Source organism: Onychostruthus taczanowskii, unplaced genomic scaffold (genome assembly GCF_017590055.1).
Source record: "Onychostruthus taczanowskii isolate IOZ18803 unplaced genomic scaffold, ASM1759005v1 scaffold77, whole genome shotgun sequence".
Lineage (NCBI taxonomy): Eukaryota > Metazoa > Chordata > Aves > Passeriformes > Passeridae > Onychostruthus > Onychostruthus taczanowskii.
Window position 1 is genome coordinate 6413383 of NW_024505561.1, and position 144179 is coordinate 6557561.

The window sequence follows — 144179 nt, forward strand, 5'->3', positions numbered from 1 at the left end:
TGTTTTTTTTCAATTAATCAAAAAAGACCTGTACCTTAACAATTCTCCATTTTGTATAACAGGAAGCCTTAGTTGCTTCACAAAATATCCCTCAATCAAGGAGAAGAGAGGAAATGGAACCTAAAGACTAATCAGTTAGCAAGGATAGAATTACCTTACAATGTATTAGATTTTGTCTTTTGAACAGCAGCAATCCTGACTAGCATATTATACATATTAATATACTGTACTGCATTGCCATACTCAAATATAAGGGTTCAGTTTGTCAAGTTTCTATCAAAAATGCTACAACTGGTGACAGCTTTAGTACAGGTACAATCTTGGTTATTTTTGTTCCATTATATAAGAAAGCTGCATATCTAAATTTCCCTGAAATTTAAAACCAAGCTAGATATGTAACAAAGGAAGTATCTAAGCAATGGGACTAAACAGTCCTAATAATAAGGCTGTCATACCTTACATCAATATTAAAAGTAATTTGTCTCTTCTTCCTCCATCATTACACTATTTTGTGTCACATCAATATGTTGTATCAGGTTTGTTGTATTTTTACAATTGCTTGATGTTGAGTACATTAAAAAATACAACTTTTTAAATATAATTTCTTATGTCTTGTTGAGTGCCTACACATATTATTGATACTCATATAGGAAACTCCTGGCAATTACCAAAGCATATGAGAGACCTGGGGTACCACAAGGAGTGACTTTCAGTTATCATAGTCTGGTGCAACTTGTTTAATTTATCCTTATATAATACTTCATAGTCTTACTTTTGTTTGCTATTTTCCTACTTATTTCTAGGGTTTGGAAATTATTTCTGAAGTTTGCAAATCTCAATATCTATTCTTTCCAGGAAAACCATACAAAAGTCAAAACACATAAAATGTGTGGGAAATTTAATATGACACACTCAAGATCTGAAGAAATAGAAATAAACCAGAAAAGAGGGTTGTGTTTTAAAAAGTACATAGTTTTGAATTTAAATTTTGCTCTTCATACACACCCTGCCTATGAATTCAAAATTCTTAGAAACAGTGAAGTTAATTATTAGACACAGTATTTCAAAGGCACCTGTAATATCTGTGAAATTCTTAGAGCAAAACTGTTACTGAGGGATACATACCTTACCTGAGATATTTATCAATTTATGTGGTTGACAGATATCCTTTTTGCATGGATAAAGCTGCTTTTTTTGCTCATCTTTGCTCAAAAAAGAGACAAAGATGGAGTTATGAGTGTTCATTTCTTAGGTGAATGACAGGTGATGTAATAGTTCAGTTTCTCTCTGAGAGTTGTCAAACATAATTAATAGTACGTCACCCACAAATTTTAGGATAAGGAGGGTAAAATGATCTTTTGCCAGATCTGCATATGTTTTTCTAGGGGCTATCATTGCTGGAATTACATAAAATATTTTCAGTGTTTAGCCTCTTGGCAATGTCTATAGTGTGCTGTTTCTCCACCCAGCTGAACGGAGTGTTTCTGCCTTTGTGTCACCACATTATGTGACTCTGGTTTCCTTCAGACCTCCTTATGTGTGCTCGTGTAGCTTTTTTACTACACATGGTGCATGCCAGTGGCAACATGAGCATTTCAACAGCTGTGCCCCCAAACAAACTTGTGGCTGTGTTCATTATTACTGGTGTTGGCAGACCAAGCTCTGTCTGTAGGCATAGGCCAGCTGTAAATATATTTTAAAAAAAACAACAGGCATGTGTCATGATACTGGAGCAGCAGGTATTAGACTAAATTCCTATCTTTTTAGTCAGTATTGAAACATACTTTTTAGCTTATCTATTTATTTTTATGGGATACAAGAGATACAACCTTATCTGATATTTTGTAAGCATCATATTCTTCTGGTTGCCTTCCACCAAAGAAGAAAAGATGCAACGTACCAACTGGTAGAAACTGGAAAATAATGAGATTTAAGATAACCAGTCCCTCCCTGTGGAAAGAATAGCAGGCTTTTGCTACCAAAAATAAGTCAGATCTCTGGAAATCTTTTCTCTATTACTGAGATAGAGAGGCCCTTTAGAAGTCTTTTGACTGTTTAGCAAATGGGGTAACGTCAAAAAAAGTGTTAACTTCATTATTACACCTCCTGCTATAGTGCTTGTTTGTGACAAAACCCAAACTACTAACCAAACCAGATCTTTCTGACATTCTGGGTCTAGTTCTAAAGAGATGAACTTGACAGAGATTCTCTTATAGCCATATTCTCTGTATCCAAAGCCAGGCAGTGATTCTATATAAATTATCTGCCTCTCTCTGCCCTTTCCAACAGAGGAAGAGAGACATTTTCTCTCTCATAAATTGACTGCAAGGCAAGCTTAGTATCTTCAATAATGCTCTTTATGGAGAGAACCCAACATTTTATATTGACAAAACATACTCAAGGGCAAGGGCTAATTAAAGCCAAACAATTAGGAACAAGACATGCAAACTGTGCAGGGTTGCTTGTCTGTCCTCTGTGTGACGAGGATGGCTCCATGTTCAGAAGCTGCTCTGAACACAGGGCTTAGGGTGCTGTGCTGAAATATAGATTTTCTAAAAACCCCTCTTGTCTGGCAATGGCTCCTTCACCTGCATAATAAGATTAGCAGAGCCACTTGAAGGACAGAGAAGCTTTGCCAGCCTAGTGAAGATTAGCATCTTTTACACTGACAAACACCTGAAATAGACTAATCTTTTCTGAAAAGGAAGACACACACACAATACTGGAACCAAGCCAAATTCTTTGGTATCTATAAGTTCTTGATTTTCACCGGGGTTGTTCATTAAGAATAAATGCTGTTCACACACCTGGTTGAACTATAGCAACTAGTGAATAATTAATATTTAAATGCAGTTGAACTTGAAAATTTATGTCTAGAGAAACTACTCCAAAATGTCTCAGTTTTCAAGAAAGGTAGATGGAAAACTCTGTTCCACCAAACACTTTCTCCATAAGTCTGCAAGAGAAAACTCGCAAAACCACAAAGCACACTTTCCCTGTACTGGAAAATGAAATAGACCTTGAAAGATTACAGATAAAATAAAGATACAATATGCACAATCATGAATAAAAATAACAAAGTAATTTCACTATGACACTAGGTGACATCAGCTACACTTGTTTTATGAATAGCAGATACTTGGATACTTTATGCCAGTATCAAAAGTAACAAAACCTAAAAGAAAGCAGAAGTATATTGCTTTTATGAATGTGTCTTGAAGCAATTTGCTCTTATTATGTCAGCACGAGTTACTGAAATTAACTGGAATGTCTAGAGACTTCAGGGAAAATACAGCGAGCTATTGTCAGAAGCTCTGTGGTGAATGCAGGGGTTTCTGGTCAGTCACTCCTTTTTCCACTTAGACTCTTACTACATATAGGCAAACACTGAGCTTTTCTCTGCTAGTTTAGGTCAGTAGTGACCTGCAATGTACTTTCCCTGACCAGAGTTTCTCCTGAGCAAATCTTGCCAGTCACACAAAATTACTTGGTGGTTTTGGGATCTGGACATATATATAGACAAGGGGATTAATGGAGACTACTACCAAGCTAATTTAATGTGTACCATAAATCAGAAGTGAAAGTTACTCTCCTGAGGGGTGAAAAAGGACCTAGTGCATTAAAACACTTTGATACCTTTGATCTTCGTTGTTCATAAAATGAAGTATTTTCTAAACACCTTTAAACTGAAAGATACACCACTGAAATTAACACCGGTCTTTCTCACTTTTCTTACTTGGTAAATATGTAACTTCAGTGCTGTCCTAGATACAGATATATAATTGTTTCATTATGTTCAAAAATCCTTATCTGAAATCTGCTTTCATGTCTAACGAGTGCAGAATCATTATTTTCTTTAAATAGTTCTCTACTTCTATGTACAAGGAGACTGTTGTACTACCAGTTAGACTGCTAATAGTTTCCAGTTTTCCTTCAGTTGATACTATGTGAGATAAGAAACAACTGTATATACATCCTTACCCTTGAGCAGACCATGCACCCATGTAAGTAAACTGCTGAGGTTAATGAAACTGTCAATTTAATATTACCTTTCCACATTCTATGATTTCTGCTTGTAATTAACTGCATGTGGCATTTATTATAAAATATCTAACTTATTAATAACAATTATGTTTAATGCAGACATGCAATCACACATATTCATATTTAGCCCCCAAATTGCATTGATCTTTTATTTTAATTGACTCACTGTTACAGGGTGTTTCTTTTCAAATTAATGCCTGGCCATATTTTAAACAGCTTCCATGTTTATAGATTTTATCCTGTCTAAATGCTCTTTGTTTCCATAGTAATTTATTTGAATTTGATTATTTTTTTCCCAATTATCCCAATTTGGGAAACCTCACTAAGTAAGTATTTCAGCTGTTGATAGAATTTTATGAAATTATTTTTATGAAATGACAAAATGAAGTCAAAAACACTGAATATATGTATATATATATATAAAGTCAAAAAAAGTCAACCCCTACTGAGCTTACAACACCATGAATGTCAGTGCCTACATGGTCTGACTGAGCAGTCACAGTGAATCCATACTCATTCCTGTGTCTGTGGATTGTACTGCAGCCCTGGCATCATAGATACCACTGTCAGGCCCAACCCTCCTCTCAGATGTCTTTTGTTTGGAAGGTGCCAATTTCCTGGGTACTCAAATAAATGTGATGAAGCGCCTCATTTCCTCTGCTCCCACTTCCTTGGGGATACCATCAAAGCCCTGGCTTCTCTGGGAAAGTGAATAAATGCCACCTACACAAGATTACACAGACGTTGATATATTTGCCCTGACTTTAAGCACTTAAAAGCTGAAAAATTAATTGTTAAGGTTCTTTTAATCTCTATAGACTGCAAGGTGATTCAGAGTATGACTCAGAATGCCCGAACTGAAGTGATTAAGCACTTCATTTTAGGTGCAATCTACCTGGCCTCAGTCTTGGCTGGTTACACCCCTCCTTAAGATAAATGTTTCAGACGGGTTTAGATGCGTCACTTAAGAATTTCCTCCCCACCAGCTAATATAATGACTGATTTATATTGATAGCTTTTAAAATACTCTAAGTGAAACAGATAGCTGATATCCTTAGACACCTAAGTTAGATGCCCAAAGCTGGGATGTATGACTGCCAGTTTAACTGTTCCCATTTAGATACACAAAAAGGCCACTCTGAGGATCACTTAAAAAAAAGAGAATATTTTCTTTAGGAAAGCTCTGAAAAGGCCAAACTTCTGCTGAGTCAAAACACCACAGCAATAATCAGCTTGAAATAGAATGAAGATACCAACAAGATATCCTTCTACCTAGTTCTTCCAAAGTACCTAATATTTAAAAAACGCTCAGACCTAGGACTGTGTAAACTGGGAACTGAGTCAGGGAGTTCTGACAACACATTTTGTTGCGACTTTTGACAGCCATTTTATTGACTTAGACTCAAAAGTGGCAAGGGAAATGAGGACAAGGTTATAAAAAAATATAATTTTAGAAATAAGTTTTTTTTCAGTCTAAACTGGAGGAAGAACAGAATTCTTAATTTAGTCTGTGCCTTGGGGAGCAATATTAACTGGTAGACTTCACACATTTTTAGGGGAGATGAAGAGGTTGTTTGTAGTTGCCTCTGCTAATGAACATGTACATTTCACTGTAGATATATCTGAAAAAGTTTAGGTTAGTTTGTTGGGATGAATTATGACCAAATTGCCCATGGAAATGTAACTCTGGCCAAGAAAATTTTCCTGAGAATGACATCATTAAATACAATTATAAAATCATTGAGTCATAGAATCAGAGAATCATAGAATCAGAGTCATAGAGTAATAGAATCATAGAGTCCAGAATGGTGTCCTGGGTTGGAAGGGACATTAAAGATTACCCAGTTCCAAACCCAGTTCCATGGAGGTCAATAGTCAAGATAGCTGAATAACAGTTCCTGGCAGGTGTTATAGCAGTTCTGGAGGAGAAAATGTCTTGCCAAATTGGAACAAAACATTTTGAAACTTCAAATTAAGACTTCAGGAAAATAATTTTAGAAGTGGAAAAAATTTAGCTCATTTTGATTTTTTACATCAATATATGTGGAAGACAGCTATTACTTTTTTTAGTAATTTATTGCTGTTGGTTATTGTTTCTTGACTGACTTTTAACATGTTATAAGAGGAAAGAAGGCATTGTTATTGCCATTGCACTGGCAGAAAGATTGAAACCTGATTTGAAGGGTGCTCCCTAAAGTCAAGCAAGGTTATTGTAATGACCACTGGGGAAATTAAAAAACCTTGCAAAAGTTTAGAGATTTTTTTTGTTAGGGCATCTGTGTCTTGAAACGCTCTAAAACTCTTAGTTAAACTAAAATGGTATTACATAACCTGATTGATTTCAGGAGTTAGTAAGTGACTGATTTTCTATCCCCTTGGTGAACAATAATTCATGCAAACAGATTGACTGAGATTTTACAGTGCTATTGAAAGGAGAAACCAGTGCTTGAGACTTTTTGCAAATTAAATGACAGCATACAAGGAAAAAAGTTACAAAAGGTGGATAGTACTCAAAATATAATAGTATTGAGAAATCTGGGCTTATTCTTTTGAAGCAAATAATATTAAATGCATGGATAATAAAAAGGTCACTTTCCATTATGTGTGGAAAGAAAATAGCCATTAAACAACCCCAAATCAGTAAATTTATGAAGTAATGTACGAACAGAAAATACCTGACATCAAAGCCATTTGTAATTATGGGATCATTTATAAGGAGCTGGAATAAAAATGAAGAAAGATTAAAAGTTTTAGAAATGCAAAAGAAGTTTTGTCAGTTTGTGCTGGTTTTAAAGGCTATTTTTCTGAAACAGATCTGTGTTTAGCTTGAGTTCTTATGAAATACAGGTATCATCATTTGCTTAAACAAACTGTACATTTTTAACTACTATTGACATCACTGTCAGCAAAAAAGCAGTTTAAATTAAAGAAACAAGAAAGAAAGGCCTTAATTAAGCACATAAAATGACATAATGGATTATTTAATTTTACTGTGGAAAACCAACATATGGTGTTATCTCATTATTATATATACATATACATATATATATTCACTCTGTTGTACCAACTCTGTTGTATCACTGTGGTCAGAATAATGAATTCCATAATTCTTTATGCAGTGGCATAACAGGAAAAAGTTCTTCCTCTTGATAGGATATGAGAATCTAGTAAGCCTGTTTCAGAGGTGTATTTGTCTCTCCTAACTTTAGACACCATTAACACAGAAATCCACATCTGAGCTAATCATTTTAGGCACATTTAGCATTCTCCTGACCCACAATGGATGTCTACTTCAGGATAAGTCTGAATATAAACCCAAAAGTATATTTGAAGATGGAAGTAAAAGCACATACTGTGACTATGGAATTGTGTCTTTGGGAAAGAGAAAATTTCCCCCTCTGCTTATAAAATTTTTAAGAAAGGTGTAGGAAATGAACATTGAAAATCCAGATGCCAGTATGAAATGTTTTCAGATATACTACGGTCTAAAAATAGTTCATATCAATCCTTTCCCCTTCATATTCATATAAAGATTAAGGTTTGGCACAACAATTATTTCCTGGGTTTCAGTAGTTGAGATTCTGCAAAGCTTTCCGTGAGGAGGTTTCACAGAAGATTTAATAGCACCTTGAAAATATAATACACTACTTCATAATGTAAAGGGTGCCATGAAATATTTAAATATCAATGGATTAAAATGGAAAATGCTTGATGACTTTTCTTGTGGCAACTATTTTGGATCCATTTTAAATCTTAAGGGATTCACCTCACACCATTATCACTGAAAAAATGATGCAATAGTTACATCTGTACCAAAATTGCTTTAACCAGGTCTTGAATTAAAACCCACTTGTATTATAACTGCAGAATATGAATTCCAATATAGCTGTAATGGCAAAATCTCCTGAAAAGCTATTAACCAGAAAAATTACTTGCCTGAGCAAACCAACCTACTAAGCAATTTTGTGAAAATTAAAATTCATTTCCTACACAGTATAGTAGCTGGTTCACTATAGCTCCAGTAAACAGCTTTTTCTGTTGGTGATTTCCCTTTTTAAATTGGGAGAAGCAGTCATCCTATTTCTTTTGCTTCAAGAGCCTTAATACAAGCTGAGAAAACGTGCTGAGGATTTGTGAGAGACATTTAGGTTTTCATTTCGTAATTGTCTACCTGGTAGAACCACTTTAAGCCAAAACAACAAAACTCACTTTTCACGGCCTTTCTTCATATTAGAGTGAGGGGAAAAAAAAAAAAAAAGTGATTTTTGCTTAGAGACCACGTTAATTGAAGAGTCAGTCATTATTTGAGTACTGTTATTTTACTTAGGATGACAGTGTTGCTGTGGCTGTTTAATCTGTCTTGAAGATTTCTTCAATATTTTGTGAAAAGGTTACTCTGCATAATACAAATAACCAGCTTTTGCTAAAGAGCTGTATATCACAAATTGACAGATTATCTGTGGTACAGACATTTCCAGCCTACAAGAACTGAATATTAAAATAGGCATTAGCTGTTCAGTAGCTTCATATTTTTCTAATAAGTATGAGGTTAATGTGGGTAGCAGGTGACGTGTTGGTTAATCATTTCAGAAAACATCTAGAAGTATCCAAAGCACAGCTATATTTGTGATTAATGTTCCAGGAGGAGACACAGAAGAACTGAGGAATGGTGCAAACTTTTTCAGTTTATAACTGTTTATTTTCATTATGCTTTTGAAAATAGGCATGAAACTAATGAAGTGAATGTTACTCCTTGCCAGCTGAAGTTACTCCTTGCCAACTGTAGTGCTCACAGAAACTGACCTAAATGTCCAGAAGGTACCTCTGTGACCCAATTAAGAGATTTTGGAAACCCCTCAATGAAAAGGATTCAGACTGCCTTGAAAATGATGGCATTAATGATTCAAATCACTAATCCTAGTTTTTTCAATTACTAAAAATGTCCATTGAAAATCAGCCCACAGTATTCCTGTCTTAAAGTTTGAAATACCTTTGACTTCTAGGATAAATGGAAAATTCTTTTCATTGTACCCAGGAGATTTTATGTAGTGTATTACAAAATGGCAGGAAAAAATGCTTAGAGAAGGCATTAGGGAAATAAAAGTGTTTTTCAACTAAGATGTGTACAATTTAAACAATAGTACTGCATTTGGCAGACAATTAGTCAAAGATGCCTTTTGAACTCTGAAAATAAATTTAGTAGAAGCAGATATGTCATGCTCTAAAAAATGGCAACTTTAACTGTTGGGTGGTTGCTTTTTTGCTTTGTTTTTCAGCCTTTTCTTAAAGAGTTTTTTTCCAAAGGCAGTTTCCTAACCATGTACTCATAATTAGGGATAGGTCTTGAAAAACCCATACATGTTCACCTATGCTTTATATAGATTTTTTTACTGATTTATATTATTTTACTTCCAATAAATGCTTTTAGCTAAGGGTGACTAAAATTTTTGTCTTTAAGACCCTGCTTTGAATCGCCTATAATTGCTCTATTTAAACAGTTCAGACTGATATGTCCCATGACAGATGTCTATGCTGAGATGAACAACTTTTGAAAAATTCCAGAAAAATAGCTCACCAGTATTCCATTTTACAAAAAGACATTTTTCTTTCTTTTTTCTCCATTAATGTGTTATTTTGAAGCAGTTATCTTGAATATTCTTGGTATTTTTGAATGAATCTCTTTACACTTTACAATGGTGTCTTTGTATGGGTACAAATGAAGCTCGAGATAAAATCTTAGCAACAATAAACTGTAGCAACAAAACAATCACACACACACACAGAGAAACACTCCATTCCCATTGATTTTTTTTGGGGTGAAATTATGCCATTTGGAGTTAACAATTGTGTACTAACTACTAATATAAGTTTAGTATTGTTCAAATATTTTATATTTTTACCTGCTTTCTGTTTCTGTATCTGTTTCTCCTCTTTTTTTGCCTTCCTCCAGGTCCTTGCACATGAAGTTTAAGGCAGCAGGTGCAGGGATCTGTGGACCTACAGGAGTAACTGCATAGATGTTCAGTCAGCCTGGTGGTAAGTACAATGTCAGAAAGGGACAGCACAGGATCAGTGACAGGAAATCCTACCTGAATGAGTTACTTTCTTTTACAGGTGTTGCTTGAAAGAAAGAAAGAAAGAAAGAAAGAAAGAAAGAAAGAAAGAAAGAAAGAAAGAAAGATGGATGAGCACATAATGCTAAAACATGTAACTTGAGTATAAAAATTAATCTAATAAAATTTAATTTTCAAGAAATATTAACTGAATGAAATAGAGAACCATCATTAAGACCTACATGCAAATACACTTTATTTTTAGGCAGCAACATCTTTAAGATGTAATATGTTTTCATGATAATTCTTATGTCTAATTTCTTTCATTTTCTTCTTAACAAAAGTATTTTTTCAAAGCCCAATTCCATGCCTATAGGGAGGTCTTAGGAAAAGTCGAAGTGATTTTTTAAAAGAAATGCTTTTTTGGCATCCATGGTTGAAATCTGTGCTATTATTCATTTATTATTATAATATTATTATTATTATTATTATAATACTGAATAATAATAATATTATTATAATATTATTATTATTCAGTAGCTCATTATATGTTAGGCTTTAACTCTACCAATAGAAAGAAAATTGTGATCCGCACGTAAAATTTGCCTTAGAGTAAAAATGGGAAAAGATTTTAATGGCTCTGTAGATTATGACAGCCTAGAGTTCACAAACTAAACCTCCAATTCAGTTCACACTGAAAATGTACGTGCTTAACTCTGGTCACACAAACATTTGAAAGCTGAGTCTACTCTCATCTGCTGGGTGCCCTCATGTCCTCGGAATATGGGAAGAGTGCTCTGTGATTACACAAACTTTCTTCCCATGGCACTCACTCCACATCTGCGTGTGCAAGTCTGTGCATGGAGAAGACAGTGCTTCATTATGGAGCTTGAGTAGGGCTAAATTGTCCCCTTGCTCAGGGGAACTTGGGACTGTTTCTCAGTTTAGTGGAATAAGCAGAGTTTTAGAGCTTAGAAAGAGTCTTTAAGTGGTTAAGTATCCATGTAAGTATTTGTAGGATCAAAAGAGAGGTAGAATAGGGAAAATTAGATGGAAAGTAAAAATAACTATTTGTCAAGTTAGGGTGTATAATGTACTAGTAACAGATTCTGGTCATGTTAGAGGTATATAATCTGTTTTCCTGTACCAACATTCAGATATAGTCTTTCAGAAGGGTTCTCACCTCTGATTTTAAATTGTAAAATGACAAAAGACTTTCATTTTACACATTAGATGTTCTTGATAAGTTTTTAGGGTTTTTTTTTTCAAAGAGAACCAATCAGCGCATTGAAATGAATGGAAATCTACTACATCTCATAATGTTCAATCACCATTTAGCGGATAAATAATGAAGTTGAAAGTTTCTTCATTTTTACTATACATCACTCCTTGGTCAAGTTTGCCACTTCAGCAACTCTCTGAAAAAGATATATCTTTCAGCATGCCCTCAAGGGCATTAGTTTTGGACTATTTCAGATTAAAGAGACTTTACTGGGAACACTGCAAAGAATAATTTCTCTTTTACATCTAGAAGGATCCAGTTTGTGTGACATCTGACACATGTTGTGCTTGAAAAGGTCCTCTAAAGGATATAGGGCTGAGAAGACAGTAATGGCTTTACAGATCAGTTCAGAAAGACCATGCCCTTTCAGCCTTCATGGTCTCATACAGATGTCCATCAGCTAAGACAAGTGATTAAAATAGTCTTTGCTGCTCTTTAACTTTATGCCCAGGTAAGGTGCATATCTCTCCAGTCTCTCTAAACTTATTCCATCACTCTGCTTCTCCATTGAATCCTAGCCAATTCTCTTTCTTAGAAAAGACACTTGGCACCCACAGTAACTAAGAATAGTCTTATTGTCTTATTAAAAGGAAGTTGCAGCAGCATCCTTTGCAATTACTCAGTGCACCAGAAGGCACCACACCTAAAGGTCAAACACTAATTGCTTTTACAGGAGGGATTAGCCTGATCAAACATAGATACATATCCAACAGGTACTTAGAACTGATGTAGTCATCCACCAGAGAGAAGAAATAGACATTTTTAGGCTGTGGTTTGTCTGACCTATTTCAGTCAGTTACTTCAGTTGGCTACTCATATCCTGAAGAACCTTTGATTCTTTCTATTGACACCTCTCTACTGAAGAGAGACTTCAATATGTAGCTCACATGAAGGCATCAGCCTATCTAAATGTAGGTGAGGTAAACCCCGTGATGATGAATGTGTGGATCAGAGCAGCATGTAGTCACGTGGAAGTTCTGTGTCTCTGAGTGTGGTTAGGCTGAATACTTTGATGTGGAAATGGTAGAAAGAAGTACCTTTCTAGCTTTCTGGAAACAACTGAGTTAGTGGGTACTCTGCGTTTGAAAGTTGAAACTGACTTTTACAAAACATCCTTTCAAATTACGTGAACTTTAAATTAAATTAACTGGGTTGGTATTACTACAGATGCAGTAGCTCTAAAATATTAATGTATATAATATTTTTAAAACTTCAGAGCTTCAGAGTTGCTTCATTAGCACTTATACACAGGAGTCATCTTCATAGTCAGAAAAGGAAAAAATAAAAGCCAAAACATTCACATTAGACTGTCTTAGAGCATTAAAACCAAATGAAAAAAAAAATTCAGCCATGAATGTTTATCAAGTTTTTCATTGTTTTAAGCACCCAAGTTTGAAAATAGAACCTAGTTTGTTTGTTGGTTTATGTGAGGACATTTCAATGGGATAATTTCTGTGTCAGTTATATAGTTATGCAGATCTTGGTTGTACAAAAATTAATCTTTCTGAAACATAAACTTGGTAGGAAATACCTTATATTTAACCACAAAATCTTCAGCAGAACTTTGAATCTACAAATTCTGATTACGCATATATGGTAATTCTGCATATATGGATGCATACAGTATGTTTTATATGTGTATTTTCTTGTTTGTGGTATTCTAGAAAAATGGAACAATAACTCAAATTAAACTTCCATAAATGCCTGGAGTCAAGGAAAACATGGGAATTGCATAAGGTTTTTACTGGTTCTCTAAAGGAATATTAACCTTACTTAACAAGTCTTTACAGGAAGAAAATGGACTTCCTTGTCCATTTGCAGAACCAGATATTATAGTCAGTGGTTTCAGGAGTAAACATATTCAAAAATTTACAACATAAAAGATCAAGTAAATGTGATTACTATTTTATCTTGTTTTACTGTTTGGGGGAATACCTGTAAATAATGCTATCTTTGAACACAATACCCTTTTGTGGCATTATGTAATATTATATGTGTGTATATATATGTATATATGTGTGACAATAACTTACAAGGCTGAATTGATATTATAATTCAAAAACTGTTTTAGATATCAGTGTGAAATGTGGTAAAGATTTATCTGAATGTGGACCTGTAAGTAGATCTAAAGTGCATTTAATGGTAATGATTCTTCTATAAACTATGACTATACACTCTGAGATCAGTAGGATTTCACATTGGCACACCCATGAGAACTGCGGCTGTTTGTAGAATTTCCCTTTTTGCTGTGTACTAGGAGCAAGCAAAGGACCAATATATTTTCCTTTCCTTTTTTTGTTTCTCTTTTCATGTTTGTTTTCACTTATGAAAACATGTCTAATTTAATTTCATACAATAAAATAATGGAATAATTAAATAAAGCAAAATTTCATGCATGAGAGAGGGAAAAGGAGAGAAATTACATAAAAAATTACAAGTCATTATTTTCTAAGGAGATCACTGTTGGCTAGGTAGAAAATTACACAGAATAATTTAAAATAATATTTTCCTAATATTATCCTAAAATCCCATTACTCTAAGGCTAAACATACTAAGGCCACCCAAATTTTGTAGGCTTTGTTTATGTCATATTAGAACCTAGGACCAATTAATTTTTAATTTATGAAGTTTTATTAATCCTATCACAAAATAAACTAACTATGAAACTTGTTAGTCAAATCAATTTAGTTTGTAACATTACACTTTTTAAAACAGAAAATTTCAAAAATGTTAGCATTTACCTGTATTGCAAACAGGTTTGGGAAAGGATGCATTACAAAAGACATGTTATTAACTTTTCTGAAAAGCACCCCTATTTTCATTCCTTTAGGAGGAATATGTGTTGTTTTACAGAATTGGTCATAATTCTTTGGATGAGGAAAGATAATTTAGGTTTGGAAGAGGAGTTTTAAACTTTCTTTTGAAGTTTTGATCTGGTTGATTCTCTGCCCCTTGTATAAATTGGAAAAATCTAGAGACAACAGTAAGAATAAAGATGTCTTCCTTCTCACTTGTTGCCTTTGACTGGTAGAAGTTACAGTACTAACATTAAATCTGTTGCCTCAATTTTTTTTATCTGCAGTGGATGCTGAAATTAATTTTATGTCAGCTGTGAGTTACAGGAGAAACATAAAATGTTCCTTTGTCTCAGAAAGTGAGGCCTTGATAGTTTTTCTGGCTCTCTAGATAAAATTTGCATTTAAAAAAGTAGTAAAAGAAGTGACTTCATGACATTAACCTCTCAATATTGTTAGCGGCAGTGTCTTTTGTACACTTTTGTACACAGGGCATTCATTTCCAGGAAAACAATATCAGAAGAAGCAATCTTTACAAGTTTGTATTTGTGCAGAAATAAAGTTATTGTGAGAGTTTAAGTGGGCTGTAGCTCTCAGCATCCTTGAACACTGTAGCATAGGTGGACCAGGTTGCTCATCACCATGCAGAGCCACGTGTGTGTCTTACAAATTTGACTTGTAAGTCTACTAGCAGAAGAAGAGTTCAACAGTAATGGAGTTCTGTCTTGGAATAGTTTTCTAGAGATAGCTCAATAAAATAAAAGATCAGGTTTGTAAATATGTGATGTGGATACTTCTACAACACTGTCAGAAGGCATCAGCACACTCTGTGTAAGTCACTATATGCCTTCTGTGAAGTAGCAGATTCTAGGTCATGATGATGAGGTGATGTGGTCAGAAGAGCATCTATCTTTGTAAATTCACCATATACACAATAATTTTAAATTACAGCACTTAAAGGTATCTTCAAAATAGGTGAATGCAAAAATAAATGTGAGTTTCCATCTTGCTTCAAGATGAGCATGATAGAATACCAGTTATAGTAGGATCTATTTCTGAATATTATTTCCAAAGAGGAAAAAAGGTGGTTTATTTTTTGTACAGAGTTCAGTAAATGCAGTAAAGGATTTTGCAGTCTGTATCTTGCTATCAGCAGAGATCTAGGGGTTGTTTAATTCTATAATAAAGGAACTACTTCAGGCTGCTTATAGTTATTCTAATGTCTTTGTCTCTAATGACATGCTTTAAAGCTGTAGTTGATTGTATTGTAAGATCTTGAGTAATAGGGCAGCAGTTTTATTTTGGCTCATGGATCAGGATGAGAAAAATCAATTTTCTGTCAAGAAGACAGAACTAGTAGTGTAGAAGAAAAATCTCTAAATACATATATTGGTTTTGTGACAGCAGAAAGTTAAAGAGAAATCAAAACATAGGGACATGCATATTGCATGCCACACTACATAGATGACATAACAGAAAGCGTTTAGTTTCACTGTCTGCTGATGCGAACAAAGTAGAATAACAAAGACAATTGTACTTCAATGTGATGGAGAACAGGGCCATGTCTAATATCTCAATGAAAATTTAATCTAAAAAAACCCCTTTAACTCAATTAAAAAAAATTCCTCCACAATAATGACATCTGCAAGCGATAATTTCCTTTGTGATTTAATTATTCTTAACTATTGAGCAATTCATCCTGTTTGCATTTCAGTTTCTGGTTTTCCCTGACTTGTGTACTGGAGGGAATATTACTGGTACCACAGCAGGTGGCACTATTTCCTTCATATTCATTGTGAATTTGTCTCTTCGGACACAGAACATGCAAAATTATTGAAAGTATTGTATTTCATGAGATCTGTGAAATTGTGTTCATAACAAGGTCTTTTGGCTGAAGACAAACTTGAGAGTCTCTGAGTCTTATTACTATTCTTGTATCTTCCCAGATACTGCTGAACTGGTTTTCAGATGCATAACTAAGTAATTTAAGAAAAAGAGCAAGGACAGCTAGAAAGAAGATTGTAGAGACAAATTTCCTCCTTTCTCTTTAAGAAAGTATCATGTCCTTGGATTGCTATTTCATGGAATGTAAATGAGAGAAGACAAATTAGAAAGTACCTGAAGTCCTGCCTTGTAGAGAGATAAAAAAGTCACCTGTCTAGGTGTCTCTGATGCAAGCAAGACTAGGAAGCATTTTAAAGGAGCCTTGGTAAAAAATGAGTATTTTATTTGGGGGTTTAAAGAGCTGTAATCTCATAATTTGCTGTCCAAAGCTAGAGTGTTTTGCAAAGCCATTTTTTTCCACTTTATGTCTTCCACCTGGATAAAAAACTTAGGGCCAGAAATGCTTGTGCTACATGTTTAAAAAGGGTAACACCCAACTATTTTACACCCTAAAATACTGGAGCCTTGATGCTAAAATGCAGGGTATGGAATTGGTTGTGTGATTGATACAAACGTTGTATCTTGTCGTGTCAAATTCACCCCACCGTGGAGGGTGGGAGGGATAGGAATCATTCCTACAATACCATGACAAGATGAGCAGGACTCATGGTAGGTACCACAAATACCATTTCAGGACTAGGAGCTTCTATTCTGTTTGATCTGTGCAAGTTAATTGATTACATGGAAACTCGATTGAACTTTTTTTTTTTTTTTTTTTTTTTTTTTTTTTTTTTTTTTTTTTTGTCTTAGAGCTGTGTCTATGAGCACAGGAGATTAAATGTGTGGTAGTTGTCTAAGAAGAGATTGCTACACAAGGGTTAGGCATCTGGTATCATTAGGACAAATTGCATTTGCAGAATTTACTTGTTTCATTTAACTCTTTCCCATTTTGTATTTTCCATACTTATCTTTATTGAAAATGAGAAGTACAGAATGGATTACATAAAATTATTGAAATTAAGTATATCAAAGTTTAAGATTATTTATGTCCAGAATCAAGCAGCAGATTAAGCAACCATGCCAGGATGTATCCTGAGGTTTTTCCTTTCCTCCCAAGGCCTTCTGCTTTCCCTGTGCCTTCTATGTGAATTAGTTTAGCTATATTTGCTTCCTCTAACTTAATAAATATATTGCTCTAGAAATAAGAGAAAATTAATTAAATTGACAGTTATGAACCCATTCTAAGGTAATGGTGTTAAGTTTTTATTAAGTTAGGTGAGGCCTTAAGCTAGTATATTCTGGAGTTCTTTTTGTGTAGACATTTTTTCGGTTGTCAAAATGAAATTGATGATTTTGTTTGCTTTGAAAAAAACAAATTTATTAGAATCATAATGTCTATTGTATCACAGGTTTCTACTGTCTATCAAAATCTGCACTCTTTTGGTACAAATATTTTGCAGTGGATAAAGGCAACCTGAAAACATCTAAAAAAAAAGTAAAAATTATTTTACTAATCAACAGGTTGACTTTGCAAGCACCCACTGTATTAATTTTCTTAAGAATATGTTTGAACTGAAACTTGTTTGTTATGGAGACTTGAATTTAATTTTGTCTGTGGGTCTAGTTGCATACAGTCATCAGTTTTACTAAAAAGGAAAAGTTTAAAATCAGAGGAATCTATCTTCTGTATATGATGTACTGCGGTGTAGTATGAAATAAAACCAATGTAATTCAGCCAAATGTACAAATTATGCTTGTTGTTCCATGAGTAATACAATGATTGAGAGATACTAACTCTCATGAAGATGAAAGCTTGTATATCAGTGCACACTTGGCTTCCAAAATTCAAGTCAGTCAACTTTAGCAGCAATGAGGCTTAGATTTTTGGGAGTTGCCCTCTGGACATGGGACTGTGGTAGCACCAGTGCTTCAACGTGGTTTGCCACACCCTGATTACTGAAGTGGATTGACTCTTCTGCCTGTCCTTTTAGTGGGAATTAACTTTGTGGCCTCAGTTTAGAAGGACGCTTAGTTCACAAAATGTCATATTGCGTTCTTCCTTGTCACAGAGGGTACGGGAGCTGTGACAAATGACACAGACTTACCATCAGTTGCTCCTTGAGGCAGCTGGAGCCAACAGAGCGCAGTGATAAGGGTCAAAATCTGCTCAGGACAAGTTCTTTCATTTATGTCACACTTCTGTACTCCCTAGGGCTGGGCTAACAAAAAAGGTAATGACTCAGTGACAGAGAGATTAGGGCTGTTAAATGAGGCAGTGTGCATCACTTCCAACCATTTATAGCAATGTCTTCTGTCCAAATTGGAGTACTTAAGCTGAGTGCTTTTGGACAGGTGAGAACAAAACTCTTGTAATTAAATACACTGACCAGTGCACTGCTGGAGTTACTGCTGAACAGTGGAGACTTTTACTCCTTTCCTTAGCATTCCCTTGATGTTTTTTAAAATGGTGCCTTTGCCTAGATCTCTTTGTTCTGTATAAAAAGTGGAGCGGGGTGGATGGTCCTGAAATGTGATTTATGTCAACTTTCAACTTACCTCCTTCCACTGGTGACAGGGGGAGCTGGATGACTTAATTAGACTGGACATCTAAACTGCAGTTGGCAAAGTTAGTAGAGATGGTGCTCTCTCTAAATGACAGCAATCTACAGAAAATATCAATTTTATCTTAAAAGTAGATGGGATAATTCAATGTCTCTGAATTAATCTTCTTAAGGTTAAAAATGACAGGAATGAAAGAGAGGCAGAGGCTCCTCAAAATTATGGAGACCACTGCACTGTGATATAGAGAATTTTAAAGATAATTGGCCAAGAAAATAACTAAAATGTGGAATGAGATTAATCAAGTCATATGCAATCCTGCAGGAGAAAAAACTTAAAATGAAATAATATTAGAAGAGATGAAATGTTTGTGCATTTTATGTGGATGATTGTATTTAAAAAAATAGCAGAGGCTGTAATGAGCAGTAATTTCAATCAGAGCTTCAAAAGCAGTACTTGAGTTGCTGAATAGCAGTTCTAAATATGGTAAACAGCAAAAGAGCCATCTCCTCTATGGTAAAATTAAAAAGGTTCATTGAAACTAAATATGCTATAATGACTTACATCAGCTGAAGAGCTGCCCCATGAAGTTTATCAGTTCCATATTGAAATATAAATTGAAAGGCATGTATAATAATTACTTCAGTTGCTTCCTGTCAGACAATGTTTAAAACGTCATGCTGTATCAAAAGGCTGCCTCATCCAAATGGGTCCAAGAAGGAAGCCAGTGTGTGGAGACGAGGAACACCAGAAGAAAAAAAAAAAAAAGAATTTGTCTATCTTACTGGTGGAAAGAAAGGCAAACTACTCCCTATTCTTCACAGCAGATTTTTAACAGAGTGCTTCAGCATGGACTTCGATTATACACTAACACATCTAGGCTAATCTTCAAACAAATAGTAATAAAAGAAAAGGATGCAGGCATTAGCATCAGATTTGCCTAAACCACTTAATAATCATGTTGCAGTGCTCTGAACAAGCTGCAAGCTTGAGAGTAGGGAGTGACAATAATCAGGCATCATTGTCACAGAGGCAGATGCCAGTCTGGAAAGTTACCACAGAATGAATCAAATTAAGCCTTTGAAGCTTGGCCAGTGGAAAAGGAAATTAGAGGACCTATTGGTGGCTTTTGGCTGCAGCAAATGACAAAATTAGTTACTTTTTGCATTATTTCATGAGGATTTCCTTCCCCAGACATAAAGGATTTTGTTTATGAATACCTCCTCCCTTTTAATGAGGAGACATTGACTTCCTCAGTTCTTGACATCGACATCTCATCTTTCTGTCTTCAGTCCTACCCTTTACACTCACAATTTGTGTCTTTATGTATATATATATATATGTACACACATATATATACACCTACATATATATATCTGTATTCAAACATATATACACATACAAAATATGTATATCACTTTCTCTACATATCTTGCAGTGACCCAGTTTTTACAGAAAATAATTTTTAAGTGGACCTCTCAAATTCCTTAAAGACTACCTTAAGGAAATATATTAAAAATAACCATAACTGCCTTCCCTGATTAGGGTAGTGAAAACAGTTGGCGACATGTATCCTTTATGCAATAAGTTCCTCACTAATTGTGGAAGGTATTTTTTTTCTACTTAAAGTTTTCTCTTTTTTTCTAATCACAAAGTAATTATACAAAATATGCAGAGAGAAAAAAAAAACAAACAAAAAACCACCACTACAAGGAAAAGAACACAGTTCACATCCAGTACCAATAAAAAAACCAAAGGCTTTTATAAATAATTTCAGGTAGAGACTTAAAGTACATATGGATTTCTACTTTTTTATAGTTATTGTGCTTTTACATCTATTGTTCTTAAATCCACCTGTGTTTTCAGGATGCAAGAATACACTTGGTAATGTGAACAGATTACTTCAGAACATTCCTTGGAACATTCACTGGTGAGAACCATGATGGAATGCTGTGAATCTCTAGCACCATGGGTGCATAACCATCTCTATACTGTTGAAATAAATCCATCAAATTCTGATTGCAAGATATGGAATGGGACTGCTGACTTCTCTGAATGATATTACCTTAATATTGCCATCTTATGGAAAACAGGGAAGGGAGAAGAAACATCTTATCAACTCCTGCCAATTCAAACACGAAAAAGGTTTTTAGGAGCTGGGAGAAAATGCAGGAGGTGATCAGTTTAAAGAAATATGGCCATGTCATTTAGACATATTCCTTTTGTTTGTTTATTTTTTTCCACACTAAATATTAGATATCCCTGTTGGAGGTGTGTCATGGTTTGACCCGGAAGTAAGGTCTTGGGAAGTTATGGTCAAACCAATCAGTGGCCAAATTTCAGATTGGCACCTGGTGTGGCTACTGACGACTTGGATACGCCTCTGAGAACACACAGGGGTTAAAAGCAGAGCACTCCCAGAAAGACTTCTTCTTTGGAGTCCGGCAGGTGAGCAGATCGGATCCTTTCTCTTGCCCAGCTGCGTCTGGGTGGGGAAGGGAGGAAGGCCATGCAGCCTGAGGAAGGGAAGCCGGAACCGCTGCAAGATGCAGAGGTGGAGGAGTTTCTAGGATAGTTTGGGCAGCACCCCCGGAGAGAAGGATAGGCGGTCGGGAGGAGAAGGGGGTGGGCAAGGTGCCCAGCCGCTGCTAGGACAGGCTGTGCTTTTAACTCTTTTAGTGTTGAGACAATAGAAGCTGTAAAAACACTGATCTTCTTCAGCTAGAAATTGAGAAGGGATGGAAGAGGGGAAAGATGAAGAAGGTTTGAGTAAGTGAAAGAATGCCAGCAGATAGAGCACTCGAGATGGAGGAGATGATTGGAGTGGCTTTGGGCCGGACTTTTCCTCTTACATAGCCACGGGTGAAGCCAGTTTCTTCCGTTAATGCAGAGACTGCACCTTGGGAGAGGCGGTTGGCCAGGCGCCAAGAATAATAAGGCCGCAAGGAGAAGCCTAAAGAACAGAGACTGAGAGGGAAGGGTGTGTTAGAAGTCTCAGCCTTCAACAAAGAATCTCCGTTCCTGAGCCCCAGGCCCCAGGGGAGTGAATATGGGAAGGACAGGTGTCCCAAATGGTGGGAGGTGGCCACGTCTTGGAACTGGGCGAAAAGCATTCTTAAAAAGAACCCAAGGAGTAGTTCAGATCCATGGACAGTGGTGAAAGCACTAGACATAAAAAGAAGATAGTCACCATAGCAGATTTCTCTTCGAGCAGCTGCCGTGTGTAACATGAAAGCACAGAAGTTCTGCTGTGTTTCCGGGGGGGAAGCCTATAGCACAAGAAAGAAGCTTCTCTCTCTCCTGATGAACTAAAGAGTGCTTGTGTAAAAAAAAGGTATTAAATTGAGAATTAATGTGTTAGAGGAGATTTGAATGTTAAAAGACTGGGGGGAGGAGGAGGAGTGTTTTGAAAGTATTCTATTGTAGATTGTTGTGTGTGTGTAGTTTTTCCCTTCCCTTTTGTGTCTGTGTAGATTAATAAAATGTTGTCTTTTCCCTCCATTCCCAAGTTAGAGCCTGCTTTTGTTCTGTTCCTAAGTCACATCTCACAATGACCATTTTAAAAAATACACCTTTCATGGGGGGCACTGGCACTGTGCCAAAGTCAATCCATAACAAGGTGCTGCTCTCTTCCCTACCATCATGCTCATATGTACAAAAATTTTTGCATCAGTTTAGGAGAGAAATGTTTACGGTGCAGTAATATAGGGATAAGTTGCAAAATGCAGGTGTTCCAGAACATGGAATATGCCACATAAATGGCATCTGTGGCTCTGAGTTTTTAAAGATGAACTAACTAAGTAATTCTAGGTATGGTAAAGGATGTTACTGTTATCAAATACAAGAGTCTGGCTTTATTTCAGTACACCTTTATATTGAGCTAATGGAAAACAGATAGCCTATTTATGGAAGTTGAGTATTAAAGGACATTTTCACCCTTATGATGTTCCCACTAATGGGTAAAATGAACCACTTGTATTATCTTAGAAAGATGTCAGCTTTAGATACTAAGTATGCTTGATTAACTCTCACTGTATTTGTACCTTATAATGTAATATGGCTTCAAATGAAACACAAGAAGATGGTGTTTTAAATTTGAGTGCCCCTGCTGGAAGTAACATTATCTTTTTTCTCTTGCTACAGAGTAAATCTGATGCTTTTTAAAATCTTAAAAAACCCTATTTTTTTAGTTGCATAGATGTATTTAAACACATATTTTTAAGGCAAAGTGCCTGACACCATTATTCCTGCAGATAATATGACTAATGAAACAGTAGTTTGAGCGTAGTAGGTGCTGTATTGTCCATAAAGAAATGCAAAATGCTCTGTGAAAGAACTGAGATCTCATTTCCAAGTTAAGATATTCTGAACAACTGGACCGTTGCTTTAAAAAAAAAAAAAGAAAAGAATCTGTGTGAATGCATTTTTCATTTATTTCTTTTGCATTGTACAAGAGATAGGAAGTATATTATAGAATTTTTTTGTGGCAACTATAGTGATCTAGCATTTTTGTTTTTTGTTTTCTTAAGGAATTACTTAAGCAAAAATTCCAAATAAAAATATTTTGCTACATTTCAAAAGCAGTGGTCTCCATTAGCCTCTCAGAAAACAAAACTATTGGGCTTTTTTGTAACTCTTCCTTCTTCTACCACTCTAATTTGCGGTCTTAAAATCTTAACTTTGCACAGTGTAAATAGTTCAACTAGTCACCTGAACTAATAATAGTTATAAAGGTAAAAATGGATGTGATATTTTGAAAGATTTAGAGTACAGTAGTCTTCCAGAAAAAAGCAGAATAGACCCCCTGTCATTCAGAGCCATGTGTCTTTAAATGTTTTTTAATCTATTACCTTTTCTAATTTAATTTCTGTCAAATATATTGTTTTCCTTATAAGGTTAACACTGGTATGGGATACATCTGTACAGCTTTCTATGCATTTTCACAAATTTTAATTCTAGCTAGGACATTTTCCTGCCCCCTCCATCTCCCCACTTTTTTTTTTTTTTTCTGTTTTGTTGTCTATCTAGGTAAAGAATTGGTCTTTGAATCATAAAGAATGGAAGCTTAACTGAGGTTGATATTCAAAGGATGAAAATATTCTTCTGCAGCAGGCCTGGACATTCATTATAACAGGGCTGGACATTCATTTCCTTGATTATACATTCTGGTATTTTCTGTTAATTTTACTTTGCTATCTTCTATGAGATAGAGGGTGGATGAAAATGCTTAGGAATTTATCTAATCTGCAATTGTACTTGAAGTCCTTTGATTGTCTTAAAAGCTCTTGGTGACCTCTTGCACTTAGTGCATATACCCAATTTTAGTTCTCTGGTTTCCATGGCTTCCAAACGTTATTCATTTTGTTTAATAAATATCATTACTGACACTCATCTTTCCAGAAGCTAGAGCAATTTTATCCAAGTGAATCCCACAATAGTTCTGCAGTCTGACTTAATGTGATCCTGAAAATTAATTTCCCATGCAACTTCTGCCATTAGGAGTGAAGTGGTTACATGCTGAACTGATTTTCCTCTGAGTTCTGAACCCCAGAGCTGGCCTCACTTCTGGTCAACATAATTGTAGCCAGGCAGCAATAAAATACGCTTGAAGTGAAGAGCCTTTAAATGTTACAAGATCAATTATATCGGTTGGTCTTTTCTAGGAGCCAGTACTGGCATAATCAGACTTGTGAACTACCATTATTAGTTGCTGAGAAATGCTTCCTTCTCTGTTCGAAATGAATGCTCCCTCTCACAAACTGTAGAACTTTAATGAAAACAAAGCTTATTGCTGCCTTTTACCTCTTCTGTATTGCAGCTGCAGAAATATCTACTGAAATGTATCTTGAGATGAAGATATGAAGACAGTGTCAAATGGGAAATACATGCCTATGGGATAGAATTCAAATTTTGCTTGATAGATTTGTTGAAGACTTCTTTTTTTCCCAAATAGGGAAAACTCACCAATTTATAACAAAAAAAAAAAATCTGATTGATATGTATGGGAAGAATAAGTAGGAGATTCAGTCCATCCATTGCATTGCATGAATTACATAAATGAGGACAACTCAATGTAGTTACAAGATGTAGTTACAAGATGTAGTCAAGTGATCAGGTAATGTTTGAATTAAATGAATGCTGAGTATCAGTCTCATATCCGCCAAGTCTAGGGATTTCTGTACTTCCAAAAACAAATGGTGATGGTAAAGTGAGTATTTATGTAATTTATGTGTTTGTTGAATGCTTCTCTGTTTTCATACATAAAAAGCATAGAAAAGATACTGAAATTTAAGTTCTGTTGGTGTTTTATATGCTACAAGGAAAGTGTAAAAAATCAGAGCATTCCTTACTTTTCATTTTGTTGGTTCAACTTTTTGTACTTTTTGGTTTTTACTTTTCAGAAGAATAGTTCTTTGCAAGACTGATATTTCCAAAGAAAATAGGATGGTTTGATTTGACAGCCTGATGGCACATTTCAGGGCAAAAAAACCTAATGAAATGTTGTTTCAAGAAAATTAAAAAGAGAGAGAGAAATGAACCATGTACAATAAATAATTGTTCTAGGAAAGTCAAGGAGGTCTCTAAAAGCTTAGTTTTACTAGCTAAACCAAATATTGGCAGTTTTCTTTGTAAAAAACCAAGTGTCTAAAATTAAGAGCTTCACAGGACTACTCTGATTTTCGGTCTCCGTGGCAATGAGCAACAATATACATGTGTATAAAACAGTAAATGGTTTGCTCTATGTAATCTTTTAAATTAATGCTTCAGAATCCCTACAGTTATTATAAAATATTGATTTTCTTGCAGCAATAAATTCACTTTTGGGGTTGTTTGCCACTGTCTGAATAGCAATGTGATGTAAATGAAGAAGTGACACTCAGTGACTGGCAACCTTATGGCTGCCAGCCTTTCAGTTGGTATCAGCACACAGAATCTCAGTGATTTGTATGCAGTGCAAAATCACTCTATCTACTGCCTAACTGTGCAGCAGATGTATTTGACCATAACGTCGGATAGCATTCGGTAAGCAATTTCACGATGAACTGTTTACCCAAATGCTTGACTTCTTGGCTCTGGTCACTAACAAATTCCATAGAAATGAACCATGGGGCAGCCCTGGACTCTCTTGTCTCTTTGCTTCTAGTTTTAATCTCCTTCACACTGGCAGTGGACCATTAATCTTGAAAGAAAATTTATTTGGTGTCTTAAGAGATGTTGGTTTAGTGCTCTATGCCATTACTTCAGCTATGGACAGGAAAACAAAGATATGTTCCGCTCTTTTCAAATCTGCTGTCATTCACCCTGATAAAAGACTGCAGCTTACAAAAGAATATCTTTGCTTTATATAAGTTTTGGAAATAACTAATGGTTTATAAATTAAGATTTCTTTTCTAAACGAAGACTACTGTTTACATGTTGCCAGGAGGTTTTTAGGACATCCATGAAAGGGAGAACAATAAAGAGAAGTTAATGAAACTGTATTAATTTAAAAGTAGGAGCTGAGATGTTGCACTGAATGGATAAGAGAAACTCTGTGTAACCCAAGGAATAATTCACCTGATTGCTTTTTGATTGTTCATACTAATTTAATATTATATTCCAGGACTTCAACATCCACAGTAGAGGTCATTACATGACTTATTACAAATAAAAACAATTCATAACTTCTTACTCTGTTAGCATGCTGGAGAACGAAAAATGTAATCTGAACAAAAGTATGAAGTTAATATTCAAAAAAGTTGGACAAAATGGAGCAAGCTGGAAAAGATGCAGATCTAAAAGCTTCAGTGAGAATTTTACCACTATAGGAGAAGAAGATGTGCTATTAATAATGTAATTATATTTTTGCACAGTCTTATCCTTCATCTCTTTTTCCTGCTTCAGTATCTTGGCTCTGACATATAGCTGTCAGGTCTCCTAGGTCATCTTAGAGAAAGATACTGGGAGTTTCTTCAAGAGAGATGAATATGTAGAGCAATGCCCCCACAACTACATGAGTACAGACAAGAATGAAAACAGGCATCAGTGTTAGAATTTTGCAGCATATCTCATTCCTCTTCTTAGCATGACTCTAGGCAGAAAAATCATACTGCAAACATAAAATGGCCTTTTTAAGCACAGGCACTAGCCTCTGAAGTGCTTACAAAAGGGCTATATGCCAGGAAACTGGAATGGAACAAATACTAAAAGAATGCTGAACAGTTTTCCTTGTAACAACAAAGACAATGTTAGATTTCAAATAAAAGACTTTAACAACCTGCCAAAGTAATAACTATGCTTTCTATCTTGTGCCTTTGGCCACGCTCATCTCTGAGGATTAATCCTGTGTGAGATATAAAGGAGCCCTAAAGCTAAAAAACTCCTTTTTCTGTTTCAAGAGGGTGTTAGAGGTCTTGCCAGAATGGGAAAAATGTACAGCCTTTTCATCTATGATAACTATGAAGATTTAGGCAATGCATTTCAAGTGCAGAAAAGGGAGTCTTTTAGACCATGGTAGCAAAATTTTGAAATTCTTCATTTGCAAATGTAATTCCCTCCTTAGCTCTTCTGATCAATTAGCAATATTCTTGCTCATTTGTTGAAAATGCAATTATTTGTAAATACTGCAACATTTCTCTGCTTTATTTCCTTTAATAGTATTGAAAATAGTAAAGATATCTGAAAATAGATATCTTGCTTTCAGAAGATTATTTTCAAATTTTATATTAAAGTAATGATGTCTTAGAGGACTTCTTTTTCACATTTACACACCATTAGCTGTGAAATCTGCATCACATGAATGAGTCCTGGAGCAGCACAAGCCTCTGGATGAATTTTGTTTTCTGTAATTGTCCACCTCAATTTATTTTAATGTGAATGCCTGAATATGTAAACAATTATATAAGTAAGCTACCAGCATTAATTCTCTGAAGGAAAAAGGAAAAAGAAAATCGGGCAAACCACCCACCCCATATTATTTATAACAACTATAAATAAATTGATATAAACTTTTTCTGCGCATGAATTTTTTTTTGAAAAAGCATCATTTTTCAGGCTTTTGAAAAGTTATTAGTGAAAAAGAGAATGCTATTCATAAACACTGAATTTTCTGGGGTGGGACAATTTGAGGTTTTGAGGTTGTTCTCATTGAGAACAGGCTTCTTTATATTCCATAAAAACAGCAGTTATTACTGATTATTTTAAATGGCAGATAACTTTGCTAGCTTGATATAATGGAATGCTGGTTCAATTGTGAAGTTTTCTGATGTGAAGCAGCCTGTTTAGGAGAATATTTGACTCTTGACAGTAATAATCCTAAAGTAATACATCTCAGCAAGATACAGAAAATGTGGTTCAAATTTAGTGACCCTTATACAAGTGCTGTAGAACAAAAAATCATATAATGATTGCAAATTAGTATAACATATACTTAGGACCTGTTAAAAGAATGAGTTAAAATGTGAAAATGTTATGAAAAGATTACTTTGTGTGTTCAAGGACGCAGAATATTTACAGAGGTGGAAGACTGGATGCATATTTGTTATTTTTTGTCCTGAAATATATTCTTAATCTGTATTAAAATTCCAATGTTAAATGACTTTTTTGACAGACACAGAACAGTCTCCTAGGCTAAGTTCCATTTCCTGCTGTCCCGCCACTGACTCTCCGATCCTCACTGAAACACGCTCAAAGAAATCTCTTCACATGCGTGAAAGTGGGAGGTGGCTGTAGGGTGCCTCGGTGCATAGTTTTCTCTCCTGTTAGTTATTTATATCTTCCTTTCTCAGCAGACAGGAGGTGAAAAACACCTAGCTTTTTAAACTGGAAGAGGGTATGCTGCAGATTGACACAGCTCCAGATAAATGAAGAGGGTTGTGAGGGAAAATCAGCTTCTTTAGGCTAGCTAGGCAATCGTACAAGAGATTAAAGAATTGAAAATACAAAGTATTAATTTTGATACAAAAAAAAAAAAATCAGCTACTTTACCAATCTACTGAGGAGATCTGATAAGTGTGTTTTTTGTGGGTTCTCTTCTAGGCTTCCTTTTAAGTAATAACTGTTCTTCCATATAAATGTAATGTTAGTATAGTATTCCTCTGTTAAACTTATACTTGAATGTTTTTTCTTTGGAGAGACTTATAATGTCTACTTAAACCCATCTGCATCTAAGTTTGTCCTTATTAGCTTTTTCTTGAGAGGTTGTATTGCTAGATTTTGACCACTTTTTCCTGTAGCAAAGGCAGAAATTCCCTAACTCACATCTCAACAGCAATTAGGAAAGATTAGCTATTTATCTGTGAAAGTACTCATAGAGTAGCCAAGGTATAAGGATATTAGTGCGCACATGTATGTGGAGGGAGCCAGCACCAACAGACCTGATTTTCAATTCTGACAATGTTAATTGCAATGAATACCACCTCTCAGAGACATGAGGATCCTATAAGATTGCTTGATCTCTTTTTCTGTAAAGCATTATTTTTCAAAGACTTTTAAAGTCCTTTCAGAAAGTTGCATAGAAAATGGTTTCCACTTTATGATTTCAGCTTTCTTAGTAAAATATGATTGCTTCTGACTATAATATTAAATTTCTCTGTGGAAGTATCAAGATGCACAGTGATTAAACACATCCAAAAAATGGACAAAATGAATGACCTGTACAGTTATATGAAATATGTATTAAGTTTCCCTTTAAATGGGGGTAATTTTTGAGATATGCTGCATTGACTTTCTTGTATATCACATTACACTGTATTGTATGTCTCATTACACTGTGTTATCACTTCATGGTATTGTAGTTTGTATGGTGACAGGGAGAGTGTAATGTAATGTGATGATGTAGTGTAGCTGTGAAATACTATTAAATTATAACACTCTAGGGATTCAGTAAAATACACCTTTTCCCTAATCTCAGTTTCAGAATCTGTAGGAGAGTGCTGAGGGAAATACTTGCCTTGAAAGGATTTTCTGAGTTTACTTCATTTGTGACCCATATGGCTTATTGCTGAAATTGTCATTTCCATAGGATTCTGCTATTGAGTTGATACCTAGACTTTCCTTGTCTGTTGCAGTAATGCTCCAGTAATCCCTTAACTTCATGCTGCTAAAGGAGTGGGATCTCTTGCCGAGACCGTCATTTCATTTAGAAGATTATGAATGCCTCCACTTGGTGCTTGACCTCATCTATGGCACAAACTGAGAATTTAAGAGACAAATTGACTTGGGAAGGCTGTGAACACTGGCAATTTAAAAGCAACAACAACAAAACCCCCAAACTTTATGCACTTTCTTATGTCTCCGTTTTTGTCAAAAACTGTCAAAGCAAGTCTGTGTTCAATTTTTTCTTTGTTAAGACCACAGGAGCAGTACTCTATCAACATGAAATACAGAGCAATCCATTGCCTTGTATTACAAAGTATATTTAACCTTGAGATTCAAGGACTGAATTTTTAATCTGATTATAGAGGAAATTATTACCTTTAATCTTAATTTATGAAAAAAATATATTTTATTTCTCAGTTATGTTCTTAAGATGTTATGTATCTATGACAGATACACAGCTTAGCCAGTGGCACATGACTAAAAGAATTTTTAATTTTAAATGGTATAACATTGATTCTCAGATTGGTTGTCGTCATGTCTCTCATTTTTTCAATTTTCCTATCAGAAAATGGGAAAAGACAGAATAGTAGTAGAGGTATTGGAATAGAGGTCTTGGGGTTACTATTTTTTTTCTTTCATGTAAAAATGACTAGCCATATGTAGCATCTGTGCATATATACTTTTGTTTCGGTAGAAAGAACCTCTTAAAGCATTTTTGAGAATCTTAAGAACTTTATCATATTTGATATTTGTTATCCAAGTGCTGCTGTGAGAAAAAAAATTAGCAATTACACTTTTCCCATCTTCTCCTGCAAGAGCCAATTTGTGGAGAAAACAAAGACTGGTACCTTCCTGTGAAGTAAATGCCTTCTGTCTTGTTGGAATGACTCTCCATGACCTTGAACATACCTGAGTAATCAGAACGGTCATATGTGATATGTCTCAGAAATCCCTTCCTGGCTTTTCCAAAAGTTATCACACTATTTCAGGAGAATCACACAGGGATATGCCCCAATGTAGTGCAGTCGTGGGTGGCAAGGTATGTGGAAAAAGATGGGCAGGATGGACAATCCAGTTGGATAGTGTGAGATTTGCATATGACTTAAGTGGTATGGCCCAAGGTGTGGAGACTTTGCTGGTTTTGTCTGGAATAGAGTGAATTTTCTTCATAGTAGCTGGTATGGGTCTATGTTTTTGCTTTGTGAGAGAAACAGTGTTATTAACACAAGGAAGTTTTAGCAGTGGCTGAGCAGCACTCATACAGAGTCAAGGCCTTTTCTGCCTCTACCCCACCCTGCCAGGGAGTAGGCTGAGGGTGCACAAGGAATCGGAAGGGGGCAGAGCTGGGACAGCTGATTCCAACTGACCAAAGAACATGCTAGACTATATGATGCTCTCAGAAACAAAAGCTGTATTATGTAGAAAGAAGAGGAAGGTCATTTGGAGTGATGCTGTTTGGCTTCCCAGGTTGTACATGATAGACCCCAGCTTTCCTGGGGATGGCTGAACACCTGCCAGCCCATGAGAAGTGGATGAATCCCTTGTTTTACTTTACTTATTACTACAGTTTTTGCTTTACCTATTAGGCTGTCTTTATCTCAAATCACTGTGTTTTCCCACTTTCACTCTTCTGATTCACTCCTCATTCCACTGAAGAAGAGTGAGTAGGGGCTGAGCTGCTGGCTGGGGTAAAAGCATGACAATAAGACAGACTAGAATGATGGGCAAAGCCCTTTACATCACTCTTTCCTGTATCTGAACAGTTTCAGTGTGGAGAAGCATTTATATAACAAATGTACTATACTGAATTTGATTGTGAATTACACTTCCTTTCATGGGGTAATTAAAGTAAGACAGCAAAAAAAACCCCATTCATGGTTTCATTGGAAAGCCTTAATAATCATTTGCATGTTAATTTACTTCTGAAAGCTAATGAGAATGATCAGTTCTTTGTAGTTCTGTATTATAACCATGTCTTTGATTATCTCCTTCATTACCTCCTCATACTACATTATGTCTTGATCTATATGTACTAGCCACTTTTTATATCTTGATTATGCAACAGCATTTTTGTCAAAAAATCAGTAGTAGCAAGTCATGAATCTGATCTGACCATAGAACAAGTTCACTGGAATTCAGAAATCTTTTTCAGTTCTGATATAATTTATCAACAGTTACTGTATTTGGAAATATTTCACTTATCACCTTGACTTCACATGTGATCTTTTTAATAAAAATTCTGAAAACCATGTGCAACAGCTTCTCTTCAGTGAAACTGCACTGCTTGTAATTTTGGTCAGCTTTGACACTTTTTGTTGTTAAGGAATGCATTCGGGGCAGGTACCTTGGTTTGCAAGATGCAGTGCCAGCTGCAGATTTAGCTCTGGGTGGTGAAAGCCCTGGACAAGAGGCTATGAATGGCTGACCCTTATCCTAACAAGGGGCATGGGGGCCTGTGGGCCAGCCAGGTGCATGCACACAGCGGGGGCTGATGACCCCAGGCTTCTGCTTGCTTAGACTGTGCAGGTATAAAAGATGATGGTCTCATTTGCTTTGGTCCCTCCTTGGAGGCACCCAGCTTGAGCTGCCATTTTGTTATTGCAGCAACATTAAATTATTTGAAGCATCTGGATATCTAAGATTCTGCTGTGGGGAACCTGGGGTTGAGCTGGTGAGGAAACCTGGTGTGACTGTGTGAGGGTGGGGTGTGTAGCGAAGGAGCCTCAGTCTGAGCTCAGGTGGTTAAGTGTGACTGCCAGAGAGGTGCCTGCATGGTTGGACAGGAAAGTTTTCTTAATAGCATATGCTATAAATATACAACACTAATTCATATTTTAATTTCAAGCTGAATTTTGGTTTTAGCCCTCTCAGAGCTTTTCTAAAAGTCATGATGTTGTGCAAATATCAAGGTTTGTTTTAAATGCATGCAGAATTCCAGTTTTTCATGCATAAATAATTGAATATATTTTACTTTTGTATGTGTTCTATCCATTTTTGATACTGCATTTGTGATTTGGAGATACTTGAGGCTTGCAATATACCCTGAGTGATTTTTCTCTTGCTACATTTAACATTACCTTTAAACAAAATTCGATCAAGTTACCTTGCTGGTTGAGAGTTGGACAAACACTAATTATTCAGTAATAGAAACCTAGCACAAACACTGCAGTTGAGATTCCATCTTTTGTGCAGCTTTTTTGGCTTTCCTGCCTTTGTCCCACTCAGTTGTTCCTGAAAAGGGGCAAACAATAGAAAGTCAAAATGAGTGACTTAAATCTGTTTTGGACGCAATGCATCTGTTCATGGTTAATTAATTTACTTACCCCCTAAGAAGTGGTAGTTATTCACTTCCAAGGAGATCCTCAGCTGATTTAAACAAAATGGCCAGGGTTCATTAGAAACCTATGAGAAGCTGTCCACTGAATACCAAATGCCAGAGAAAAGTTTTCTTAATCATACTAAAACGTTGCAGTTTTTTTTCTGCATTGCTGAAAAGACTATTAAGAGTGCATTTTTATGAACATATCACTTTTTATTAATGATGGATGATCTCCAAAAGGTTAAGCTATGAATAACCACATTAGAGCTTGCGCTAGGTTGATTAGAACAGTGAAATAGATCTGCTTGTGTGCTGCCTGGCTCTTTGTGTAGAGCAGGCTGCCGTGACCAGGCGGCACAAACAGGGCCTTGCAGCAGCCCCGTGATGTGGTCCAGCTCCCAGCCTGCCATGCTGGGCTGGCAAGGATGCGGCCCCTGAGGGTTTTCCTGGCAGGAAAATACTGGCGGTTTCTAGCCTGGCACCACTGCTCTGACAATGGTGAGGGAGGTGTCCCATGGCACACTGAATAGCTTTTTAAAATATATCTTATACAACTAAACAGTTTCTAGGGGAAATGGCAATACACTGGCTCAGTTACATTTTAGAGGATCTCAGTTAAGCCTCTAGTATCTCCTGAAAGAAGCAGTAATAGATGGAAAAGGCATTCTTGCTACAACAATATCTGTTCACTAATATCCCTTCAACAGATTTCAGTAGGCTACCATGGTTTCCTGACAAGAAGGTTTAATCCTGTTTATATTTTCTGCCTTCTTCCATTTTTTTTTTCAAATTCAGGCAATCATTAACATATGTCTTTATTTTACATGTGCAAAAATGGAGTTGGTGATTATTACTTTTCCAGAAAAATATATACACGTTGCCCAAAAAGTGGCATTTTGTGCTTACTTATAGTAGAATACTTTATGAATATATTGCACCTGCTGCTGTACTCCAGTACAGCCCAGTGTTGGCTGAAAAACTGAAAGAACAATTTTTAGATTTAATATAAAACAAAATATAAATTATTCAGTTTTATACAAAAGATTTAATTTTGAAACTAAAATTATTTGATACTGAAGCTGCTTCTTGCCAAATGATTACTTCATTCTCTACTTAGTGTGATCATTAGTAGTCTTGAAATCTACAGATCATTTCTTTGTACTTTATAATACACTGCCATTACACTTAAAAGGACCAGTGATTCTCACTTCTCTGCTTTGCAGCTTCTGCTGGGTGAACAGGCAAGAAGGCAGAGGAGGCAAAGTATTTTGATTGGGCATTTTTACTGTTACCATAGAGACTCATTGAAAAACTCAACTAAATGTACTTCTTAAAATGTCAAACACAGGAAGCAGGAGGGAAATTTCAGTGAAAAAATATCTGAAGAGCATAAAGCTGTTATATTAGCTAAACTCACTGCACCACTCCTTCATTCATTGTAGGTTAAGTAAATCCTGCTTCTGAACCTAAGGGAATTATTTCCTTTCAAATATGGGCTTTCAATTACCTTTGAGATATGAACTCTAATCTCTTTGGTAGAAGATGAAAATTAACTGTATCTACCAATGCCAGTCCTACATGAAGCTTAATTAATTTGGATTTGATTCTTCCTCTCACTTCAACAAAAAAAAAGTAAACATTTGAGTAATAATACAATGTGCAAAACACTAGGTGCACCTCTGATTTTATTACAGAGCATTAAGGATGAGCCAAATTCATTCTAGCATCATAATTTTTTATTACTCATTTTCCATTGGGGGTTGGTCTTTCAGCAAGGGGTCAGTAAGCAGTGAAGCCAACACGGCTGTGGGAGTGGGTTCTCTTTGCTGTCCTGTGGGGAGATACTGAGAGCATGGCACTGACAGTCTCTGCCCACTTGCTGCCCAGTCCACACTTGCCATCACCACCTTCTTTATCTCTCCTCTCATTCAAAGAGATTAAGGATGATTATTTAGAGAGGGGTCCTCACTATCGGCAGCAGTGCTGAACTATGGAAACCTCCCAAAACTCGTATCAGATAGCACCGTAACTGTTTTAGTAGGAAATAATGTACACACGATGAAAAGTAAATGTAAGATGAAAATTGTGCACTGCGTGGCTTGCAGGAAGATTAATATAAAGTTGCCTAAAAAAACAATGGGGATCAATTTTAGAATTAATATCCTGTTAGCTCTGGGTAGCCCTGTCATGTAGACTAAAACACTTTGGCTAGATTGGATATATTAGAGTGCAGTATTTATTTTGTGGTCATAAGTATTGGGCTATGGGCCAGGATTCCCAAGTCCTTTAGTAATTTCCCAGGTTTTGACAAATACATTGCAGAATTTTCTTTGACCTTCCTTCCTCTTTTCTTGTTTGTCTGTGAAACTACCACCATGGTACTGAGTATGTAAAAATGTTCCACAAAACATTAGGTCTAATGTTTTAGTAGTTAATCTTGATAACACTTGATTTCTTGGAATTTCTTATATCTGGAGGAAGAGCATGCTGTAGTAACTTCATAAATGTTGGAAAAAAACCACGTTTTTTCATTCATGAGTCTCATCTTCATCATTTCTTTAGTTGGAGGGTAGACTTTTTTCCATAAAAACAGCCTATGTTAAAAAAAATCAAGATTCCTGTGCAACAAAAATCATTTGGTGACATGAAATATTTTAATTAGGTTAAAGGTCTAGTAATAATTATCAATAAAAGCATGAAGCTTTGTTTAACTGTGTGTGCCAATTTTTCCTCTTCTATTTTTCAATACCCAAATGAACCAAAAAAAAGGCAGCAAAAGAAGTAACTTTACTAAAAAAATTTCTTGTAAAGAAAATTTTTCCAATGTATCGCAAAATATATTTTGAATTTTACCTTTTTTTGCAAGTCCTTGCTTTTCAAGTCTCTCTTGTTAAAAGGTATTGCTTAGTGGCAGTAATTTAAGAGTATTTAAAAAATACTCTTCACAGTTATCATGCCAGATTGTCTCAACACATCCATTATGTTGCAATTACTGATGCATGCTGAATATGATAAATGTAGAAGTTTCTATTTTGACATGGTATCATGTTAAAATAAATAAACCATAAGAAAGGCAACTTTTCAAATATTAAATGCTTGTGATTTTTTTTGAACATATATCACATTAGTGCCTCGACTGACAACTCTTAATCCTTCTTCAACAGGAAAATCTGCCCCACAAGTAAAAAACCAAAGGCTTTTATTGAATTAACAGGAAAATAATAGCAATAGTCTAATAATAGAGAATGCCTTGGGGTCTTATATGTGGACTTTAATACCCGGATTCTGTCTAATGAAAAAAACCTTTCTACATACATTTAAAACAGCTTGTAAAAGGAACCACTTTTATATCTCATCTGTTCTCTATTCTCAAATGAGTGTTGTACATCCTCTCTTCATAAGAAAGGAGGTCAAGAGATGTCATTTCTGCTGTGACATTCGGCTCAGTCCCTCCCTAAAAGAAGATATGATAACACAAGATGCTCTACAGGTGTGAGGGACAAAGAACTCATGCCTTTTTCACCTTATATTCTGTTGAATTACTAAGAGTAATTTATGAAAATATTTGTTTACTTCCCCAGATATTAACATATGTCTGGAAATACTAAGACTTATTTTGTGGGAAAATGGCAGCCTCTGAATGAATGTATTTGAGAACAAGCTCTTTTTATGAGGCAATTCCCTTAGAAAATTCTGACATTGGCGATGTAACTTGCAAATACCTACTTGTAAATATCTAACTTGTAAACTTAATAAACTTGTATCATACCTGGACAATGTTTTAAAATTTTATCAGGAACACAACTTTGGTGCTTACTCTTGCAAAATAGCTGTAAATATTGTGTTTACAGAAATTCAGAAAAAGAAGGAAAGATTCTACATATCACAATGTTATTAAATGCTAAAATAGGATTTATGCTAAAGGACTAGTTTTAACCCTTTCAGACTTTCAGGAAATACTGAATGCCATGTAGAAGAAGCATAGTATATGCTTTATGTGATATAATTATATGGTATTAGTCCTCATTATTTATATTTCTGCTGTGACTCTGGAAAATCATGCACAAAAGAATATTAGAAAAAAAAAGTTTAGATTTTAAACACGTCTTGGACTGTGTTACTTTTCTTGCTACTGTAATGTGAATTTTGTCTTTCATGGCTACTGATCTGTTCTATGTTGCAGTAAAATGCTAATCAAAAAATCAATGGAAACATTTTTCCCATAAAACACAACGCCCTCCAGAGGTTTGCTTGGCTCTGTGTAGGTCAAAATCTGTGACCTCACAGTATTTGTAAAATACCAGTGGTAACTTCTCAGAGTGTCACAGCAAAATTGTTTTCAGGTCTCCAAGGAGGGTTCAGACTCTAGTGTCAGTGGCAACAAAGGTAAGAGCAACAATTATATGTCAGCTCTATTCTATCTTCAAAGAGGGCATTTTGCCAGTCTGACACGTTGGCTGAAAAAAATCCCTCACACATACAAATCTTTGTTTTCTTTCTAATTTATTTTTTGAGATGTGGTAGAACCTGAGATGAATCTGTAAAAAAAAAAAAAAAAAAAAAAGGACAGAACAGCCTTGTAAGACCACCACAGATGTAGTCACAGATAAACTGAAAGGAAGTTCACTTTCTTTCAATTTTTGGAGCAAAATATATATTCTAATATTTTCCCCTGTTTAGCAGTTTCCCATAGTAATAAGGGTTTTTTTACACTGAACAAGCCAGGAACTAAGGAAAATTAAATAGCCTAAATAAAAGTTGTAAGCAGTCAAAGTCTTCAGACTACTGTGGGTTTTAAAAATTATTTTTAAAATTAAAATCTTTACAGATTTTCTCATTTTCTCCTTCAAAATGTTATAAAGGATTGTGGAAAAATAAAGAAAGATTTTTCAGGAAAACCATATTTGATTGACTTCTGGTTTTATGTTTTTTAAAAAAAGGTCTTGTCTTTATGCAATGCCGTGGGTAAAAGATTGCTTGTCATCCTTGCAGGTATGGAATAATTAGAGAAGAGGACATAAATGAGATTAACATCTTAACAATACTAGGGAATATTCTATTATATTGAAGGAAGGAGAAAACTACTCAAGGGAGCAGAAAGGTTTCAGATAAGGGAAACACAATTAAATTCCATTATGAACTTGCTAGGGAAGAATGAAATGAAATGCAGTGTCTGTGAGACTTCCTGGATAGCATTCGTGAGGAAAAAAAAATAGAATAATGAGACACCCACGGATGTAACAGTGAGTGATTTTTTTGGGGAAATAAATATGAGAGTCAGAGAGAGCTTTCAAGAAGAAATAAAGTGCTGAAAGACTACAATCCTAAAGTAACACTCTGAAATAAATTGCAAGTTTCTCATTGATCTAAATAGATATTAGGCATTCAGCTGACAACTTCTGACCAAATTCAGCTTTGATCACCTCCACATAGGAAGGAGCCATTACTCTGACACTGGTTTAAGACAAAACAAAGGTTATGCAACTGCTGAAACAGAATTGACTGAACTGGAAGATTGTTAGAGCAGAGCACAGATCACTGATGTTCTATATTACCTCAGGGACACAATTTCTCTTTGAAAAAGGATAAGTATGCACACGTAGAAATGACTCATGATACTTTGAACTAATTATTATTTAATCAGTGCCTGATAAAAAAAATAAAACCTCAGAAGAGGCAATTTCCTTTTGTTTTATTACGTAAACAAGGGTCATGTAAAGCCAGCTGTGTAAATGTGTATTCTTCTTTCAGGCATGTTATTCTAGGCAGAACTAGTAGCAGTCTCTATTTTTAGAGCTGGCTAATACTCCCTGCTGTGCAAAGCTGTCTATATTATATGAGCTTTGCCAAACTTTCCTTTTTTACTTGAAAATTATTATAGTAAACATCTTCATGAATGTTTCCAAAAATTTTCAGCAATAAAAGTGTAGTTATGACCAAGAAACCAGAGAAGAAAGCAAATTTCTCCATCTTAAATACTGCTTGAGACCCAGAGAAGTGCTACAACACACTGAAATATACTATGCATTTCCCTTTTTGAAACTTTACATGTTGCAAATATTATTTCTTGTGTTAAAAATGACCCTTATGCCATCTTTAATGGTGACTTAAAATTTAACATAGTTGCATTCTTTAAACAGTTTATACTCATAGTCAGCCCTGGTATGTTCTCATCAGAGCTCATCATCACTGTGGGTGCTGAATTCCCCTAGTGTACTTGACAGCGCTGTACTCAAGGCTGCTCTTACTCTCAATGGAAGAAAATTGGATATTTTAGGCAAAGCCTATCCCAATTAAGAGTCATTTGAAAAGCAGACTGTAACATGTGAAAAGGATCCTGCTACTGTACAAGCAGAGTAACACATATGCGCATGCTGATTTTTTGTGCCATTTTAATTTCTTCTGACCCAGAGCAGTACGTGCATGTAATCCCAGCACACCTTTAGACTTTTCAGCAATGCTGAAAACAGAATGACAGCTTAGACAGGGTGTACCCACAGTTATGGGCCCCTGAATAGAGTTTCTAAAAGTCTGGTTTCTTTGTTTTCTGTGGATATGTATTAAAGCAAGAAGCATACAATGATGCATTCTCTGTCACTGACAATTTTTTTTTTAAAAGAAACACTGTTCTGCTAACAAAAAACAGGAATGAACACTAACCACTCATGCCAGTCATGCCCCTGGGCCTCCACTCAGTGAAGAACTAGAAAATTTACTTGCCCCAGCAGAGACATGCCCTGGGACATTGTCATGCTTCTCAAGTTGTGATATGTAGTAAAACCAGAGAAAGTCCAAAAACATGCAAAAAAGGATGTGACTTACTAGCCATTTGCTCAAGTTCTAGAAGCCTTTTGTAAAGGTGGGATGATCCACTAGAAAGGGAACATGCAATATTTGCTTTCTTTTTTCTCCCCTACTTTTTGCAATGCTTTTCAACTTTTAGTAATATCTTCAGTGTAAAATCTATGTTCATAATAAACTCACTGAAAAGATACCTGGAGTTTGCTTTGTCAAATAAGTTGGTACTGGCTGCACAAATTTCAAACACATATAGAGTGAAGGAGAGGGCTTAAGACAATTGGATATTTTTGGGATCTTATTTGAATGGACATGATATTAAGTAAAATTAATATTAAAATTAATTTAAAATTTAGTTTCTTATTCAAAATCAATTCTTTCACACTAAAAAGCAAGAATAATTTTATTAAACTAGATATTATCATAAAACTTACAAGGCAAGTTTGACCTGCTAGAAATGTGCCTACTTGCCAATTCCCAATTAAGTGCACAAGTATCCTTGTTGATACAAACAGAAAGCAAAATGTTCAAGACCATATAAAAATGCTAGAAAAACTTGAAAGTATAACCAAAGTGTAACTCAAACGAGTTGGGATGGATGAGAAGGTTCTGATCTGGGTAATAAAATAAAACTATTCTTTTATGACGTTAAAGCCCCTAAAAGCAATAAGGTGTCTTGAAGTTGATCTCAGAGCACAAGTCTGTGCGGTGTTATCTCTGCAAAAGAAAAAGCACTTATCGAAAATTCCTTTAAAGGTTAGAGCTTTTCGCAGCTGTAAGTCACAAAGAGCTGAGGTATTAAGGTGCCACACTGGTACCAGAAAAAGTTCCTCTATCAACTTCATTCAGTATAAATTCTTACCTAAAAAAACAAGTAGTTTTATTGAGCAATACAAAAAGAGGATTTGTAGAAGTGGTATAATTGCACCTTGGTTTCTCTTGGTCTCCTTTCTCAGGAGCAAAAGACTATTAAAGGTGAGCATTATCTATTTGCTGTAAATTTCAATCATCTAAAAATCTGAGTAAGACTCTTCCCCTTAGTAATCTAAACTGAAGACTGATTATATTCAGTTACTAAAAGGTAGAAATAAATGTGGTTTTTAATACTTAACAGTAACAAGAAATCATTATCCAGTATTTGTAAAATACACGTAAGCTGTTACTACTCTGTCATCTGTGTGTAAGACTTGGCTGTAGAGAGGCAAAACAGTTATTTTGAACCTCTGGTAGATTAGGTTGCTTTATCCACATGGTGTATGTGAGGTGAATATGGCAGCCAACAAAATGACCTTCCTATGAGAAAGTAAAGAGAAGAGAGCTTAGACAAAATGGAATTGAGATTTCATCTCCATGAAGGCTTGGAAAAAAACCCCTGATCTCTCATATGACTCTGAGACAAATGAAAGAGCTATGCCCCAAAGAGATAAGCATGTGGCAGTTTTTACACCAGAAATATGCACAGCTAAGCCTACCAGCTCCCAGTCATCAATGAAATAGTAAGAGTCCCTGATGAACCTTGGCTCCACACTGAATCAGTTCTACTTACAAAATACACAGGTCTGGTGCATGGGTGTAGAGAAAGGTGTTACACGAAGCAGTAAATTGTAGGAATTTAGGACTGAAAAGAAATCTGAGAGCTTTTTAGTCCCCTGTGGAAACAACACCACAGAGCACCTCTGAAGCACAATGCTTCTGTTAGGCAGTTCCTTCTTACTTTCTCTGGCAGATGTATGCAAGATATTTAGTAACAGGTTCATGGTTGTGACTGTTGAAAAAATATGATCTTGATGCTTTAAAACAGATACAGATCAAAAACCTTCTCGTTGACAAAGTAAATCCTGCATCAGATGTGTGGAAACATGCAGATGTAACTCCGAAATCACAACCAAGTCAGATTTTCCATTCAGAAATTCATATTTGGAAGGTTCTAAAACCAAAGAGGAAGAATATTTACCTTTTTAAAAGGAAGATGTAAAAAGTATGAGCCACATCAAAAATGTGGAACTGCTAATGGTGCCTGGATGTATGCAGAGAGCATATCAGGCTGAGACCTGAATGCACATCTTGTCATACAGCATCCTTCCCTCTCTTCCACTGCCTCCCCTTTCCAGTGGATTAAAATGTGGGTAGTTGACTAGAAAAGGATTTACTGAGATTTATGGGAACACAACATAAAGCCTACACAGCCAACATATTGCCACTGCTCATCCTCAACTAGTTAATATTTCAGAGGTACTTCCATTAAAAACAATGCATAATAACATATTATAGTAAAGGTGGAAATAACTGTTCCAAAGTAGATTACTGTTTCTACCTGATTAACATAAATTCATACAGCCCAACCAGGATCAAAGTTTAATCTTTTCAAAGCTTGTCTTGTATACACACATCTGCTGCACTTGACATTTTAACAACATCTGTTTTCACTTATCTGATGTCTCTATTTCATTCTGCTAATGCTGAGAATATCTTCTTGTGCGCACATGGAATTTTATCTTTCCAACTTCACAAGTCAGTGTGGACATCTGGTGCTCATGAGCATTTACGCTGCCTACTGATTTTGAAGAAGGAAGGTGTTACTATTCAGAAAAGTTAAGGTTATTAAAGTTTTAACCCCTTTGTTATATTAAAGGTTTTACCTCTTTGTTACAGGAGGCAGGTAGTTTTCCAGAGTAAGATTTTTGTAGAGTCAACCTTGAATATTGATTCTAAGCAAGGATTGCTTGTAGTGAGTTAGACAGGAAAGAATGTGTCCTTAGTAGGAAAACAAAAAGAGTGCTCAGAAAAGCAGGCAGGATTTGAGGCTTACATGTTTCATTAACTTTCTTCAGTGAGGCCAGATTCATCTTTGATTCTCTGAGATAAAGGCAGGCAATAAATTCTTAGGGATAGTTTCTCTGACCTAGATGTAAAATAAGTTAAAGCATTTATTTTAAGTTCTGATTTTAAATGCTAACAGTCTCTGCTAGAAACTTACAACAATTTGTATCAGTGTTCTTGACGCAATGCATAATAGAAACAGAAACAGGGTCAGAAGGGAAGTTTTTCTTGGCACCAAGAAAACAGGGAAATATGTATTATATGAGTGGAAAGGGCTTGTGTTTCTCCTATATTTATTGCAAACAATTCTACTCTAAGAGTACTGTTATTTAAAGGATTGTGTCAGGATAAAGCTGTCTCCATACAAGAGGAAACAGAGAATCTTGGCAGCCCTTAGCATAAATATATCCTTTCTCTAAACAGCATTAACTGGTACAACCATTTTCCCACAAACTGCAAAATACTACCTTGTAAGAAAGGACAGTGGAGATCTACAACACACACATATACAGATAAATACCGAAAATTCACTTGTGTGGTGGAAAATGGTACTAATCTCATTCAAACTGCATAGCAAATGCACTGAGTCAGCAAGCACCATTTCATCACAGTATTTTAATGGAAGAGAAGAATATTAGTTTTGGCACTGGGGAAAAGAAATTGTCTTGTTACTTGAATGACCAGCTGATTGAGCTTATTCTGGTAACTGGAAAAACCCAAAGGTTCATCTTACTGACAAAGAGCAAGTTTGACAATACTATTTGAATCTATACAGCCGAATTCTCTCTTCCCCTCCCAAAGAGAACTGTCTCATCTTTGTTATCTATTGGGTTACTTCAAGCCCTTTGTAGTCTTCTGATCAGATCATTAATTTAGCTGCAGTTATTGTCTTACGTTGTAGTTTTTATGGTGTAGTAGTTAACAAGGGTGTGAGCCAAAAATTGTGTCAGGCAATGGGATAACTATGAAATGTAGTGGATTGTTGTAGACCAGTGCTACATGTTATGTGTGAAGCCATTTGGTGATCATACTTGTTAGTACAGATGTAGCCACAGGCACTATGATTCTGGATTTGTATGTGGTTAGTAAACAAACAGTGCCTAGACCATTTTACAGCCATAATTTGCTCCATTTGAGTGATAGCCCTACTCTGACAGGTTGGTCTAGCTGTCCTCTAGAAGTGTTTTCCATCAAAAGCAGTTCTGTGATTCCTCTGAAAATAGTAGCAATTTTCTCTCCCTCTCAGAGTTGACAGGTTGTATTCACTCAGAAATACTGGCATTTAACAATGAAGAACTTTGCCGATCTACAGTATCATTCATGGCATGAAAATATGCCATGACATACATTACTCAAAATCTGCTCTGCAAGATACAGACGTATGTAAAGATGAAGGGCTGTCAAACCTGCAGCACTTACAGTAGTGCCCTCTGGTTTTCAGAACTTTCGTTCCCAAGAGTGAATTTTATGATAGGTTGTGAAGAACACATTTCATAACATTACACTTTCATGATGATTCCTGTCTTGATTCAATGTAAACTGGCTTTATTAGTCCTCCAATGTGTAACAGGGAAAAATTAGAAGCAAGGTTAAGTAATAGTTCATGTGACTACAGTGTGGTAAGTACAAATAATTTAGATTATTCCTTTTTTTTTTTTTTTTTTTTTGCCATTTAGACAACCTGGTGATTGTAGCAAAAGCAAGAAATGTCTTTATTTCTTCATTTTACACTAAATAGGTAACAATCTTAACTTCAAGACACAAGTTTTCTTGAATGGGCTTAATTTTATATAGTATAAGTATTCAAAAGTTAGCTGCCTAAATCTAGGTTAATTTCCTTAGGTTTCCTTTGCTGTAAACAACAACATCTTCAGAGTCGCACATGTCACCCTAAAATAGATATCTCTTTAATCATCTCATGAAAGGGAGGAATTGTGGCACAAGTCCAAGGTAATAAATTCTTTAAGAGTTTAAGGACTTAAGGATTGCATAGGCAATCCTTAAAAGAGAATTAAGAGAATTTTCATAAATTCTTTAAGAGTTTAAGGACTTAAGGCTTGCATAGGCAGAACAGTTAAAAGAGAATTTTCAAGTGGTTAAAAGGACATGGTCAAATATTTTAAAATACTTTGCTGTCTATGTTTAACTCCTTTATTTCATGCTTTGTTTATATTACATGAGACAAGGAATGCAGGAACTTCTATTGAGTCCAACCAAAATGAAACATGTTTTGGCATCCTGTCCTTGGAAGAAACACCAATGCTTAGGAAATGTAGGAAGCACTGGGTGATTAATCTTTTAGTCAACTCTTGATTTCTATTAATTAGCCATTTACCATCTGCCTGTAAAAATTACACCTGAAATAGTATTTAATATTCACTCAGCCTAAATGCCTGAGACATGTTTTAAATCTGTTTCTTGAATACATTTGCACATTTGACTTCCAAAATTACTGTAACAAAGAACTCAACACTACATTCAACACAGTGCTGTGTGAGAAAAACAGTGTTTACTGTATATCTGATTCACTTTTGATGAGACTTCCAAAATTACTGTAACAAAGAACTCAACACTACATTCAACACAGTGCTGTTGAATGAAAATACATAATTATAATATTAGAATAAAGATAATATGATTCATAACCACATTTACCATTTATTTTTCAAAATTATACAGATCTTGATGCTATTTTTCCTCAGTCATACCTTTTAAGACTCAGTTGCACTTTATGTGGGTGAGATAACACATGTCTAATTGTTCTTTGTTATAACATTTTTTTCTAGTTCTGCCATAGTCTGGTTTTAAATCACAGACAATATTTTTAATGTAACATTCCAGATGGCAGTTATCTATTCAAGTCATCTATGGGTAATATACTTTCCCAGGGACCTGTCTGTATTGACTGGAAGCTTCTTTCTATATACCCAAATTAGAGATTTTCACTATAACTCAGTTTTGTAGGTGCTTTTGTTTTCCTTTTGTTTGCATTATTCTATGCTTACTAATTTTACATTTCATATGTTATTTCATCATTGAGTCACTGACTGTGGGGAAATCTTCTTGATCTCCTTACAGACACTTTTGATTTTGACTATGTAGAGTTATTTTGACTATGCAGAGTTATTTTGAATTATTTGAAAACATCACTGCCTTGTTATTTATCATGTTTCCAAACATTTAGGCATATATTGAGCAGCTGATGTCCAAATTTAAGAAATTCATGTGAGAGCTTGTTGAAAACATTTTGAAAATAGAAATATAATCAGATCATTCTTATCCACCTACTGAGTGATACTTTGAAAAAGCAGAAAAATTTGTAAGCCATGTTTTTCCTTTGCAAAACCCATATTCTCCTTATCATTATTCTTTATATATCCTGTGTTTACTAGTTCCTTTCTTTGCATAGGTTTTACCAATTAGATTTATACATATCAGTCAAATCCTTAGTTTTCACAGTTTTAAATATTTTTTCATATTTTCCTCCTTCCATTGCTCTGCCTATTGATTAAAGAAATAGGTTACACATGGTAGTAAAATCCTCTTAGCTTCATATCAGAGTGCTCCAAAAGTTTGGTGAAATTTATTAGGTTCACTGTTCTTGCTTATATATACTTTTATTTTTTTTTAATCTCACTTAGGATAGATTCAGTTGGAAGTACTTCCTCAAATTCATGCTGCAAAATTAAGTCTTGATATGAAAATCTTCTGAATTATCTTTGGATTGAGCACAACTTTAGAAATTCACTTCTTTATTCTGCAGTTTTCTCATGCAAACTTATTGTACGAGTGTTCCTCACATTCTTTCATCATCTGCTGATTTTCACTCTCTGACAAGCCCTCAGCTTTTGATATGCTTAAAAAGATTTTATTTTGAGCCTTTACAACTTAAATATACAGATTCTTGACATGCTTCATGACCTGACATTATGGGTTTAAATGTGAACTTCCAGGTTCATGCTCTATTGCATCTTTCATGGATGGAACTTGTATTTTTGAGGCCTATTTCGCCCATAAGTAAAGTCAATTTTAAGACTCATTTATTCTACCATTTCAATTTTGTAATAATTATCTTTCTCACATATACATGAGAAAGTGAGCTTTGTCAACCTTTTTCTTCCTACAAGATACAGAACTAAAATATATTTTGATGATTGTGTCCATCAAATGCCAACTCGAAGGTTACTCTAAAAAGTGGCCAGAGAATTTTATTGTGCTCTCTAGAATACTACCCCTCATCCCCTCCAGCTGTCTGGTTGTAACTTCCAAAAGGTTTCACTGTTCCTTTTCTACACATGGTTTTCTTTCAGGAGAAATCTGAATGTATTGAGAAAGAGGAAGGGAAAGGAAGATGAAAAGACGTGGGAAGTTTTCTGAGATCTTACTGTACAGATGAAGCTTGAAAGATACATTTTGAACTAAAGCTAGAAGGATAGTCAAGATTAGAGCAGGAATTGCCTTTTTTTCTTTGTGGTGTGTCTGATCCTCCAAGAAAAAGTAAATTATACTGTATAACAATCTAACACCCACAGCTTGACTTGAATTTTACCCAGTGTACATAGAAGTTATTGATGACTCTAATTATCTTTGTGTTTCAATCTTTGCAGCTCCCTGATTTCTCTTTGTATATCATACTTTATGCCTAAAATAACAAGTTTGAAAGCAAAAAAAAACCCCAGCACATAGTTATCTGGAGGTTTCCTGAATAATCTCTAGTAAGTTCTAATTCAACCCAGTTCTTTCAGTGTATGAGATCATTTCAGAAGTACCCATATCCCATATTTCTACTGCAGAACATATACTAAAGAAGGAATTCTTGTGACATATGAATTAATCTGAACAGTATTTTCTTCCTCAAGCTGTTCTAAATAGCATAAAAGACTACAAAAAGACTACAGACAATATATGAGGAAGAAAAACTGCTTAAGACAAGCATTTGCTATTACTATTTTTATTAGTGTTCACATTAAAATATTCAACCAATCAATCAAATGAAAACTTCATCTTTTTCATTGTAGTCATTAGGTCAGTCTATCAGGGCTCTGTTGGAAAACAAACATATTCTCTTTTTCAGTGAAAGGCACTTGGAATTTCCAACTTTCTATTTTAGCACATTATTTTCTCTTTTATTATTTCTCTGACACCAGGAAGTTGTGAGTTCATTTGATTTATTTTGAAGTATGTAATATAACACACACTTTTATTATAAATATAAAACCTCAGAAATAGCCATCTAGTACCTACGGTGAAGATACATAGTAAGTTTCCAATTTCTCGAACTAAATTCCATATTTTCTTCAGATAGTGTCAGGTTTTTTCCTTTTGGATTCCTATTGTTTCTTTACTGTTTTACTTTGCTAACTTTTTTTAGTGTTTGCCTTGTTGTCTTTCCATTTTTTATTTCATATGAAATAACATTCACTTTTTTCTCCATCAGAATCATTCAATAGGATCCAGATCACAGCATGTAATGAATCATAAGAAAGGCAGATTTCCTTACAATTTAAAATAAAATAAAATATCTAAAAATATTAAGATTCGGATTTATTTTTTAATAAATATTTAAAACTCCTCTTCAAAACAATCATTTTGCTGGAAGTGTCCAGCTAATCCTTGACAAGGGCATTTAAATCAAAATATTTGCTGGTAAGAAGTGGAGTTAAGAAATTATATTACAGTGGCTCTGCATGAACTTACTATGTTAGGTATTAAGGTGTGATCAAAGGTAGTAAAAAGACCCTAAAGACCTTACAAAGCAAGACAGTGGTGCCGAGTGAGTCAAACAACATGAGAGTAAACATGTAACTGGTTTTTATTATTCTAGAATAATAGCAACACAGAATCATTAAGGTTGGGAAAGAAACCCAAAATCATTGAATCTGGTCTTTTAACAAATATCACTTTGTCAACTAAACCACAGCCCTAAGTGTTACATTCAATTGTTTCTTGAACATGTCCAGGGATGGTGACTCCACCACTCCCTGGGGAGCTCATTCTAACACCTAACCAACCTTCAGTGAGAAAAGTCTTCTCCATGTCCAACCTGAAGCTCCCCTGGAACAGCTTAAGGACATTTCCTCTTGTCCACCAGTTGCCTGATCTGTTAAACCTAACACATCTAAATTATTTGAAACTGGCATTTCTCCTGTTCAGCGGGTATGAATAATCAATGTTCTTTTGATACCAGCAGAGGAATGACTCTTACAGAAAACTTAGATGTCGATAAAGTGAATTTTCATAAATACAGTTTGGGATCACTACATGCATAAGAAGCAGAGTGAGAAAAAAGTTTACCAACAGTATTAAGTATTTTTTTTTATTTTATAGTAAATTTGGCACAAAAATAAATGGAGTGTCATTGTTAATAAGAAATTCAACCCATTTCCAGTTACTAATTTCTGTAATCAATTTCTAATTGAGCTAAGGAAAAAATCGATACATGGAGCTTGATTTTCTAAGGGATGATAATGTCATATGACATATTTGCTGTAGTATCTCGTATAATATTATGTGAGTACAAAGGGAAGAGAAATTATCCATACGGTTACAAGTAGGAGCTGGTCCAGCAGAGATATACTGAACAGAAAAATTTGGTAACAATTACACTATGGTTAAAGCTCAAGATTTTAACCTTCCTTAAAATAGGTAAATTTTTTTTCTTTCTCAGGACTGAAAAGATTCAAGTGTCAGAAGTATCATTTTATGCAAAAGTAAAAGTAAAAAGAGAGGAAACACATAAGTTACATTTTTTTCAGACTTAAAAATTAGTTTAATTCTTAATTCACTATTTACACAAAAATTAGTAAAATCAGAAAATTATGACATAGGAATCATGAAATTATTGACTACTCATTCCTGTTCCCGTATATACACAGCACACAGTGCATATTTGAGATAGATTAAAATGTCAGTGGAAAAAAATAGTGAGGTGGTCTTTGTTTCCAGTTCTGTCTTCCATCAGCCACATCTCAATCCTTTCATACTTTTTTTTCTCATCAGGAGAACAGTGGTTGCTGGGAAGGCTCCCAGGAAATTTTTGTGAGACAAGAAATTTAATAGGACCTACTACAGCAGATTAGTGAGAGAGCAAGGGGAGGAAAGATTACGTTTCTCAGACTAATATAGTGACAGGAAAGACATATCAGTCAAAGAATAATAGCAGTATAGTAAGCACAATCTCACTATTCAAAGAAGCATCCAGCTACTTGAGGCTGAAGCAACACATATCAGTTTTACATATTTTCCAGAAGCTTCATCTCTTGGTCTCTGATTGACCTCACTAATTTTCTTTTATAGGATCCTATAAAGGGATTTTATAGGTGAGTATCCAATAAATGATATGAATATCCTATAAATAATCGGATCACAGAATTGCTTGGGCTGGAAAGGACTTCATGATGACTCTAGCTCAACCTGTTGGTCAGCAGAGTCAGGTCTGAGGTGACGTCTAATTACTCAGGGCTTTGTCCAGTTTGGTTGTCAGTGGAGGACACAGTACCCAAGCCTAAGCAGCCTCCCTATATAGTCTGAAGTCTCTCTGACTTTGCCCAGCCCTCCTCTTTCTCCCTGAATTCCCTTTGGCAGCATGAAAAAAATTATTTTTTCCTCTATAGGGTGCAGAAATGACATAATGTATGTAGCTAGGTAAGTCACAACTGGTTTTCATAATATTAGAGGTAGAAAAAAAGGTGATTATCACATTGGGTCAATTCACATTACAGTATTTTTTTCAGAAAGTATTGGACAACTTTATATGAGCTTGTTATCTAAGTTCTCATTATACCCGAAAGAGAAAAAACAGAGCATGTATCATCTCCCATTCATGTACTGTAGATGATTGAAATGGGTCAGTCTAATTGTCATTGAGTATATTTTCCAGTTGATATATTGCTTGAAATTTGCTATGCAACTTAGCACAAGTTATTTCATGTTTAACTAAAATTTGTGTCCGTTGCTTAGTACAGTTTATAAAAATGAACTTCATTAATGTTGTAGACCTGCTACTCAAGTGCACCCCAATGAAATTTTCCCAAGACAGGATGGTCAAGGTTACTCCTCTTTTGCCAGTCACATTTGTTTCAATGTATTTGCTGGTGAGGTCACTTTTGAGACCACTTGACTCTATATCAGAGGAAGTCCTGGCTGACTGGTAAAAGGGAAACATAATAAATATTTTTAAAAACTGAAGAAAAGAAAACCTTGGGACCAGTATTATTTAATATCTTAATTAATTACATAAATGAAGAAATTGAATGCACCCTCAGCAAATTTGCAGATGTCACCAAGATGAGTTGTCACACCTGAAGGATGTGACACCATCCAGAGGGACCTGGACAGGCTTGAGAAGTGGTCCATGGGAATCTCATGAGTTTTAACAGGACCAAGTGCAAGGTGCTACACCTGGGTTGGGGCAATCCCTGGTATCAACACTGACTGTGGGATGAACAGACCAAGAGCAGCCCAGCACAGAAGGACTTAGGGGTGCTGGTGGATGAGAGGATGGACATAGTCTGTCAATGTGATCCCATGGACCAGAAGGCCGAATGTATCCTGGGCTGCACCAAAAGCAGTGTAGCTAGCAGGTCAGGGAAGGTGACACTGCCCCTCTACTCTGCTATGGTAAGACCTCATCTGTAGGGCTGCATCCATCTCTGGGGTACCCCAGCTCAGGAAGGACATGGACCTGTTGGAGCACATCCAGAGATGTGCTCATATGTGCTCATATGTTCCTCATAGGATCAAGATGATCCTATGAGGAAAGGCTGAGAAAATTGGGATTGTTCAGCGTGGGGAAGAGAAGGCTTTGGGGTGACTGAATTGTGTCCTTCCAGCACCTGAAGAGAGCCTACAGGAAAGGTGAGGCAGGACTATTTACAAGAGCATGTAATATCAAACGGGTTCAAAGGGGTAATTAGCTCAAATTGAATGAGGGTAGGTTTTGATTAGATATGAGGAAAGAATTCTTTACTATAAGGGTGGTGAGGCACTCGAATGGTGGCCCAGAGAAATTGTGGGTTTCCCACCCCTGGAATTCTTCAAGGCCTGGCTGGATGGGGCTGAGAAACTTCGTCCAGTGGAAGGTGTTCCTGTCCATGTCAGGGGGGTTGGAGCTAGATGATCTTCAAGGTCCTGTTCCAACTCAAACCACCCTATGATTCTATAATATAAAAAGCGCAAGGCTGCTGCAGCACAGCAAAAATTAAAACATGCCAATTCTTAAATTTTTGAGAGTATGGAAGAATGAACTACCATTCTTGGGAAGAATTTTTTTCTGTTTAGCATTTAAACAGGGATACCTGTTTTTTTTTGTTTTTTTTTTTAATACAGAGATATTGATGAAGGAGGGAATGTATTAGTTTATTGGTTAAGAATTTATTGGTTTATTTCCACATGACATTTATTTTGATTTATCTTTCAAATGTGATTCTCTGATTGGGTAGAAATGACAATTCTGATACTATTGCTTTGTGGTTAAAACTTAATATGTTGTTACTATTTTTTTCAAATTCCACTTTTGTTTCCCAAGTGCTCATTCAATTGAAAAAGTTTGGGAAGCAAATTTTTGAAAATATTTTTCATCTAATATTTCAACATCACATTGCTGTGCAATTTGCCTATTAAAATAATTTAGATGCCAAGAGAGTACTGTCATTTTAGCAAGTGATTGATAATAGCTTGTAGACAGCTTTAAGATTAGTGAAGATGAAGACAGTTAAATTGTCAATGGCCATGACACGAACTTCAAATCAAGCAAGTATTATGGAAATATTAAAGTATTTTGGCTGAATTAGTGATGGGAGTAATAAAATAAAATGTGAGTTTAATCAGTTGGGGCATGAAGACAGCCTCACAGTCATGAAGGCAGAGAAAACACTTCAGAGCATAGGTGAGTCACCTTGTGACTCATGGTTTTTGTGACCTTTTAAGACAGGTCTGCTTGAATGGTACTTTATAGATATGATGTACATTTTGCATGTGAAAAAAAGATCTTTGAATCTTGATTACGTCAACTAACAGAAAAGGAAATGCTTTGACATCCCAGATCTATTTAAGAAAAGCTTGCATAGAAAACCTCTACAAAACAGTCAAAATCAACCTCCATAACAATCAAAAAAAAACCCCCAAAACAAACACAAACCCTTACTACTAATAAATTAAAATTTCTGCAGTCTGGAGTTTGGACCATATATTTCCTGTTCTAAAAAGTCTGCATTATTGTTATTTAAGTTCTCTGTGCTAGGAACTTGGCACTGCTTTTCAACAGTGGTCAATTAAAAGGATACAGAAACTAAATGATCTCCTCAAGTTTCTCCTATCTTTTCTAAGAACTCTTAGTTTGACGTACTCTACTATGTTGAAATCAATATGATTGAAACATTTTGACCCACAGATGGGACAGAATAAAAAACATACATATGCAATCAGCTGCCTAGTAAATTTTAACCACAATTGAGATGTCCTGACTCAATCACTAATTCATATCCCTATGTACTGAGGCCAGCAACTGAAAATTTTGAAATCTAATGCATGTCTTTAACATATTTAATCCTTAAACACTTTCAATCTCTACCTTAAATGTGAAAGACAATAAGCAAACAAAGGCTCTACAAATATGGTCAAATATACATTTACTGAAAATATAAGAAAGTGCATATTCATTGAGGTTCAGTAAGGACATAGTATTACTTTGTTGTTTTTCTTTTCAGAAATTGAGTGACAATTCCCCTGAGGAAAACAAGGTAGTTCAAAATAGCATTTAACAAGCCAGTAAATAAACAGAACTACTGCCTTGCTTCATGTGGAAATTAGTCTATTAGATATGCAGGCAACATGATTTCCATGGTTACAAATGACCTGCAAATGTCTTAAATTATCCAGTCATCACGAACAACAAGCCTACTAAATAATTATACTAAAATGCAAGAACTGATTCCAACAGTATTTTTGAAGTGAAATTCTCCCAGAGAGAGGAGCTTTTTACCTCGTAAAAAGTTGCCTCACTATTTCAATTTTCAAAAAACGCTCAACAATGGCTTTCCTTGACACAGTTTACCATGAACAATTTCATTTTAAATAACATTATTTTATCCTAATAATAATTTTAATATTATAGAAGAACAGTAAGAAACTGGGCAGGATGGGAGGTCTGTTTTTTTGAGTACAAAGTGAAAAATTCATTTAATATAGATTTTAATGTTTCTTGTTCCAAGAACACAATGTATATTAGCCTAATGCGCTTCTATTTCTGGTGTTTTCTACAGCTAATAGTCACAATTTTCCATGAAGCTGTTTGCTTATATTGAGTTCAGTTTGTGTAACTAAAGGGAACAAAACAAGCAAAAAATATATGGCATTTGAATGTTCACTCTTCATCACATATGAGCTACAAATATGTCTTCAGAAGTTTGCTCAGAATTTTCTAAGACTGATGTAAATCTAAAACTGTTCTGAAGTGGCAACAGGAAAAACTCTTCATGGTCTCTAACATTAGATTGATATATGTATGCAGTGACAGCTATGGAATATATATTTCATCATCATAATTTTTAATGAAGTGGTAAGTCTGCTTTGACCTAAAGACAGAGCAAAACCATTTTGCTAATGACTCATTCTTTGTATACTACTTTTCATTGTAATTAATCCCAAATGCTTATCAAGGTCAGTCCTCCCTTAATGTTTTTGCTATAAAACACTGTAACTCCATTAACGTCATTTTTCCTCTTTTTGGGATCCTTAATCAGCAAACAGCTGCACACTTGAGTTATTTTATCAGCAAACTTCCATAACTTTACCACAGGCGCATAATATTTAATGTTTTTAAAGCCTCAGCACCTTCCAATTTTTGCTGTATGAGGAATATTGCTTTCATTTAAGGACACTGCTGCAGATGCAAACTAAGTTTGTATCCCTTACTAATGAAAAGAGATGGTTTGGTTCCACAGTAAACTTTAGCTCTAAATTTGAAGGAAGGTCAAAGAAGATGAAATGTTTTACAATGTGAAATTCCTGGGGCATGACTTGAGTGTTGGATGGAAGTAAAAGTATTCATTTTAAATGAATTGCCAGTTGAATTCACTGTGATTTAAGAAAACAATATGATAATATTTTGATCTCGTTATCTACGTTTCATTTAAATCTCTTTAACTTGCCCTATTTTATAACTGAGTTATATTTTTTAATCAATATCAGAAATATGAGAACTAAGGGCTTTATCTCACATTTTATAACACAATCTTTCTTTTTGCCAGTCTTTGTTATTTTCCCCCTTTCAAACTGCCCTTTTAAGAGAATGTACTCTCTTTCTCAATTTTACTTGGGCAGTAGTACTTTCCATGTGAATTTTTTCACTGTATCCTCGTCAAAACTTATTCTTGCTTTTATTTTTTTTTCCTTAAAGCTGAATCATTTTTTCCAAAAATGTTATTCTAGCAGTTTAGCCTTTCAGTATTGTTTTCCATGTCAGTGTCCTTTTCCCTTAATCCTAGGAACTTTTATAAATAATGTTTTTCTGTGCATTCATCAAAATGAGGGGCAAAGGCACTTGAAAAAAAAAAAAAAAACAAATAACACCACATGGCTCCTGTTCTAGTTGTCTAAGTTGCCACTGATGAACTGATCCAAAGTTTGCAATGTGGTGATTCCGTATAATGCCTAACATGATGCTACTCTTATCTTCCAAAAAAAAAACTTCAGTATCCCTGGTAATGCTGGAAATTACATGTATTTGTAGTTCTCTGGACTTATCCAAAAGGCTTATATTTATGAAACGTATTGCTTGTATTTATGCTATTTAAATAAGCTTTAAATTAGCTTAGAGGTACAGCATATTCATTTACCCTTTGTCCTGAGTCCCTACTTCCCACTTTTTCCTATTTAACACAGAAAAGGAGATAGAAATTTTACTTCTCTAACTGTATAATCTATAATATCTGTATTTTCTATATAGTCTATCACACCTTCTATGTATTCTTTTTCTTCTCTGTTATGCAGGTTGAGAGAGGCAGTATTTTAATAATTTCAGCTTAAGCTTTACTAATTTTATCTTTATGTAATGCCCAAGTACTTAATGTACACCTTTTCTATTTCCCTTTCTCATTCCTATTCACTGATCTCAACTATTCAACAGCATTACTGCAAAATGTTGACTTTCACAGTTCTTGGAGTAATGAAGGAAGCTGCTGTTTGATTTTTCAAAAGGGATGCTTTTACTCATCATAGGGTCTGCTTCTGAGAAAGCCATGTCTGATATTCTTAGAACCTAGAGATCTGCTATCTTTCTTCTAGGGACTATGGTTTCAAACTACAACTTTTGTTCTTTTTTTAAAGGGACATATTTATTTACTGTTATTTTTTTATCACAAAGACTGGCTGAGGTGAGGGTCTTTCACTGAAAACCACATTTTTATGCTTAACATCTGCAGCAGATCTAATCATAAATAAGGTCGTGTCTGACTCAGACTCAGAAATAACATTCTGAAGTTTTTACACTGTATTTCAACAGAGGTTTGCCACTCTAAAATCTGTCTCTATGATATGTTTCATCTAATTAGTCATCTTTGTTTTGACCAACAGTGAGAACATTGCTCTGATTATTCTATCTTTCAATTATAATGAGGATATATAAAGCAGTTTTACAACATGTCTAAAAGGAAGATGTCAGAGCTCAATCACTCCTAATGGACCTTTTACCCAAAGTAATTTGATTTCTGTTTGTTTGGTCTCAATCAAAATTCAATTATACACTGCATACAGTAAGACTACAGCTGTTTGAATTATGTATGTTTTTAATGTAAAGGAAAAATATCTAGAACATGAAGTTAATTGAGCTTTCCCACTGAAGAATGCCTAAGAATTACTGAGAGAGGAGGATGGAAGTCAGAGTTTTAACACTTCATTGAAGCAAAGAGTTGTTCATTACTCTATTCACTTCTAAATGTGAAGAAATACTACAACAAAGACATATTTTCTTGTCTACGGAAGGGAAAGAAACTTTATTCTAATTAATGGTTGACTAGACTGCTTCCTGCTTAACAAGAAAGAAAATAAATCTGGGGGATGAAATGTTAAGCTAGTCTATAACTTTTGAAATACTTCAGAGTAAAGATTGACTATTAAACCACATATAGTCCACTAAAAGAAAGAAAATATACTGTGCAATTGCTGTATAGCTTATTAAGATAGAGCAAGGCTGATGAATATCATAGACAGAACTTTTTATACAACCTTAGGATTTTTCTAAAGATTTATCACTAAGTTGTCTATTTTAGATACTGTCAATATTTGCATATTTATTGTAAGCTGGCTTGGAGAAGGCATAATTTACAGCAATAGGAAAGTAATAAAACATTCAATCAATTATATTTTGAAAATGAAGAAAATATGAACTGGATGAACAGATCATTGGATGGGTTAAATGTTGGTTGGAGAAGGGGGCTAAAAGGGTAGCTGTTGTTGGCTTAATATTTGGTTGGCAGCCAAATAAACAGCCCAAGGGTCAATGCTGGACTGCTATTATTCAATTCTCATCTGAATTATGAAACAGTCTGCACCCTCAGCACCTTTTCAAATGGTACTAAATTAGGATAAAAAATTGGAGTGCCAAATTACAGAGTTCAGTCCACTGGGACTGTGATAAACTTTGTAACTGGGGCCAGCAGAAAATGTGAGAAATTCAGTAATAAGAGATGCAAAATTCTGCAAAGGAAGTGATAAACGTATAAAAATCCCATTAATTACTACTGGGAAACAACTGACTGAAAGGTATGATGAGAATGAATCGGGTTATTCACATTAACTATCAGTGTTCTGCCCTCATGAGCATGTCAAAATCCTAATGGGTTGAAAGAGAAAGAGTGTGTTCAGCAGAGGGAAGTTAATGTCTTCCCTTTCAGCACTGGAGAGGCCATAGGTTTGTGCATCACTAGTACTTGGACTCCAATTTAGTTTGTCTTCAAACAGGTCAGGCTGGAAATAAAGTGGCTATATTTTAAATTTTCTTTTCTTTTCTTTATTTTCTCCCTTTCTCTTAATTTTATCCCATTTTTCAAATTTGTGTGGGCTAAAATCCTGCTTGCACAAGAGAGAGTACTACTCTTCATCCACAAAGCACAGAAAGCTCTCAGATTGTGTAGGTTAACAGCCACCAAACCCTCATGATATTTGAGGTTCACCCTACACCCACACTTCTTTCTGATGAACAAAGTGGAGAACTCTTATACATGCCATCAGGACCTTTCAGGCCTGAGTGGAATGGACATAACATGGGCTAATTATAAAATTTAAAATGTATTTTCTTATTTGAACTTCATTCCCTTCCTCACTTTTTTCACAACATATGTATGTATAAATAGTTATATAAATCTTTATCCATTTTATATGCTACATTTTTATAATTATATATTTTATTATTTATATTTTATATTTGTTATATAATTTATAAATTCTATTTATATATTTATGTATACTTACATTATTTGTATATTATATACACACCTATATATATTTATATATCTTTAACTACTTTAATGTCCTCTTCTAGAGAACACACAAAAGTTTTCAGCTGAGAATTGCTATCAGGCGAATACTAATGCTTGATCTTAAAGCCTTTCACTTACTAGCAATATAGCTGGTTCCAAAAATTCTATTTAAGTTTGTATACCAAAGCATCAGAGAAAGAAGGAAGAAATTGGGACTAGCTTTTTTAAAAACTGTGTTTGGCAAGAAAGGTGAAAGCCGATACTACAATACTGGTGACTTAGAGATTCAGGCAAAGTGTCAAAATTTGCACTTTTCTTGGAGCTAAGGACTTTGTAACATTGCTTATAAATTAGCAAGTACTCACCAGGTGAAAACAGCTCTATTCATTTTTTTCCTCAGAGGATTTTTTGCAGCAGTAAACGCTGCGATCTAGTCAAGCCTCTGAAGGGTAGAGGCAGTCTCACACAGAAAAGGCAAGAAACACAGAATTATCCAGATGTCATCTTCCCAAATTTTTCTTATATATTCTTTGACTGCAGTCACATAGTGGTTTTATAAAATACTCTCTTGCCAGGTCAGATTTGAGTTGATTACCGTTTTCACCTTGTATGTGATGAGCAGTAATGTGTACTTAATAAAAAGCTATAGTGATCACACTGCTACTGAAGACACCAGAATAGTTCCCTCCTTGGAACACAAAAGCACTGTGCTACTGCAAATGTCGTAATGTGGCAAATAGTGAGAAATGTTACCACTAAAAGGAGCAACCAGTACACCTGCACTAAACTGTTTCAGATTCCTGAGTATAATGCAGCACTAAAATTACATTTTCAAGTAGTGGTTTTGGCTGAGACACATTGGCAGAAGTACCTTGCAGTTAAAAATTTACTGCTAATAATTGCTGAACTAGGAAGGACTGATATTTTTCATGCTGCTTCTGTTTCAACATTCCCCTGCTGTCAGCACTAGTTTTTGTGCTGTTCTAAGGCAATTTCACATTGGGTAGACTGAGGCAAACCACTCAGTCGTCAGCTAAAATAGTGCCACAGAGCTCTTTGGATCTGGCCCACAGAGCATAATAACTCCTCTACCTGCCTAAAATTTCACTTGGATTTTTTTTTACTAAGCAAACCCTTACACTTAAGTGCTCCCTAGTATTGATTGCTTTTCTGTGGTTTTGCATAAGCAGTGTGGTGCAGTGTGCTCATGTAATAAGGTGATGAAAGCATATGAAGACATTAATTTGATTCTTTCTCTTGAAGTTCCTTTTTTTGAACATCAGATATTGACAGAGAAGAGAAATATGAAAATACAAGTACTTATTTTGAAGTTTGAACAACCAGTTATCTGCCAATTCCCAGTCAGAAAGGGTTTGTATTGTAAATGAACTATTTCTACATGTTATTTTTTAAAGGCATAACCAAGAAAAAAGTTTAAATTATTTTTCTTGCAGACCTTCTTCAACGGCCTAAATTCTCTTTTAAATAACTAAATAAATAAGCACATGTATCCTCCTTCACAGATAATTTTTCACTTTTGTCTTCCTTTTCTTCTACATGAACCTTTGTAGCACTCTTAACAAAGGTTTCCATTCAGCGGTCTTCAGGGTGATTTGCAGGGTTCAAATTCAGCTGTATCTCTTGGCAGCATAGTGCCCATTTTGAATCAGAGTGCAGAAAAGTGACTGTTATGTCTTTGATTCAGGATGCTCTACCCTGACGTTCAGTTCCATCATCAGTCCATGGCCTCTTGAAAATGTTACGGCTTCTCAAAGGTATGTCATGTTAAATGCCAGCATTTCAGATTTGCTTTGCACAGAAGCATTAGCCTGACTTTTCCAAGATAAATTTCCCTTTGTTTTTCTCAGCCTGTGCTTTTATAATAGCTTTTGAAGTGTTATTTATTTTTTTCAGAAGGTGTTTGTTCTTCATTCTGCTTTTACTTTATTTATGAATTTCATTAATGCGATTAGCTTTGATTGATTGACAGTTAAAACTACGTGCAGAAGGAAAAGTCAGAGCTCTGTCCTAGTTTAATATATGATTGCCATCTGAATATATGACAGCTAGCTGAATAGTGAACTCCAAAAGACATCTGGAAGATTTGAAAACACCAGTATCTCCATTTTAGAGGATGAAAAATAAGGTGGTTTAAAGATTTAGGGAATTTTGGACAGCCTTGATGTGTGTTATAGCATGTAACCATAATGTGGCTAGTATCCAGAGTCATACATCCAGAGCCATTGTGACTGTATGGAGTACAAATGGTAAGGCTTTTGAAGTAAGGAGCTGCAGGTGACCTTTGTGGAGGAGGCCATGAAGTGCCTGGTGCTTATTTCCACCCAGTCTGACACTGAGCTGGGCAGCCCATCACCTGTCGACACTGCAGCCTGACAGGGAACACTGTGGTGCATTTTTAAGGAAGAACAGCAGGCCCAAGGGACTGGTGAGGCTTTGGATGCAGTGGAGACATGCAGAAAGATACAGTTTTAGGAAGACATGGTAGAAAAGATGCTAAGGAGGCGACAGCTAAGGGCAAGGCTGGAGATAGTGTCCTGAAAAGAGGTGACCCATACTGCATTCGGGACACCTCGTGGGTTGGGGACTCTGGCTGTGGGTGACACTTGTCAGGGAAGGAGCACTCCTAAGGGACTTCAGCCTTCGGAGGACACACATTAAGGCATAGGCACTGCTGAGGAACTGTGTGGCCATGGGTGACCACTGCTGTGACAAGAACCCTGAAGGGCTGCAGCTATGAATGACCCACGCAGAGGCAGGGACACCTCTGAAGCCAGTAGCCTGTTGACAACACATGTCAGAGGAGTGGAAAATGAAGAAGCCCAAAGCAGTGGAAGAGACAGAGGCATGTAGCAGCAGACAAAAAGCAATACATACCTACCCTCCTGTGCTGCTTATGTTTTCACCATATGAGTAGGATAGGATAGACTGTGTGTAGCCCATGTCAAACATGAGAGAAAATTAGACTAGAAAGGGGTAAAAAAGTAAGTTAGGTTTTTTATTGGTCATCCCACCTCAGTACCCAAAACAATGATGAGAACATCATGTCAATGAATGATACATTAAAATAAGTGAAATGACAAAGTTGATGTTTTGTACATGCTGGTGTTGCACATATAGTGCAGAATTGTCTGAGAAGGGAAGGGAAAAGGTGTACGCTGAATGGGAACCTCCTTAATGGAGGAGGATTCCTCCTTAAGGTTGGAATTTGGCCAGGGAAAAATGATGTATTTAAAACATTCATTATGGCAAAAATTAGGGCATGTTGATAATAGGCCTCCTTTTTCTGTCAAGAATCCTTGCACCAAGTAGCATTCATGCTATTTAGTATTACTAACTATTAATACTAGTATTTTGTATTAGCTGCTTAGTTAATATTGCAAAAGTAGAGTACAAAGGCAACATGATTTGAAGCTGAGACTAGGTCCTGCTTCTCTTTTTGTAAGTGACTTGTACTACAAGAAGATTTTTATATATTTATTCTAATAGATTAAAATTAAATTCTACACCAAATCCAAAGCAAAAAAATTGTGGTACTAACTATATCTAAAGTTATGCAAGAAAATATTAAGCAAATAAAAAAAAAGAGTCATAAAACATTCCACTGGAGTGCAATATCATTTTATGCCATAAATTTTCTTTATTAAGAAGCACAGTGAGCATGTTGAATGAAACAAAGAAGTGTTTTCTTTTTTCTTTCTGCATGGTGCTTTGGAATGACTTGATTCATAAACACAGAAGTTATGAGTAGTATCTAAGAGCTGTTCTTTTGAAAATAACTGTATGTGCCTTTAAAATGCCCCATCCACTTTTTCTTGCAAGCAGTGTTCTGCACAGCCTCTGAAATCTCCTCATAATAAAATTAGGATGAAAAAAATATAAATGAAGCTGCTGGGTTCATTAAATAGCAAATGGAAAGACAGCTGCCAGGTTGAAATATAAGTCAAGTCCTTTGTGTGTGCTGTGATTTGCAAGCAGAATTCTATTAGTGTATTAGCTAAGTGTTTCAGTGCCACATATCTAAAAGCTGTATGCAGCAGGTAAAAAAAGCACATAGTTTGTGAAAAAATAATATCAAAAGGAAAATCCACTTCAACCAACCTCACAATTAATCTTCTCTGGAAATATTGCATCAGCTGTGTTAACTTCTCACAATTGTTTGAGTCTCTAAAATTGTCACTTATGGAATACCAAATTTTCACTGTTTTAATATACAATATTTGTATGTACAAAAGTACAAATCTACAACATTTGGAGGGTTTATTTTTTTTCTATTTCAGCAAATGCACTCAATATAAGTTTAACATTGCTAACCAAGACCTTATTTGATATTAGTAAACACAAAGCGCTTGCTGTATAGTGCATGCCATACCTCCAAGATTATTTTGAGCCTATTGAGTACATTAGTACTGTAACTTTTTGTCATCCTCAGTTATCTATGATGCTAGGGAGGGAATATGGAACTTCTGGAGCATGCAGAACCCTCAAGCCTACCCAGAGGCATAGTATTCCATTAGTGCAGCACCACAAGTTTTGTATACCTTCAGAGAGGGATGGAAAGACTTTCAGCTCTCCCAGGTGGTCCTTCTTTGATGACATGCAGGCAAGTGTGGCTTGCAGTGTTCTACCTAAGCACTGACTAAAAACAGCCATAATTTTTCTTTACACTTAATTTACTAGGTGTATCATAAAATGCTGATGTAGTTCTAGTTGGGTCAAGTGCATTTGTTAAACAGGAACTGTGAAATGGACACTGTGAATATGATGGGAAAACATGGTCAGGAGTAATGAAAAAGAAATTGGATTATTTTGTTGATATGGAGGTATTTTTAATTGAAAAAAGAAAATAGCATTGAATGGATGATGATGATATGCACTGCTGACCATCAAGTTTTCTTACATGACTGATGTGGTAGTCCTGGGGATGAATGCACAGAGACAGCCATTCATACAGGTTCAGGGAATAGAGGGTGATAAGTTTTTAATGATTAGTTTTAATCTAGTTTTGGTTCTACTCCAACAGCCTTCAGAAGAAAATAATGCAAAAAATATTTGGTTTAAAACAAAGTTCTGTCATCTCTGCTTTCTTTCTCAACACTGTAAAGACAGTATTTGAGTGATGTAGAAATATATATGTATATATATATATTTCAGCAGGTAGGAAATCAACACTTGTGTTGTCCAGATGCAGCATTTATCCAAAGGCTGGTGGGTGATAGGGAAAACTAGTTTGCACAGTGTGTGGGTTGACCCTGGCTTGATGCCAGGTACCCACCAAAGCTGCACTATCACTGCCTTCCACAAAGGGGCGGAAGGGAGAAAAATATAACAAAAGGTTTATAAATTGAGATAAGAACAAGGAGAGATCACTCATTGCTTCCTGTCATAGGCAAAACAGACTTTACTTGGGGAAATTAATTGAATTTATTTTCAATAAAAATAAGAGCAAGATAATGAGAAATAAAACAAATCTTGAAAACTCACAGGTTGTTTCTGCCATTGATGAGGGAGAGGAGTCCTTCCCTGGCTCTAGTGCTGGATTCCTCCCACAGAAGACAGTCCTCCATGATCTGTTTCAATATCAGTCCTACCCACAGGCAGCAGTTCTTTGTGAACTGCTCCAATGGGTTTCCCTTTCCAGAAGGTGCAGTCTGTCATGGACAGGCAACATGGGTTCCCCACAGGATCACAGGTCTTACCAGCAAACCTGCTCCAGCATGGGCTCCTCTCTCCACAGGCTACAGGTCCCTGCCAGGGCTCTGCTCTGGCGTGGGTGTCCCCAGGGGTCACAGCCTCCTCTCAGGCACCCACCTGCTCTTGTCTGGGTCGACTCTGTGGCATGCAGGGGGGTCTCTGCATCTTCGTGGCCCTCCATGAAAGGGCACAGCTGCTACACCAGGATCTTTGCCTTGGGCTGCAAGGGAATCTCATTTCTGGCACCTGGAGCACCTCTGCCACCTCCTTGTCCACTGAACTTGGTGTCTGTCCTCCCACAAATTCTCCCTCCTCTATTCTCTTAGTGAAATTACATCTGTGCAATAATAATTTTTTCTTATTAAATACATTATCACAGAGATGTAACTGCTTTCTCTGATGGGCTGAGCCTTGGCCAGTGGCAGGCCTGTCCTGGAGCTAGCTGGCATTGGTCCTGTCAGACATGGAGTAAGTTTATAGGAACTTCTCACAGAAGCCACCCCACAGTCTCTTCTGCTACCAAAACCTAGCCATGCAAATCCAATACACACAGATACTTATGCTAAGAATGTCTACAAAGCTTTTCTAGTTTAGCTAAAATAAACTGAGACTTTTTATTTGTACTTTGAAAAGGACAAGAGATTAATGAACCCAGTGCAAAAGTCCCATCTGGAAATGGAAAGTAATAGTGATCTTATCTGGCTGCTTTTCTGTCTATTGTTAATATAAATGAGCTCAAAGACCAAGTGTTATGGTGAAGCAGCATTTAGATATACTAGCCCCGATCTTCAAGTCTATTGGGATTCTAGTTTACTACAATTTTTCAGGCTTAAAAGTATAAATGATTTCATAAAAACCTGTGGGGGAGTGAACCTTGTAAATTGCCCCTTTTTCTCCCTAGTGCCTATTTTTTTTTTTTAGCTCGAATTCAAATGAGCATCTCTGTGAAAAATGTGACTTCATTGTGCAGCATGTCACCAAAGAACAGCACATTTTACAATTTGTTAAATTAAAAATCAAAAATTAAAAATCAAAATCTGGTAACTTTAAATAATTTTAATAACTTAAACTTTCTTTAAAATAACTCTTAAAATCAGGATGAATTTTTTAGGTGATTCTGTTATCTGAAATAACTGCAGAATAGTTCAATTGAATCAAATTTAAAAAAAAACCACAACAAAACAACTTCATTTTAACTGCAATGTCATTATGGATGGTGAGAGTTTGAAGTTATATAAAGCAGCAGAGCTACAGAAAGAACCAAAATGCGTTTGGTTCTCTAAAATGATAGAAATATTTGTGACTTTGAGTAAGTTTTCTTAACTGAAGCTATGCTTCAGTCCTTGTCCTATGTGAAGGTAATGGAGTATAAAATAATCTCCCACTGAGGACTGGCCATGTGAAATGGCAACAGATGAAAGTGACAGTTTTCAAAACCACTGAGGCACAGACACTAGTGCAATTCGAGGAATGACACTGACAAATAAGTCAAGGAAGAAAGAGAAACAACTTTAGATTTTTGAATGATGAAAATTGGGAATAAATAGGCTTGAGCATCACTTTTCAAGAATAAAAATGGGACTATTTTAAAATTAATTAAATCTTTTTCTCACTGAGAAATCTGCTGACATGATTGAGCCATGGAAGCTTTTGAGCCCATGATTGAGCCCAAAAGTATTCTCCTTATTCTAGAGTAAGGCAAACTCCTTTCTACAATTCTGCTACATTTTAAACTATTACATCATTACTGAGAAACATAATTTATATTCTTCCACCTGAAATCAAACCTATGAATTCCTTATAGGAGGCTAGCTCAACATTAACACTATTTATTGGGTAATGTCTAAGTTTCTTTTAGTCTGTGATAGAATTTCTGACTAAAAATTGTATTTTTTGTTTAATAGATTTTGATACACTTTTTGCTCATGAATTAATCAAATAGATTTTTTAACCAGTCTCAACTGTTAACATGCACAACATTCTAAACAGTAAGTGCTACAATTTAATTGTATGTTACATGAATATATATATATATATATATATTATATATATATATACATATATTTACTTTAAACTAATAACTTGACTGCTTCATTTGATGGCCCTTAATTCATTCATTGTGGGACATGGTGAATTCTCTCAATGAGTAAGTTTTTCTACTTTTTTATCCATCTCATTAATTAAGTAAAACTGTTTTCTCAGCCACAAAATTTTAATATTTTTAAGCTTCTAGTTGATTGACTTTGTGCAGAAGTTTGAAACCTTTGTTTACCGTTGGAGTTTTTCTTTATGTTTTTCCCTATGATACCCTGCCAATTACCATCTCCAGAAAATAAAGTGCTCAGGTTCAAAATATTTACCCAGTAGCCAAATTATGTTTGCTGCTTCTTTTTTTTTTTTTTCATCTCCTCTTCTAATATTTCTGGGTGGTTTTTTCAATCAATGATAAACACCGAAATTTTGAAGGACTTATTCACCATAAATGTATTGATTTGTAGTTACTTCAAATTAATTTTTGTCTGGATACAGTTACATTTGTTTTACTCTGCGTATTATTTCACATTGAAATTTATAGAATCATAGAATGTTAGGGACTGGAAGGGACTCCAAAGATCACCTAGTTCCAGCCCCTTTCCATGAACAGGAATATCTTCTACCAGATCAGGCTACTCAAATTCCATCCAACCTTGAACATCTCCAACTAATGAGGCAGACACAGCTTCTCTGGCCAACCTGTTACACTGCCTCACTAGATTCATTCTATCAAGTAGTCTTTGATTTTTGTGAAATTGTCATGCAGCTCTTTTGGGTCAGATTTAATTTTTCTATATCTATAATATCAACAAATCTTTTCATTTCACTGCTCTCTTTAGTCACTGTATTAGATTGTATTAGATGCAAATGCATTGAGGAGTACAAGTCCCCACACAATCTCTGAACATTTCCTTCCTCTAACCATGAGACAAATTTTAGCAGTACTTAATTAGTTAATTACATAGAATTTAGCTAGTAAAATATATACATAATTGAAATTTCCATGGTTTAATAAAAGTAATTTAAAGATCTTTACTGGCTGTAATATTGCTGATTTATTAGTTCTCAGTCTTTCAGTTTGTTTTAATGTCTGTTCTATGCTTGGAAACATTTTCTCAAGCTCATTTCTTAAAAAAGATCTAGCTCAAGGACTTCCTAAATCTCTCTATACAATGAACACAAGACTTTTCGTCATCAGAAATTGATGTGATGTGTGACATGTAGAATTTTAATTCAATTTTCTCCTCATATATAATAATGCATTTCTCATTGTCTTTTTTAACTTCCAGAACTTTGTACTAATTTTGTCTAGAAGGTTCTAATGCAGAACTTAATTTGTGTTAGTTTGGAACAGGAGTGCTCTGAGCTAAAAATCAGCCTCAAGGCCATTTCCAAAAGGCACATACTGCCTAATATGACAATATACAGATTTCTCTTCTCTGTGACCTTAGAACACTAACATATTTTCATATGGGCAGCTAAATAACTTTCAGGTGGTAATGATTTTCAGCCATTAGTGACCTGGACTGAATCTGAACTTATGACCTGTATGCGTACTCTGGATTTTTAACCAAAACTGGAAAGCCCCTCAGATCAAGTCTTTCTGTCTTTCATTTTACCACTCTCTTTTACAAAGAGGAATTTAGTCTGATGTTCTGCTTCCTTATTCTGTGGTCACAATTCAATAGATCTCAGTCACAGTCTTAAATGAGACATAATTTTAAAATTAATTTTTCTTACCTTTCCAGATAATAGACCATATCAGGAATCAAAAAATAACAGAGGTCATGACTGAGGATTGGGCTGAATAATACTGAGTCCTTACATAGCTCTTTTTGTGCTGAAAGAGCTGCACAAACATTATCCAAATAAAATAAATGTGTCTCATTAAGAAATCTGTTCACGTGCACTCAGACGAGACAAACAAGCGTGCAAAAATGCATGACAAATTGCTTAAATAGTTCTCCTTTGCAAAGGGAATTGTGCCTGAAATGTCGTTCATCTCTTCACAATAGAATATTTGTTTCTTTTTCATTAGTAGAGTGAATAGAGATCATTTAAGGTGCGTCTTCAGGGTGGGTGGATGTGTTTTGCAAAAAAATAACTTTGGATTTTATGACAAATATTCTGCGTGGCATTATTATTATGCGAATTAGTAAAGGAAACTTCAGCTTTAGCATTTAGCAGAGTGTGGTAAAGAATTTTAATTTCCTTATATTAAAGGTTAAGTGTTCCTTCAAGCCTACTTGTTATCATTTCCAAACAGAATAAATAGGGAACTTCCTCTAAGAAATCTATCAGCTCATTTTATAAATATTTTAATAAAAATGTGTTCCTTTCACCTTCCTATCCCTAAGTGAGCAGTCAAGAATGAATATAAACAACTTTTTTTTTAATATAAGATGGAGATTTTTCAATTATATGCATTTTTTTTAAATTGAATGAAACATTTGAGCAAACCTTGTGCAAATATATAAATCATTGGTGAAGATGTATATGAGGATTGTTGAGGAATTTTTTATACCTAAACTATACATTTAAGCTCCATACTCACCAGCTCTCCGAGGCTGACATAGTTGTACTACTCATATACAACACAAAGTAAGGAGCAATATGTGTATCCATAAGAAATTTAAATAACCTGTGGAAATCAATTATCTTATTCTTCTGATGTGACAGTCCCTTCCTCTGGTGGATAGGGCCACTCAGACTTTTGAGAAGTCAAGTTTATTTTGATAGATAAAATATTTGTGAGTGACACACTGCAATTAAAATAATGATAGGAGAGTGAGAGCAATTTTTTTCACTAGTCTACTTAGGATAATCCTAGGCTCTCAGTAAAGGTTGATGACTTTGGCAGAAGGACCACTGGAACTCTTTTCCCAGAAGATGTCATTACCCTTGCTGAACTTCCAAGCCTTTCCACCCATTCAGTGGTTAGACTTAGAAGTCCATTTGTGTGCACTTGACCTGTTACTTTCTCATCCAGGTCCTGTAATTTCCTTACTGGCATGATATTCTGAAGTCTTTCTTCCTTCCTGCTTTCACCATACTTCTTCCTAGAATGTAACTGCTGTCTGCATACACAGAATTAAAACACAGCCTTTGTATGTGACTGGAAATCCATGGGAAAGAAAAACACTGAGATCCTGGCCATTTTGGACCACATCTGCACAACTTGGTATTGACAGTTACCCCTCACTCCAACCACTCTGCTGCACAATTTGTCACAAAGCATTTCAGGCATTGCTGCATGGAAGTGCTGTGCTCTTTTTGCACAGCAGTGTTGGCTCAGACTGCAGAAGGAAACCCACAGCACTGTCTTCACTTGATCACACAGGTGAGCATTTGTGGGATGTTGCTAAACACTGAGTATGTTAAAATACCCTGCAATGACTGCCCTTATTTCCCTCACTAGGAGCAAACAAGTAAACATACAACAATAATGCAAAATAATTATTAAATAGAAAAGCTTGATCCAGCAAATTATTTATTCTGTGTGCAATTTTTAATCTTTACCAGCTTGAAAATATCTTTGAGAAATATTTACCTTTTTCAAAATTGAGCTGACCCCAGAAATAAAGTATGGAGTACAGGTTCCATAGATTGAAGGATTGTATTATATTTAAACATTTTATGAGAAAATAAACTTTAACTTTAGGCATAATTTAGGGAATGGGGCCTAAGAAAGAAAATAACACCACATTTTAAATATATTTTTCAATAAATTATTTTCTTTAGTAACTTTTTAAACCGAACTTTGTGGGTTTATTTTTTAATTTTGCTTATATTACTCATATATCTCTCACATGTGATTGCAGCAACTTTAATTTTCTATTAAAAATGTAGACTAACTCATCTTTTCAGTGTTTATACAATACTGCCTTGGAAAACAGGCTTGAGGTCTCAAATGACAGCTAAAGGGAGTATGATCACATAAAAGTTCAAACAATCTTCTTTTTGAACACAAGTGCTGTACTATGCAAGTAGCAGTTGCTTTGTAAATATGCCCTTTTATTTTTCAGTTCTAAATTATAACCTATGAATTGAAGGACAATTAATTCCAGGGGAAGTAAAAAATTCACTTATACCAGTCACAACCCCATTGAAATCAAACAAATCTTAGCAGACAAGAAATCAAATAACTCAGTATGAAATAACAAATCTAAATCAGGAGGTGACACTGAGGAGATCAAGAAAAATATACAAGTAAAATATTTCAGAAGCAGAAAAGGTTACAGGTGAACAAATATAATCTCAGGAAAGCTGCTGCCAATCACTGAAAAGTAAAATAAAAATTGACTAAATTTGAAGTAATTACAAAATTCAAGTGGGTTTTCTTTCAGATGAAAATTAGTCTTGAAACTACCAGAGACAATCTGAATAAGAGTAGTAGGACTGTAAACTAAAATATGTTAAGGACTTATTCTAGCAGTGCAATACAGAGAAATCCATAATTTTTGTTCAGAAATTTCACACCAATGAAAACTTCCTTACTGATCAGAAATTGACCTTTGAAAATAAAGGCAAATTTTGTTCCAGCACAGCTTTTTTTTTCTCTAAATTTCAACTTTATAAGCCCCTTGTTGTGTCTGCCCTTATTGACCTCCATGTTCCAGTAATTTTTCTAAGCCTGTATTTACTTATCTGATGCTTGCTTATAGACATGTTAATTTGTATTCTTAATCTTTTTATTGTCACCTGTTAGTTTAATTTATTTTTTCCTAAGTATTTGTCTGATTAACTATAGAATAGACTCAGAGAATGTTTTGGGATGGAAGAGACCTTAAAGATCACCTTTCTCTAACCTCCCTGCTGTGGTCAGGGGCACCTTCCATAAAACCAGGTTTCTCAGATCCCTAGCTTATTGTTCAGCCTAGTCTTGAACAATTAGAATGGTGGAGCACTCAACTTCTCTGAGCAATCTGTTCCAGTGCCTCCCCATCTTCACAGTTAAGAATTTCTTCCTAATATCTAATCCTAACCTACTCATGTTCAGCTTAACTTCATTTCCCTTTCTCCTATCTCTACAGGCTTCTTGTAAAAAATCCCACTCCAGCATTTCTGTAACCCCCTCAGGTACTGGAAAGCAGCTCTAATGTCAGACCAGAGCCTTCTCTTCTCCAGGATGAACAGCCCCAGCTCTCTCAGCCTGTCTTCATAGTAGACCTTTTCCAGCCCTCTGACCATCTTCGTGGTCTCCTCTGGACTTGCTCCAGCAGGCCCATGTCCTGTGTATGCTGGGGACCCCAGAGGTGGATGCAGCACCCCAGGTGGGGCCTCAGGAGCAGAGTAGAGGGGCAGTATCACCTTCCTTGTCCTGCTGGCCATGCTGCTTCTGATGCACCCCAGGTAATGGTTGGCTTTCTGCACTGCAAGCTCACATTGTTGGCTCATAAGTTTCTCGTCAATCAACACACCACAAGTTCTTCTCCTCAGGGCTGTGTCTAATTCATTTTCCAACCAGCCAATATTTGTGTTAAGGATTTCCCTGATCCAGGTGCTTTGCCCTGTTGAACTTCACGAGGTCCATATGGACTTACTTGGTGAGGTCCCTCTGGAGTCCTTTGCCTCCAGTATGTCCACCACATCACACAGTTTGGTGTCATGGACAAACTTGATGAGGGTGCATGGAATCCCACTGTCTGTATCACTGACAAAGATGTTGAACACGATTACTTGTCTAAAAATGTAGTGTACCTCATTCTGTTCTTCCTGGGCTGGATATTCAGTTTTCTCCTTTGTTTTACTAGAGAGAACACTTTACTGCTGAAAAACCTTGTCATCATGAGCATAAAGAATGTTTATGCCCTTCATATCAGTCATTAATTAAAGCATTTCAGCTATTGCAATGAGATTTTTTTTTGGTGCATATAAGACACCAAGTAGTTTATACTTATTGCATCATGTGAGGTTTAAAGAATTGCTCTGTGCAGAACTTGTGTGAGAGCCTAGGACCTTGTGTATTGCAAGAAGAGTGATGTATATTTAATTTTTATAATTCCTTATATACAGATCAAAGAGAGGTATTCAACATTTATTTTTAGAAAGTATTAGGACAACTAAAGACTGATTAAAAGTTTGTAAATGTGCTTTCAGAGTGTCCTGTCTAAGAGCAATACATCAAAAATAATGATGAGAAGTGCTGTTCAAAAATTATTTTTAAAAAAATTTTAATAACTTGTCATATTGTTTCAGACAGTACTGTATGTGACAGCATCTTTAGAAACATATCTAACTTTGCATTTGTGTTCTGAGGGGAAAAAGTAGATAAAATTATTAAACTGTGTATTTGCTTATATCTGATACTATCTTTTTCCCCAATGAATGCATTTTGTGACAAGAAATTTCATTACATATGTCAGAATATTTTAATAAGATCAGTCAGTCCTGAATCAGAATAGCTCAGAAACTTTTTTAAAATCTACCCACATAAAGTTCCTGAATTCAGGTAGGTACATCAGTGAAAACATTTCATGAGGTCTTAGAAGAAATCTGGGAATTCCCTAGACTGTGATTCATGTGCTATGCAATGGGTTGTGAGCTCAGCTGTTCCAATATAAATTGAAATTTAATAACTGCTTCATATTAAATCCCTCTTCAAGCCATATCATTCTAGTAGTTAATTCCTATAAAGTTTCCTTAGTTTCCTTAAGAGAAAAAACAGATGTCTTTCGGTCAACTCCAGCTAGAAATGAACCTTGATGATAAAACCCAATCTTAAAACAAAATAAACACCACCACCCCTCAAAAAGACAAACATTTAGTACACCTGCTATATGTATATTGTTGTTCTGTGGTTCTCCTAACCATTAAATTAATATGTCTCTTTTTAATTTTTGTAGTACCATATTTAGGAAGCTAAGATCTGTGCTGTTTTGTAGATTTTGGGGTTTTTTTGTGAACTAGATTAAAATACAATTGTTTTGTTCTGACTGTTGGACTATAGAACTAGAAGACTTTCAAAAATGTAGTCCTCAAGAAAAAATATTATGCACTCCAAGAAATGGCTTGTCTTTTCAGAATTTCAGAATATGAGAGGCAGCTTGCTCTTTTTATATATAACTCTTCTTGGAATAAATGCTAATGTAATCTTTTCCTCATATTCTCTTGTAAAAGGTTCAGGTAAGAGTAGATGTGATATCCCCTAAAGCAGTGCTTTTAAAGAATACTTTTATAAACATTCATTAAGTTCCTGAAACATAATGATGTTATAATCATTCTACCAGAAAGAGAGAAAGAGGTCAAATGGCAATTTTTCTACTTCATATGTTGATCCCCATGTATATATTTCCCTCTTGTCTCTTTTTAAATATTTTAAAATTTTTAAGATTTGTTTTCAGGTTTAACATTACTAATTAATTTTATTTTGATCCTATAAATAGTCCTATGATTGTCCTGTGGATTTACTTAACTCTGAAGACTCATGACCTCAGAGTACTTTAAGAGCATTGTGTATCCAGCTGGTCACTGGTTCTACTGAAAGCTATTTGCCAGCCCAATTCTTTAAGATATTTGGCCTGGGTACATTCCTATGTATTTTATTCTAGTTCTTAATTTTGTTTCATAATACCTCACACAAATCCCAGGGTAGAATAAATTACTAAGCAAGAAGCGGGGATATACTCGCAACTGGGAATATGTATTAGGAGAACTGCTGATAGAGATTAAAGTTTCTATGAGATAAGTCTTCAGAAAGAGCTTCTCAAAACTGTGGATTAGCTAATACATAGGGGAGATAAAGCGTGATTTTTTTGCCTTGTCACTTCATGAAAGTGATATCTTCCTTAGCAATACAGAGATTTATATTGGGATCTGAACCAACCTACCATGAAAAAATAATATTATACTAATAAATTACGATTTCAATTGAAAGTACTTTTTAAATCCTGGGTCATATTAAAAAGCAGACTGATCTGGTGCTTATTGCCCAGTCATGCAGATTTCCCACATAGTACTGGGAAATTCTATCTCTTTGAAGGACTTGACGGTCTACTCACATAAGAGAAACCTGTTTTCTTTTGGAAGGAAATAAATAACTTTTTCTTGGATAGAAGATGTATTTCACACCTTCAGTCAAGCAATGGATAATCCAAATGAAAAAACCAAAAACCTATGTGTGCTTGTGGAAGCACTGTGAATGTCCTCCACCTTTGGATTTTTACACCAGAGACGCAGATGCAAGTGCCTGTCTGCTGTTATAGAAACACGGAAGGTTTGGTAAACTTCAGGGAAAGGTTGCCATCCAGAGGGACCTTGTCACCCTGTAGAAGTGGGTCAATATGAGCCTCATGAATACAACAAGGCCAAGCAGAAAGTCCTTGATATGAGCTGGGAATGTGAACTTTCATCTTAGAAAGGCTGTCACAGTCTGGGCTGCATCAAAATTATTGTGGCCAGCAGCAGATCAAGGGAGGTGATTTTTCCTTTCCACTCCAGCCCACTCTCATGAGACTCCACCTAGAGTACTGCACCACACTCTGGACTCACCAGTACAAGCAAGACATAAGCATCTTGGAGCAGGTCCAGAGGAAGGTCACAAAAGTGGCCAGAAGGAGGGAACACATTTCCTGTGAAGAAAGGCTGAGATTTCTGGGGGTGTTCAACCTGGAGAGGAAACCTTATTGAGGCCTTCCAACATACAAAAAAAACTTAAAAGAAAGGTGGAGAGAAACTTTTGTTACCAAGACCTGCAGTGACAAGACAAGGGGTAATGGTTTTAAACTGGAAGAGGGATGATTAAATTGAACTTAAGCAGGAAATATTTTATGATGAGAGTGAGAAGTTGTGGCTGTCACACCACTGCAATTGTTCAGGGTTGAATGGGGCTTTTAGCAGCCTGACCTAGTGAATTGTGTCACCATTCACAGCAAGGGACTTGCAGTAGATCTGTAAAGGTTTCTTCCAACCCAAAACTTTTTATGGTTCTATACAAACATAAGCAAGTAAGTGAAAAGCAGATGTGGGAGTCATGAAGTTAAACACAATACAATCAAAACAGCTGGAGTTTCAGAAAAGTTGGGCACAGAGTTTCAAATGCATGTGCAAAAGAAATTCCTATTAAGTCCATGTACATATGAGGATTTGGGTGGGAGGCATCTTCTATCATACTTGTGTGGGTACTTGTGTGGGTAAGTACCTAGCATGGTTAGGTCATGGTATGGAGTTTAGTCTTCCAACACCAAAGGAATCATGTTTACCCTAGTACCAGAGAAGCTGGGGTCTGGGGCTATAATGAAAGAATATTTCACCTGTAAAGGAAGGTATGCAACAAGACCAAGGTATTGGTTTTAAAAACCAGTTATTTCTAGTGGTAGATAGGGAGATGGTGATGTTATTGGGGTTTTTTCCTTCTACAGCTTTGTGTCTGCATGAGGCCAGCTGAGTCTAAAAGCTCATCCAACTGAACCAGCTGGAGATATCATAAATCCAGTCTAAGGACCACCAATCAAGGTTTTCAGGACAGCCACTTGATCCTGAAATGACTTCAGTCCACATAATTTTGACTGAAGTATTTAAATACTTACTAAGGGGAGTTGTTCATTTGGGGGTTTGTGTGTATGTGGGGAGATTGTGGTGGTAGTGTTATTTGTTGGTTTGTTTACTTTTAATTTAGATTTATTAGTCAAAACCTGGCTCAGGACTGAGAATTTTTGAGTGTTTTCCATCTCACTCTTTTTCTGTTTAAATGCCTCCCAGCCCAACATACAACAGTAGCATAGCAATAGCAAGTTTTAAAAGGAGCACTGCTTTGTCTAGTTTCAAAATTGCAATTACAGTAGAGGGAGAGGTAGCTCTGTGTCCCTTGCAGACCTTTTAAAACAACATCTTGCATAGCATTAATTGTACTACCAGGGATTTCTTCCTATATATTGGGTAAAAAGATATATACATTCAGCACTATGGAAAATATTCATAAGTAGTATTTACTCAACAACCACATTTTTGAAATGCAATATGACATTTCTTTATCTTTTAATTATTCTCCTACCTAAATACTTTTTGCTTATTTACTGACTGTTATTTCAAGTAAGACTCCAATGTATTCATTTAACTAGAGCTCATACTGAAAATTATGCCTTTCACAGACACATAATGAAATCACCATTTTACCTGTATGACTATCACACTGGGATATTAAGATTATTAAGTTTCCATAAATCCTAGTGGGTTTTTTTCAGCATGACTATCCATCTAAATCAAAATATCAGACTAAAGTCTCAAGGAGAGATCTCTGGATACAGTCCAATGAAACAATAAGTCAAGAGACCACCTTTTATTTGAATTCTTTGAACAATTCTTCTGCTGTGAAGCATAACACCTAAAGCTGTCTCATCTCACTTTCCTAATTAGTAGTATGGAGTAGACCCTCAGTATGTTAGCCTGCTATTCTTATTTCACAAGCACAGTGCACTATCACAGTCCCAATCACATGGATCGATAACTATTCCCTTTTCTAGTGACAGGTCTAGAAACCAGAAAATTTGAGTGTCTACAAATTAAATTCTGAAAGAGAATTCAAGTTATAATGCTTTATGTGTCTCTGTGTTTGCAGCTCATAAGCTTCTTGTATGGTGTATGTAGCAAATCTGTTACAACACTGATTTGTATGCAGAGTGACAATATTAACAGTTTAAATATTTCGGTGAGATTAAAGGAAGTTGATGAAAATGCTAAGCCTAGAAGGAATATTCAATATTTTTTCATTGCATCAATGTCAGAATATTGATAAAACTTTTTCTCCTGGTTCAGCCACTTTACTAAGTTTAAATTTACCTCAGGATATGAAAAGTATGTAAAACAAAGCTTTTGTATTTTTATGTAGTAATCAAAATATTCTACCCTTGAGAGATACTCTTTTTCTAAAGGAATGAACTGTAAATTACTTCTCTTTGCAGTACAGAAAAATTGCAGAGGAAGGTTGGCTTATTCTGCTGAATTCTAAGCTTGGTATAATTATTAAATCCCTAAAAAAAGTAAGACAAAACATTGGTTAGTGACTCACATAATCAAAATACAGAGTAAAAGGATACCATTTCTAAAACTGGCATCATATCTGGATTTTTTTTTTTCTTTTAATTTTGCTAGTTCTGGTCAGTGACTGAATCTACCTGACAAAAGCCGTGGGAACATTGTGGGGAGAAACTAACCACTAGATTTGAGAAATTAATGTGGTTGCTTTAAGTAATTTTATTTTCTCAGTGGCTGATATTGATTGTGTTTCTATTTTTATTTAATAGATATGACAATCTGGCAACGAGGTCTACCTCTTCTCTAGGTTCTGTTACAACACCTTGAAAGTCTTTTTGCTAACCTTCAATGATTTTAAAAATGCCTGCTATTCTTGTGTTATAACAAAGTCTTTATTAGTGAATATGATTTCTCATTTGTGAATACAAAGCTTCCTTTTAGTGGCAATAATGCTGGTTATTTCTAATTAAGATATTAAAATGAGGTATTTTTTTTTCAGTAAGGCTGCTTAAAAGTGTTTGTGGCTTTGTTTCTGCCAATAATGATTTCTCCAAGGATATTTCTAGTTCTTGAGTTTGTTTTATTAGGAGAATCTTTTACTCCCATGCCATTGCCCAAGCCCTGAACATATATTGTCATGGAAGAAAAACACAGGAATTTCTAAAGAATGTCCATTATTTTCAAGCCTCGTCCAGAAGAGTAGAAAGTGAAACAAACAAGAGGGAAACAAAAATGTCACCAAAATACCACACTTGCTTTTAATTTTCCTACCTCTTTTCTGTAGCAGTCAGTTGACAAATACTGTTGAAATAAGAGAGAATCTTAGAGAGAATAAAAGTGCCAGAACTCCTAAGCATGTTATAGACTTAAGAGCAGAAAACAAAATACAATTGGTGGGGAATTTGCTTATGTTTCATCACAGATGTCTGGAAAATAGTCTTCATTGTCTATGACCACAGTATTATAAACCTGTGATTGCCTCACACATTATCTTTACCAAAGTTTCTGTTTCTTTCAGAATATATATAAAGCTCAGAACAATAAGGCAGATGTGAATGTCATTACCTATCACATAGCTGCAGATTATAGACAATACTGATTCTGTGGTATGATTACTGAGAAAGTAGAAACTGTGGCACAAACATAGAATTCCAGTTTTCAAGATAATGTCTGGGAATTTAATGTGTTTGTTAACTATTTTCAGGAGATACTTTGGTCTTTGTTTCTACTTTTGGATTCTTAAGATAACCCTTCCTATAACTGTGTAGTCCTGAATCTCTTATTGCGACAAAAAGTAAAATGTCTGCATTTGCTTTATGACTGTGGGCAATAACACAAGGTCTTTTCTTCAGTAATATCTTGAGGAGAAGCAGCATTTTTTCTATGATCAATATTTAAAGTTGCAGAACTCCTATGGAAGATCAAAGTGAGATTATTGTGCAAGCTTGTCCTAAAATGGTCTTTTTAATCTACTATTTCCCAGAGTTCATTCAAGGCAGAAGGAAGAATGGCAGGGAAGGAACACCAGTACAGGGATAAGAATATAATTGAACGACTGCATAATTGAACTTACCTGTACTTAGAGGACCTGTGAAGAGAAGTTTATTGCAATGCAGCAAATAATTAACATGCTTTTTTTATCTTCAGCCTTCCTGAATCATTTGTATACAGAAAGCAGCTTACTCTAGGATGTGTTAAAAAAATTAATAGAGGAAACTAAAGGGGACAGGGGATGAGAGGAAGAAAAAAAAAATACAAGGTCATGGAAGATTTACCTAGTTGGTATGAGATCAATATAATTTTTGTAACTCATTATCCTGACCCCAAAAGATGGTATAAAAATCAACAACGTATTGGAGTAACTACACCTTCCTCAGAAAGATTTATGAGGCAAAGGGGAAAGAGAAGAAACTAGCTCCTATATCACCAAAGATATCAAATCTTCATTAATGTTGTGAAAACAAGATAATTTATATTTATTTTCAGTGAGCTAGAAAAATCCAATAGATGCATAAATACAGCAAGATATGTTTGCTGTAACATCATGCACAGCATATAATTTTTAAGTGGTATTTTCCCCCACCAGATATAATTAATGCAGCCTGATTTAGGCACAGTGGTAGAACACTATTTTAAATGTCTTCCTTTCTTCTGCATTTGTAGCTGAACTTTACTCATTTATTTCAAAACTAGCTGCATCCACAAGACCCATTTTTGCAATATCTGTGAAAACTGAACCAGTATTTCAGAAAGTCATGAAGGTGGGAAAAGAGACAGAAAACCAATCAAAGACCTAGCGTTACAGGCCACAAGAAATATGGATATATTTATGCATAAGATAAGTCTGTTAAAAAGAGTAGATCTAGGTTTATTAAGAAAAAATTATCAGAAATATCATGAGTTACTATGGAAAAATCTACTTCATGTATTTTGCAAAACGATTATCAACATGTCTGAGGAAAATCTTTGCATTTGAAGATCCATGCAATGCACACATTTACATAACATAGTTATTCCTTTCCAGGTACATCCAGAATTTACCTAAATTTTTATTCTTATATGAAATATTATTCCTGTGTCAGTCTTGAAGAAGTAACTCTGGAATAAGACCAGGGTATGAGGGTATGAAAAAAACATTTTCTATGCTTCCTTCACTCACATAAAAATTATCTCCAGTCGTCTTGCCGTTCAGTCACACTGTAAGTAGAAAGAAGAGCAGAACAGAAAGGTGATACAGAACATGTCATGAAATACCAGACCTACATTTTATGACATCAAGAAGGGAAGCCAATTTGATGATCTAGAGGATTTCAAATATACATGTCCCATATACAATTCTACTTTTGCCAAGAGGAAGCTATGAGCTCAAAAACTAGGATTTTTTCTCAGTTGCTGTAATATACTATTATACTAATATACTAATATACTATTTTCAGCCTCTAAAATACTGAAATCTACAGTAGACTGTCTTCTGACATTATTTTATACTTTTCTGTAGACAATAGCTATATGTGTGACATACAGGAAAGGCAAAAGTATTATTTTAATGACATCACAAATGAAAGATATCTGCATATCTCTCTGTGTGGGCTGCATTTTATTTAAACTCTAAGCATTTAGCAAGTGGTTAAAGCATTATGGTTTTATGTATAGAACTCCAAAGGAATTCTTGCTAACTTTCAGTCTTGTAGATGTTTCTAATTCATCTTATTGATTTATCTTTCTGAAGAGGAATTTTCTGTTACATAATTCTGACCTCACTTAACTCAAAATATATTTTTCAAGTGCAGACAAAAAAAAAAAAAAAAACAGTGGAAATTTTTCAAATGTACGGCACAATTCTGTACATTTGGAATGTTTCAAAGAGCCCGTGCCAAACCCTATATACTGAGAATACTTTATTGGATGAGTAACATTAAACAAATTGTGAGCTGCAATTCAAGGTCAAACAATTTTTTTTTTCTGTGTTATATTTGTGAGTCCTGGTAATACAAGAGATGTGGTAGAGTCACCATCCCTGGAAGTGCCCAAAAAATAACTGGACAGGACACTTTTTCATGTGGTTTAATGGGCATAGTGGTATTACATCAGAGGTTGGACTTGATGATCTTGGAGGTCTTTTCCAACCTTAATGATTTTATGCTTTTACAAAAGCATCAGTTAATTAACTGATTCACATAATGGTCTTTTCTACTTTATTTAATGGGTGTATTTGAGCTCTACATAACGAATGAAAAGATGGAATAAGATTTTGGCATGTGACGAAGCAGGTTTATGTCTAGTCTAAAACCATGATTTTATCAACAGTGAACAAAACTTTTTATAAGAATGCTATTTTTAAATCTAGAAATCTTCTTAAACCTGATTTTTAAAAAATACTTTTAAACCAGCTTTTTAGACTTAGATTGCATCCTGCTGATATGGTTGCATACCTGAAAAGTAAGTATGCCAAGAAATCTCAGATTTGGTGTAGGGTGAAAACTGTGGCATAAATTGCTGAGTTGCGATGCACCATATGTGGAAGGGTTAGGGGAAGAAAGGAGAAAATGTTGTTATTTGGTGGCTTTCTCAAACACCAAATTAGTAATGTATACATTTGATTTTGCCCCCTTCTTTTCCTCTTGAGTATTATTTTTTTTTGCATAGCAAACTGAAACAAGCCTGTGCTCTGGCCTAAAGCAATATGTATCTAAGACTCTTTTGGCTGAGGGTCAGGAAAAAAGTAACAATTTTCCTAACATTTCCACTGAATATCTTGAGGAAAAGTAAAGGGATTAACTGATGAGAGCCTTTTGGCACATAGTCATAGTTTAGTTGCTACTGAAGTATTAAGAATAGGCCACTACAAAAGAAACTCCCTACTTCTTTTGAAGCATGTGTTTGAGACACTTGACCACTTTGTAGCTGTTAAAGTGACAAACCCCAGGTAATTCTTATTTCTTTTTAGGAAGATATAGAAATTGGTTTTTGGTTTTGTGGGATTTTTTTTTTTGTTTGTTTGTCATGGTGTTTTTGGTGTTTTTTGTTGCTTTTTTAAAATGTTTAGTTACTAGCAAAAGGTAAATATTGGTGACTCGTTGATTGTAAGATAACAAAGAGTTCACCTGAGTATTACATGTCAATTCCTGCATTTCAAATTAAATGAGGAAGTTTCATTTCAAAGTTCCTAAATATTGTGGCAGCATGACTCACAAGCCAAGAGAGGAAACCAAGAACATTTGAATAGGTCTGCTGAGTTTCAGTGCAGTGAAGCCCAAAAATTTTGAATTTTCATTTATCATTATTGAAAATCTTTGCCCTAATTCATTATAAATTTATCTATATTCCATTTTGACAGTTCCATTTTCTTTCTAACAGTCATAAAACCTTTCCACTACCTACAAAGGGAAAGAATGGACCCTGTAATCGGCTTTTAATCCACCATATCTTTAAGAGAAATTGATCTTCAAGCAGTAAGTATTCCTTATATTTTTAAAAGCAGCTTAATAGTACACTTCTGAAAAGCAGAATTTCTATTTTGGTTATAATGTGAGTAGGTACATTTTGAATTATTATCTTATTAGTGGAATAAAGTTAGCATTGATTTAAAATACAAATTTATTAGCTGAGGAGAAAAATAATGCTGTGAAAATTAATGATGGAAAAAGCATTCAGGGTATATGTAAGCTGGGGTTATAAAAACATAGCAAAAATTAATAGGTCTGATTGCTCTTTCTTATTGCAGCTCTCTGTGTGTGTTCTCAGTGGGATTCTGATCAGTTGTTATGAGTTGTGGTGTTTAAGTTTTGGAATTTTATTAATAGACAAAGTGAACAGTGAAGTTTTCCTGTGTGACAAGCAAAAGAATTGAGGTATAGAGAATTTTACTTGCAGGAAGTTAGCCAAGAATTATTTGTGCATTATACAGTGCATTTTTCTTATATGGCAAGAAGAGGAACACTTCCATTAAGTTCACTCTTAGATATAGTAGGATTTTTAAAATTAAAGATATATCAAACAGTGAGCAGAAAATGGTTATTGTAGCTTTTACCAAACATAGTTCTGTAATTCTGTGTGAGCTTCATTTTGCATTTATTATTTACGAGACTTGTATTTTTTAAAAAAATCAATATATCTAAGTAATTATATTATTAGAAAAATAAAACTATATGAAAAGCTAATTAAATTGTAATACCTTGAAGAATATACTGTGCTATCTCTTTGTTTAAATATATTAATTCAAAATACTGGCATTTCATAAACCATCAGTCAGGTCTGAACAATACTTTCAAATGTCAAGTATATTAAGTAAAGCTAGCCAGACTGTTGCTGAAGTTCACATTTATCACTGACTGAAGCTTCTTTTCTAGTTAATGAATCATCCACAATATGATGATTTTTTTTTTTTCCCCCAGAAACATGTCTGTTACTTTTTGGGTAAGCCCAGAATAGTTTCAACAAGAAATGTTAAAGAATAATAATGGTTTGACTATAGCGCAGGAGTATAATATACACAGCTTAGAATGGCTTGATCTCTTTGTTTTGGAGTGTACAAAATATGTCATATAACATGGACAATAAAATCATATTGAAAAACCTGAAGCTAAATTTGATACATGAGCTTGACTTCTACTGTTCTCCTTTCTGATTACAACCAAATTTTATGAGATCTTGTGAATCTGACACTGATTCATGAATATGTAGTATCTCAATATGTTGTCACTACTAAAAGTTTATGTAAAACAGCTTTCAAATATGGCTTGTGAGAGATTACAACCACTATAAGCTGCGCAATAGACACTGTTTCATCTGATTACTCATCTATGAGTTTTGATATCAATTGGTTGCCTTTAAATTATCATCCCTACGTTTCAGCAATGGCATGAATTTTCTCTTTCTTTTTCTTTCTTTCTTTCTTTCTTTCTTTCTTTCTTTCTTTCTTTCTTTCTTTCTTTCTTTCTTTCTTTCTTTCCTTCTTCTTTCTTTCTTTTTCTCTCTTTCCTTCAAGAATTTTCTGTGCTTCATTTTTGACATTGCATCACTGTATTTTAAAATGCAAAACTAGATTGAAGACCTGATGGCCCTAAGGTTTAATTGAAGTCTCCCGAGCTCATCTCAAATGACAAGTTGGCCTCTTTGCACAGAAGAATAAAATCAATAGTTTAAAAAAAGAATGTACTGTACTTTATTCTGGAAAGTACATTCTGAAACATTTTTCTAGTAAAGTTTATAAAAAATAAATGTTAGATAACCTTTTTGAGGAAAGGAACCCAAGGGTGTATATACTAAACCCTTCCTTCTAAGTGTGTCACTTGACAGGCTGTGCTCTCTAGTTGGCTAAAAGATGTCTTAATTAGAGAAGAAAAGAATTTAGTAGGAAAGAAAAGATGTATGGATGAAAAAGCTGAGTGTATTTCATGGTTTATTTTGGGAAGTGTGCCCAGTTCAAGATAAATGCTGAGGTAAAGTGAGCATAAGAAAATAGTAGTTTGAAATAGCTTTTGTACATGAATAAAAAGTTAAGCATTTTAGATTTTTCTTTCATCACACTTGAGACCAGCATGTCCCAGAAGAACTTCCTGTGCATCCTTGGAGAAATATAAGGACACTAGATGTGTGCTGGCAACCTGTCACTAGTGGCGTGCCATAGAGCTCTCTCTCAGGCCCTGTGCTCCTCAACAACTTCAGAAAGGACTTTAAGATAGGACCTCAAGAGACCCTAAACAAGTTTGTTGACGATACAAAATTGGGAGAAACTGTTCACTCCTTTGGAGACCAAAAGGCCTTCCAGAAAGACTTTGATAAATTACAGGGTTGGGAAATCATTAATTGTAGAAGCTTAACTAGGACAAGTGGATAAATTAATATCAACAAAGAAAAAACCCAGCTATTTTTTGTAGTGAAGTTTGTAATCTTCACTCATGTTTTAGATGTTCTGGCAGTAGGACAAGCGGTGTAATTGTGTGTACCTGTACCATTTAACATCTCTTCTGCTGAGTGAAGGGATACAGGATGATACTTTAAAGTCTATTTGGAGCATGACTGACAAAGATTTTAACATTACTGCTTATCTGAGTTAATGGGCTGATTGTTCTTATAACTGATGTAACTTTTGACATAATTTATTCCAGGTCTATACAAATTAAAAATATCCTGATGATGGATATAATGAAGTATAGTTTTTAAAAGAATAAGATTTATCTAATTTTAGCTAAACCTGAAATTAAACTTCACTATTACCTGTCACATACAGGAGATGTTACAGTTTTAGCCATTTTATTCAGAAAAAATAGACAGCATTGTTTTCAAAGTTTTACAAAACTTCAAATAAGCCATCTTATATTAGAAATGTTCTTCATTCAACTATTGAACTCAAATGGAATCACTCTAGTATTTTCTCATTAAAAGCAGCCTTCTGTTTATCCAACCTTTTGTGAATAAGGAAGCAGCTTCATTCACATTTCCCAGATAATGCTTCCTTAAAGTGCATATCATATTAGTATATGGCATTTCCTGGATATTTGACTTGCATAAATTAATATAAAAGGGGAAGAGGAAACATAGCCACAGGAGAGGATAGAGCTCGGAGTACCATTGATAAAATTAACTGGAACAGGCAAAGAAGAAAATTAAAGGTGAAAGAAAGGAGACCAGAAAGAAAAACAAAAATAAAAACATGTCTGAGATATGAGAGACTGAAACAGAAGGAAGAAAGAGAAGAATTAAATCTAAGAATGAGGGGAGGAAAACCACATGGCTGTGATGAAAAAGACAATAGAAAATATAACCTGAAATGCCAAAAAAGAGATATATATGTCTGGGCAAAGGAAAAACTACATGAAAGAAGTTCAGGCCTTAGGATTAGTAGATTCAAATATTCTTAATACAAACGCTGTATTTAGTTCTTTGGCAGATTACCCATAATTGTGTTCAGTTGAAAAAAGAAAAAGAATAGCTTCATGATACTTTAAGGAGTTGACTCATTACATTTTATGTCAATTGAAAAGTATACTCCTTTGGAGTATATTCTCTATACCTTCTTGGTGGTCCAACAGTAGTGTTTTCAGAACATTCAGTAAAGTCACAATTCCCATGAATATATTATTCTAGGTTTATAGGAAATTAAGGGAGATTGTTTTTAGTGAGATCATTATTTTCATTGAATGAAAATGCAAACCTTAAACACTTTAATTGTTCAATTTTTTGTTAGTGTTCATGACATATTCAACCAGAATTTTTAGATAAGTAGATTGTTCATACTCTAAAGAATCAAAAAAGTATTTAGCAAGCATTTGCTTGCCCAAAGATAGCTTGAAAACACATGAACTTTACTATGACCAGTTGGAGTTTACCATTTAATTTAGAGGAAGGAGTTCTGTTAGTGAAAAAAAAAATCGTATTTGTGGATTTGTCACCTGGTAGTCACTTTCTTCTGAATGGAAGAAGTAGTAAAAAAGGAATTAGTCTGTATTAACATCGAAATAGCGTCTGGATATTTTATTGGATTTTCTAATTCATGAATAGATCAATTTAGTTTAAAACAAAAATAGCAGAGAAAAACAAAAATACTCAGAAAAAAATTGCATAGGACAAATCACCCTACTGCCCCCGACAGCAACATAAAAAAGTGAGAAAGACCAAAAAAGATTATCTAGGCAACTACACATTGGTCAGCCTTACTTCCATCCCTGAAAGAATGTGAAGTAACTTTCTTGAAAACCCTGTAAATCTTGGAGCATGTTTCTGAACATTTCAAGGAGACAAAGGTTATTGGAAGTAGTCAGTAAGGATTTTCCTGGGATAAATCATGCCTGCCCAAACCATTTGCCTTTTATAATGAAATGAATGGATTTGTGGACTAGGGGAGAGTAGTAGGTGTCATTTATCTCATCTTTAGCAAGGTTTTTGACACTGTCTTCCATAACATTCTTGAACCCAAGCCAAGATACTGCAGTATGGATGAGTGGATAATGAATCTGTAAAAGAGTTGCTTGGAAGACTGGGCACAGAGGGCTGTGATTAATGGGTGGTACCCTGGTTGGAGGCCAGTGACAAGTGCAGTACTGCACAGGTCTGTCCTGTGACTTCTGCTTGACATCATGACCAACAGCAACAGATGACACTCCCAACAAGTTTGCAGATGATGTGACACTGAAGGCACCAGCCAATGTGCTTGAGAGAAGAGCTGTCTCACAGAGGGACCCATACAAAAGGGGAGAAAAGGACAAACAAGAACCTTATCAAATTCAACAAGGACAAATGCAAAGTCCTGCTCCTTCAAAGGAATAGTCCTTGGCAGTGATATGCACTGGCTGAGGAGAAGCTCTGGAGAAAGGACCTGGGTGTTCTGATGAAAAGCAAGATGAACTTGAACCAGAGAGAGAGACAGGAGCATCCAGGGCTACTCCAGGAAAAGCTGAGAAAACTAAGAAAAATATTATCTCCTTTTAGCCAGCAGTCATCAGACAACATCTGTGCCTAGCTGTGAACCTCTAGTACAGAAAGGACTGACAAATTTCAGTGAGTTCAGTAGCAGCCATCAGCGTGATTTGAATCTGGAATTGCTGCTCCATGCAGAGAGACTGGGGGAACAGATGTCTTTCAGGCAGAGTCGGAGGTGGTTTTGAGGACATGCCACAGCTACCCCAGGTTCTACAGGGAGATCATGAAGGAGATGTAACCACAATTTTCATAGTAGTGCATAGTGAAAGAGGCCTAAATTGAAAAAAAAAATTTTTGTATTGGATCTGAGATGTGCTTTTCCCTCAGGAAAACAGTGATTGTAACAACCTGTCCAGACAGGCACTCTCCATCCTTGGAGGTTTTGGATAAAGCCCTTAGAAACCTGTTTGGGCCAACGCTGCTATCCGGACTAAAGAACACCTGAGGTCCCTTCCAGAATGAGTGATTCTTGGATTGTGATTTATATGCACAGAGGTCCACCAGAGAAACAGGGACAAACACCAGTACTCAGAAATGTTCTGTTCCTGGCTTCCTTGTACAACAAGTCCTTATTTCACTGATTTCAAACCATCTAGTTTCTTAAATAAATAGCCAGGACCCAAATTTTTAGGATATGGCTTTGATTTATTCATACAGACAGTGAAAGATAGAGTATGATCAAACAATACTTGTTTTTTTATTCAAAAAGTGTGTAGAAAGGGACTTTAAATAAATCTGTTAAATATTACACCTTTGATTACATTTGTTTTATTTTTCAAAATCTTCATTACCAATCTCTATTTTTTTAGTGCTCAGAGTACTAACATTTTTATATTATATTCACCTTAATTTCCAGGAAATGGAACACATTTCTGTGTCAGGAGTAGATGTGTCAGAATTCTTTTATAAGAATGGATCATTCACTTTATCCCATTTGATACCCTTCTTTCTCCTTGATTATCCTGCCAGTCTGGAAGTTCCATTTTCCTTATTGATCTTCATAATTGTTGAGTTGTCTCTTTCTGATTTTGTGGTCCTTTGTGCTGCAATGGTATAGCTAACACTTTGTATGCAAAAGTTAAGCATTTTATCAAATAAAGATTTCTCTATATAATTCTCAATAACACTGAATTATAAAAAAAGTGTATGTAAAACACATTTCTTGGGACACTCCACCAAAGTTTTGCTTCAATTATTTTAACATTGCATAGGAGAACACTCCAATAGAAAATATGAAGTTTTCATTTATTTAAAAATAATTTCAGGAATACGTTGGTATAAGCAGTATTAATTATTTTAGCTCGCTCTTTCTCCTGTGACCTTTCATAACCCCTATCTCCAACAGGTAGTTGCCCTCAGAAAATGACTGTTTAGTGCTGAGTAAAATTTTATGCTTTTGGACTAACCTTTTGACCACTTTATTGCAGATAAATTAAGTCTGAATAAACTGGTCTTATCATAAGTACATTATAAGCAAGTTAAACTAACATCTAAAGCCTTTTCTGATTCTCTGACTTCAACTTTGTTTTATTTTTCTGTATTTCAGGTTTCTCTAGAAGAATACAACCAGCTGAGCCACGTCTGGTTACAATCATCAATATATTGATTATCCATCATTGGAATCAATACTGTGATGTAATTGCTTCCTTTTAAATATGGTATATTTAAAATCTTTGAAGGAAACATGCTCTAGGATTAATGCATGTATTTTTTGACTTGTAATATTTACTGGGCTTCACATGGCACTTCATTATCACATTGCTTCAAATGACCTAAGCATAATGAGGCTTCTCAATTTTATTTTTTATTTTAGTTGTTGTTATTCTCAAAGCCAGACCAAAATAGATATATTTGATATATATGTATCAATAGGGCATATTTGATACTTTACCATATCAAATATGTAATTTTTCTCCTTTGTTCCTATATAGACACAGAAAATATTTTCTATATTATTAATATTAATATTCGATGTGTTATTATTAGTATTCTAAACTTGGAAAGCAAATTATGGTCTCAGATACCACTCTGTGGTGTCCAGGCAGAAACAGTGGCCTTGCCATAGTGTTGCCTTGTCCTCTCACATCCTTAGCTCCTGGGTGACACATGCAGACTGTAGTTCCACAGTATGGCATCTCACAGCTGATCTTTCCGCATAGGGCTTTTAAGGTTCTACTTTCTGGAAGCATAAATTTTCCTTAAAAAAACCCCCACAAATAAAAAACCAAACAAACATGCAAAAAAATGCCACTCAAGTCCCAGAGTGGCTTACAGAGAAATACAGTTGTGGTTATAAGGTAATGCATGATTTAAACCTGACAGCTTGAATTTTTGCTGCAATGTCCCTTTGGGCACCTTATATGATCAAATTTTGCTTTTATTATCAGTTGTCTCCCCATCACAAAGACTCATTATCCTTAGTCTTTCACTAATTAATCTTGAAGTTTCCTCATGGTTTTTCTGTTTAGGTTCATTTCACTGGTCCTTGCCATGCACTCATTTTCACGCCCCCCGGAGAGTGTTGTCCTTTATTTAAGAACAGGCCAAGTAAAGTATGAAAGGAATATGTTTAAGATTCATACTAATTGACAATAAATAGCCCCTGGGACTCAATTGCCACAGCTGCCCCCCTATTAGATCACTATTCAGATTATCAAGTTAAAATAATCCTTTCTGAAAACTCCACTGTACTGAGATACAAAGAAAAACATCAGGCAGATCCTGAAAGCCTCCAGGGTGAATAATGTCTAGAGTCGGCAGTGACAAATGGGCCAAATGACAGCTGGCTTTGTGTGGTCTGTTGATGGACCTAATATTCATTGCTTCTGTATTTTACAAGGAAGTGCAGCTGAATATTTGCAGCTGACTGACCATCAGCTTTAGTTCAGCAGGTCAAGGTGCATAGAGATGTGAAGCTCCCTATCATATCAATACTCTGTCTCCTGTGTATATTTTCTGAATTATGGGATATTAAAGTCAGGCATGCATGAATCTACAATACAGAGACTAGAGACCTTAATGAGGGGGAAGGCCTTAGATCAAATATTTTATCAGGCTAGTCTCTTGAGAGCTGTTTTATGCTAAGTGATTTTTGGGCTAAGTGGTTTCAGAGTATGATTTGTGGAAGAGGGATATATGTTAGACGAAAGTGCTTTGTTCCTTCCCTAGTCCAACTCTTAATATCTCTGGAGAATTTTTATTACCATTAGGTAATTGATGTGGAAGATGCTTAAGAAAACAGACTCTCTTCTGATCTTCAGGTACTAGGATCCTGGCAGATAAACTATATGTGTTGTTATTCAGTTGTAGCTCTCTTCAGCTAACTAAAGCTAAATAACTGTATCTCAATGCAATACCACAGTTTTAAATTTTGGTACTGCAACCCCTCAAAGATATTCAAACATTCAGTTCCTGATTTTGAATCTGGCTTCTCAGATAATTATCACTTGTTTTCTCAAAACACTGATTTGAGAACAAACCACTGGAAATTAGAATATCCATTTCTCATCCTGAGCAAACTTTTCATATGGGCTTTTAGCTGTTTTATGATATTTTTTCTCATATCCTACACTTGACTATTGTTTTAAAAATATTATTTCAAAATTGTTGAACTTCATGTCTAGGTTCGGGCACTTTTAAATTTATCATTAGTGTCTTTAAGAAATTTTGGATGATGCTTGCTTTTCAAATTGGATGTGGAATGCTCTTTGTAGTCACAATTATCTGACCTTTCAGTCAAAAGATAGAAAGAGGTAGAAAGACAATATAAGTTCTGGCTCTCACAGAGAACTTCACAAAAAGTCCTTCTTCTATAATTTGTTGATCTCATGGATTTTTAAATTAGGATATATTCTGTTACTTGTCCTTGTGTTTTTGTGCTTCATGCCCTGAAGACACACACAGACAGCTTTTTCCTTTCCCATTTCAAGTGGTCAAAGCCAAACTCCTCACCAGAGGTAGCCTAATACTGAAGAAGTAGACAAAACTGAAGAACATGGAAGTAATAAAGTCCAAAACCCATTTCTCTTGGCTACTGTTTGTAATGAGATTAATTGCTTGCATTTTTCTGTCAACTCAACATGTCAAATGTTGGATTTTATCACTTGGGTGATATATGTGTAATCATTAGGCATGGGAAAACCAGGGAGATTCTTCAGGATACATTTGCTTTATTTCTGTTGAAGACTCAAAGTCTTCAAAGTAGTTTGGGTGCAGTTTTGTTTATCATACGACTTTTGAGTTACGATTCACTAATATTGGTTGGTTGCAGCAGGTCTTTTTATGATTTCATTTATCGTGTCTAAACATTATCTGAACTGCTGAAATACTTGAAAGGGTCAAAATCAAAATATATGCATGTGAACAATGGAGAAGAGAACTACAATATATCTTCCTTTATCATAAATTTTCCCAGTTTATTTTTCCCTTGTATCTTAGATGGCATACTGACAAGAACAACACAAAAAACATAAAAAAACTTTTCCACTGTACAAAAAACCCCAAAAAACCTCCCCCCCAAAAAAAAACCCACAAAAGAAAAAACCCCAAAACAAAACAAAAACTAACAGCAAAAACAAACAAACAAACAGATAAAAAAACCCAACAAAAACAGAGAAACAAAAACCCAACCAAAAAAAAAAAAAAACCAAAAAAACAAAACAACAAAAAAAACCCCAAACCCTCAAACCCAAAACTTCCAGAATGACTGGAAAATAATGCAATACAAATTAATAGAAAGTATTACCCATTAAAAAAAAAAAAAAAAAACCAAAAAAAAAACCCAAAAAAACCTGCAGAATTTCTGGAAGGTTTTTCTTATTTTCATTCATTTTAGTAGCAATTTTGACATAATTTTCAAACATATTTCAGTAAAAGAAACTGCTTACTCTCTATTAAATTACATGGGGAATGTAAATAAATGTTCTTCAGCCTTCTCCAGAGTGCCTATAGATGTGAATATTATAAAGAGGGTATTTTGAGATTTCACTGGGAAGCCTTTCAGTACTTGACAGTTGCTGATGCTGGATGAACATGGGAAGCACTGAGGGAGTTCTTAAAATAGTCCTTTCTGTCCTTTACAATAATTGTTCTCAGAAACATCAAAGACTCATAGAATCGTGAAGGTTGGAAAAGATGTCTAAGATCACTGTGTCCAACCTTCAACTGAATACCGCCATACCAACTGGTCAACAGCACTACATGCCATGTCCAGTCATTTCTTGAACACTTCCAGGGATGTGAGTCCACAACCTCCCTGGGCAGTTTGTTCCAAGGCCTAGCTACCCTGTCAGCAAAGAAGTTCTCCCTGATGTCCAGCCTGAGCTTGAGGCCATTCCCTCTTGCCCTGTTGCTGGTTGCCTGGGAGAAGAGACCGACTCCTACTGGCTCCGTTCAGGGGGTTGTAAAGAGTGATAAGGTACCACCTGAGCCTCCCTTTCTCCTGACTAAACAACCCCAGTTCCTCACAGGACTTGTCCTCCAGACCCTTCCCCAGCTCTGTTGCCCTTCTCTGGACTCATTCCAGGACCTCAGTGTCTTTCTAGCAGTGAAGGCCCCAAAACTGAACGCAGCATTTGAGCTGAGGCCTCCCCAGTGCTGAGTACAGTACACTGCCCTGGTCCTGCTGTCCTTGAATCCATTAACTTTACGGTGTTAAAAACTTCAGAATGAGAAATTCTAAATGTATTCTAAATGTATGTGAATAAGAGTCATGAGAGAAAACAACATGGAGAATACAAGCAGAAAGCAGCTGTGCTGAGTTGGTGAGGGTTTTATGTGTGCTAGAGAAAGATGAAAAATTTGGAGCAATCAGAGTAAACAATATTGCCACTTCAAAGTGCAAAAGAAGAAATATTTTCCAGTTATAATCAGATAAATGTAATATAGATATTTTAATTGTTGATTTAAAAAAATTTCTTAGTAAGACCAATAGCTATATCTTGAATGCTCCATTTCCATATAAGATAATTTCAGTGCATAAGTCACAGCTTAGTGATACTGGCTGTTATTTCAGGACACTTATGATTATTTACAATTATTATTTTTAATCAAAGTATTTTACTTGCTAGCTGCGTTATTGAGATCAGTCTGGAGCCTGCACAGAGTTGGAAAGTCAGGAGTGGTAGAGGCCACCCTCCCCAGAACAAAACTTAAAACCAATTAATTTGTGACTCTGCTCAGCATGACTTAGTTGGTCCTGAATTTCACTATTAAAATTTAAATACACAAGCGTTTGGTGTTGAAAATTCAGGTAGTTATTCGTTGTCAGTTCCAGCATGACATCTTTTAGCATCTCATATAACCATTCCATTTTTTTCTCCTTTTAGGGAAAAAAAAATTGTGTTGTTTTTCTTTTTTTCTTTTTTTAAAGAACAAAGCAAAAATTTTATTCAGTTTCAAGTATTTATTCATTTCCCTTACTTAATTTATGACTCCTGTATGAAGATTTACAGTTAAAAAAATAGTATCGGTGTCTACATTGGCATTATATTATCTATGACTTGCTGGAGACAGTTCCATTTCTGGAGCAGTCACAGCTAGGAGTGATGTCTAGCAAAGTATAAAGCAGTTTACTGTGAAGGAAAGTATGCTTTTCTTGCAAAGTATATCTGAAAAAAACCAACTCTGCCTCAATTTATCTGAATACCTATGCCCTTCACACTATCTAAAATTTTAACTGCAGTATTCATTACATTATTCATACACGTAACAGACATCAGTTTTTCCTAATGGAAAAATAATACCCTCTTCAGAGGTTGTTTGTTTTTTCTTAAATAAGAATAGAGTAACCCCATGTCAAGCTATGAATAACTCCAGTTTTCTATAGGGTGCTGCTAACACTTTGTGGGCAAAGACTTGAACTTTGTCTTTGCTTATTAAAATATTTGTAGGCATCTCAAAAATGCACAGCTCAAAGTTTATTAATTTAGGGGTCTTTTTTGAATAGCCTTCTATCTGTCCCATACTGTAGAAATAGGTTATTTGATTTTATATTAAAGGTCATGAATTTTCAAGGGAAATTCATGTGCCATAGGGGAATGGAGTTGCAGCCATTCTGGCACTATATTCAAAATTAGAAATAAATGCTATATTTTACATGAATAAGATTATAAAGAGACTCAGCTACCCCAAGCCTGGAAAGTAGATAGTGTGACAAATAGACATGATATTTTAAAAGTTAAGACATGACAGATTTTAAACAAGAGACTTCAAGAGTTTGGCAATTACTTAGATAGAAGATTGGGTTCATATCATTGCATTGTATATATGTTTTTATTGCTTCCTATCTGAACACCAGTGGATCTGAATGAAGAAAATTTTACTAAGAGTCATAATTTAACTCCAGCCAGCAAACTGAGCCCCATACAGCTGCTTGCTCACTCCCCCTCTAGTATAAGTAGAATAAAAGTGAGAAAACTCATGGGTTGATATAAAGACATTTTAATAGTTTAAAGGAAAAGTTACATGCACAAGAAAAGAAAAGCAAGACATTTATTCACCACTTCCCATGGGCAGGCAGGTGTTCAGCCATGTCCAGCAAGCTGGTCTCCATCACAGTGAGCTGAGAAGACAAATGCTATCACTCCTAAAGTCACCCCCTTCCCTCTTCTTCCCCCAGTTTTATATGATGAGCATAATGATGGCAGGGGATGGCATCTGGCCAGCTGGAATCAGATGTCCTGGCTGTCCCCTCTCCAAACTCCTTGTGCACCTCCTGCCTGCTCAGTAGCAAAGCAGTGGGAAAAGCAGAAAAGGCTTTGACTGTGTTCACATGCCGCTCAGCTAAAACATCCTTGTATTATTGCCACTGCCTCCATCACAGATCCAAAACACAGCCCCACTACAGCTACTGTGAAGAAAATTAACTCTATCTCAGCCAAAACCAGCACATTAAGTCATTGCAAATAATATTACATTATACCTTATTACTATTCATATGTCAAAAATATGTCAATTAGTGAATTTAAAGACTTGCAGCTCCCTTTTCTGAAATAGAAAGACCCTAAAATAAAAGCAAGAAAATCAGCAAATGAAATGTTATAGAAATTATCTTCACTGGCATTTTTCTAGGGAAAATTCTAGCTTTGCCACATATCTATATTTGTCAGTCTGCTGAGATATATGCATATGCAGGAAATAAAATCATGGGAGGTTGATAGAAAGTCTGTTCAATAAAATTGAACTAAACAGTGTCTGGGAGAGCTACATTTCTGAAATCACTTTCCTGTTTTAGGTTTGACATTTGTTGCTAATGCTTCTGAACACAGGATATCTTTGGCCCGTAAATGATTTTTGTATAGAAAATTATTGACCACATTTGTTTTAACTTAAGATTTTCAGAAAAGAGAGACTTTCTTAATCTCAGGGGCACTGAAGCATTACATAGTCCTGTTGTATTCAAACCTGGACTATTCTTTCTAAGCTTAAAGAAATTCAACTTATTTCTGAATCTATCAAAGTACATTTTTCAGGGAATTTGATTTTTCTGCATCTTTCTTTGTATTTTATACTACACATTAACACGTCTGTGGGAAATATAAGAAAATTAAAAAGTCTTGATGATGGAATGACACCTGAAGTGTTTTCATGTCTCGCAGACATTCCAGGAACAGAATCCTTTAATGTATGTATTAAAAAAACAAGTTTAAATTTTTTTTGAAAGTTTGGTGAAAACATTTGGGAACAAACTTATTATTTTCATATTCTTGCCTAAATGTAATGCAGGATGTTTTTGTCCTCTTCAGCAAATGTGTACAAATTATTTTAAAAAAAACAAAACAAAACAACAAATATGAAGTTCTGTAAATTATTTCAGAAGCCCAAGCTGGAAGTATTTGGAAACATCCTGGCTAAAGAGTTCTAAGCACTTATTTGCCTTCTTTATTCTGTTGCATTACTATCCCAAATTTTAATTTCACCCTGTGACAGCAAGCTATTTCAGGAAAATAAAGACGGAACACACAGATCATGTAATATGTTGAGGTTGCATACAAGTTTAATGAGTTAAGGTAGGTAATGGTTATTAATGGTTTATTATGAAGGATGGGTGTGTGTCCTGGGTTGACTATATGATGCTTTTATCCCCAATCGTCTTGTCTTGTTTATACTGAATAATAAGTTTTACACCTTTAAGACTCTCTTCCAGAGAGTGAAGAGGGGAGGGAAGAAGCGCGCAGTTTGTTTTCAGACTGCACTCACTCCTCCACATTCCTGCTCCTGGACTGTGTTGTCTGCGGACGTACAGACAGCAGGACAGAGCTCCTCTTTTCCCCTTTTTTTGCTTTTAGTTAGTTTTAGCTAGCTGAGGCAAAGAAGTTCCCTGGACTGTGATTTTTCCTTTTTCTTGGATCTGTTCAAGCCTGCTCTGGACTGAACACCCAGAAGACCACTGGCAGCTCCACCTGAGGCCCCTTGGCCGGGCCTGGGCCGCGGCATTTCCAGCACCAGAGAGACTGATCAGAAACTGAGTGAGACGAACTGCAACCTGGGGAGGGGACTGTTCTGAGTTTGTTTTTTTGGAGCAGTGAGAAGTTATATTGTTTGGGTTCTATTGTTTAATAAACAGGTTTCTTTCCACTTTTTCTCCAAGGAGATATTTTCTCCCGAACCGGTTGGGGGGGAGGGGGCAATTGAATCTGCTTTCGTAGAGAAGCCCCTTTGGAGGTTATCTCCCAAACTTGCCCTAAACCAGGACAGTATATATATCTTTTGTATATAGATCAGTTCAGATCAGGTCTGTATACACACAGGTCTTATTTTCAGATTACTGATGTCAAATATTAATTATGGGGAAAATGGGCAGGGAGAACGCACAGTCAAAAGCCCAAATAATGGATACAAACGTAATTCACATTTTTACATTATCTACTCAGTATTTCTTCAATTTGCAAACTCAGAAGAAAAAAAAAAGTGTGATTTATTTCAGAAGACTTGTCTACAGAATAAAGTTATTTCTTTCCAGGTTAAAGAGAAGGCCAAAGAAGTCTAGAATAAGATTTAGGAGAGATAATTAACCTTCACTACGGTCACACCTCACAACATGAGGACATTTATGCCTTTTTTGTTTGTTTCTGTGTTAACAAGCTGCTCTATTTGGGAGGAAGTGGCACAATCATAATTAAGCGAGTCATTTGATCATGAAAAGTATTAGGAGTTTAAGCTGTAGTTTTGTTGTCTGGGAAACCTGAACAGAGTGGCATCAAAAAACATTTTAATTTGGTTTCCTAAGAACGTAAGTTTATGCAAAGGCCGAGTTGTTCTTACCTACCTGTCAGTTCTCACATGAAAACTGAACCCATCCCCAGTACAATGTGGCAGAAGGGTAAAATACACAAAAATAATAAGCTGGCCAAACCCAATTAAAACCTAAAATTTCATGAAAATTCAGAGCTTGGTAGCAGACAGAACATCAAATTAGGGAAGGTGGTGAAGAAAAATCTTGATTCTGAGCCTGTGACTTTTCTGTTCTCTTAAATCTGCTGTGTTTTCTGGTTTGGTGGGAACACAGACATTTCAGGGTACAGTAAATGTAACAGAAAACTTGTCTTCCTACAAAATATCTTCAGAGCATAAACTTTTTAAGGCAGAATTGAAATCTTCTCCAAATATTACAGGGAATCTTTTATTTATTCTTTATGATTTAAAAACAGTAGCAAGCCTCATCATTTTCCTGCCATGACAATATAAAAATAGTAAAAAAATGAAAAATTTGCACCTACAGTGTCTCTGTTATCCAAAGTATATGAAAACCAAAGACCTTCTAAGTATAGAAACATTCCACATATATTTATATCTTTCATGATTTAGATGATTGACTTGTATATGTGACTATGAAGTATTTATTTCTAATGCTATATTTTGTATTAGTTCTTAATTATATATATATTTATTTATTGTTTTACTGTAATGATAGAAACACATAAAAAGAAGGAATCAATAATACACCAATTTACTGAATCAGAACGAATATCTAGTTAAGTAACATATGCTTCTTGCTCAAGTTTGCTGAAAACAATTCTGTTTAGTGGGGCTAGGTTTTCTTTCCAATAATAAGTTTTTTTGATCTTAATTATAAAATATTGAATCAGTTTATATATAATCTTTGGTTTCTGTGAGGTACTTTCACAAGAAATTACATAGATGTCACCAGCCCTACATAATCCTATGTAGAGCATTACAATCTTTGGATGATAAAAAAGTGGTGTCATAGTTCCTGAGACTTAAATTGTTGAATAAGTATATTAAAAACAAAGGTCTACTGTAGAGTATTTAAAGAGGTCACATTAATATTCATTACATGAATTTATTATTGTAAATTAAGTGTGGTAATCTGTTACACCATACCATTAAGAGTGCCATAAAACATCCCTACAACAGTATACTAAAATAAGATGAGTTATACATCATTAAAGCTGTGTAGTACTTTTATATTTGAATATAATTACTGAAAGAAGATCATGACTATTTAAGTATAGCAGAAGTGTAAGACTTCACATCTGGTACTACAACATTTTGAACTATGGAAATGTATATATCTACTCTAAGGCTGAAGTTAAAGTTCAAGTGATGATGGCAAAAGTATTTCTAAAAATGCTGAGGAGAGACTAAAAATTTAACCCAATTTATTTTAAACAAGACAGGATAATGGTCCTCAAAATGAAAAATAATTGATAGCTTTAATTATGTTGTTAAAATTATGTATTTTGGATTATTCTTATTAGACCACATATTTATTAAGAAGAAAATAAGGTCCTAATTTCTCAATTATTCAGGTATATCTATAAATTGACATCTATTAATTTATAAGATTGAGTGTATATGTCTAAATTTAACACATACACAGAAACCTGAAAGAGATTTTTCAAACAATTAAAAGATTCTTTTAGAATGCTTTTGAAATCAAGCATTGCTCAAAAATATTTGAATGTTACAAAACCTCACTATCTGATTGAAGCACAGTATCAGAGTATACCTGTAAGGACAGAAATCAAAAGTGGCCGTCCTTTGTCATTGGCTGGGTCACATGACTTAAATGATATGATTTTTTTTTTTAATTTAGTGCGTAGGGATGGTGAGAGAGGTGAGTTGTGTTCCGTCACTGGATTAAAAGTAATAATATTATCATTTATTATTTTAAGTAAGATCTTCACTTGTTGCCTTTGTGCTTCCAAAAACTTCTGTAATGTATCACCACACTCATTTCAGTAAGCAGAAGGGTCTCATAACATGTAAGCAGTCTAAGCTTTCCCATGAGATTTATGTCAAGCCACCAAATCTTCCATACAAAATATCAGCTTCTTTTAGGAAATGCTGCAAGGATATTAACAGGATAGTTACTGGAAAATGAAACTCATTATAGTGTGATTTCATGTTTGAATGTTTCACAGGAAATAAACTGGAACTTTGAATTAATGGGGTAGATCAAGAAAACACAAATAGATATTTAAGTATTCATATCTCATATACTTTCAATTAACTTTTTAAAGAAAAAACAGAAAAAGAAGAAATTAATGCTGGAACTAAGTGCACAGAGTTTTAAGTAAACTAAAACTTGTTTTAGTTTAATTAACAGAGTTATAATGTCCATAAATCCTGGTTTAAGGACCTAAAATTCCTGGGATGGTGTACAAAACTGTCAGAATCACAGTGTTGGAAAATGCTTCTAAAAAATCCTTGATTCTTTCAGTACAAATTGAGTGTTTAAATTACTCAGCTGTGTGTTTTAAATGTTGCTACAATTTTTAGTTCCTTAGGCTCCTCATTTTCCAGATAAATAAAAAACAACCCAAAACATAGTCACATGTCAGAGACATAGGTAAGGATCAGAGCAAGACAGAAATAATTACAGGAAGGGATATAAAGGTGCCCAGGATGAAGGAGAAGTACATGGTCATTTGAAAATACTAAACAAACTCAATCTGGTTCACTTCTCTTGAAGCTTAACAGAGAGATTCTCTTTGTGCTCGGTTTTCAGACCTGATCCTCATAAAAACAAATACATATGATCAACTTAAGTGTTACGGTAGAAAATCTTTTAAAATGCAAAGACTAAAAATAAATTGGGTCTCTACAGCGTAGAATTTTATAATTGTAATAGAATATTATATAGCATTATTATAGATTACTATATCATACTAATTTTGAAAAGCTCTAGTTTTGGAATATGCACGTTAAAAGATACCATTTATGCCATCTAGCCTTTTCGTATTTCTGGAAGTACTGTATTGTTTAGATTTGTATTTTATAAAAGTCTTTTTTGGAGGGAAAATAAAAGCATGATGGTTCTAATGTTTGAATCCTATTAAAAGTGTTAATTTGCTGCAGTAATAATTTAGGGTTTTAATTATAAGCTCAAAAAGCAGATTTAGAAGCATAGTTGGCACAACTGTAATGTTAATTTGTCCTTTAAGGTTTATTGAAAGCAATATGTCCAATATGATTACAGTGTGTGTCAAATAACCCACTGCTTTATTTTTTTTTAATGCCTGATCAGTTAATTTACTTGATTACGATGACTTGCCATCTGCTAAGGAATTTTTGAATGCTAAGAAAAGTTATAAAGCATATCCTTTGATTTTGTTTAATCTCCATTTACTTTCTGTTATTCTGTTAAGCCCTTACTATGGTGGTCATCACCAATTTCTTCCTCGTTCTTACAAGGGTTATATAGCAGCTATTTCACTAAGCAGGACAAGTGAATTACGGATCCACATTGGTGTAGTTGTATTTAACGTGAAATCAATGTCACTCAGTACTGTACTACCTTGTGAGGGCATTCAAATATTTATTTTCCTAAAAGTATGACTATTGTCTTATAATTAAAATTATATTCAATTGAAACTAGAGAGTTTATTAACTCACTTCCATTTCCTTAATTACCAAACCATAGAGTTTTACAAATATTGCCAAAGCAATGTGTAGTCAATTTAAACCTAATGAGATTACATTCTTAGTAGCTTGGTTGGGGATAATAGAGAAACAGTAAGTATGATTATGCATTTACATGCTCTCCTTGTAATCCATAAATCTCACAAGCACTTTTTTGCCACCATTGAAATTTCTTCTATCCAGACTTTTTTGGCAGTGTGTCTTCATAGTCCACAAAACTCAGAGTGTTAATTCTGAAACCCTTTGATTATGCTGAGAATATAATTATTTTTATAAATAGACAGCTGCAGAGAAGAAAGTGACCTCAGTAAAGTAAATGCCCTAGTTCTCTCTTTTTCCTGTCTATCTTAGGAAGATATTTTTGTCTAACTGTATCTAAATTTTCAGGTTTATGTGTTTATCATCTCTGCTTGCAAGAAGGACTTCTGCAATTCTTAAATTAGGACTTATTTGAAGATTTTTTTAAAACTTCAAAGGTTGAGTTGAAATTTCTAATACACATCTCTCTTTCAATTAATATTGATTAGATAATTGACTTCTGATTTTTTTACTGACTTATCTACTGATGTGTATACCAGCAATTCATGCTAACAAAATGGAGACACTTCATAAATTACTGACTATGGGCAATTGCATGCTCTGGAGACTGATATCTAAAAAGTATGATGAATTTTATTATGTCTTCTCTGGATGAGATAGACAATTGTCTCCATGACATATTCTCCTTTTCTCTCAAGACTGCTGATACCACTTGATAAATATGAAAGCCAAGTCAGAGATGGGTTGCCTAGAGGCAGAGCAAAGAAAATTCAGGTCATTCTTCCACCAGGACCATCAAACAGACAAGGAAGTAATAATCCAGCCCAGGGCTGCACAGATTCTGCTCTATAAGGACTCGAGAACTATTATAAGACAGCCCAACTCAGTCCAGACTAGTCCTACCCAGGGAATCCCTGATAAAGTGCTTACACAGGTTTGTGTCGTAGGCCCATGGAAGAGGAGGTCAGCAGAGCAAAGCAATTATGCATACTTAGTGTTCCCTCACTGAAACAGAATGAATATTTTATCATTGAACATTCACCGTTGAAAAAATCTGAACTTTTCCTGCTTTGGGCCATTTTCATCAAGAGGATTCACCTGTAATGAAAAAAGAACATGTTTCAATTTAATGCATCACTTTGTAGAACCATTTTTGTTTCAGGCCCTTACAAGTAAGGCTGAAGAAATAAAGTTGAGACTTACGCAACTGACTGTAGTGATTCTCTCTTTAGCAGCCAGTCATGAAAATTTGCCAGTGATAGAAAACATGATCCCATATCTGAAAATCTTTCTACCTGGAGCACTTATTCTGCACCCACCTGAACAAAAAACTATCCATTAGCGCAAAAAAGCAAAAGAGGTGGGGTTTTTTTGGGGTAGAAATTTTGCTTAGAATTCTTTCTATGTATTGGAATAATCTTGAAAATGACTACCATAAACATTAAGATGTAGAGTAATCGTCTCATTGATCTAATAAATACTTTGAAAATTACATGAAGAAAAGCTGTCTGCAAGAGATGCTAAGGAGCTGAAACCAAATTAATGTTATTCCTGTGATTAAAGATCTCCCTTGGGATGGGCAAGCTCTTTATTGGTTTCAGAGTAAGAAGGCAACTGTAGATCCAAAGTAGCAGACCATGTCATTATTTATGTTTCTTAACACAGTGATATAATACTTAGATTTGAGTCTTAAAGAACATGATCACAAAACATCTTCTATCGGGCTTGCTGGATGCTTCTCTTAGAAGATTAATTACTTATCATGTGAGAGAGAGGAAGATACTGATCCTAGATCTCCAGACCTAATATTGTGTTACTAAAAAATACATAAACGTTTTGTTTGCGACCAGAATTACTGCTAATATTTTTCAGGTGGTGTGTTCAAAAATTCTTATTTTAATGTTGCTACATATCCTGTTTATAAAACATCCCATTTCTCATTGGTTAATTTTCTCTTTTCAAGTGATAGCACTGGTTTCTTAAGCCTTTGCCTTCTATATTAATATGAAATTAGGTGACATCTTTGTCAGTTGTACTTAACAGACTGTAATTGTAAGAGTTGTGTTAGCACCTGACTATGCCTTTAATCAGGTTCATGATAACAAAATTGTCTTATGTTTTTTGTCCATCCCAAGGTTGCACACCACAGCACAATTTGAAAACGAAGTACTGGGTAAGAAAGGTGTAAAACATTTCATGTGAGTTTACAGGTATGACCTGGAATTCATATATAAAAAAATCACCAAAAATAAATCTTCAAATATTCACTAGGCAAAGATAGTATTTTTGGCTTCTTTTCCTTATATAACTCTTCAGAGAAAAGATGGTAATTGCCCCACAGTTATATGGGGAAGAAGGCCTTTTAAAACAAAACCAAAAAGCCTTAGAAATTTTAACTGAATGTATCAATTGATTGCAACTGAGTCTAATGAAATCTTACCATATTGTCCCTACCATAACAGCCCTGCTAAGCCCTGCTAAGTAAAAAGGTGCCCTAGGCTAAGGCAACTTGTTGTGGCCAACAACCTCAGATCAGATGACAAATAGTCATTTACATAATATATACATATTATATATACATAATTATATAGTTATATATACATACATAATTATGTATATTTCATTTACATAATTGTAAATGAAATATACCTTTATTAATTTCCAAAAAAATAGTCAAAAATTATATTTTCATTTTTGAGTTTGAGTTTTTATGAGTCTTCTAAATTTATTTTTGAGAACAGAGAATTCTTTCCTGTCTTTGTGCAATGTACCAGGGGGGAAAAGGGGAAAAAAAAAGGAAATTTCCCATCAAAATAGAATAAATATATTGGGGTTTTTAATGTATTTGTCCTTCATATGTACTTTTTCATTATATCAAGTATGAATTTGCTTTTCTGGTGGGTTGACCCTGACTGGATACCAGGTACCAACCAGAGCAACTCCATCTCCTCAAGGGACAGAAAATATAACTTAGAGTTCCATTTCAGCAGAGACTTACAAGGGAAGCATAGAGATGGAAGTGAACTGTTTGCCTACATCTATGCAAAGCTGGATACAAATTAATGAAGTAGAAACATTTATGATTAGGAGAGATATGACATAACACACGTCTCAGAAACAGGATGAGAGTCAGCAAAATACTGAAATAGCAGTACATGAATGGCACTGAAATGAGAGAAAACCTGCTATATGGAGCCATGACATTGCACATTAAAGAAGTGAAATAAGGTAAATACTTTAACTGTGAGTTCAAACTCCAGATTATTCCCATACCTGAAGGTTTGACTAGGCAGAGTATTAATAGTACTACACTATCAACTACTCAATCAAGAAGGTTGCAAGAGAAGCATTGATGTAAAAAATCTGACATCTCAAAAAAAAGTACAGCTATAAAGAGAGAATCCAGCTACCTCCATGTAAAGTGGAGTTCTAATTTTGACATCTTTTCGTAATGTAGGTAATAAGCAATTAGATAACATACATACCTGCTTATTGGCATTCCTAATTTAAAAGTTCACAAGAAAATAAACATCTATTAGGCCTGAGCTGCATATTCAACCACATTGAGAAAAGCCTGCCTGTAATAGAAAATTACATAACTTTTAATATTCTTGAAAGATTAAAATGTCCCTTCAGAATCTTTCACAATACTATTTAATTTTAAGGAAAAAACAGCATCAAAGCTGAAATGGTTATTAAAAGCAGCAGGTAAAATTTCAGTGTCCTAGAAGCGGCTTCAGTGGAGCACAGAGAGCTATGTTATATAGCTTCCAAAGGCTTTCAACAATATCCTTCTCCAGAAGGATATCTCATCTCTCATGAGATAAGGGCGGGGGGATATTCCTTTGGATAAATAACTGGATAAACACTGGAAACAAAGTGGGGGAAAACAGTGTTTTTGCACTGAGATCAAACCCTGCAGTGCCACAGTGATCCAGGCTGCAGCCAGTGTTTTCTTGTCAAGTAACTGACCTGGAGAGAGGGTCAACAGCAAAGGACACAACTCCCTGATGAATACTGAGTAATTAACAGCAGCAAAGATGAAAGTTGATTGAAGAATGGTAAAGGACAGTACAGTACTGTGTGACTGGACACTATAAAAGAAAGAGAAATTCAGTGCTGATAAATGCAATATGGTGCACATTGTGGGAAAAAAAAAAAAATCCTAATTTTAGAGAGAAAGGGTTAGTCTAAGTTGGCTATTGCCACTCATTACTGGAAACTTTATGGCAAATAAAATTAGTATTTGATTTACCAGGGTTTTCTGCTGTTAAACATATTCATAAATTATTGGGAAACAGAATGAATAATGAGATGTCAAGCTTTGTTAGTAATAAAAAATTATTCACATAGTTAAAACAAAAATTGACTGCAAAATACCACAGATGACTCTCATGACAATAAAGTAGTAAATGAAATTCATTGTTGATAAATACAAAATAATTTTCAAGGGGGAAAAATACCAAATGCATTCTAATTATACACACAAAGTGATTGGCTCTAAATTAGCTTTCAGTATTCCACAAGGAAATTGTGTACAGTTTTCTAAATGTCAGCCTGGTGCTGAATAGCAATTTAAAGAACAAATAGAATGTTGAAATTATCAGAAAGACAATAAAGAACAAGATGAAAGACGTGACTCTGCCATTGTGTAAACCTCTGGAACAGTCACAGTGTGAATGCTGCACCCTCTTTCTCTGGTCCAAAGGTAGGATGGGACCCAAAAGTGCTGTGAGGTCAGTCAGAATAGCAGGACAGGTTCCAAGGAGAGGCTAAAAAAAGATATGACTGGGATCTATAAAATCCTCAATGGAATGAAGAAGATTTTTCTATTTTTTCATTATATGGTGTGGAAGGCATAAGCCAAAAGCAGGGCAGTAAAAGAGGTCCTGGAAGAAAGTCCTGTTGTGGGCTTCCTATAATTACAGCCTCAAGTTCAGGATATACTTTTAACTTTGACTCCCAGAAATCAGGAAGGTACAGATGGAAAGTGTATTTTCACTGTTTTAAAAAAACTTTTTCCTTTGCAGTTGCCACTGATCAGTATCAGAGATAAAGCATTGGGATAAATAGGTTTTTGATCCAATCTGGGACACCAGTCATAAAGTATTACAGTAAATTTGGCATTAAAGCATCATTACAGAGACACATATATATAAGAAATTTCTTGCAGCTAACTTTGGACAAATCACTCAGAATGACAGAACTTCTCATGTGGAAGGTCTATATTTAGTGGAGATAACCTACATGCTTCTTTTGAAGACTATGTTTAAATATTTCATTATATATATATATGAGAATAGCATAAGTACAGGCAGATACACCATTTATTACCTGTTAACACTTGGTTTGGGCTTCCTTTCTGGAATATTTGGTGTTACAAAATGACAAGTTTCCAGCAATTTAAGCAGATAAATCTGAATCCAGATTTCGCATTGAGGTTTGGGTGATACTCGGGTTTGTGCTTCAAGACTCTAAGTCAGGCTCAGCACATACTTGATTCATTTCATGAACTTGTATTTTTATTTCCTAAAATTTTAAGTTTACTTGTCAATCTCACCTGTCATCTGTTTATTGTTTTCATTAATAGAACCTGTATCATTTTGCACCTCAAAGCATCATAAAGTAAGAGGTGTAATAAATTAAATTTAACAATCAGTTAAAAAGAATTTGACCATTTGATTATTGTATTATTCAAAATTCAGCGTAATACGTTTTGATCCAATTTTTGACATGAGTGATACTGAAGGATGACGCATAAATTGCCCTATGAGATTTTTATTCTCCTTTTAGTCAATTACAAATACGTTGAGATAGCTGTAAGTGCCAAAACACAGAATTAAAAATGTAATGATTATTCTCATTCACTTGTTTTTTCCTCACATTCCATTATTTAAACAGTTAACATCTACTTAAGTGGATTTAAGTGGAGTATTAGCAAGACCTGAATTGAAATGAAGAAATCTCTGGTCACTTGCTGTTTTTACAGACATTTTGGGACTGCAAAGAGTAATAGCCATGAATAGGAAGTAAATTCCTTCATGTGCAGAACATGTTCACATAATGTTGCTTTTTTAAACCTCACTGCATCCAAGAGAAGAAAATATTCCCGCGGTAGATGAAGACCACTTCATTGATGACCTAGAAGAATTTCACCCTCTCTTCTCAGCCATAAAAGCAGAGTGGGCATCTAGTCATGCATTAATAAACCATATGCTGTCAAGTTGAGAGAGTTAATCCAAAAGGTATTTTGAATAACTTTTTTGAAGTAAGGCGATAAAGAAAAGGATGAAAGAAAAAAGAAAGCCAAATAAATAAAAAGGCTTAGAGGCATATTAACTCTTGAAGTAACATATTCTAAAGGACTTGTTCTCTGGAGCTCATCAATGCAGAACTTGTGCCATCTTGAATAGGATAAAATATTATTTACAAAGGTGAATTTCCATTCTAATCTGGTTTCTTTCCAGCAGTTGGAGTTTTGTGTGGTGGACATCAGAGTCAACACACCACAAGGCATAAAACATGCTTGTTCCTTCCAGACTGATGTTTTTGAAAAGAGATTTTGGAATTTGTAGTTTTCAGTTCAGTAGTTACATCTCTGATTAGTCCTGCTTTATGTACCTTTGTCTTTATTGAAGCTCTGGATTTTAAAAACCTTCAAAATGAATGATAGACTCATAAATTTCAGTAGAATTAGGCTAAGATCTTAATTCTCTCACCTGCAGAACAGGATTCTATATTTTTCCATGTGGGAAGAATGTTTTGACTCACGTCATAGATGCATTAGAGAATAGTCAAGTCCATTTTCAAAAAACAAAATTATTAATATAAACCAATATTCTTTTAAAGGAGTGTGGTCTTGTGCATATATTTAGGCAAACAATGTCCAGAAATTTAAAACAATTTCATATAGAACAACTGGTGTTTGTTCCTTTTGACATAGTTTTCATCAGGTGGACATTTTTCTCTCTTGTTTACAAAAAACTGGTTTTTTCCCCCTAGGTGCTTTATTTTCCAAAAGAATCAAGAAGACTTTTCAGGGGAAAATGTGAGATGATGCAGAAAAATAAGAAAGATATGTAAGTCAGAATTATGGGGCAGGGGGGGAGAAAAACTGTTTTAGCTATTTTTCCTCTAATTCTTTTGCTGTTAGCAATACAAAACAAGAAGGGAAATAAAAACAAACAAAAGAGAGCCTTTTGTTGTAGGGCAGTGGTCTCTTTAAACATAGAAACTAGTGATAAGCTTTTTTTTTTAAAAAAAAAGTGCTCTTCTTTGCTGCATAAGTGTGTTCACCTTTTCAATGTCTTTGGATGAACAACAATCCCAAATCAAATGTTGTCATGTATTATTAAATTAAGTCAATTATATGTCAAACAGATGACGTTATGCATTAAATTTGTGCTGATAGAGACTGCATTTTTAGAGGGCAGTCAACATATTAAATTCTAAAAAGAGGCAGTATATTTTTCTGCTTGCAGATCCCTTTGTAATTCACTGGGATACATTATATAAAAGTTCCTACATGCCAAATGCAACCCTAATATTTTACAGGGAAATGTAGTGAAAGAATTCAGAGGACAGAAGGAAATACAAATCCATTATCAACTTTGGACATCAGGCTGTGTTGGCAGCTTTTAATTCTTCTAAAGTTTATTCTACTTCTGTTTTTAATTTATCTTCAGCTTACACTGCCTCACGTGACAGCCTCCTGGCATCCATATGTTATTGCTATTAAAAAACCCCCAAAAAACGGCAAAGGGGCTAAGAGAGCCCAGTAGTTCTTCTCTCTAAACTCTCTAAACCTGTTTAATATCTTGTACATGCTTACCAGGTGCTTATTCTTGAGAGGGTATATAAGTAGCAGCTTTTCTGAATCTCACCTTATGCTGCATTTTACCACCTGTGCAGAGATTGTTTGAAATGTCCCTGACTTCTCAACCTACCAAACCCCCCATTCACAACAGCTGAGTTAAAAAAAAAAAAATAAATCTTCAAGTTGCCTGGATTATTGATTAAAAGAAAAAAAAATGGTCAAACTTGCAGCCATATGGTAAATTCTTGACTAATAGTGTCATGAAAAGAGTCTTTTTGAAGGGTAAACTAACCTTTCACAGGTTGTAATTACTCTCCTACTCACAGAAAATTCCCTTGTATACATTATGGAAATCGGCCTGTTCCAGATGAATAATGTAAAAGTTTGCTTGGAAAAGTAGGGAGATCCACAATGCTGTTCTCCTGGCCTTTTTGCAGACACGACTTCATCTACAGCTAAGGCTTTCTTTCTAAATATTCCCTCTGTCCATTACTTATTTGTATTGTTTAACATTTGTTTGATATTATTTTCCAAGGGAATATATCTTCATGTAAACTCTCCCTTTCCCCTTCCCTTCCTTCCCATTCCCTTTCTTCCCCATCCAAAAAAAAAAAAAAAAAAGTTTAAAATAAATATGTTGCAAATTCAATTCCTATTTACACACACTTGAGTATAAAACCAAAACAAATTGATGATGTGAATTCATGTGAGTAGAGCTGATGAGAGACCACGACCCAAAATAACTTAAAATAGTGGTATCTGCCAGTATCACACAGAGGGTTAAGTACATCTAAGGGTTATGAAGTTCTGGATAAAGGTAAGTGTATTAGCTTTGCTTTGGTCTTTTGGGAATAGAAACATATTGGCAAGATGACTTTTGCAAGTTCTTTCAGTAAGTCATGAACACTGGTGGAAAATAAAATACAGGGCCGGTCAGCTTTTAAGTTTAAGCCCAGAAAACATATATTCCTTATCTTGGCTGATAGTTGATTTTCAAATTCACACTGGAAATGTTAACCTTTCCCTTAAGACAGATATACATTGTCTGGATTTAAAATTTTCCTAAACATTGAAATTTAGGTGATTTTTTTTTACATTTCATTTGTCTTTATTTTCAACCTACACTATTAGCAAGGTTATTGCCAGCTGCCTCTGAACTGCTAAGTTGGCAATATGCTCACTTTTGGTTCGGACCCAAGATGAGAAAAGTTGTGCTGCACCTGAAGTATGCTTCCCGATTTCCTGAAAAGACAGCTGGACTTCCAAACTGAACTTATTCCTCTTTTATTTCTGGTCAGAAATTATGCAGAATGTGCCACTAAAGAATCTGTCTTTGGTTTGATATCCAAAATCAACAATCCAACATTAAGCTGACTTTTGGGAAAAAAACCCAGTAGTAGAACTACTTATGCTGGAGGTTCAGGGGGAAAACCAAAATTTGCCACAACAATTTAGAAACCTAAGGGTAAAAAAAGAATGTGTGAAATATTTCAAAATTATTTCCTTAGGGGATTGTAGAGGAAAGATAGGAAATCACTCCTGTTTGACTGAAGACAATTCATTAGTTTCTCCCTTTTTTTTTTTTTTTTTTTTCACTCTCTGACTTGAAGCTGAAAACCAAACCTCAAATACATTACTGAGGCTTTCAGATGTATCTTGCCACTTGCAGGAAATGACTGCTATTGCCTAAGGAAAACTCAAGGGCTGTCGAGATACAGACAGGAAAATTAAGCAATTTACAAACAGTGGTCTAGATACTGGTTTTGGGTCAAATTCATTTTATGTAATGAATTCTACTCAAAGCCAGCAGAAAAGATTTAATCTTATTAGTACAATTTCTTGATAAATTGCACAGTTTTAAATTGCAAATGATGGTGTTAAAATGAGGGTTGACTTTCAGCAATGTACTGAAAAACTGTTAGCAAAGTGAAAACTAAGTAAATGGCTCCATTCTCTGCTGTCACAGTTCTATATGGACACAGTGGATTTATAGAAGGAGTCTTTTTCCACTTGTTTCCTTGGATAGATTTAGTGATCAGAAAGAATGTTTAGGAATGAAATAAATTTATTATATTTTAGTTTGTTGGGAAAACTATTTTTTTCTCTATAGAGAATGACTTCTTATCTCTTTCCACCTTGGGATTTTTTTTAAAATTCTGTTGTTTTTTTTTTTTTTTTTTAATTTTTACTTTTGAGGGGTAAACCAAGATAAGTAAAACTAATTTCTGCCAGCAGGCATTCACTGGGACCTGTGTTCAATGCTTTTCATATTCATTACTACTTTTTTCTTTCTAAAAGCCAAAAAGGTTCAATTTACTTTACAGCATTATAATCTGTTAGCCTTTGTAGGTTCTGATTTTAGAGAATGGGTTTAAAAATAACAAAGTCTCTAATCTTGGAACAAAACAATTGAAATTATCTTATCAGTCGATGACCTGCTAAGTGGTGAACTAATTTAATTGCCCTCTTACACTAGCTAGAAACTTTGTGTGCATGGGTGAAAGCATCTGTGTGTGCTGAAGAACTAGTCCTACAGAGTAATTAAATAGTTAATAGAAGCCCCCATTGGATGTATTTCTATCCTTGACTTATGATTCTATGATAATTCAAAATGTTAATCCTTATCTTCTTTATTCGCTTTGTAATTGTCCTCTTATTACATTGCATGCACTTCATTTTTATAATGACCTTTATGCTCTGAAGGAGCAGATGAGTTAGTTTCTTCCCCTGAACCACAAGAATGAATAGTGCTTTAAATAAATGATCCAATCTAGATCAGTTGCAGATGCAAATGGAAAGCCTAACTAATATTATTTAAATAGCCACATGAAATCTGTGTCTCCCTAAATACGGAACTACTGCTTTCCAAAAGTGATTTTGTCTGCTCACTTAAAGCCCTCTCATTTCTTTTAGTCATTGTCTCCGGGATACATTTTATCCAGAGCCATGCATTTTGATATATTGCATTTAACTTTGAAGGGCAAATTCACATAAACTGGCAAAACTCAGTTTAAGAGAAAAAGTGAAAATCAGAGACATGCCTGTTACACTGACAATGTACTCAGTCCAGCTTTTCTGCAATACCTTCAGAATGATTTGCTCTTCTTTCCACTCTCTGCCACCTCAAATGCTTCCCTCAAGTTCCTCAATAAAATGTTCCATTTTAAATTGTGGTTTCTCTGCCTTGTGGAACATTATTTAGCACAGCTCAGTAGAGGTACAAGTTTCTGTAACATATGGCACCACTGTGCATTGGCAAAGGTGAGCTGACATGCTTGTGCTTCCTCAGCAATGATTCAGGTTTGGAGCCATTCACTCCTGTCTCTGCCCATTGATTGGCTTTAGAGCTATCTGGCACAGTGGAAGATTTGTAGAATCATTCCTTATTATATACAACTGGGATGTGTGTGTGCTTGTGTAAGTGTGTGTATTGTAAGACCAGAATGACTTCAGTCAAGCTTTTGTGTATGTTAGGGTTTTTTTGATAGGTTATCCTGGTTTGTTTGTTTGTTTTGTGTTTTGGTCCAATTTTTTTCTAATCTTTTAAATTCTTCACTACACAAGCAAATATTATTCAGAAAAAAAAAAAAGAAAGAAAAAAAAAAAAAAAAAAAGCATTTTCCAGTTCAAATACTGTCATTTTAAAATAAGTTTGTTAATGAAAAAGTCTACTGCTCTCTTTCCCCCATTCCTTCAATCTAATTCAAACATATGTCTGGACTTTGCTCAGATTTTCCAACTTGGGAAGAAACCAAGTAAAAAAAGTTCCTTACCAAAAGAAAATATTTAATAGTCGGTTATAAGTAAAACCAGGAGGTTCCAACAAAACCCAAGCTGAGTTAACTGATACTGCAAAATCTCAAATGGTGAAAACCAAGCCTCAGTTTTTGCATCAAAATATCAAAGCAGCTGTGTTTCACGTGAAGACTTTTGAATCCTTTTGGCAAAACTTACTCTTTTCTCTATATTGGCTCCTATATGTGCTCATATATATTCAATTTCTGAGCAATAAACACATTATTTTCCTCTGGACAGAACAACTTTAAACCCCACGGTTGCAGATTCTGAATCCTGCCATTTGAGATTTCATCTCTGTGGCAGATGGGGTGATTGGTGTACTCAGTCATGGATTCATATATGCCCTGTCCAATCTTCAAGAGGGCTTGAGAAGTTGTCTGCTTTCATCTAAGTCCAGCACACTGCTATCTGGCCCTCATTATTGCTCTTCCTTTTGTGGGCAGCTAAAACTCAGCCTTCAGATATAGCCCCATGGGAAAAAAAAGTTTGGGGTGTATAGAAAGGCCACTGTTGGGACCTCTCATGTTCAGGGGTGTACCTGAAGTGTCGTCTCCAGGGGACAATGTTCTCTGAAAACTGTCTACCACACAGTCTTCAGCCACAGAGGCCTGATTTTGATAAATAGTAGCTTAATCTTCCTTTTAAACAGTGTGTTCTGTCAGTGCAGGGTCCCTCTAAATTAGGTTTGATTAGATGCCTCTTGTTTGGGATTCACAGAGTAAATCTTAAATGTTCTTGATTTTCAAAACTGTGTGAATGATCATTTCATGTTCAGAAAAAAAAACTCTATACTGAATAGACATCTGCACTTCTAGTTGCAGGTATCAAGATGTAAAGACGGATTTATAGCCTGTTAAGTCCTGCCTGAATTTTTATAGCAATAGTTAGCTCTTTGTCCCATTACTTATTCTAAATAATGAATTTTTTTCATTATTTTACTGGTATATTTTTACAATCTTTTAAAATTTCGTGGCCAGAAAGATTTTTATGATGGTTATTTTTTCCTTTTCCTTCTTATTCTTCATCTCCCTTTAGCTCCTCTAGACCTTTTATCCACTCCTTTATTTTCAGTTGTTTTTCTCTTACATTTTTCCCTAAAAGGTATTTCTTCACAAAAAAAAAACATTTTACTTAACAGTAACTAGCTGTAGAAAGTTTTGTTTGGAGGGTTCATTTGGGGTTTTTTGTTGTTTTAGTAATCGTTACAAGTGGAGAAAATAGAGATGTTTTCTTTGCAAAATCTTTAACAAAGTTTCAGTATTTTTCTTCTCATTGTCTTTGTCCTAAACATATGCTTATAATTCTAAATGGCAAAAATATTAAAATTTTATCCGACCTTAAATTCCTAAGAGAGATTGAACCAATATAAAACCAGAGGTCAAATAGAACTGCTGATGCTGATTGTGATGACAGCACTGTTTAATCTAATTCATTAAATGACATTTCATTTGGCAAGGGCCAGGCATTAGAGTAATGTGGAGCAAAACAACTTTAGAAAGAATAATAAGAAGGAGGAGTCACAGTGTGATGAGCATAGCCATGAATCCTCATTCACTGCAGGAAATCAAACCTTTTTTTGTTCAAAATTCTGCTCTTGCCTAAGAGCAGGAAGTGCACTGTTGTGGTGCAGGATTCATTTGGTGTGTTCTGTTACCCCCTAAAGCTATAATGGTTCGGTCCTGGGATCCCCCTCTCCCCCTCCCCTGGAACCTCTCTCTCTGAGAGTGTCAATTCGTTCTCTCCTCCCCTGTTTCCCTGGTTACCTTCTGTCAATCCCTCCCCAAGTTCTGTCCATCACCCACTGTCTCCTTCCCATATTCCAGAAAGTTCTCCTTTCTTCGGTGGGTGATTGGATCGGGAACAAGGGTCCCTCCCTGTCACATTCCCTATTGGCTAGCCGGCATGTTTCTCACGAGTTTGTTCACTCCCCAGTTCTCCCTCATTGGTCAATGTGTCGTGTTTCCACCCCCTTTATAAGCTGCTGTATTCCTGCCTTGTGGCCCCTGCTCGGCTGGTGCACCTGGAGTTAATAAAGGCTCTGGATTTTACCCCTGAGGAGGGACCTTCTCTTCTTTCTTCTACTTCGACTGCCTGCTGCTCCCTGCTGCCCCTTGCTGAGGCGCTCCCGGGATGCCCCGGCGCTTCTAGGGAGTGCCCCCCCCGGCTGTCGGCTGCCGTGCCTTCAGCTCAGCCGGCGAGACCTCCTCCCTGCCCGAGGGAGTAGAGAAACTCGGACAGCAGCACAGCAGTGCACAGAGGTAAATGCATTCACAATTTGGGAAATGTATATACGATTACAGACCATAATTGTGGTCTCCCACCAACAAGTGGAAACAAGATGTAGGAAAGGCAGATGTTCCTCTCTCTCCAGAATAGTTTAGCTGTACATCTTCTGTCGTAGAAAGTCTTGTAAACTCTCAGAGAAGAGATCAGAATTTGAAAGTTTAGAAACAGACGCAAACTTCAGAGCCATTGGCAGTCTCCATATATCAGACAGGACGTGTAGGAGGAGGGTGATATAACCAATTCTTAAAACCAACTACATTTTTTCTCTATTAGTGTGAGTGAAAGTGATGCAGAAATTAAATAAGATTCACTCTGTGAATATGGAATGTGGCTGAATTGTGACCTACAATATAACCTTTACTGTTGTCTGCCCATAGACCATGAAACATCCTTTTGAAGAGTGTTACAGAATCAGAGGATCAAACAACTAGGCTGGAAAAGACTTCTGAGATCATGAAGTCCAACCTATGACTGAACAACCACGTCAGCTAGACCATGGCATTGAGTGCCATGTCCAGTCTGTCCTTGAACACCTACAGGCACAGTGATTCCACCGCTCCCTGTGCAGCTCATTCTAATGTTTAATCACCCTTTCTCTGAAGAAATTCCTTATTTCCAACCTGAACTTACATTGGTGCTCTTGTTGTGCCCTAGTTACCTGGGGAAAGAAGTTGACTTCCACCTGGCTACAACCTTGTTTTGGGTATTTGTACATTTACTTCAAAACTGGGGGGAAGAACTCTTCAGAACAGGGAAGACCCAAACCTACACCTATTAAAAATACTTTGGACTTTTAAAAACATGATAATCCTAGATTTCTATTCAGTAAGATACATTAATTTCTGTTTCTTTGCCAGTGGAAAAGTATTGTATCTAGAGATTTTTCTAAAAATCAATGAAGAATGCTTTGAAAAAAGACCTTTCCTACAACCAAAGCATAACAAAATTTTCTTATGGAACCTCTAGGAAGAGTTTTATAGATAGGACTACATTCTGAAAATCATGCAAGTGATTTTCATGCAAAATCATGCAAGAATTCTCTGTAAAATGCAAGTGAAAAAGTGGAAAGTTAGGATTGTCTCTTTGTTCCTCTAGCTCCACTATACAGCAGTGCCACAGATCCTGACTGCTACAGACAAAATAATTTTTATACCTCAGATAGTACTTTCCACTTTTCAGGAAGTTTCACACATTCTTTCCATTCTGCCTTTGAGATGAATTTTTTGCATCTACATTTTGGTATAAACACTTGATTTTTGCACTAAAAATGGTTGTGCACTTAATGTTGCCTACCTATTAGCTCAAGTGTAGGGAAGAAAAAGAAGGGAACTGGTGGCAAAGAAAAGGTTACCCAAAGGTATGTGAATCTTGCAATGGAATAGTGAGTAACTTACAATATCGAAGTAATTAGATTCTGTTCATTAATCCTTAGTATAAATTGTTTGAGGATTATATAAGAAACCTGCACCAAAAACAATACTCCACACCATTATTGTAGTAAAATTAAATATACATAAAACTTCTATCTATCTCTGCCATTTATCATGAAAAAAACTTCTATCATCATGCCAACTTCTGTGATCGTGCCATATAACAAAAAGAAAGTACAGCTTCAGTTATTAATTGTGAGTGTCAGCTTACTACTACGTACTTTCTACAAGGTATTGCCCACTGAAATAGTGAATTTATTTATGGTAATTTCCTCCCCCCCACCCCCCAAATATATACTATGCACCACATTAATCAAATTAATTTCCACATGTAATGGGTTTTTTGTTTTGTGGGGGTTTTTTTCTTGGTTTGTTTATTTATTTGTTTGTTGTTTAATTTTAAATTTTTGTTTTTCACCTTTAAAATTCATGGCACAAGAGGTATTAATTTTGCATGCTTGTTTGTAATATTTCGAGTCTTAAGTGGAAAGAGAAGGCCTACTGCAGAACCCAAATCCTGAGCTGAGTTTTATTTAAAACCCTTCGAAAACTTGTTAAGAAAAGTATGGGCAGGAAATGAAGTAATTTGTAAACTTTGTTATGAAGTCAATTCCTAGAAGAAAGCATCTCATTATTTTGTTAACACAAGGTAAAATCTAAGGGTCACTATAAGTGTTTTATAAGATCTAAACTTTAGAATCAAACAAGACTTCATACTTTTTGGGCATTGATACACTAGATGAACCTCACTTTGGCTCAGAAATAGAAGGATAAGGAAAAGTCACTCAAAATGCAACAGAGCTGTAGACTGCAGCAACTCACTAAAAATATAACTCTTGCCTTATAGAATGTGTAGGACAGGCAAAAACCAAACGAAATGCAGGTACAAATATAATATTAAACTTTAAATAATTAGTGATGATATGAACTCATCACTAGTTATAGTTTATTTCTTGCAGACATCTTAAAAACTTAAATTATCCTTTTTTATGAATAGGTCAGGTTGATCACACATCAGAGTCTGTTTGCTCTCCATAAATCACAAATTAAAAGGTTAAAATCAATTGATTAATATGATGATAATTATAGCACATATAAGCAGAATATCTGATATTGTAAAAAGTTTTGAGTAAGGCAGTAAGTCTAATGAAAATTAAATAATTTGTTTTTAATAAAACAAATAATTCAGTGATGATTGAAAAACTCCTGATTTGGATACTGGGAGGATGAGTAGACTTGTGTTCCTATCCCAGATAAGAAAATGTGCCCCTTAGAAGAGCACTTATGTTAATTTGTCTTTGCTAAAGCTTAATATCAAAGTCTAGCATATATTAACTAGCATGAGAAATAAAGAAACTAACAAAATTATAAGACATCAACATGGCTTTTCATGTCTTATTTTCTTTCTCTTCCATGTGGAGTCATCGAGATGTGAAAGCAATTTAGGATTTTTTAATCTCTTGCTAAATAGGAGACACCATGTCAGATGGGAACCCTTCTGATATTACATTCTGGACTGTTTAAATCCTCATGGAAACAAAACACAACGGGACAAAAATCCCCCACATTTAAAAGTAAACTTGGAGCCCAAATGAAGTCATGGAGACTACCAGATACTAACCAGGATTACTATAATATGTGGATTCAACCCTTTAAAACGTGTGAGGAGACCATTTCTGCTTTCCCCATGTTTGCTTCCGCCACATCAGTGCTGAAACACATCCTTGCTATTAGCCTGCTGAGTTGCCATTGCTAAATTTTCTTAGTGACATCCATCCTTTGATTTCATTGTGACATTAAACTTGTGCTAAGATTAAAAGAATGTATAGGTGTAGTGACTTCTACACCCACTACTAATACATCATATACATACATATTCTGAAATGTCAAAATTACATTGAAAATTTAGAAGAACCTTGCACTACTGTATGGTGGGTCTCCTTATGATACCATAAAACCTCAATGACTTCAAAGGAACTCTAAAATATTCTCCCTGGATGGTAAGTACTGTGGGATAAGGACCATTTTTTTACCATGAGAATATTGTTTATTTTCTCTTAAATAGTGGCAGTACTGAGATACCAAAGATTGGAATACCAAAACACAGGATTCAGGAGAAAACTCCCCTTCTCTCAGAAATTAATTGAAAATATTTTAGAAGAAACTTTAAGAGGTATGAATATAACAGCTACATGATTACCTGCCCCTATATTTCTCCTTTTTTTAATTGAGCATACTACATTAAAAGTTTAAAATTTTGTTCTTCAGGCAGTAGAGAAATAGAATAGTATGTATTAAACACCTACTTCTTTGAATAAAGAACAGAAACTTTTAAATAAAAATATTTATGAAATTTAAAGTCTTTAATTCCTTTTCCATGGCATATAACATTATGTCATGAGATAAGTCTATGTCAATGTTTTTTTCATCATTCATATTTATTGTATGAAATGAAATGTGAATCTTTTTTGATGACAGTTACTTGTAACAACTGATTGCAATATCAGTAAAGAAGCAAAAAAAAAAAAAAAAGAACATAATTTAAAATATCCCATACATTTACTGACTAGGTAAATATGTAGTTAGAAAGGAGCCTAAAATACCAGCTTCTAAAATATCACATACATAATCATTATCACTTACATAAACAAACACTGCAAAACCTTTCCCAGAATAATTTAATTTTTGATAGATATTAAGCTATACGTATCTCCCTAGCCCATGTAATGGTCAACAGATCCCTTAAAATTGAATATGTTAGCAAATCTAATGTGAGTTTTTTATAAGAGAAACTCAGAAAATTTGAGTTTCAATCACTTATCTAATGTTCAGGTTTTCCAGTACTGTGTCAGAATTTGAAAAGTATTCCAGACAATATTATTGTCTCATATTTTTGGTATTGTTGTTATACTCATCTGGGCAATTTGCATAGTAAGCTATTTGTTATCTGTGAGTAGGAATATCAGTATTAATCATTTAACTGCATTTGAAAAATATAGGCTTTCTTCTTGCTACTATTCTGGTAGAAGCAAATAATTTCCTTTGGATGATTAAGGAAGTGATTGTGCCTGCAAAGCAGATGCCTAAAACTCTACCAGATATTAATTATATGATGGAAGGAGTTCATTGTGGTATCATTTTCTCGTTCTAAACTCTTACTTAAATACAGAATTTGTTCAATATATTTTGCTTTTCAAAATCAGTATTCTTACAAAACTCTTTAAACTCCCTCTTTTTAATGAGCTCTCCAGCTACCTGTGACATCAGACCATCATTTTGTCCTTGTGACACTGCCACTGTACAGAAGACTGTGATGTTACCAGAATAAGTAATTTCTGTTAGAGGTGCTGGAGGACTGTGGGATTAGTTATGGCTTTCTTTGACCTGGATTCAGATCTGTGTGCTGTGCCTCTGGGAGGACCTCACTGCAGTCAACAGTTCTGTCATTATGTGCGTTCCCATCACTAAATACTGTGTTGTTTTATTCCCCAGTGTGGAGGCGCCTTGTGCCGCAATGTACATCTGTGAAAAATGAGCAAATATAAAATTTTACATGTATTCACATAAAAATTTTATGACTTAGCACTTACAGCAGATTTCACCTTGTTTGACTTTGGTCATGTGAAAATTCAACATCTATTTTAATCTGGTGATAGGGTAATGTATTCCAGACTAAAATGAGTCTCTTATGCAGCTAAAATGGACAACTACCTGAGAGATTTGTCTCTCTCTCCACTATACACAGAATTAGCCTTGATGGCAAATTAAAAGCTTGGTCTTTAATCTTGCTTAAGTTTAAAGGCTGAAAGTTGGATGGCTTAACTTGTCATCACCCTAGGCTTAGTGCACAAGGGCTGAATATGGATAGCTCTATCCTGCAGGAGTTTGAGCTAAAAACATAATGTTTAAACTTTCATTCTGTACTATACAACAGGTGCAATTGATTATAGGACCAGCTGAGCCACCAGCACACCTGAGTTTTTTGAGCTTTGTTTTAAGAAAGCTGATAATCAAAAGGTCTCTGTAAACTGGAAGCCACTGTTCACATTGAGAATATAAAAAGTCAGCCGGTAATATGTCCCTGAATATTTTTTAAGCACAGACTTTATTTATTATGCCAAACTAAAAAAGTTGCTGCTGAGTAGTAAACAATGAAATAGTCCTTGCATTTTTTTAAAGAAAGAGAAAATTTCCTGAACCCGTTTTTATTTTCAAAATTGTGTAATGACCTAGATACCCTGAACAGAGTAAGCCTTCCAGAAATAAGATCTGCTAAAGTCATACTTGGAGATGTTTTTTCCCCTCTCTGCCTTCCTAACTGGAGCTCTCTGGCCTTTGTAGCAGTGTAACACTAGGGAGCACACTTTCATCAGGAATTATGCTGCCTGCAGCATCTACCGAGGCTGGGAGATAGTCAGTTCTGCACATCAGCAGTTGGGCAGCGGGCCAACCCTTCCGCTGCTGCACAGAATGACAAGGCATGCGAAGATGACAGAGCTAATGGTAAACAATGACAGATCTGTCGAGGGTCTGATGGGATGCATCTCTTGTTTGTTCATGTACAGTACAGGAATCAGAGCTATTTTGTTCAGGGTGTGCTTAGATGCTTGTTTGAACTCTTCACCCCGCCTTTTACAAATCAGACTTAGCAGAGCAATGAAGAGGGGTTTTTTTGTGGATATGAGAGACTTACGGTAAGCTCAAAACTAGGACAGGCAATTCTTAGAGAAGGGAGAAAATATACTTGCTCTTCAATTTTATTTACTTCAAAAATTCCCTTGTTCTTAATGACCAGTTAATAAAACCTCATTGTGTAATTATTACTTCCAATAATCAAGATATTTGTCTATAGAATTAAAGATGCAGAAAGACAGAGCAGCTTTGGACTCAATTTTATTCATATAAGAACAAGATACAATTTAAAGAACACTAAATTATTCCTTTCTTTAATAATTTCCAAGCAATTTATTTTCTTATTAAATCAGTTTATCTGCTGACCTACATTTTGATATAAGCCAAATGGATTTATCTTATATTTTGTACTATTGCTTTTAGGGAGTTTAAAGTCTACATTACACATTTTATATTTATGATACATTGCTCCCTATTTTGTTATGGTGACAAAGTTTGTTTTTTATTAGCCTAAGGAGTTATGAACAGGTTAACTTTAACCTCTGTAACTTTCATATCATCACACAGAAAGATGTCTTGCAGTCCTTGCCTTGTCTTATCAGAGAAAGATATTTTGCACCAGACAGTGCTAGAAATAACCACTACTAATAATAACAACCCCATCAAAACAGCAACAACAAACACTGCAAAACCTTTCCCAGAACTTCAGCAGAAGAACAGCTACCCTGAATCAGATCTGTGGTTCTAACAGTCCACATTTATGTCCTTTTCATTAGCTTCATGGAAAGGTTTAAGCTCACATGAAAAGAACAGTTGGTAGGAAATCAGCTTAAATTCAAAACAATATTTCAAGTGTTTCAGGTGTTTCAGGCTATTGATTTTCTTCCAAGATTTTCTGCTCTTCTCCACTTATGCAACATTTATGTCACCTTCTGTATCCTGAAGTATGGTGGAACAAAACCTTACTGCCTTGGTTTGTATAGTAAGAAGGTTGAACTATATAGAGCAATGTATCAGTCCTTCAGATCCTCCTGTCTTCAGAGGACATAGGCAAGAATTTTTATTCTCTGGTAGTGATCAACACCCTCCCAAAGCATTAAAGTAGACTACTTGAAAAGATTTTGCATATGAAACAGCAGTCACCTACGCTAAATAAAGAACTCCAGAGCTACCACATTCAGTTAAAAAATTCCAGCTGAGAAATTCTGGTCTTCAGGGGGGTAATAGGGTATGTGATCATAGAATAATTAATTTCCATTAAGAGAACTGTATTAAGTCAGGCTATGTAGCTGTTACTTTGCGTAGAAGTAGTAGTAGTAGTTTCATTTGCCTGAAATGAAACTTGTAGAGTGTTATCCCACATAAGATCAAATTTGGGCTACAATTCTAGAAGCTCAACACCTAATCCAAAATACAATCCAGTGAAAATCTCAGACTATAGAGTGAATAAATGTAAACAACTGATAACATGGCTGCACCATCAGTTTTTAAGTAGAAGTTCCCATTGATTTCAGTGCTCAAAAATCAATGCATTCTCTGCAGACAAATAGATTCATATTAACAGTGATTATTTATCATAATGACTTTATCTGAAGATATCTCCCATTTCATAAATATATCCTTAGTATTCCTGTTTAATGCTCAGTCTTTTCTGATTATTCTACTATTCTGTGAAGAAACTATTATCTGCCTTTACATGGTTTCTGTTGTTTTTTATGCAGAGCTACATGGAACTTCTTGGGGGATGTGTAATCTGAATGGAAGAACTCCAGCCTGTGATGTTACAGCTCTTGTTTGCTACCTGTAAAATGACATCAGCCAGAGGTCACAGCTACTCAGTGGGGATCCACCACATGAGGATCTACTTGCACACTCTATAGAAGCTGGATCCTCCTCTAGAAGTCCTTGCAGACTAAAAAGACTGAAGAATTGAAAGGCAAAAAGGCTGAGATAGTTCAGCTGCCTCCAGAAAGGTCAATGACAGAGATGGATGCAATCATTGGAACCATAAAACTTTAAATTCAGTGAACTGTTTGGAATACTGTCATTGTTACCACTTCCTCTCCTCAAAACCTTAAAATCTGATTATTTAAGTTGTTCATGAAAAACACAGAAGACTGAATTCAAAAAGGAAAAATACTTTGCTAGTCTGCTAATTTCAAAACTGTGCCAGATTTTACCACTTTAAAGACTTCCATGCCTTAAAGTAACACTCTTAAATATTTATCATATGAACAATTCTGCTAACTGATACATACAAATACATATAAATACATACAAATACATACAAACACATACAAATCTGGAATTATGTATTTCCAAAATGCTCTAGTCACTGTATACCTTATCCCATATGTAATGAAAATAAAGTTCACTGTTAAAATTATTAGTTTCAAAAGTGGGAAATGTAAAATTAATTTAAATACTGTTTCATTTTCCCTCCTTTTTCCAGGAGAAACCATCTAAATATATGCTAACTGAAGTGTGTAACTTTTGGCTTGTAAGTGTTGTGTGTTTTGGAAGCTGAAAAGATATGCCTAAGTAATAAGGGTTATAAACAAAATCTAAATGCCTCTCACAAGAGAAAGGTTCTGCTGCCACAAGTCTAGTCCCCATACAAACTTTTCATTCAGATAGAACAGGGAAAATTCCCAGCATAACTCTGAGTGGAATGAAATAACTGCAGAAAGTAAGTAACTGCAGAATGTAAGGTTATGAGCAAATACTGCTTATTTTATGAAAAAAAAGGTCAAATTCTAACATCTTGACATTGGTCAGTGGAAAATGGAAGTTAATCAGTTAATTCCCAGGCTTCTATTTTATTCCTTGGCTTCAGAAACAAACAAACAAACAATCAAACAAACAAACATCAAACAAAAAAACTCTACCATATTTACAAAATCTATTGTAATCTCAAAATCAAATACACTAGAAAAGAAAGATGTATTTCACCTGTCATTTTAAAAAATGGTTACTAAATATAGAACCATTCCATCTGATCTATTTCTTACTTTTTCACTGTAGAAAAAAAAGCCTAATAGAACTATATTAGGGTCATTCTGTTGTACACAAATATTATCTAGCATATGAAAGCTACCATGACTTTTATAGTTCATGTCTTCTCTGGAAATCACTTAGCATTTTCTTTGCTGTGGAAACTTGTAATAAAATGGTTACAACAGGAAAAGCAAGTCACCTAGTAGTATAACCCACAAAAAATGAACACTTCAGCACTTATTTTTTATGGGCTATTTAACCTCATTGGCTTTATACAACTGCCAAAGCCTGACCTCCATTACTGTTGATTAGAACTGAAATTTACTTCAATAACATATTATATTGACCACTTTAGAGAAATAGGGGAAAACACAAAAGGCACAGAACCTTCTTACTCGTATTATTGGATATATTTTTCCCAATCCCTGACACTTACCATTTACTGCTACACTGGCTAAACTGGAAAGCAAGTCTGTGTTTGTGCACTAAAACCTGCCAAAAATGATCTATCAATTTCCAAATGTGTAAGTAACTATCTAATAGACAAGAAAGAGCAAGCACCTTAATATAGCAAAATTTAAAATGTGACCTACCTCCAAGTGTTAGGAGCTGAATTTCATTGGCTCTGAGTTCTGGTTTTGCAATATTACTTTCATTTATACCAGGACCTTATTTTGCTAGTTTGCCAGCAATCATCTCTCACTATCTGATTATCAGAAATAGGCTTTGTCTGTCCTTTTATTGCCTTTATGTTGACTTTTTCATAATGTCTTAGATGTTCCACAAATACCTCAAAATGTTTGGATAATCAAAACCTTGTGTATAAAATGCCATTATAATAGCATATTAATTAGAAAAATACCTGGTAGGTATACATAACAATAATAATGATGGAAAAAAAAATTTAAATAATTATTATCTCCTTTTCCTTAGAGGAAAGTAACCATTTTTATTTTATTATCTTGAGACATAAATGAGGTAAATTATATGTACAAAAACTCAAAATGCTGCTTCAAACTTTGGTTGACTAATATGCCTGTTTGGCATTACCTTATAGTTATTCCTCAGAAATTCTAAATAAGAATTTCTGAAGGACTAAGTACATGTAGGTTTCTACAAGTATTATTTAGGAAATGTGGTCTTAAAATTTATGTTTGTTTTATTGCAAGAGTAAAATAGAATTTAAATATAGTGATACTTTCTGTTAGGACGTAAAATTTTGGGATCAGTATAAAAGTATGGAAGACAGAAGGAATTAAATCTGCCTATTGTCTGACTTTAGATTGACTTGTTACTTGTAATTTTATGTCTCCTCTTTTCTTACTTTTTCTTATTTAGCTTTCTGACTTAGAAATCTTGCTTTTCCTGCTTGCCAATTTTTTTTTAAATTATCTTTGCTCTATTTTTATTCCTTAAAATACTTATTTTTAATAGAAAGAAAACAGACAAAAGGCAGTATTACTGCACATTTCCTGGAGACACTGTAAACAGAAAAATCAGGCTTTGGCAATAAATACTAACTTTATTTGTAAGAAGAAAGGCAGTGTTTTACCAGAAACCTTCAAGAACCGTAAATTAAGCCAGGGGAATTAAGATTAGCTTTAAAATCACAATTTGAGAGAGGACAGTGACATCCTTTTGTGCTGCTTACTCATTCAGATGTGCTCTAAAAGTATTCTAACAACAACAGTGATTAGAGGCATCCTAAATTGGAAATTACTCTAGAGTAATACAAAAATATCAGTAGCTGGGCTGAAGAACAAACTGACGCTTTGAGATATTTCTTAAAAGTTGCAATAGCTCCAAGTGAGTGGCAAGGAGGCAGCTGTTATGGAGTCTTTTGCTGTGGGTGTGAAAGGTACATTAGGCTACTGACATCACTGACTGCAACTAAGCAAAATATACAAATACGTGAACTTTATGTATGTGTAATTTTTTCAATGTGACAATTAGCTCAGCTAAATGTATGGTTGAAGGTGGATGGAGGCCTTTTGAAAAACAGTCAAACATCTCATTGGGTTTTTTTGAGGATATATGTATTGAATCATATTTCTAATGGTGATCTATGGGCAACATCTTGTGCTGTTACCTCCCTGGTGGTAATCTAAGCCTCCACTTAATTTTTGAAATCAGGATTTTTAAAGATATTAGATTAAATGTATCAAGATCTATTTGTATAAACCCTTACAGTAAATGTTTAATTCAGAAACACTTGGAGCATTTCTTCAAAATTTCTTCACTTTTGAGCTGAAAAACAGTCTAAGAAACAAGTATTAAAGGAAAGGACTTGAAAAGGTAGATTTACATTAGGGTGATAATATGGGGATGTCAGAATTGATTTTGAAAATGTAATATTGCCCCATACTGCTAGCTGTACTGATGCCAGTAGATGTTGTATAAGTATGCTTTTTACCAAAGATTAGGGCTGGATCCTCTATACTGGAATTTAGCAGATTTCAAACAGTCATAGTGCAGCGTTTACATATTAAAATCACCTTTGACTTTGTATGATATCTGCAGATTCTCACTTATTTAGTGAATGAAATCATAAGGTTTATAGATAATAGTCCCCTTTAAATCACCCTTTTTAGAACTCTCTGGCTTGCCTGAATGTAGGACCCTTACTGCTAAGCACCGGGTGTACCAATTTTTCTGTCATCCTAAGCAGAGTCACAAAAGGCCTCACTTTTCAGTATGTATTTATGTTTCTCTTTTCCCTCCTGAGACTACAGCAGGACTTGAACCATATCAAACCAATTAAAACTACCACACTAGCATCTGCACCAACCATTCAAATCTGCAGTACTACTTGGGCAAGGAATATATGAGGAAAATGGATAAAATGTAAATTGTGCTGGAAAGAAAGATTATTTTATAAGTTTGTTATATTAAAATTTCATGTAAGACAATGCATTTTACTTTTTTTGCTGTTCTTCCTATGAAAGTAAATTAAGGCCTTAAATACCTCGATAATTTACAGTGGCAGACCTTATATTCTTTACCAGCATGGCATACATAGCAAGTTGTTCTTTCTGAGCTTTTATTTTTCTTTGTTATTCATTAGATGTAAAACACTCTTAGGTCAATAAACTGAAATAAGTCACTCAAGCAGACCTTCTTGGGAAGGATTATTCAAAAAGTCCCTGTACTCTAAGTAAAAAAGTTGATCTTAAATACCTCTTCTCTCCACATAAAAGGGCAGTGGAAGTTCATTTCTATATTCTTCTGTTTTGCTTTGTTTTAACTTCCTCCATCTGTTAGCATTAAAAAAAAGTCTCCAGATTCTCTTTTAGATAACCACTGTACACTTAGAAATAGGTTTCAGAAACGAGATTAGTTATTCCGGAATGATGATGCTGAACTATTGACCTGCGGGGAGAGAGATGATGATGTTGACTTTCACTCTGCCGGGCTGTCTATCTCTAGTAATTTTAACTCTAAACTTCAGTAGTGGTACGTTACAAAGCAGAGGTCGAGGCAAATTAAGTGGCAGACAACCCACTGCATTATTCTGTGCCTGTGATCTGTCTCAGTCTCTTGGTCATTCAAATGCAGGTGATGGTTTCAGTGTTGAAATAGTGAGGTGAAGTGTAACTTGATTTAACATTTTAACCAGAAGGGATTGCTCTCTTCCTTTACTGCCTCAATGAAAGGCCTTTGATGATAACCAATGGTGATGGCAAAGTATATAATGAATGAAGGCACTGGGTGCTGGTGCTACTCATAAAAAAGAGCTTGGAGGTAGTTAAATCTGTGTGTTTAATTTTAGACTAGGCAAGAAATTTGCAATGAATTATTTATTGGGTTAAATTTCACCAACTTTTTTTTTTTCTGTTCACCAGTTGTCCACAAACATATGGCAAAATTTGTGGATTTATTCATTACCTAGAAAATATTCATCTATTTCCTCAGTGAATAAATTCTTGGCCTGCAGATTGCTCATGAGCAGTTCATAGGGAATATTCAGAAGATGCACTCTGTGTGTTAGTTGCCACGTCTGCTTCGATATGCTGTAAATTAGCACTATTATTATGACTAAAGGATCAAACGAGCAGATGCTGTGCTGACAGCAATATTTCAGCTAGCCCTTTATTTAATTCTCATCCGAACATAACGTAGTACAATAAAACTACACTTCTGGATTCACCTGCAGCATATCATAGCTCCTATTAAATGAAGAATTACTTTCTGGGTTAGTTTACTAGTCCCATTTATGTCATGACCCCAGCATTGTGTTGGCACAGCTGAGAGGACAGAGAACTGAAGTTCAGTCAGGAATGAACATTTAACAGCAGGAGTTTATTGCATCAATATTATCAGCAAAATCTTTCTGGTTAAAGCCTCGCATAAAATGAAAATGCATATTAATATACTTTATTTACATGATGGTGTATGCACTTAGCCTCTGTAAGTAGGCAAAGAGACAACTCTTAGTTTTTCACTCTGGCTGAATGGTTTGCTTTGTTTGTCTGGTTTCTTCCTATGTTAGTTATGCAGAAGCATGAAAATTTTTAAAAGGATGTTATGGGGATGGAAAAATAGGTCAGTAAAATTAATAAAAATTAATTTGAACTTTCCCTGTTTGGAGAGGTGACAACATTTGCATAATGTCAGTATTGTACATTTCCCACATGTTAAGGATCACTTGTGCCCCAGTGGAGAGGGTCAGGTTTGCAGGGGTGTTAAAACAATCATAACCACTTTAATAGGGTTCTTTGTTGAAGCCATTTTCATGCCCATCCTTTCCTTTTACCTACAAAGAATACCCTTCAATTTCTCCCTGTACATATTGTCTATAGACTGCCACATTACCTTTCTGCAAATCTGTCTCAAGCCGAGGAACTTTTGCACTAGTTTTTCCATATCAAAGCATGAAAAATAAAAAATTAGGGATAGCACTCTAGAGGTATCTTAGTTTCCTCAGAGAATAAAGAGAAGTGGAGAAAACCTCTTGTTATTTGAAGGGTCTTTGTCTAATGTTCAGAGGTAAACTACCCAAAATTCCCTCTCTGGGTATTCACTTAGTGGGTATGACTTGGTATGAATTTTTCTTACACTGCTGTAATGAAAGTGGATCTATAAATTTGAGCTGTGATGGACCTTTGCAAAAAGGAAAATCTGAAAAAGAAGAAAAAAAATATTGTTTTATAATTTTTGGCAACTCAATTAGCCCATGATAAAGTATCAGTTTAAAAGAATATGATATGAAAATGAATGATACTTCTTAAATAAAATGTTCTTTAATCTAACATAATACTTTAAAATAAAATAAAACTTAAATATTCACTAGATGAATACTGAAAAAAATATTATTTTAACTTTATAACAATGGTAATGATTATTATTCCTGGGGGGAAGAAGTGGGTTTGGTGTTCTCAGCTGAATATGAGGACTCCCATTTTCTATGTGAGGGACCTACAGCAAGCTGCAAAACTCAGGAAGAAGGACCCTCCATTACTCCAACTGAAGCTGCATTTCTGTGCAATCCTTAACACAAGATTTATGAAAGGGGAATAAACAAACAGGGTTTTTTTCCTGTGTTGTTCATACCTCTACATCAAAAGTATGAAGTGAATTTAAAATTCATGACAGCAATTATATTCTTGAAACTAAGTTCCTGCTGCATTCACTGAGTGTAAGAAAAGTCACTGCAAATGATCACTGTGGTTTAAGCAAAAAATGTAAAGCAAATTGTTTTAAGCTCAGAAACTTGGTGAGACACAAGCACTTAGAGCAGAAAAGAGAGAGGAAGTTTCATTAAATTGGGGGTTTGGTGCTCATATTGCTTGGTTTAAGTAGATTCTGTCACACTTCTTGTCCCGTTATGAAGTGCCAGTTTTTATCTTTCATTGCACTCAGGATGTGGGAATGTAAGAAATCCCTGAATTACACACCTGGGCTCACTGCCTAACACTGAATTGCTGCAATGCTTTGTGCCAGGAAGCCTAATCCCATTTGGGACCTGACCCAAATGATTCAATCTTATTATTCCCAAAGGCATTGTGATAGCTTTTATAGGATATTTCTGAATACCTATGAAATAAATACAGGTAATGTGTGTACTTGAGGAGAGTAAATGCTGATTAAAAAAATTCTTCAAATTACTAGTGTATTTCAGTCCTGAAATTACACCTGCCAGTGTAGCAGTGAGAAAACTGTTTGACCATTAGAAATATCTATTCACATATACCATAAATAGAAATAACTATTTCAACTTGATAAAGAACAGTATATTTATTTGGTCTTATTAGAACACTTTTCAGACATAAGAAAATGAAAATGTTTTTATCTCAAGATTGAAATCCTTGGAAAATGAGGATAGATAATATCCTCAATATTTATCTTGTATTTATCTTCCAGTAAAGATAATGGAAGTAATTTTAGCTATGTTTTTCACTTTATTTCAGTAATAATATTGCTAAAAATTAAATTTGTAACAGAATTATATGATTCTTTTGCATTACTGTCAGTTTGTCATTTACTTACACTGAAATGCAAGTTCTCAGAAATCTTCCTTGTATTTGAAATGATAAGAAAACGTAAAGCTTCAGCTATTTTGAAAATAGTCCCTTCAAAATAGATTTACATGTAACATTTTTACACATTCTAATTTTTTTTAAATGTGGAATTTTTATGATACATGATTTAATTATTCATTAGCTGATAACACTAGAATAGATATTGTGTCAGAAAACCATCATGAAAAAATTTAGGAAAAATGATAGCTCAAAAATCTTTTTGATTATAGACCGCTTGCCAGTATATAGAAATAAATATTGAGGCCTTTAATGGAAGGATTATGAGAATGGAAGGACCTCTGACATCATCTGAGTTGAAGGTGAAATATTTCCCTTACAGCAATAAAAATGAATGTGCAAAATTTTTTTTATAACCCCCCAGTGCCCAAGATTCTCTGTAACCTCTGGTTGACTTGTCACTTGGAAGACAAATTTGCTCATAGATCGTGACTGTCAGAGTGTCTTTTCTGCAACTGTATCAGTAATTAGCCATGCCTTGTTAGTGCTCAAGGCAAGTACATCTGTCACATTGAAATAAAGGGTTAGATTTTTCACAATTTTAGATAACATTTTAGCCCTTTGGCTTTGTAGCACCAACAGAAAATCCAAACTATTGACAAGACTGTGTCAATGGCTTTTTTAGACGTCTATGTTGTATTGCAAAAAATACACCAAATGGTTGTAACTAAATTTTTAAAGACTTTTTATTAAATACAGAGTAAAACAAGAATTCGGGGGAAAATGGGGAGAGCTTGTCAGCTGATTTTAGTTTAGGCTTGAATCCTAAAGTCTATTGAGCTTTTCTGTGACTTTCTGAATGCTATCAGTTGCAATTGATTTGATGTAGCAAGGATCAATCCTTTGTCACTTAATTGTATTATAGCTGTCTGTGTCTCTGAAAACAATTATAGAGCTATCTATAAATCTAGCACCAATAAAAATGGCCTCATATAATTATAACTAATAAAAAAATTAGTTTATGCACATTGATTGTGGCTATCTTACCAAGAGGCTACAGTTTATTAAATAACCTCATGAACAAGATGGATTTCAAGTATAATGAGGTGAATCTGTGTTAGTATATGATATTATCAATCAAAAATACAACAGTCCAGGTAACTTAGGCAGTCACAGAACAGAAAAGAATGATGGGCTGTTCCAGAGTGAGCTGGCCCCCTGGTTGTCTTTGACATTTACTCTTTCTCAGTCGAAGAGAATCAGGGCTATTTAATTTACAGAAATTTTAAAGCAACTTCAGGCACACATAGCGTTGTAACATTCAAGCTGTTAATTGTTACAGTGCAGTCTGTTCTTTTGCCAAATGAGGAGTGTTCTCATGTCCTATGCCAAAATTAATGGGTATAGACAATGCATGAGATGCCAGATTACAGATTTGGTCTAACTAGGAAATTTTCAATTAACTAGTTTAGCCATTTTTGATACCTTGTGCTGCTTATGTGCTACCAGCTGGAAGAAAACAATATTTGGACATAGAGGGCAAATTAATGAATTTGCATATGTGAGAAATATTTTCTCAGTGTTATATGAAGTCAAATAAAACACAGAACCATGGAATATCCTAAGTTAGGAGAGACCCACAGGGATCATCGAATCCAGCTGCTGGCCCTGCACAGTACAGTGTCCAAGGCACACCATATGCTTGAGAGCATTGTTGAAATGGTTCTTGAACTCCATCAGGCTGGTGCTATGACCACTGTCCTGTTCCAGTGCCCAGCCACATTCTGGGGGAGGAACCTTTTCCTAATATCCAGCCTAAAGCTCATCTGACACAGCTTCATGCCATTCCCTCAGTTCATATATTAACATATTATTAAATGATGTATTTCTTCATGAAGGGTAAACATGGCCACATTGTTCAGTGCAGCACGGTTTTGCTACAAACTCTTGTCTGTTATCCCTATTCCAATTTATTTGCCTCTTTCCTTGTTTAGCTCTTCTTCTGGAAGTCAATCCTGAGATAATCTGCATTTTGAAATTTGTTGGCCACATGAATGGAATTCTCATTGAAAATAATAGGAGCACAGATTTACTGCCCCAGTGTAAACATTCTACACAGTGTACACCAAAACTATGACAAGGCCTAAATTTTCTGAATTTTCACCCTTGTGAACTAAAGTATTTTTTGTGGCATATGTTAATCTTTAAAATGTTTTTTGGCATGTGTATCCCTTGATTTAGAAATAATGAAACATGCTTTTCCTTGCTTTTAACTTAAAGCTGCCTATAAGAACATTTGTTGTTATTTTCTTGTGTATCTTTTGTTTCCAGGGCTTGATCTTTATAGGAAAAAACAGCTGCCATTTAATGAAACAGCCAAGAGGCAGACAACAGAACTCTAAATTCTATGGTTTTTAAACTTCTGTTAAAAATGCAACTTAGAATGCAACTAGCTGTTGGTGGGTTCTCACAGAGATGTGAGGAATGAAGAAAGTCAAAATTCCCCAAATGTTAAGTAAATCATCACATAAAGTACAATAAGTGAAACACTTAATGTTCTGGCAGTCTCTTGCCTTAAGACTCATGCAGCCATGATGCATGTATAGGTCGTTACAGATAAAACTGTTATATAAATTATGTAAGTTATATAAATCTTGCTTTACATGTTCCACCTGGGTTTTTTTAGGGCAGTGTGCTTTGCATAGACATAGTTTTAACAACAGAATCTCTACAGTAATATTTTTAACATTTGCATATAAATACTGAATATCATAACAGGTACTTTACATTCATACTGGAAATTTCAAAATTTTCTTCCCTGACTTAAAAGATTCTCAGGATTTTTGAGTGTCTGTTTCAGCTATCATCTCATGGAGGTATATTCAAGTGATATGCTAAGATTTCATTATAACACCCAAATTCACTAAGGACATTTGCAAATTTGCAGTTCAGGAATAAAATCCGAATGTGATGACTCTTATTTTTCTTGTTTTGTTTGAATTTATTTTTTCTTTAAGAAACCAAATGGTACTTTTCACAGAATAGTACGTGATAAAGTTCACACTGTAGTGTGACTTCACACTTCATTTTCTCTCACTACTGTTATGATGAAGGACTATTTTTGACAGATTAAATAGAAAAAAAAATGAAGACTTAAATTTTTGTCTTTTTCATCTGAAAAATTATCTTACTCTTAAATAATTCCACCATTAAGTACTGAGTTTAATTTCAGTCACAAAAACAGCTTCTCATTTTAGTTCAATACAAAAAACTTGGCCATTTTGAACCCTGTAACAAATACATACTTTTTTTACTTCCCAAATATCTATTTCTGATCCTATATTTTTGACATGTACCTATTTTTGCTGAGGTTCATTTACTTTGTGAAACTTCACACTATCAAGGCAGGGAAACACTGTGACTAGAACCTTCTTTCCTTTTTTCCCTCCAAGTTACGTGTCCTCTAATATTAAGAAAAAAAGAAAATCAGATAATATTTTTTAAAAAATGAGACCTAAGATATTCTGTAATGTCAAATATTCACTTCATGATTGAATTGGAACAATTTTATTCAACATTTAATTTTTTTTATGGGGCATGAGCTTTTTGTTTGCCCATATTTGCTATTAACCTGAATTAGTGTACTGAAACACACACTGGAATAGATAGTTAACTACATGACATGACATGGTCAGCAGGACAGGAATGTTGATTGTCCCCCCTCTACTCTGCTCTCACAAGACCTTGCCTGGAGTACTACATCCAGCTCTGGGATCCTTACGCAAGAAAGTCATAGAGCTGGTGAAGCAGGTCCAGAGGAGGGACAAAAAGATGATCTGAGGGCTTGAGCACCTCTCTTACAAAGAGAGACTGAGGGAACTGGGCTTGTTCAATATGGAGAAGTCTCTGGGGAAACCTTAGAGGAGCCACCCAGCACCTAAAGGGGGTCTTGTAAAAAAGATGGTGTGTGACATAAGGGCACGTAGTGATAGGAGAAGGGGTAAGGTTTTAAATTAATAGGGAACAGATTTGGATTATATATCAGGAGGAAATTCTTTACAGAGACTGGTGAAACACTGAGGACATCCCATCCCTGTAATTGTTCAAGGCCAGTTTAGATAGAGCTCTGAGCAACCTGGCCTGGTGGGAGGTGTCCATACCCATGGAAGCAAGGGTGACACTGCAGGCTTTTTAAGGCCCCTTCCAATACAAACCACACTAGGAGACTGTGATCCATGACATCTGATATATGGCAGTCATAGAAAGCACAGTTACATGGGTATGGGCTCTAAACTCATAAAGAAACTAGAAGAGGGAATTGTGGAGTGCTGTTATCTTGGCATAGTATACACCTTGAAAAACACTGCTCTACTTCTTCATAAAATACATAGTCCTGCATTATTTTCTTAGAGTAACTGAAATATAGCTAGCAGGAAAAGAAAACACTTTTCTGTTGTTGAAAGCTCTTTTCTTATGGTAATTAAGTAGTTTCTAATTTAAAATGGATGCTTCTCCTTAAGTAGTTTTTTCTTGAGAAGGGAAAAAGCCATAAGTGACTCCCAGAATGTTCAGTCCAAAAGTTAGTACAAACCTTATCTGAACAATTCAAAGGTAAATATGTCTGTAAATCTTTTGTCATAGGCAGGCTTTTTAGTTTTGGAAATGCTTTAAGAAAGGGGTCCCTTGAAACTTTTTGGATATATACATCCAAGTTCTAAAGAACTGGAATTTTACAAAAAATTTCTGGACACGATTTTAACACTGGATGCAATTTTGCAATTGAAGAACAAGGATTAAAAACTTTTCTGATTCAAAAGTGGTAAAAAAAAAGAGATTACATCATGAGCATTTGTAGGTTTAAATTTTATCTGAATGCAGATATTTGCCTAGGTAGAATAGCCACAACATTATAGAATTGGAAGTAAACCAATTTAACTCAGGACTGTGAAATGCACAGCAATGTATTAAATAAGTGTCATCTTGAAAACTGTGGTTCATTTACAGATCTATGGCATGAAAAATGTAATACAGGAAAGCTGGCATCATAAGACAATTTACAGGAGTCTTCAGGTGTTGCAGACCAATTATTACATTCTTTATCCAGAGCCTGCAAAATGTTCCCTGGACAAAATGGTACAGATCTGAACATTTTGTCATGCTAGGTGTCATACATATCAAACAAAAGAGAGATTTCCAGTGCCCAGAGATAATAAATGAAATGCATTTTGAACCTGTCCTAGGGTGAGGTTATGATGCTTGTATCCCCAATCGTGTGTTCTGTTGGTGCTGGATATTATGTACTGTGCCTTCAAGACTGGCTCTGAGGAGCAAGGTTTGTTTTGGTTTGTTATCAGCCTGCTCCCCCACGGCTGGCAGGACAGAGAGATGGGACAGTACATAGTGCAGTTTTTGCTTTTGGCTTTGTTTTTGCTGCTTTGCTTGGCTCTTGCTCCTACTTCGGTCCTGCTTTGCTCCCGCTGTCTTTCCACTTCTCTCCCAGGAATCCTTCCCGAACCGGTGGGGGAAAGGGGCTATGTGGGTTTGTTTTCTGGGGGAGCCCACTTTGGAGGTTTTCTCCCAGATTTGCCCTAATCCAGGACAGAACCCAAAATTTTGAAACAATTATAGCATTCATAAATCCCAGGTATTCTTTCTGTATGTCTCTAAAAAAAGGAACTTGAATCTGAGTGGGGATGACAACGTATTGCTTGCTTTTGTAGTATCAAACATCATAATTTTACACAATGGCACAAAGATATTCATGTTTCAGATGGAAATGAGACGAGATCTGAGGTCTTTCCATGACTAACTTTTTGATGGATTCTTTAAAATCATTATGTTGATGCCAGGGGAATTAATTTACTTGTGAGACAAAGCAACAACAACCACCACCAAGCCATTTATTCTAATGGGAGAAAAGAACAGAAGAGAGGGATAAGTGTACCAGTGCTAGGTAAAAGTAGCCTAGAAAGTCACTGAAGCATATCAAAATGATGAAATTAAACATCTGGAGAGTCATCCAGTAACTTGAGAGAGGTTGCTGTAGTGAACCACATCAGGACTGCCTGCCAATTAGTAAAATAGCTCAGAGGAAATGAAAAAGACAATTCATAAGTCAAAAGAAAAGAGATAGGAAAAAAGTAACCTCAGATTATGATTTATTCAAATAATGAGAATGTCTTTTGCAAGAGATTAAGAATCACATTCTCCAAATCCCAGGAAATAACTGTCAAAATCAAATCTATTTCCTTAACATCTTCAAAGCAGAAATTACATAAAACATGAGTGGGATGGTGGAATGCATCAATAAACCAGGAGTATAAAAAGTAGTTTATGTAGATTGAGGTGTTACAGCCAAGATGCTTTCAGGACTGAAGCTTTCAGGTCACAGTGTTACTTCTCAGAGCAGGCAATATCTCACAGCTGATGACTTGTTAAAGCAAGGACCTGATGTTAATTGTTGCAAGGCTTTACAAGGAAATTCTTTTGAAGTTACTGTGTGCATATTTTGATGCAAAGGATTAAAGATAACATAAAAAAGGAGGAAGTGTATGAAGCACTTACATGCATTCTTTGCACTGGGATGGATAACCTAAGGTCAGAGTAGCTTCCATATACATTCAGGTAAGCATATTACTTTAAGACTGTATAACATGTTCAACATGGTCTTTAAAGCAAGCACCTTTATTTTTTTTTCTAGATGCCTTATATAATTTTGAATATTATCTCCTTATATTATTCTTATCATTTCAAATCATATACCCACTCCATTGCCATATGACTGTCAGTTCCATCAGTTTACTAATCTTATCAGGTAATGTACCAACCAGAACATTTTTCATTTAAAATTTTTAATAACTGGAGGTATGCTTATAGAGATAGGTGTTTGTCATGTAAGATTCAGCTCCCTGTCATGATTGGAAGGACTGATCTTTTTTTTGATCTAGTTTTTTTTTGAGTACTCCTTCAGATAATTTATGGAGTATATTGTGCTGGTATCTCTCCTAATTCAACAATTTAGTAGTTGGAGATACTGAGAGGTTAGCATACTGAGCTGAGAAGAGACAGCTTAGCTTAGCTATAAAGCATTTAAACATGCTTTGTCCTAAGCTTAGAAAATCGGGATTCTTTCCTGATACATTTAGCCTAAGCCCGTACACTTGCCCAACTCATTAAGTCCAGTCATAGCATTACCTCAACCTTATTTCAGAAAGAAAAAAACCCAACACAACCTTTACCTCTTTGTCACCTCTGCTCCTAGCCAGTCTATTAGACCTTATCCTTTTCAAAAGCCATCTGTCTACTACCCTTAGTAGCCATTCAAGCATATACCAGGCCCTGAGGAGAGCATGGTGTGATTGCTGCATAATGAACCAAGTTAAAACCAACTGAATAATGTGCTAGGTTCAGGTCTTCTTAGGTCAAGAACTAACTGCATGGATAGGGGACGAGTTAAATCGGAATTTGTTAAACCTGAGCTTTGTGTTCTCGATCCTGTAAAGCACAGCATTCACTGCTAAATGAACTTACCCTCCTAAATACTGATGTATTTAATCTACTTAGTGTATTTGGTTTTCTATTGTTGCTGCTACTATGAGTGTATTTCAAACATTTTCCCTATGACTCCCTGTTTCCTGAGGTCTAATGTATCAGATATAAAGAATGATTTGAGGAGGACTATTGAAAATCCATCTACAACAACAAAATTACCTTGTCCATGGAAAATGTTGGAGTGATCAGTTTTTCAAAGAAATGCTGAGAGGTGCATAATGACTGAAAAGGTTGACTTTTATTCAGGACACTTGTTTTAAAGGATGTTTGATTACAGGAAGAAATCAATACATTTACATTGACTCACTCTATATGTGCTGGTAGATTGTACAAACAAATCCAAATTTTTTGAAGACTTCCAAATTAGGGCTATCTTGCCAGGTGGAACATATGTTTACATGGATCTAGAGGAGTTGTTGCTGTAAAGGAGAAATTGGTTTCCTCATTAGATGGTGGAACAGGTCTTACATAGGTCTGCTTTTTATACCAAGATTTTGTTGACTATATCTGTTTTAAAAAAATGGTAATTTACTGTATTCATTTTAAAATATATGTGATCATCTCTGGAATGGATTTCTATTAAATTTAAATCAATTTTATTTAAGTAAATTCTACTGCACTGCTTTTTATAAGACCACCACTGTTTCAAGTGTCAGCGTCTAGAACTGCTATATAAAAATTATTTTGGACATTCCTGACTCAAGGATGCTTTGAAAGTAAAGAAATCTTTTTCTATTACTAGAAGACAGTACCTATAGCACAAATAAAAAGAGTACAGAAAATTGGCAGAATTCAATTTGCTTGTGATTGTGAAATACACTTATTATTACTTTATTAACGCTGATGTTATACAAGAAATTTCAGTAATCCAATTGTGTCTCAAGTTTAGCTCCCTTAATGGTTCCTTGACAAGGATGAGCTCATATAACTTCCCATCAGCTGTTCACTCTTCCTGTGCAGTTAGTCTCAGTATTATGTGAATTAGATATTGCAATGGCTCATTGCTCTCGCTCTCTCAGAAAGCACTTCAATGGATTTCTATTTCCTACTTAATAAAAGTGCTGTAGATTTCTAGTAAGAGTCCTAGAAATTAATCCTTTTGGAGAGGATGGAGGCATGTCAAACAATACTCAGCATATTTCTGCCCAATTTCAGGGTAAAAGGGAAAACCAAGGAAGTTTCCATGCTAGTAAAATGGATCTAACCATGTGGTTTAGAGAGTGGGTTACCTGCTCCGATGTGTCAAATTCAGTGAATCTAAATTAGCAGAAATTGATGTCTTTGTGTCTGGCATTTTATTGCTGGGCTAATGTTTCTTCCCAATACCAGATCCATGTGTTTCCAAGTACTTTTTCTGTAAAGAGTAGTAATATATTGAATCATGCTGACTCTTCACACTTAAGAGGTTATGTAGGTTTCCCTCACTACATTCCTGTGCATACCTGGAATTGAGCTGAAAGATAATATTTCACATCAGTATGTTTTTCTTCTCATCTTGACTGCCAGAAAGGAACACCAAAGGAATATTTTGTACTTTTATTGAAGAGTTTGGACTAACTGGAAGATTCTATAGTCTATTAGCCCTTGTTCCTCAAAACCTTGGGTATTGCATACTTGTTAGAGTTCAATGACTATATTTCTTTATTGTCTCTTCCATCGGTCTGTTTTCCTTTCATTAAGGAATTTTTCTCCAATAAAGGGTTATGGACTTTAAGTGAAACAAAAACACAGTGAGACTGTGATTTGGCTTTGATAAAACATAAGCAATTTGAATTGCTGTTGCTTTGGTATTGTTACATCTATCACACAAAGGGTATTCTTTCACAAAAACAGACTTTATTTTCTTCCTTTTTATCTCAGCCAGTAGTGCACAATCTAATATCACATTCTCCTTTCAGTTATATACTCACAGAAAAGAACTGTTTTCTTTTGAGATAAAATTTTCTTTAAACAACCATTATTCCCTTAAATTTGTGAACTAAGACTAGTGCTTTTTACATGATCTTTTCCTGTTCTGATTTCACGCTCATTTGGAATCAGAAGTATGAATTCAGTAAGCAGATATTGATCTGGGGATAGCTCAGAGTAACTGAAGAATTCAAACTTTTTGTACTCTTTAAATTTTTATTTCAGAGAGAAAATTAACCTACTTGGGAGCTGAAAATATTATGAAATTTTGGTTAATCACAGTACACAAATAAAAAAAATCTGTATTGCGATTGTTCACAGAGGCATTTTAAATAGTTAGTTGCATGCAATCTTGCCATGTACTGTGATAGACACTCATAGCAACAGTTTCTTGAACGTTATTCCTCCAGCGCAATGACGTAGCTCCTTTTACAACAGAACCTGAATTCTGACCGTGAAGTCAACTGATAGATAGCTTTTTGCTTTACATATTTGTGGATAATTTGCAGATGGAAGAAATGGCTGACCTTTTTGACCCAGTCTGAAGTGCGCAGTCTACTAGTAATATAAATAGGACAAAATTTATTGGTGTGAAGTACAAGATCATTTATGCAGTAATGCAATTTTTCTCTGTAAGCTGAGACTCACTGGAAATGACAAATGAGGAGAAAAGTCCTAGCTATATTATGCGGTCACAGGGTGACTCCATGTTATGATAAAGGAGAAAGCAATCCCAACTCAAGGAAATTTCAGTCAAGGCCCTTGTGAAAGAAATTTTTTTTGTGCAAGACCTTTCTGAAACCTCCTTTATAATTATGGGAAATCAAAAAGGGGTAATAAAGAGCTATATGAATACCAGGAGATCCAGAAAATTTTTACTTCTTCAGAGATAATAAAGTTGATAAATAATCTAGTTCTATAAAAGTTATACATAACAAATTAAAGTAGTGAGAGAATTAAGAATTCTCCTGGAAAAATGATAAAAGGTATAAACTGTGAACAAATTTAGAGTGGCATAAAGCTGATAAAAATCTCTGGAAAAAAAAAATCTCCTGTTGGAATAGTGAGGGGGAAATATTTGTTTCTGTGTTGACAACATCCTTTTCCATTTTGTTTTTCTGTTTGTGGGCGCATATGTGTTAACCCTGAAACTTCAGAAAACAGTATCTTTGCTGTGTTTTATTAAACTGTTTGTTGGGTTTTTGTGCTGTTTGTTGGTTTGCTTTATTTTTTTTTTCTTTTTTTTTTTTTTTTTTTTTTTTTTTTTTTTTTTTTTTTTTTCTCCTGGAACTTACCTTGCTGAAAGAGAAATAGCAGTATTGTCAGCAGAAATATCCTCTGCTTGCTTTAAACAGATCTGGTTGCAGCCCTCAAAGACAGCTTCTTTTCTCAGGTTAAAACTTATCCACAGGAAAGACTTCCTTCCCTTGCACTCAGATAACTGCTCTTTAGAGTGCTGTCTTGATAGGCAAAATGGGAAGACAAAAATAAAACATGGTCTAGTCCTTGCCTGTTAAATTGTGAGTTATGTTTCAGCAGAATTGAATGTTAGTTAGTTCAAAATTATTTGCATTCTCAACAGCGTTGCTCAACAATTCCATCATCCCATGTATACCTGATGAGATGAAAACCTTATTTTCTTCTTTTTAATTTCTGAAGCTTTCATTGCTATTTTTAAAATTTCCCCTTGTCAGAAAGTTATTTCTAAAGGCAGTGCAAACTCATCTACAGTGGATTATAAAGATCTGCTATAATGAACAAGAGCAGCATAAGACCTTTGACTGTATTATGTCATGGGTTTATTTGTTTAAAGCATGAGAAGTGATTTTAAAATGTTTGAACAAGGTTCAAGGCAGAGTATCTTTATGTCAGCTCTTATAAATTACACTAATGGCAGAACTGACATTTTCTCAAATAAATTTTTTTTCCAGGCTGAAGTGTTTTATAATACTCTGTAGCTACATGTTTTCTATGCAATTGATGCCACTGATTTTCTGCAGCCAGCTCTTGATAGAAGAATGTCTGTGGATAGAAACTGAATAGATTTGCATCTGCTATATGGCACTGGACCCAAGGGTGAAGCTGAGCCTTATGTCATTTACCTGTGGGAGTCTTAGAATCATGGAATGACTTGGGTGGAAAAGTCCTTAAAGACCAGGTACTTTTTCTGATTGTTTTTTTGTTGTTGTTGTTTGTTTTTTAACAGGGGGGTTTTTTTTTTTTTTTGTAACAGGGGGGTTTTTTTTTTTTTTTGTAACAGGGGGGTTTTTTTTTTTTTTTTTTTATTGTTAGGTCTAACATGCTCATCTTTAGGAAAAAAAAACCTAATAAAAGGCAGTTGACTTTTTTTTTTTTCATTATTTCAAATTCTCTGTTTTGCACAGAAGTTGTAAGTGCTGGTATGTCCTTAAAGATTTTCCACATATGCATTCCTATGAATGTGCTTTCATCTTCCAAAATCAGGAATGTAGGCAATTTTCTCAGTTGGCGACATAGAAAGCACCTAATTTAAAACATAAAATTGAGGTGTAGTTTCCACCTTGATCCTGCAATAGTTTTGGTTCAGATACAATCAAATAACTACTGAAGTTATTAGGAGTCTTTCTTACTTTGATAGGGCTTGGATTAAAATGCTGAATTTTAGCAGTACCTATTATTCTACAGTGTTCACATATTAGCTGAAAGCCACCTGTCTCTCAAACCAACCAGGAATCACAGTGGCACATCTGAAACATGATAACAATTCTTTCAACACATTACTGCCTTGGGATATTTATTACTTTTGTCTCACCAGATCCATTTCTATTAAAACTAAAAGAATTTGAATAGAAAAGAAGTGAAAAGCATTTGTTAAAAAGGGATCAGTCAAAGGATACTGAACTTGCCTAGGTATAGGAGAAGTCCTTGGTTATATACAGCTACAGTCTGATGAGGAGATATTTTGGCTCCTGCAAGAAAATTGGTGAAACTTGGGATCTTCCTTTTGATAATTTGTTTTTTTCTGCCTATGATCCTAGCTTGCTAACTTTGTGATAATCATGTCAACAGTATCATACCTATATTTTAAGGGTAAATGTATGATTATTTTATGTTCTTCCTTCTTTTTTTTTTTTTTTTTTCACCCCTCCTTATCTTGTATGACCCTCCTAGGATCCAGGAGCCTTTCTGAGGTAAGTAGGGAGCCAAAGTTTAAAGCTGGGTGAAGATGAGGAAGAGATGAATTTTTTAAATTACTGCTTACATGAAACTTACAGAATGCACAACCACGAGGTTTTAATTTTAGTGTAAAAGTGGACTGTCAAAAAATTATTTCTTCTGTTTTAGACCATGATATGTGCATTTGAAATTCACATCACAATTGGCTGAGCTATCAGAAAGCCCATGTTACATTGCTAAGGGAAGTAGGTGCCTGATTCAATCATATTCAAGCTCAATATTTTTTCTCCAGATTGTGCTGAACCTCACCTGAACATGGTTTTTGGGGTAAATGTGAGATAAATATGTTATTTGACGAGAGTCACAATGCAACACCTTAGGTAGACTCAACACCAAACAAAGAGGCAGTGTATTTTAAAAAAAAATACTGTGTTTACTGTGTAAACTGGATGTAAAATCAGGATCTTCCCCTATTCAATTGTCCAGTGAGCACTGCTTGATTGTTGTGCCCTGGTTGAAAGAGAAGCTGTGAAAAGAGCTGTATAAAAATTAAGACTCTCTTCTACTCCGCAGTCCTTACTTATGACCTAGAAGAGCTTTGATCCTTACCAAGTCCGAAATATGCAGCAGCTAAGGGTGGCAGGATACCTATCTCAATTAGGAAAGCAGTGTGGTCTGCATGTTTATCTGTATGTCTTCAGACATGCTGCACATGTTCCCCGTGTATTATTTGACTAGAAATAACTATCAGTGTGTTGTGTGTTGTTATACTTGGGACATCAGTGAATAAAAAGACTCTTAGTTTGGAGTACAGACCATGGACAGCCTTGAATCCTACCTTATAGCTAACTGAAATAAGGAAAGAATTGAAATTAAAAACCTGTTTACCCTGTTTCCTTAAAAACAATTCAAAACAACCCACCCTGAAACAAATCAACCAAATGAACCAAGCAACCAAAAAACCCAAAAGCAAAAAACAAAAAACCAAAACAAACACACAAAAACAAAAACAAACCAAACAAAAAAAACCAACCAACTAAACAAAAAACAAAACAAAACAAAAAAACCCAAACACCCCAGATTTGTATTATGGAGATTTCTGAGGAAATTGAGTTTTCAGATGGGAATGAAAAGTCTGTTGAGAGTCAAATGTCATAATGCACAAAATATTGACTGTGAAAGCTGCTTGATAGTCTAAATAGTTTCAATAGTTTAATATTTCTAGAAACTAAAAGTCAATTGTCAAAATATCATTTGCACACAGATACATTCAAATGTAAGCATAAGAGAAGACCTGAAAATTCTCAATCCAAAAAGAAATGATGGTGGTTCAAAAACAAATACAGTTTCTGAAAGAGGATTCTGTACCTTTTAGAATGTATCATTTAACTGATGAATATCCCATGCACTCCCTCCATAGATATAGTAAAGGAAAATAAACAAGTCACAGACTAAA